The sequence below is a fragment of the Magnolia sinica genome, chromosome 11 (assembly GCF_029962835.1).
Source record: "Magnolia sinica isolate HGM2019 chromosome 11, MsV1, whole genome shotgun sequence".
NCBI classification, from domain to species: domain Eukaryota; kingdom Viridiplantae; phylum Streptophyta; class Magnoliopsida; order Magnoliales; family Magnoliaceae; genus Magnolia; species Magnolia sinica.
In genome coordinates this window covers 12611517-12728968 of record NC_080583.1, presented here as the reverse complement: position 1 = coordinate 12728968, position 117452 = coordinate 12611517, and the positions used below count along the sequence as shown (strand labels likewise).

General features: G+C 40.7%; 2 protein-coding genes across 4 annotated transcripts; one reads left to right on the top strand and one right to left on the bottom strand.

Annotated features, from left to right (window-relative positions):
• The first annotated feature begins 41655 nt into the window (after positions 1–41655).
• LOC131218831 (probable pectin methylesterase CGR3) lies at positions 41656–79060 on the top strand. 3 transcript variants are annotated; one of them, XM_058213670.1, is made up of 8 exons: positions 41691–41814; positions 43791–43882; positions 44307–44474; positions 44662–44701; positions 44932–44973; positions 60590–60964; positions 66566–66621; positions 78653–79060. In XM_058213670.1, exons 2-8 carry the CDS (start codon positions 43847–43849, stop codon positions 78803–78805), a joined length of 870 nt encoding a protein of 289 aa, XP_058069653.1. In that variant the 5' UTR covers positions 41691–41814; positions 43791–43846; the 3' UTR covers positions 78806–79060. The 3 variants fall into 3 exon arrangements, with proteins under 3 accessions (XP_058069654.1, XP_058069655.1, XP_058069653.1); XM_058213671.1 differs by lacking the exon at positions 43791–43882 and having other exon boundaries at positions 41656–41814; XM_058213672.1 differs by lacking the exon at positions 43791–43882 and having other exon boundaries at positions 41678–41814; positions 44342–44474.
• A 9697-nt stretch (positions 79061–88757) lies between these two features.
• On the bottom strand, positions 88758–92169 carry LOC131218830 (pentatricopeptide repeat-containing protein At3g49710). The gene has a single exon (XM_058213669.1). It carries the CDS (start codon positions 92014–92016, stop codon positions 89860–89862), a length of 2157 nt encoding a protein of 718 aa, XP_058069652.1. The 5' UTR covers positions 92017–92169; the 3' UTR covers positions 88758–89859.
• Positions 92170–117452: the final 25283 nt, after the last annotated feature.

Below are 117452 nucleotides of genomic sequence, written 5' to 3'. Positions count from 1 at the left end.
TATTTGTATTTTCCTTTCAAACAGTGTTATTGCAAATAAACACTGCAGCAGGCTTAGGAAGTTTTCAATGGCGTACATTCAGTCAATACTATTTTCTTTCATGTATGGTGCACTTGAGTTTGAATTTTCCTCATTTTTGGACTCAGGCCCTAAAATGATTTAACAAAATAGATGAACGGCGTGGATAGAACAGATACATTGTGGTGGGGCTCACATAGCTTTGAGGCCAGCTAGTCAGCCGGTGTCTTGGACACTGCATGTGCATACGCACATGTTGTGATTTGCACATGGGTGGTCTTAGAATTAGCATGAGTCTTTGGGTCTTTGATCATGTGGTCCAGCAGCTCAACCGTGAATGATCTTGATCGTAGAAATTTCATTTTAATCGTGTGTAGGGGTTGTTTCCAGTTTCTAAGGTTAGTCTTTAAATCCAATGGTTGAACTACTTTTAAATCATAAATTTACAGTCCTAATGCTGCTTAAAGGCGTCTAGGTTTAAATGAATGGCCGATTCTAAGATTGGATGGTTAGATTTGTATTATCTAGATGAAGGTGCATGATGTAGGTTACGGATGTGTATGCTGAAATGCTTTTGTCTTAGCATTCGTAGGTCGTGTGAGATTTCTCCCTTGGGCACTCAAAAAGTCTTTTATACAGTAAGATCGTTGTATGATTGAGTATTCGGCTGACTGAGATCGTAGGTTGAACAATCATTAGCGCTGTAAACATATGTTGAGAAATCAATAGACAATCACAAGTGACATGATCTCAATTGTACAAGTATATTATAGGCTATCATAACTCAAGATCGGATGGTTAAGGTTGGCATATTATGAAATATTGGGCAATGGTCTATAATGTAGGTTATATGTATTCCATCGTACATGCTAAATTAGATTTTCATGATAACACTCAAAGACTTTCAATACCCGAGTATTGAAATGTTTAGGGTGTTACAACTATGGCGCCAGTACATAGATCATGATAGTTTTAGGAGTCCAAGATTGCACACTCAATCACAATCTCAAATCAAATGCTTGAATACAATGAAATGAATGCATTCTCACAAAATATAACTACTTAAGCTATGCAAACATTATATTCCAATAAGCCACAATGTAACATGTATCATGGTACAATAAATCAATTTCAAGTGATTAACTCAATGTTACCATTCTTGTAAGTCATATACAATATCAGCATAACCACGCATAGGCAGTAATAACACAATATAGCAAGCAATTTCCTCATATAGTTAATTAAATGCATGTATGTTATGATATGCAAATATATGTCAGAAGAATAAAATAAGGATCACTTGAACGGTACTCTAGTTTTTAACAGTAAACCAAGCACCTGATAACGTCCACATGTCATAGACGCATGTATAACATGTTAATGCATTGATTTATGCATCATATTTTTCAATCATATGAGTTTTCGTATCACATAGTTGGTTAAGCCTTTGGAAGCTAAAGACCAAAGACACAAGTGAAGATAGAGCATCAATGAGCAAAGAATGATTAAAATATGGTGCTTTGGTGACTTTAACCCTTAACCCAAAACAGTATAAACCTCTATATGATCTTAAACCCAATAGGAAAACTCTTTATTGATTATCCTTCAAGCTATATAAGCGTAAACTGACCATCCTCAAATTGAATTTAGAGGTCCGTGTTGCTAGAAAAAATGCACAATTTCAGCAACATTCAGTCCCACCAAACCCACCGTCGGTCTGACTGAAAACGGTTAAAACAAGACAACGTATTGGGGCAGAATTATGAGTAGTTTGGCTGCAACTAAGTGCGACCTTCTATCTCACCGAAGATCGCTTTTGGTGCGACCGAATGTTCACAAATCTATCAAGTGGCTTTCATGTCTAATTTCGGTTCGATCGAACTTCAAAATCGATGTGACCGAACATACTTAGTGCGACCGAAGACTGGCCGTTATACATCCCTTTTGTCTTTTCTTATAAATATTGTTACGCCCCAAACTTGGAAACTGAGCTCACAAAATTCTCGATCGCCGAATCCGGCACCGACAGCCTCCATAGAACCCCATTCTCGGCTCCCGGCGCCCATTCGCTAGGTTCCGATCCTGGGATGCTACGAGGAGGATTTTCAATGTCAATTTGATTCGTAGTAAGCATAACCAAAGGCATAACCCACAAACAACAGCCAAAAACTCCATCACATTTTCACTATGATCAAAAACATTTTAAGTACAATGAGCATAAAGGGAAATACAATGGTGATAAACAAAAAGCTTCAAGATGATCTGCAAAGTGGTCCTGCCTCAGCGCTGCTGTCCTCCAACGTCACCTGCACGCAACGGTCGTGCATAAGCTTATAGAAAGCTTAGAGGGTAGTGTAAGTGTGTGCGTAAGGTAGTAGTTATGCAGTATCAGAGTATTGCAGAATATGCTGATGAATCCAGGAATGCCATGAGCCATACCAAGGCTATGCGATGCAAGACATGGATGATGTCGGCTATACCAAGGCCATGCGATGCGAAATGCAACTCAAGCATGCAAATCCTTATCTAAATCCACATATCATTATAGCTTAATTTTGGAATATCACCGGGGTCCAGTACACTCCAAGTCAAATTGTCGCCCCATCGCGCGCAATAAGGTGAGTGAAAAAGACCTCACTATCCGCCTGTCAATATCGGGTTCGGCTCGTCGATAGCAAACCCATTCCTCGAGCTGGTCAAACTTAGCCTAGCTTTGCCCCCTCATCTCTGGCAGGTAAGGCCGTACCCCCTTCCAACCGACCACGATACAGTGAAAAGCGCGACCGTCTGGTAATCGGCACTCGGCGCTCATGCATCCACTCAGTCTAGACGTTGAAGCAACATCTTGGTACTATAAGGGTTTAGAGACTTTCACCTAGGGATATCTATAGCACCCCATGTAGAACAAGATTTTTGGTATTCAATTCTGCCAACCACGATATGCCTGTGGAGGCTACGGCCCTGATGTCGCTAGGGCGTATAGTACCATATCACACAATCGAATACATGAATCACACTATCCAGTCATGCAGCAATCATGCGCGTATCGTGCGCTCATGTAGGGCAACACCGCTCATTCGGGAGCCCCTAAACAATCCGCCTAAAGGCATATGCTATGATCAGTCACTTCTCATATCAAGCATACATATGATGCGTATGATGATGAATTATGGAACTATACTAAACATGCTATAAAGTAATGCACTATCCTTACAATACGGATGGCCTAGACGGTCTACAGACAACAAGTACGGGCCAAACAATGGGCCCTAGGGAGAGTTGTAATGTGGACATTTAACCAACATTATACTTGCAATGTGGACATCAAACCATCATTGCTCCCAAGGCATAGTCCGTCGTAAACATCATCACATAAATTATGTTGAGATCACACATTGCAATGAACCTTAGGTACATCACATTGAGCCTTAAATACACTAAATGGGCCATATCATATGGGCCTTATATTCATCAAGTGGGCCACATCAATGGGCCGCACTAGAGTTCTGAGCACAGGAGAGGCCTTTATATATATATATATATATATATATATATATATATATATATATATATATATATATATATATATATATATATATATCAAAGTGAGCCTCGACCACGGGCCACAAATACATTAAGATAGCCTCAACTAATGGCCTTATACAAATCTCTAAAATGGTTGGACGGTTTGGATGAAACTCATGCATCATGGTAGGTCCCATAGGGATGGAAGGCATTGATTAATCACATACTCCATGGTGGAGGTCCATACTGATGAAAGGTGTGGACACAATATATACATAAGTGGGTCCTAAGTAAGACCCACCAAAATGTTTATTTCCCACCCGACCTAGGCCAACATAATGTTTATTTTCCATCCAAACTGTTCATAGGGTCACATGGGCCTAGGGCCCACTGTAATATTTATTTGCAATCCAATCTATTTATAAGGTCACGTGTACCTTGGGGGCCCACTGTAATATTTATTTGCCACCTAACCTATTTTTAAGGTCACATGGTCAGGGTGGGGGACCCACCGTAATATTTATTTGCCATTCAACCTGTTTATAAGGTCACGTGAACCTGGAGGTGGGCCTAGGGCCCACTATAATGTTTATTTCCCATCCAAACTGTTCATGAGCTCACGTGGACCTGAGTGAAAGGAAAAACACAAATTTCATCTTGATCCAAACTTCTGTGGCCCATAAAAGGGGGGTTTCAATGGCAAAGGTTCAATCTCACTGTTTCCTGCAGTGTGGGCTACCTGATCTGTGGATGGAGCTGAAATTTGGAGGGGGCCCACTGTTGGGAGTGGCCCACTTCGTGAACGGTGTGGATGCAAAACATACATCATGGTGGGGCCCACAGCTGGAGCCGTGGGTCCTAGCACGTCCATCCGCCAGTAGGCAGCAGGCGCTGCCTGCGCCCTCTGCAGCAGCGTCTGCTGCTTAAGATATATATATATTTTTTTAAATCACGTTTTCTTGCGGTTTTTCGGGTATGCGGCCCGCATCATGTAAATCCACCTCAGCCATTGGTCTTTACTGCTCAAGACAGACCCAACGAGTCCAATATTCAATATATTTTTGGCACATCAAAACTTCAGGGTAGATTTTAATGGTAAACACACTGTTTACTATGCTATAGTCCGCCAACACCTCAGATTGGCTCCATTTTTCGGCTCAATGCCTAAAATGGTCTAGGGAAAAGGTTGGACGGCTTGGATTAACGACATTCATCAAGGTGGGGCCTGAACAAGTGGTCCACCCATAAAGCTTGTGAATCAAGCTAATATTTTTGTTTCCCTTACACGTCCAGCGTCCCTGGACGCTGGATGGTGTGGCATAGTGCGTCCTTTAAGGTGGGCCTTGTTCAGGTTGGCCACCAAATGATGGATGGTGTGGTCACAACATATATGTAAAGTGGGCCCTACCTACAAATGGCTTGGATCAAATACATGCTTCATGGGGTCCATCCGGGTGAACCATACGGCCATATCATCACACAAAAACATGAAAGAGAGAGAGAGAGACGTGCATGGAGGGCTCCGCCACTATGAGCCTTCCCTTCCATACATCCAATCATACATCAAGCGGGTCCCATTGTATGTGGACCCACCGAACGAAAATCAACGGTGGAGATCACTTCTCCACCAAAATGAAAGGTCTAGATGACCTCATTCAACTAAGAAAGTAAACATCATGAGGGGGTCCATGGAGATTGGCCTCATCATGGTATGATCATGATGATCAAAGTGGGCCATCGACCACATCTTAGGGTCCCAAGTGAGATCCATACCATTATTCGGTAGGTCTCACTTGGCCCATCTTAAAAACATGAAAACTACCCTATCAAAGCACTCACCGCTTGATCTTCTTGCTCCCTTGGCTTTCTTTACTCCTTAGCTTCGATTTCAATGGAGGAGATGGAGTTTGGATGGTTGAGATGAGAGATGAGAAGGTGGGAAGGTGGGCTACACTTGTTGCTTGGGAATGCGTGGAAAGGCTTGGACGTATGGTGTTTTCTCTCTTGCTTGGGAATGAGTTTGAAAATGAGAGAGAGAGACTTGTAAAGGGAGAGAGAGTGATGGGTGATGGAGTGATGGATGTGGTGAGTGATGAGTGTGTAAGAGATTTTTGACTTTTGAAATTTTTGGTGTAAGAAAGGTATGGGCTTGTAAGAACTTTTTGACTTTTGTGGTTGCTTGGGAATGGGTGAAAGGTGATGTGTACTTGACATGATGGGATTGATGGGTTGATTGATTGATGTGACAAGTCGTAGAGATTCTCTCGAAATTTACACGCACGGCGTTTTCCTCACATCGAACGCTGGCCCACATCTCCTAACCAAGGTATCACCTTGGCACGCGAGTCGCGGCATTAGAACCGCGGTGACGGCGTGGTCGCTATGGTACAAGTCTTAGGTTGAGTCGACTCGGGTTGACGACGTGTGAATCAGGGTCGCATGCAAATACCGGTTAAGAGTCGAAGGTTGCCGGAATTCGACCAGAAAGACCACGGAAGTCTATGGAACGATACGGTCTAGGATACGGGGCTTATAGCTCTCCCCTCCTATTAAAAATTTTGTCCTCGAAATTTACGCAATCATCGCAACTAAACATAACTCATGAGGAGGAAGAGACATGACATCATCATATAAAATCAGAGGTAACATACAAAATAAAACATTATCAATCATAAAAAAGGTAGGGATAGCGTTCACGAATCTCAGCCTCGCGCTCCCAAGAAGCCTCCTCAACAGAATAATGACCTCACTAAACCTTCACCAACGGAATGACCTTGGTCCGGAGAACCTGCTCCTTCCGATCAAGGATACGGACTGGCTGCTCGATGTAAGAAGTGTCCTCCCGAACCTCTAACGACTGTCAATCTATAACAGGAATGATGTCTGACCCACACTTCCTCAACATAGAGACATGGAAAATGTTATGGACGCCAGACAACTGAGATGGCAAGGCAAGACGATAGGCCACGGCACCAACGCGTCCAGTGATCTCAAAAGGTTCTATGAATCTCGGGGCAAGCTTGCCCTTTGCTCCAAATCGAACTACGCCCTTCATGGGCGAGACCTTGAGATACACATGGTCCCCTACATCAAACTCCAAGGGACGACGCCAACGATCAGCAAAACTCTTCTGCCGGCTCTGAGTTGTGCGCATCCTCTGCCTGACGATATCAATAGCCTCTAACGTCTCCTGCACAAGCTCGGGACCAAATAGACGGCGCTCACCAACCTCGGTGATCTGCATGGTCTGCCAATAGTGCCTCAAAATGAGCCATGTCGATGGTCGCCTGATAGCTGTTATTGTATGCAAACTCAGCCAATCGCAGATGTTCATCCCATCTACCCCCGAAATCAATCGCGCAGGCCCAAAGCAGATCCTCAAGGATCTGGTTGACCCTCTCGGTCTGGCCATCGGTCTGCAGATGGTACGCGGTGCTGAGCTGCAATTCAGTCCCCATCACTCTCTCGAAGCTCCCCCAAAACTGAGACATGAACCTCTGGTCTCGGTCAGAAACAATCGAGACTGGAACACCATGCAGTCCCACAATATCCTCGATAAATAATCTTGCAAGCCAGTCCAAAGGCTAAGTCCCACGAATCGCAATAAAATGTGCCGACTTCTTCAGACGATCCACAATAAGCCAAATGGCGTCATGACCGCGTTGAGTCCTCGGCAAGCCCATAATGAAATCTGTCAACACATGCTCTCACTTTCACATTGGGACACTCAACGGTTGCAATAAATCAGGGGGTCTCTGATGATCGGCCTTGACATGCTGGCACGTGTCACACTCGGCCACAAAACTGGCGATCTGACGCTTTATCCCCGCCCAAAAATACTGTCGCCTCATGTCATGGTACATCTTCGTCGAGCCAGGATGGATAGAAAACCGCGATCGATGTGCCTCGGTCATAAGATCTCTGCGTAACTCAGGAATATCCGGGACACATAATCGGCCTCTGAAGTGAAGTCCACCGTCTGAATCAATCTGCCAATCTACTTGACTCTCAGATGCTGCCTCTACTCGGTAATCCTATAACGACTCGTCTACCTGCAGAGCTTCGATCACCCTTGCGACAAGAGAGGGTTGAATCGACAGGCTCGATAACTGCACAATAGAAAATTGCAAGCCAAACTCAAAGTCGTACTCTACAATATCCTCAAGCATCCGCCACTCTTGAATCATCATATGCGCCACTAGGCCTCATGGCTGACGGCTGAGGGCATCTGCCACCACGTTCGCCTTACCCGGGTGGTACTGAAAATCGAAATCATAGTCTTTCAGGAGCTTTATCCAGCGCATCTGCCTCATATTCAACTTAGACTGCGAGAAGAGGTATTTCAAGCTCTTGTGGTCAGAAAAGAGTTCGAACCTAATCCCGTAGAGATAGTGTCTCCACACCTTCACTGCGAAGATAACTGTAGCCAACTCTAAATCATGCGTGGGGTAGTTGAGCTCATGGACCTTGAGCTGACGAGACGCGAAGGCCACTGGTCTCCCATGCTGCATCAGGACAACACCCAAACCAATATGCGAGGCATCAGTGAATACAATAAATCCATCACTCCCAGAGGGAAGAGTGAGGATAAGAAAGAACGTGAGGCGGTCCTTCAACTCCATAAATGCTCACTCGCATGTGTCGCTCCAAATAAACTATACGCCCTTCCAAGTCAACATAGTCAGCGGGGCTGCAATACGAGAGAAGCCCTCAATGAAATGTCGGTAGTAGCCCGCCAAACCAAGGAAACTACGATTCTCGGATGCGTTTATGGGGTGGCCCCACTGACGCACCCCCTCAACCTTCCAGGGGTCCACTACGACACCCTCCCTCGTCACCACGTGACCGAGGAACTTCACTTCCTCCTACCAAAACTCGCACTTCTCCAGCTTCGCATACAGCTGGTGTGCGAGGAGGGTTTACAATGTAACCTCCAAATGCTGCTCGTGCTTCTCACGGGTCCTCGAATAGATCAGAATGTCGTCGATGAAGACTACAACAAACTGATCGAGATAAGGGTGAAAGACTTCGTTCATCAGCTGCATGAACACTGCGGGCGCATTGGTCAGTCGAAAGGACATGACCTGAAACTCAAAATGACCATAATGCGTCCTAAATGCTATCTTCGGAATGTCCTCCTCTCAAACCCGAATCTGATGATAACTGGAACGCAAGTCAATCTTCGAAAAGAACTGTGCACCCTGCAGCTGATCAAACAAATCATCAATCCTTGGGAGCGGGTACTTATTCTTGATTGTGACCTTGTTGAGCTCGCAGTAATCTACGTAGAGCCTCAATGAGCCATCCTTCTTCTTCACGAAGAGTACCGACGCTCCTCACGGCGAACTGCTCGAACGGATAAAGCCCAACTCCCGCAACTCGTCCAACTGCTTCTGCAGTTCTCGCAACTCCAACGGTGCCATACAATACGGGGCCTTCGAAATAGGTGTGGTACCGGGTACGAGATCAATCTGAAACTCGGTGAGTCGGCGAGGCGGTAATCTCGGAATCTCCTGGAACACATCGAGAAAATCGTAAACCACAGGCAACTGGTCGATGCTCACCGCTATGGGATCCTCTATGGCACAAGACATCAAACAAGACAACGGCTCTCCTCTGGGCTCAGCAATGAACTGGAACTGTGGCAAGTCGAATATACAAAATGTGACTGTCCTCGCGGAGCAATCTAATATGGCATGGTACTCGGCAAGCCAATCCATGCCCAGGATGACGTCGAACTCGGACATCGGTAATGTAAATAGATCGGCAGGCAAAAAGATATCCCCAACTAGAACGGGGCAAGACGAGTAAAGTTGGCCCAACACTGCAGTCTTTTTCAAGGGAGTCGATACTGACAAACCCACATGAGCAGACTCCAACGGCAAACCAGTCGATCGGCAAAAACTCTCGGCCACAAAAGAATGAGATGCACCAGAATCAAACAACACACGTGCAATGCATGCAGATACTAAAAGTATACCCTCGAAGACTCCTCCAAATATCTGCGGGTCCTGCTGAGCCACATAAAACCTAGCCTGAGCCGGCTAAGGAGGTGCTTGTCCCCTCTGAGCATGCTGCTGCTGCTGCTGTCGTTGAGGCGGTCGAAACTACTGCCTCTGCTGCTGCGGCCTTGGAGGTTGGTGCTGATGTTGCTGCTGAGATGGCCTCGGTGGTGGGGGCTATTGTCGCTGCTGCTGTGGGGGCCTCTGCTGCAGCTGCAGTGGAGGCCGCTGTGGACCTCTCTGTTGTTGCTGCTAGGGGCGAGGACACTCCCACATACGGTGTCCCGTCGCGCTGCACCTAAAACAAGAGCCAGTGAACTGCCTCGAAAGTGGTGCTGAAGGTGCTGCTTGCGCTCGGAAGGCTAGGCGACCTGTGCGCCTCTGCTGTGGTCGACCCTGCTGGGAATCACTGGAAGGAGCCTACCTCTTCCGGTCTCTCCTCTGACCGCGATCAGACTGAGAACCGGCCCACTCAGCCTCAAAAATCTGGGCCTTCCGTACCACTCCCTCGAAAATCTGGAGCTCATGCCCAATAACACGGCCTCGAAGACCGTAACGCAAGCCGTCCTCAAATCGGTGGGCTCTCCGCTCCTCATCATCCACCAAGTACGGTGCAAATCTGGACAGTGCTACAAAACGAGCGGCATACTGAGCCACCGTCATATCACCCTGCACCAAGGCCTCGAACTCCAACACCCGCTGTCATCGGATGTGATCAGGAAAGTACTGTCGGTCAAAGTGATCCATAAAATCCTCCCAAGTCCACACAAAATCGGCACCTGCTGCTCTGGAGACTGATGTCCACCAATGCTCAGCCTCACCATGGAGGAGAAATACGGCTAATCGGACTCGCCGCTCGATCGTACATCCCATCGTCTCGAATATCTTCTCCACATCGGCGCGCTATCTCTCAGCTACCGTCGGGTCTGGCTCACCCTAAAAATGTGGGGGATCGAGCTGTCGAAACTCTCGAAGGAGGGTACTCTCGCGCTCCTGCTCAGCCTGGGTAGGTGAAACAACGGGGTGTCTGCCCTGCCCATGAAGTGTGGCCGTCACAGCCTGTAACATCTGCTGTAACTGAGAGGCACTCATGGATACGGTCGGGTCTGCACCGATCTCTGGTGGAGGAGCTGTATCCATAGGCTAGACAGTAGGAATCTCTGGTGGTGGAGTGGGAATCGTAGGTGGTAGGGCGGGAGCCACAGGTGGTGGAGTTGGAGTCTCAGGTGGTGGTGCGGGAGTCGATCGAGTCACTCTCCTGCGCGGCATGTCCTACAGGAAAGAGCGAAGGCATCTATCAACTTTAAAAACTCTCGAAGGCACGCTCGTTAAAGATCGTTAATAAAAGATTGTTAGGCTATCCGAACTTAGGACTTAATCATTCATAGCAGACATGTAATGTTGTTCTTGGTTATTCCCGAGTTATGCCCTGATACCAACTTTTGTCACGCTTCAAACTCGAAAACCGGGCTCACAAAATTTTCGATCGCCGAATCTGATACCGACAGCCTCCGTAGAATCCCATTCTTGGCTCCCGGCGCCCATTCGCCAGGTTTGGATCCTGGGATGCTACGAGGAGGATTTCCAATGTCAATTTGATTCGTAGTAAGCATAACCAAAGGCATAACCCACAAACAACAACCAAAAACTCCATCATATTTCCACTATGATCAAAAAATTTATAAGTACAATGAGCATAAAGGGAAATACAATGGTGATAAACAAAAAGCTCCAAGATGATCTGCAAAGCGGCCCTACCTCAGCGCTGCTGCGCTCCAACGTCACCTGCACGCAACAGTTGTGCATAAGCTTATAGAAAGCTTAGAAGGTAGTGTAAGTGTATGCGTAAGGTACTAGTTATGCAGTATCAGAGTAATGCGAAATATGTTGATGAATCCAGGAATGCCATGAGCCGTACCAAGGCTACGCGATGCGAGGCATAGATGATGTCGGCCATACCAAGGCCATACAGTACGAAATGCAACTCAAGCATGCGAATCCTCATCTAAGTCCACATATCAATATAGCTTAACTCTAGAATATCACCGGGGTCCAGTACACTCCAAGCCAAATTTTCGCCCCATTGCGCGCAATAAGGTGAGTGAAAAAGACCTCACTATCTACCTACCAATATCGGGCTCGGCTCGTCGATAGCGGACCCATTCTTAGAGCTGGTCAAACTCAGCCTAGCTTTGCCCCTTTCTCTCGAGCGGGTAATGCTGCACCCCCTTCCAACCGACCACGACATAGTGAAAAGCGAGACCGTCTGGGAATCGACACTCGGCACTCATGCACCCACTCAGTCTAGACGTTGGAGCAACCTCTTGGTACCATAAGAATTTAGAGACTTTCACCTAGGGATATCTATAGCACCCCATGTAGAACAAGATTTTCGGTATCCAATCCTGCCAACCACGATATGCCTGTGGAGGCTACGGCCCTGATGGCGCTAGGGCGTAAAGTACCATATCACACAATGCAAATGCATGAATCACACTATCCAGTCATGCAGCAATCATGCATGTATCATGCACTCATGTATGGCAACATCGCTCATTCGAGAGCCCCTAAACAATCTGCCCAAAAACATATGCTATGATCAGTCACTTCTCATATCAAGCATACATATGATGCGTATGATGATGAATTATGGAACTATACTAAATATGCTATAAAGTAATGCACTATCCTTACAATGCGGATGGCCTAGACGGTCTACACACAACAAGTACGGGCCAAACAATGGGCCCTAGGGAGAGTTGTAATGTGAACATTTAACCAACATTATACTTGCAATGTGGACGTCAAACCATCATTGCTCCCAAGGCATAGTCCGTCGTAAACATCATCACATAAATTATGTTGAGATCACACATTGCAATGGACCTTAGGTACATCCCATTGGACCTTAGATACATCAAATGGGCCATATCATATGGGCCTTATATTCATCAAGTGGGCCACATCAATAGGCCTTATGTACATTGCAATGGGTCATAACCTATGAGCCTTATATATATATATATCAAAGTGGGCCTCAACCATGGGCCACAAATACATTAAGATAGCCTCAACTAATGGCCTTATACAAATCTCCAAAATGGTTGGACGGTTTGGATGAAACTCATGCATCATGGTAGGTCCCATAGGGATGGAAGGCATAGATTAATCACATACTCCATGGTGGAGGTCCATACTGATGAAAGGGGTGGACACAATACATACATAAATGGGTCCTAAGTAGGACCCACTAAAATGTTTGTTTTCCACCCGACCTAGGCCTAACATAATGTTTATTTTCCATCCGAACTGTTCATAGGGTCACATGGGCCTAGGGCCCACTGTAATATTTATTTGCAATCCAATCTATTCATAAGGTCACGTGGACCTTGGGGGCCCACTGTAATATTTATTTGCCACCCAACCTATTTTTAAGGTCACACGGTCAGGGTGGGGTACCCACCGTAATATTTATTTACCATTCAATCTGTTTATAAGGTCACGTGGACCTGGAGGTGGGCCTGGGGCCCACTGTAATGTTTATTTCCCATCCAAACTGTTCATGAGGTCACGTGGACTTGAGTGAAAGGAAAAACACATTTCATCTTGATCCAAACTTCTGTGGCCCATAAAAGGGAGGTTTCAATGGCAGAGGTTCAATCCCACTGTTTCCTACAGTGTGGGCCACCTGATCTATGGATGGAGCTGAAATTTGGAGGGGGCCCACTGCTGGGAGTGGCCCACCTCGTGAACGGTGTGGATGTAAAATATACATCATGGTGGGGCCCACAGCTGGAGCCGTGGGTCCTAGCACGTCCGTCCGTCCGTCCGTCCATCCGCCAGTAGGCAGTAGGCGCTGCCTGCGCCCTCTGTAGCAGCGTCTGCTGCTTAAGATATCTGTATATATATATATTTTTAAATCGCATTTTATTGTAGTTTTTCGGGTATACGGCCCGCATCATGTAAATCCATCCCAGCCATTGGTCTTTACTGCTCAAAACAGACCCAACGAGTCCAATATTCAATATTTTTTTGGCACATCAAAACTTTAGGGTAGATTTTAATGGTAGACACATTGTTTGCTATGCTATGGTCCACCAGCACCTCGGATTGGCTCCATTTTTCGACTGAACGCCTAAAATGGTCTGGGAAAAAGGTTGGACGGCTTGGATTAACGACATTCATCAAGGTGGGGCCTGAACAAGTGGTCCACCCAAAAAGCTTGTGAATCAAGCTAATATTTTTGTTTCCCTTACACGTCTAGCGTCCCTAGACGCTAGACGGTGTGGCATAGCACGTCCTTTAAGGTGGGCCTTGTTCAGGTGGGCCACCAAATGATGGAGGGTGTGGTCACAACATATATGTAAAGTGGGCCCCACCTACAAATGGCTTGGATCAAATACATGCTTCATGGTGAGGTCCATCCGGGTGGGCCACACGACCATATCATCACACAAAAACATGAAAGAGAGAGAGAGAGAGACGTGCATGGAGGACTCCGTCACTATGAGCCCTCCCTTCCATACATCCAATCATACATCAAGTGGGTCCCATTGTATGTGGACCCACCAAACGAAAATCAACGATGGAGATCACTTCTCCACCAAAATGAAAGGTCTAGATGACCTCATTCAACTAAGAAAGTAAACATCATGGGGGGTCCATGGAAATTGGCCCCATCATTGTATGATCATGATGATCAAAGTGGGCCATCGGTCACATCTTAGGGTCCCAAGTGAGATCCATACCATTGTTCAGTAGGTCTCACTTGGCCCATCTTAAAAACATGAAACCTACCCTATCAAAGCACCCACTGCTTGATCTTCTTGCTCCCTTGACTTTCTTTGCTCCTTAGCTTCGATTCCAATGGAGGAGATGAAGTTTAGATGGTTGAGATGGGAGATGAGAGGGCGGGAAGGTGGGCTACACTTGTTGCTTGGGAATGCTTGGAAAGGTTTGGACGTATGGTGTTTTCTTTCTTGCTTGGGAATGAGTTTGAAAATGAGAGAGAGAGACTTGTAAAGAGAGAGAGAGTGATGGGTGATGGAGTGATGGATGTGGTGAGTGATGGGTGTGTAAGAGATTTTTGACTTTTGGGATTTTTGGTAAGAAAGGTATGGGCTTGTAAGAACTTTTTGACTTTTGTGGTTGCTTGGGAATGGGTGAAAGGTGATGTGTACTTAACATGTACTTGACATGATGGGATTGATGGGTTGATTGATTGATGTGACAAGTCATAGAGATTCTCTTAGAATTCGCACGCGCGGCTTTTTCCTCGCACCGAACGCTGGCCCACATCTCCTAACCAAGGTATCGCCTTGGCGCTTGAGTCGCGACATCGGAACCGCAGCGACGGCGAGGTCGCTATGGTACAAGTCGTGGGTTAAGTCAACTCGGGTTGACGGCGTGTGAATTAAGGTCGCGCGCAAATACCGGTTAAGGGTCGAAGGTTGCAGAAATTCGACCGGGAAGACCGCGGAAGTCTATGGAACGGTACGGTCTAGGATACGGGGCTTACAAATATAGCAACCGAATATTTATGGAGATGATAAATTTTGACATTTTGGAGACCCTAATATATCTTAAGCTCTACCAAACATCTTATGCTCTATCCCAATGGGATCCATGATCTCTTATTAGTGACTCTTCACTCTAATGAGCATTTCAAGCTTCTTTACAAGAAGACCATGAGCCTAAGTCCTCTCTAGAATTTAGACACCATTTCTCTTGGCAAATTGAATTGTTTATCAATCTTTACGGTGTCCATTAAGTAGAATCCTCTAGGATTTTTAAGTCCCTATTAGTTGTATGAGATTATACCCAACCTCCAATCACCCCGGTCACCGCATTGGAGCATCGCATGCAAGGTATTTAATCTTAGAGTCGAAGCTTTGGTAAAACATCGGTATCATGATTGGAGAAGTAAATGGGAGTTGATTGTAGCACGGGAGAGTATTGCATTGATCAAGCAACCCGAGAAGGCGTTACAAAATTGGCTCAATCCGATATGTAAGTTGTCGTGCGTAAGAGTCCGTATACACTCCTTCCTTGTGTAGGATTAACTGTGAGAGTTTGAATTATCGAACTTAACTATGTTTTTGCGTATGACATTGGCTCTTGTGTAAAACCTAAATCAAAGTCCTTGTGTAGGTCATCGACCATGGGTGTGTACGTGTTAATCTTCGATTGAGCCTTTATCGAGAGTAAGCGTAGGTCTTTGGATTGGGACCGAAGTTGTTAATCAGCATATAGAAAATAAATTAAAGTCTCTTACGAGAGCCTTCAGTGGGAGTGTACGTTAATAGGTACTTATATATGACCCATGTTCGTGGCGAGCCTATAAAAAACCACGTAGAGTCTCTTACAAGAGTCAGTCATTGTCTATGATTGTGAATGTTAGAGGTGAACTTGATTTAAAACCTCTAATAGCAAAATTTGGTACACTTATGGGTTGAGTGTATCCACGAGGAGTCGAATAGGAAAACTGAACAACTATACATGCTTGTGTTTAGAATTGTATTTGCATACTTGTTTAATTATGCTTATATGATTGAATGTTTAATTATAAATATGCATGATTAGATGAATGTAAAAAATTGATAAATAATACATCATACACACATGCACACTATCATGTTTATAAACTAGTTGCTTAATTACCACATCTTTTATAATCTATGTGATTAGACCCCTCTATTGGCTTTGAAGCTTTATAGTTAATTGACATACTTAATTTCAATTACATATTAGTTTAAGTAGGTGATTGTGTTTTAAAATATATAATTTTTATTTGGTCTTAATCACCCCCCTCTAGAACATGGCCATCATTCATTAGCTTTGCCAAGCTTCTGCGCATAGCCCGTGTGCCCTCTACGTGCAATTTCACGACCTATTATTTATTAGTCAAATTACATACAACCATGTTGATGAAGCTAGGATACCATAATTTATACCACAAATCAAATAAACTAGATCACATGGCTTGTTGCCAATGTCCCTTTATCCAAATTAAGGCCCGTCACCCAAATATCAAATATAAATAATCATTCCAAAGGTAGGGACCCCCCACTTAACAATATAATCAATTAAGTAAGGGTTTGTCACCAATACCGAATATGAGTAATCAATCCAAAGGTACGCGCTTCTCACCCAAAACTAAATCAATATAGAAAAGACTTGTCCCCCAAATCCAACAACAGAATGGTAGGCTCGTCACCTCCATTGGTGCACACTAGAAACTATCGAGAGCTCATCACCAAGCATAGCTGATAGTTCAGACATAATGTCTCATACCATCATGCTCGGCCCGTGAGACTTTACTAATAGGATAGAATCACATCAACATTTATAATTGATACTTCAATAAAAAAAAAAGGAATCATGGTATCCTAGATTCAATAGAGTATTATACAATAATCGAAAACATAAATGATCAACTCTGAATTGGATATATTCGGTGGAACAAGGGAACTCTAACATAACCAACATTGGGTGTGAAACAACCCATGTAGCCCTAACTACTGTCGGTCGACCATGTCCTAACTTGGTCGACCAAACAAGCATATGATGGCCAACCAATAGTGGGCAATCCACTATTCAACAAATTTCAAAGCTTGATCCAAAGCAATATAGATACATAATATTACGAAGATGGTTATAAGCATATAACTACTAATTACAACAACACAATGAAATAATTAGGTATTCCTCCACACATTTGATTTGCAATCCAAACAATTCTATTCACTTACAACATATCAAAGAGCGTAGATATTTTCTAACATCACAAGTTCATGCAGTTCAAGCATTTTTATCAACCAAGTTAGCATCTTAGCAATAAATAGCATATACATTATAGTATTATAATAATTTTAGCATTTACATCATCAGTAATTGCATCAACATATCAAACCAGTGACCGAAACTATTAAGGGTTGATAAAAGAGTACCTAGAAGAATAGTCATCACCTTAGATAAATTTTTGTTGTTCTAAATAGAAAATTATTCATCACATTGGATGAAGATTTGTTGTTCTAATAACACCTAGGATTTGAGATTTTAGAAATACCTAACTTCCCTAATTCAATTTCAAAAGAAGCTCAAGTAAGGATAGGGAATTATAAGTCAATTATTTGATTGTATTGTAAAGTGTGAGGTTTTGTCTTCAGTTTAAAGTATATGTCAATTAAATGGAGGAATTAGGCAGCTCCAAATGTGTAATTCAACAATTCATTTTTTTTCAATGTAAAACTCCAATTTTACTCTCTCTTTTCTCAATTTCAATTCCCCACTTTTCAATTGCTCAAGGTGTGTGCACAAGGTAAGTGCCAAGTATGCAATACAATGTCATGAATCATACAATAGAATAACCATAAATACTAACAAGATATGATATCAGAGTAAGAGAATTATACTGGTAAGTCCAGGAGTTATACAATATTAGAGTACGCAATACAGATAAGCTATACAAATGAGGAGTCAAAGTGAGCCAATATGCAAATCTTGCTAAGTCCGAGTACAATACAATATGTAAATCCTGTTAAGTCCGTCTAGGCCATATAAGTGCAGAAACATAGTAACCCAAAATGCTAAGTACTGCGGATACAATGTAATATGCGGTGTGAATGAAATGGCCATGTTGGAGTGTGAAGTCGGGATGATAGTACGTGGTTTCGCAGGCTACGGGGTCCACCACAAGGGACTTCTATCCAAACCAGTCTCATACCTAAATTTGGATAGTCAGACTCAATGTGGTAAACTCCTGATCTCAGGTTAGTCGCGCGCCCAACCGAAATCCTAGCCATGCGAAGGCACACGTAACAAATAGTTACGCACCACCAGCCCGAGTGGATAGTGAATGAATGAATATACACTCTACACCACCTGCCGCCCCATCAAGCGCACAACTGGGTAAGTGGAAGAGACCTCACTATCCGCCTTGCCAGTAGTCTGCCAATACCTATCCGGCTCGTCGATAGCGGACCCATTCCTCGAGCTGGTCAAACTCAGCTTAGCTATGCCTACTCCCTCGGATGGGTAAGGCCACACCCCCTCCCAATCGACCACGACATACTAGGAGACGCGGCCTCCTTGTATTCGGCACTCGAGCGCTCATGAATCCACTCAGTCTCGACATTGGGGCGTCCTCTAATACCAAGAGGGTTTTAGGAATTTTCACCCAGGGTCATCTATGGCAGCCCGATACTCAAATCAAACATTTTTGGTGTCCCATCTGGCCATTCACGATATGTCTGTGGATGTTACGGTCCTAATGTCACAAGGGCATACAGTAATCACAACATACAATGCAAGATGCATAAGTCATACAATCCAGTCATGCATCGATCCTGCGCATACCGTGTACTCATGTGAGATAACCTCCGCCTATGAGGGAGTCTCATAACAACCTGCCCAATGACATATGCGATGGTCAACCACATCTCATAACAAACATGCAGATAATGCGTATGGGCATGTATCATGATGCTATGCGGTCACATACTCATAATTGGTATCAATAACTGGCATCGACAATCAACCTTGACAATGTGGATATTTAACCAACATTGCCCCCAAAGAATAGCCCATATAGAGCCTAACATACAGTGGACTCATGACCTCACACAAGGGCCAAATATACAACATCATGGGCCTCACTCAAGAGCTTAATACACATCACGATAGGCCTCACTCATGGGCCACATATACATCAAGTGGGTTGCATCTCACGGGTCTAATATACATCGCAATGGGCCACTCACACAGGCCTAATATACATCAAGTCGGGCCTCATCATATGGGCCGAAAATATATCACAATGGGCTATGTCTCATGGGCCTCGAATACATCACAATGAGCTTCGGCAATCGGAATCAGCCTCAACAACCAGCCTTGACAATTGGTACCAATAATCAGTATCGATAATCGGCACCGACAATCAGCATATAAACAAGGCGGGGTCCATAGATGGACAGTTGATCAACCATAATGTAAGGGTCGACTTTCAGCCGTGTTTATATCAAATATGATAGCATGGAGCCATCTGTCTATTGCGAATGGGGCCCACTTATTTGGGTTAACCTACGATGAGAATGGGCCTAACAAGGCCTAAGGTAAGGTTGCAATGAGGATATCTAACCGTTATTGCTCATCAATGTTGACATCTAACCAACATTGCTCCCAAGGAGTGACCTACATAGGGACAAACATATGGTGGGCCCATGGCCTCACATATAATCATGATGGGCCTCATTTACGTCACATCAGCCTCATCATATGGGCCAACATACATCACATTGGGCCTCGAATACACAACAGGTGAGCCTTGCACCTGGGCCTCAAATATATCATATGAGCCTCATCACACGGGCCTCAATACTAGGCCCCATATATCGAGTGAGCTTCATTACATGGGCTTAACAATATAAATGGGCGGGCCCCGCCCGTGGCTAAAATACATCATGATGGGTCGCACCAATGGGCTTCATGTATATCAAATCAGGCCGCACCAATGGGCCTTATTTATATCAAATCGGGCCGCGCCAATGGGCCTCATGTATATCAAGGTGGGCTCCAATGGACGGGCCACAAATAAATCAAGATGGTCCTCAATAATGGGCCTCATAAACATCAAGTGGACTACATCAATGGGCCGCACTAATGGGCCTCACTGGTAGGTCATAAGTATATCAAAGTGGGCCTGACGAGCGGGTCATATAATACATGAAGGTGGGTTTTCATATAGATGGACGGCGTGGCTAACAGATACATCACAGTGTGGTCCACATAGCACCATCCATCAAGTCCAACACCGTCCAGATGATTTGGACGGTGTGGATGAAACAAATTCATCACATGGGGGGGTCTACTTGTTAGCTGTAATACAGCAATACCAACCCATCCATTTCCAACACCAGGTGAGTCCCATTCCACATGTGTAGCACGTGTGGGATGGCCTCACATGAGCTGAAAATAAATGGACGATATATGTAAAACACATACATCACCGTGGGGTCCACCGTCCTCGATGTTAGGACGAAGTAGATATAGAATAAATGCATCATGGTGGGTCCCATAAATAAACGGCGTGGATGGAACAAGTGGGACCCACAGAGCTTGCTACCCGTCTGCACAGCAGTTAGCGGTGGGGTCCACATAGCTGGACGGTAAGGGTTACACCCACATGTACCGTAGGTGCAAACGTCAATAGAGAGTGTTTCAATTCAACGGTCACGGTCACTCGATCAAGGCCACAAGTACATCGACATCTGTGGGACATTTCTCCTGATCCGATGGTGTATTTGGGTCAGATTCTAATGGTCTGAATCCTCATATTTAGCCCGCAAGCGACACGACTCAGATTACTTAAATTCAGATTTTTATTTCTAAATATTTTCACGTTTCTCACACACTTTGCTCCAGGCTCAAGTTGTGCATTTCTAGACACAATCAAGACTTGATTTCGAGGGAGTTATCAAGTCCAGTAATGTGGTCATATCCGTACAGTTTCGGGGTAATCAGACTTTCGATGTGTGGTCTAGGTCCGATACGGAGTTTCGGTGTGCTCCCGAGAGCAATCGGGTTTAAGGATGAATTATAGATTTCAGGGTAATGTAGCGTCAATGATTCTGCACGTTTCAGATCTTACAGATCATATTTAAAGTGATTAGTGCTAATTTTACAAGCACTCTAGTTTAGCATTTGCTAATATTAACCTAATTTTCTAAAGGTTTTGGTCCTGGGTAATTTCTGCCAGAGGGGGTACTCGGTCTTTGTATGGATTTTTTGAAGATCGATCTACAGTCAGGGTATCATTAGTTGTGCGTCAAGGATGAGGACGTGCAGAAGACGGCTTTCAGGACCAGTTTTGGGCACTACGAGTTTTTCGTGATGTCGTTCGGCCTTACGAACGCTCCGGCTATCTTCATAGACTTGATGAATAGGGTATTTCGGACATTTCTATTCCGATTCGTCATCATGTTTATTGATAACATCCTGATATACTCCAAGAGTCGGGAAGAGCACGAGGAACACCTGCAAGTAGTCTTGAATACTCTGAGAAAAAATCAGTTGTTTGCATAGTACAAGAAGTGCTACTTCTGGAAAGAAGAAGTCAAGTTCCTGGGACATGTGGTGTCCAAGGAAGGGATAGCTGTAGATCTTGCTAAGGTAGCCGCAGTTCAGGACTAGGAGCAGCCCAGTTCGGTTACCGAGGTGAGGAGTTTTCTTGGTCCGGCAGGTTACTATTGACGATTCATTTAGGATTTCTCGAAGATAGCTAGACCTTTGTCTTATTTTATACGGAAAGATCTGAAGTTCGCCCAAAATGAAAAGACAAAAGCAGCTTTTCAGGAGCTGAAGGACAGGTTGACGTCCGCCCCTGTACTAGTATTGCCAGAGCAAGGGGTCAAGTATGTTATATATACATACGCATCTCGTGTCGGTTTGGGTTGTGTCCTTATGCAGAAGGACAAGGTAATTAAATATGCCTCGAGACAGTTGAGGAAGCACGAGGAGAATTACCCGATGCACGACCTGGAGTTAGCAGCCGTCATCTTCGCACTGAAGCTCTGGAGACATTGCCTCTACGGAGAGAAGTTCGAGCTCTTTTGCTACCACAAGAGCCTCAGATACATATTCACTCAGCGGGACCTGAATATGAGGTAGCGGCGATAGATGGAGACCTTGAAGGACTTTAAGTTCGAGGTCTCTTACCATCCCGGCAAGGCCAGGCTTGTGACAGACGCGTTGAGTCGCAAGAAGGCAATCATATTTGCGGCTCCGCTGATGATTGAAGAGTGGGGTATGTTAGAGTTTATTCGTGACTTTGAGCAGAAGCTCACAGTGGAGGAACCATTTGAGAGCGTCGCACATGTTCGGGTGCGGCCACTTATTGACGACAGGATTATTGCGGCCCAGAAAGATGACGAGCGATTGGTTAAGTTTAAAAAGCTGACGGGCAATGATGAGGATGCCGAATGGAGTGTGGATTCGGACGGGGGCCTGTGTTATCTTGGCCGCTTATACGTTCCGAACCTCCCTAACTTGAGGAAAGAAGTTCTTAAGGCCGCTCATAATTCTTGAATGGCTATGCATCTAGGCAGTACGAAGATGTATCGTGACATGAAGAGGTCGTATTGGTGGGACAATATGAAGGCTCACATAGCAAATTACATGTCCCGTTGTCTTACGTGCCAGCAGGTCAAGGCAGAGCATCGCCGACCTCCTGGTTTGCTTCAGCTCATGCCCATAGCTGAATGAAAGTGAGATTTCATCTCTATGGACTTTATCTCTGGATTACCGAAGACGATGAAGGGTTATGATTCCATTTGGGTGATCGTGGACCGGTTGACGAAATCAGCTAATTTCCTCCCTATTAGAGTTTCGAACTCTGCAAACAAGTTGGCTAGGTTGTACATCAAGGAGATTGTACGTCTACATGGATTTTCCTTGGAGATCGTGTCGGACCGAGACAGCGATTCACATCTATCTTCTGGACTCATATCCAGAAAGCGATGGGTGTGAAATTGAAGTTCAGTACCGTGTTCCACTCACAGACTGACGGGCAGACGGAACGGGTGAATCAGATTCTGGAAGATATGTTGTGGGCTTGTATGCTGGATTTCAAGGACAGTTGGGATGACTTCTTTCTTATGCATAGTTCGCCTATAATAACAGCTTTCAGGTAAGTATTGGCATGGCTCTTTACGAGGCACTGTATGGGCATCCGTGTAGGGCACCGCATTGTTGGGCAGAGGTTGGCAAGAAGAGCTTGATTGGCCCAGAGTTAGTTCAGGTAACTTCAGAAAAAGTCGACATCATCAGGCGCCGACTTCTGACAGTGCGGAGTAGACAGAAGAGCTATGCCGATACGAGATGGCGACCACTAGAGTTCGAGGTCGGAGACCATGTGTTCCTCAGAGTTTTCCCTATGAAGGGAGTCCTTCGGTTTGGCAAGAAGGGGAAGCTTACGCCTCGATTCATTTGCCCATTCCAGATACTTAATCGAGTGGGGGCGGTAGCGTACCCCCTTAGTTTGCCCACACCACTTGCGGGCGTGCATAACATATTTCATGTATTTATGCTGAAGAAATACGTTCATGATCCTTCCCACATTATCAGATGGGAGCAGGTACAGTTGAGCAAGGACGTTACATATGTACTGCGACCGACGCGTATCTTAGACAGGAAGGAGCAGGTATTGCGTAGCAAGGTCATTCCACTTGTGAAAGTGTTGTAGACGCATCACACAAAAGAAGAGGCTACTTAGGAGACAGAAGCTGGGGTTCGAAAGAACTATCCTCAGATTCTCGAGGAGTACGAAAATGTACTAATTTTGAGGATAAATTTTTTTTAAGGGGGGTAGATTGTAACGTCTCGAAAAAATCCGTACAAAGACCGAGTACCCCCTCTGGCAGAAATTACCCAGGACCAAAACCTTTAGAAAATTAGGTTAATATTAGCAAGTGCTAAACTAGAGTGCTTGTGAAATTAGCACTAATCACTTTAAATATGATTTGCAAGACCCAAAACGTACAGAATCATTGACGCTACATTCCCCTGAAATCTAGAATCCATCCTTAAACCCAGTTGCTCTCGAGAGCACACCGAAACTCCGTATCGGACCTAAACCGCACGTTGAAAGTCTGATTACCCCAAAACTATATGGATATGACCGCATTACTGGACTTGACAACCTCCTCGGAAATCAAGTCTTGATTGTGTCTAGAAATGCACAACTTGAGCCCGGAGCAAAGTGTGTGAGAAACGTAAAAATATTTAGAAATAAAAATTTGAATTTAAGTAATCTGAGTCGTGTCACTTGCGGGCCAAATATGAGGATTCAGACCGTTAGAATCTGACCCAAATACACCCTCGGATCAGGAGAAATGTCCCACACATGTCGATGTACTTGTGGCCCTGATCGAGTGACCGTGACCGTTGAACTGAAACTGGTCCGCCACGGCTGATCTATAAATCCGATCAGAACGAAAACTCAGCCTGACCTAGATCCATGGTCAGGGAGCTTAAGTCTGATCACACGTGGAAAAGGGGCCACCAAAAGTGCTTCGTTGGACCGGAACAGTCCGTATTTGAATATAACCTAAGTATGCCTTAGCCCTGGGGCCATTCTCATCAAACCTGGGCCTATATAAGGACCTTAAACACTCTCTCTCATATGCCATAGGAATTTTGCAAACCCTAAGGGAAAGAAGAGAGAAAAGAGAAGAAGAAAGTGAGGAAGAGAGAGAAAGATAGATGTTGGGATCTTTCCCTGACGCTCCACGTGCTTAGCCACCACTCCTGTGTCGCTATACCGGCAATACCAATCCCGTTCTTAGGTAAGAAAACCTAACCCTAATCTGTTTTAGGGTTTCAGATAGTGTAAGTTATGAAATAGCTAACATAATTTATGCTATAGGTTGCCAATCTGTCGTAGACAAAGACTTAGCTTTAAAACTGAGTTCGTTACAAGTCTACCGGTAAAAGGTGTGGATTATAAACGTATAGATTATGGTTTTCAAAGCTTTCAAAGTCGGTTAATGATTTATAACTGACTTGGGTGATATTTTACATGCAAAATGCGTCGTCTATTTCATTTTACAAGTATATATGAACAATGTGACATATAGTGTATTCTATGTATATATTGTGATATTTGAATACATATAGATTTTGGAATTATGCCTAACATGATTATATGTCGTGGATATATGCTTGTTATATATACGACAACTCCTTAGTGAAAGGACATGCCCTAAATCACGCCACGACCAATATACGTTATATATGTTAAAGCATGTAGCCCAAGTGTTTGTGAAAATGATTAAATGAATATGGAACCCGGATTCATGCATGCCATGATTATCCGTCGTGGGTATATGCATGTGGTATACGGGCCAACTCCCTAGTGTAAGGATTTGCCTTAATACGTGTTATCACTAACATACGTCATGTATGTTGGAATATGTAATCTAAGTGTTTGTAGAAATGTCTGATTGAACAAGTTTGTAATAAACTGTACTTCATATGGGTATTGAGAAGAGGTTTTCAACTACCTTAACGATGTGTATGATTTCCTCCATGTAACTTATATTCTTTGTCTGTTTTACTTAGACATTGCCTATGTGTGAATTCATGTTTCAGTTGAAATCCATCAAATGCTCACATGCTTATATGATTGGAATTGTTAATCTATTACTGTTCTGATTAGTTTGTATGATTATCTGTTATAGTTGATTTTGTTTGGGACTACAGAATAGTCCAGGCAATCGGTAACATGCATTGAATAGGTGGCTGAGGTTGATTTCGCCACATAGGACGTGATCGATGAATCCAAACCGTACTTGGGATGTTGGCAGTGGTTAGGCCACACGAAGTGCTTTCGCACATCATGTCAATCAACTCAACGTGCGCTCGTACTAGTCGAGCTCGTCAAGTAACCCGATTGACCCGATGTATGTTCACCATGTATGGACACTACTGCTTGAATCTAAGGTACCAAACTCACCAGTGAAAACCCTTTAACCTTGGTACCTCGATCTGTTAAGACTAATGAGCCAGGCATGGTGGTATGGGACACCGTGGTCGAGCTATCAGCCTATGCTGGGGTGACGAGCCTCCCCGTAGTGACCAGTGAGCAACACAGTCTCGTGAGCCGAATACGGTGGTATGAGACACTGTATTTGAGTTGTCAGCCTACATTGATAAGGTGACGAGCCCTTTGTAGTGACCTCGAGCGTACGCTAAGACTACGTAAAGGCGACGAGCCCTTACGTAGCAACAAGAGTACATTAGGCCTGCACTGATAAGGTGATGAACCCTTTGCAGCGACCTAGAATCGCAATATCGTATAAGAATTGCTAGGACTGACGACCCTAGAATGAATCATTGTTTGGAAATTGATATAAGGGAGGTACTTTAGATTCTCAATCCCACTGTATGAAAGGGACTAATAATAACTCGGTAATCACGTTCATTTCATCACACTTCATGTGCCCAGGGTTGAAGAGCACAGAGGAAAGAAAACATGCCGCGACCGTAAGATGGTGTCGCACGAGGGAGTGTAGGTGAGGGCATGCATCATGCTTACATTTCATCCTTGCATTAATAAGAGTATCTAGGAATGTCTGATATGTCTGCTTTATCATTACTGATTGACTGAATTGATAACATGTTAACCTTTGCTCTATGATCCCACTGAGTTGATCACTCACTCCCACGTTCTGGGATGGTGTTTTAAACACCAACCAGACTCTGTCTTAGTTGCAGATGACGATGCGACTCAGGAGGTGGAGCCCGATTACTGTGATGATCAGGATGAGTTCTCATATATGCAATTCTCTGATGGTTTCACTTAGGCCATCCGAATCGACGGGGCTTCAGGGTTATACTTGTAGTGGACTATCACATTTTTTACGTTTTGTATTTGGAAACAATACATGTAATTATTGACCTGGCAATGCATACATACTTTGGGGACCTATGCTGTGTTATAACGCTATATGTATTTGAGTAAGTCTTCCGCTTGCGTATTACAACTGTCCCTGTATTATGTTTTGCTGCTTTAGCTTAATCTTATTTATGTTTTATGCACTAATACAGACAACATTTAATCATCATTAAATATGTTGCATAAGTGATGCATTGGAACTCGAGAGTTGGACTTTTACTTGACACCCGATTTTCAGGGCGTTACAAGGTCACTCCTTGGGAGCAATGTTGGTTAGACGTCCACATTGATGGGCAATGACAGTTAGATGTCCTCATTGTGACCTTCCCTAAGGCCTTTTTAGGCCCATTCTCTTCGTGGGTTAACCCAAATAAGTGAGCCGCATTCACCATAGACGGAGGATTCTGTGCTATCGGATTTGATATAACTACGACTGAGGGCCGACCTTTATATTATGATTTAATTGACCATTCATATATGGATCCCGCTGTGTATATAGGCCGATTATCGATGCTAATTATCGATACTGATTCCGATTATCGTGGCTGATTGCCGATTTGCGATCAAGGCTGGTTACCGATCCTAATTGTTGTGACTGATTATTGATCGATTCCAATTACCGTGGCCGATTGCCGATTAGCGATCGAGGATGATTGCCGATTTCGTTTGTTGTGAACGATTATCGATCAATTTCGATTTGTCAATTAGTGATCAAGGATGATTGCCGATTCCTATTGTTGTGATAGATTATCGTTCGATTTCGATTGCCGTGGCCGATTGTCGATTAGCGATCGAGGCTAATTGTCGATTCCAATTGTTGTGGTCGATTGCTGATTCTGATTATCTAGGATGAGGCCAATTTCGATTGTTGAGGCCGATTGTCGAGGCCAGATATCAAGGCCAATTATCGAGGCCCATTGTGATGTATATGTGGCCCGTATTTGAGGCCCATTGTGATGTATATTAGGCCCGTGCTTGAGGCCCAACGTGATGTATGTGCGGCCCGTATTTAAGGCTCATTGTGATGTGTATTCAGCCCGTGTTTGAGGCCCAATGTGATGTATATGAGGCCTATATGATAAGACCCGTTGTGATGCATTAAGGGTCAGGTGATGTAGCCCATTGTAATGTATGTTAGGCCCATGTGAAAGGCCCATCGTGATGTGCATTAAGCTCTTGAGTGAGGCCCATGGTGTTGTATATTTGGTCCTGGTGTGGGGTCATGGGTCCACTATATGTTAGGCTCTACGTGGGTCAATCCTTGGAAGCAATGTTGGTTAAATGTCTACATTGTCGAGGTCGATTGTCGATACCAATTATGAGTATGTGACTGCATAGCATCATGATACATGCACATACGCATCATCTGCATGTTTGTTATGAGATGTGGTTGACCATTGCATATGTCATTGGGCAGATTGTTATGAGACTCTCTGATAAGCAGAGGTCATCTCACATGAGCACACGATATGCATTGGATTGATGCATGACTGGGATGTATGACTCATACATCTTGCATTGTGTGCCCTAGTGACATCAGGGTCATAGCCTCCACAGGCATATCGTGGATGGCCAGACAGGACACTAGAAGTTTATTCTAGCATCTGGCTGCTATAAATGGTCCTGGGTGAAAATTCTTAAACCCTCTTAGTACTAGAGGATGCCCCAATGTCGAGACCGAGTGGATAGATGAGTGCCCGAGTGCCGAAAACCAGGAGGCTGAGTCTCCCACTGTGTTGTGGTCGGTTGGGATGGGGTGTGGCCTTACCTGCCCGAGGGTAGAGGGCATAGCTAGGCTCAGTTTGACCAGCTCATAAATGGGTCCGCTATCAACGTGCCGGATAGGTATCGGCAGACTATTGGCCAGGTGGATAGTGAGGTTTCTTACGCTCAATTGGACTGTGCTGCTAGGAGAGGGGTAGTGCCATTTGGAGTGTATTAAACCCCGGCGATGATCCCAGAGATGAACAGTACTAATATGTGGACTTATTGAGCAGAAGTTGCATACTCATTCATTCACTATCCACTCGGGCTGGTGGTGCGCAACTATTTGTTATGTGTACCTTTGCAATGGCCAGGATTTCGATTGGGGCGCGCGACTAACCTGAGATCAGGAGTTTACCACATTGAGTCTAACTATCCAAATTTAGGTATAAGACTGGCTTGGATAGAAATTCTTTTATGATGGACACCATAGCTCGTGATACTATGTACTATCATCCCTACTTCACACTCCAGTATGGTCATTCCATTCACATCGCATATTGCATTACATTCGCGGCATATGACATTTTTGGTTACTGTGTTTATGCATTTATATGGTATAAATACAGTTGACGCTATTCGTGAACTCGTCAGGAATTGTATATTGCATCGCATCCTTTGCATATGATATTTGGCCCTTTATGACTTCTCATTTGCATAATTGTTCTATATTGCGTATTCTGATATTGATTGACTCATGGACTTGTCAGTATTCTTACTTACTCTGTTATCGTATGATTTATGATCTTATCAGTATTTCTACTTACTCTGATAATTCATGATCTTGTCAGTATTTCTTCTTATTCCAATATTGTATGATTTATGAATTACTAGTATTTTCGGTATTGTATGATTTTAGCATTGTATTGAATACTTGGCACTTACCTTGTGCATATACTTACACCACCCTCTAAGCTTATATAAGCTTATGCACGATAGATATGTGCAGGTGATGTTAGGTTGCAACAGTGTTGAGCTTGGAGCGTACAGCGGTCTTCTGAAGCTTGATTATCGATTTATGTATTTCCCTTTCAGCATTGTACTCAAATGATTATATTAGTAAATATATGATGATGATGTTGCCTTTGTGAATTGGATAATCTTGTGGTTATGCTTAATATGAGTTAAATATATAAAAAAAATCCTCCTTGTAGGATCTCAGGATCGGAATCTAGCGTATATACGCTAGGAGCCGAGAATGGGGTACTATAGAGGCTGTCGGCACCGGATTCGGCGATCGAGATTCATGTGAATCAGATTTCTGGGTTTGGGGCGTGATAATATGTTAATATTATATCTAATATAATCACAACGTCCAAGGCCTGGACGGCCTAGACGGACACATACACCAAGGTGGCACCACACGTGGGGTGGGTCCCACCATCTAGGGATGGTGGATAGGAAACACATACATCATGGTAGGGTCCACATGGGTGGACAGTGTAGGAAAAACACTTACATCGGTGGGTCCCACGTGGAGCCCACCATAACGTTTATCCGCCATCCAATCTGTTGGAAAGGTCACACAGACCCGGATGAAGAGGAAAAAATAAATTTCATAATGATCCAAAACTTCTGGACCCAGAGAAGGGTTTCAATGGTAGACGCTCAACACCACTGTTTCCTGCCGTGTGGGTCATCCCAAGTGAATAATCTAATCCGCTCACCGTTTTAGCCACCTCAAATAAGGTTAACTAGACTCTGACTAGGACTGGTTTGGATGACAAGGGACTCCAAAGAGGGCCCTAGAGTGTTTCAACAGATGGGCATCAATACCCTTAGTACGGCCCACTCGAGACTCATATTTACCTCAAAATTTAGCACATGGCCTAAAATTATAAGGAGGAGATGATGGACGGTGTGGATTAAACAAATTCATCATGGTGGGGTCCACGTGTGGTGGCAACCCAATAAGGTTTCCACCCTCACCGTCACTAGACAATAGACTAAAGGGACTTACTTTTTTTTATTCTCTTTCTTCCTTTATTTTTATTTTATTCTAATATGTGGGGCCCACTAGTGGGTAATCCATTCCGTCTATTATATCGATCAACTCTTTATGGACCAAATGAGTCTAATAATGGATAGGTCCACCACTTATGCACGCAACAATAGGTATTAGAAAATTCCAACAGTGGGACTTTATTTCCCTCAATGCGGCCCACTAAGCACTAAGATTTGTCTCATTTTTCGACTCATAGCCTAAAACTACTTGGGGAAGGTGGTGGACATCATGGATTAAACAAATACATCAAGGTGGGGGTCCATGGTTGGGACGCCCCCACCCCACGTAAGCATGGTTAGACGTGAGGGGTGCTCCCACTACCACCATCGGTTGTGGTGTAGTCCACCTCATGGTTGGATCGAGTAGATTTTTGGGCTTCACGGCTAAAATGTGCCAAAAAATGGACGTATAGTGTGGATCTAAGAAATACATCAATATGGGTCCCATGAGTGAAAACTTACTCCAAACCTTACATGCAAAAAGTAGGAAATGACGTGGGTAATCCAGCCCCTTAACATTTGTGGTATAGCCCACCTGGGATTTGGATTAGTTTCATTTTTCGGCTCAACGCGTAAAATGATATGAGAAATTAGATGAACGACATGGATTTAATTTATACATCAAGGTGGGGCCTACATGAGCAGCCCACCCCAAGTTTGGAAATCAAGCTGATATCTGTTTTTGGTTGCTGGACGGTACACCTCACCGTCAGTTCACACTTCACTATCTAGCCACATCCAGCGTCCCTGGACGCTGGACTGTTTGGATAACACATATATATATAAGGTGGGCCCCACCTACAGACGTGCTACAAGTGGGCTACCAAATGGCTGGATGGTGTAGATAAGACACACATCAAGGTGAGGTCCATCCGGGTGGGCCACACGGCCACATCATCACACCAAAGATATGAAAGAGGGAGAGAGTGAGAAAGATCGAGTGATGGAGGGACCCCGGCACTATGGGCCCTCCTTTCTATACATCAAAACGTATATCAAGTGGGTCCCATTACATATGGGCCCACCGATCAAAAGCAATGATGGAGATCCTTTCTCCACCAAAATGCAAGGTCTAGATGACCCTATTCATATGAGGAAAATAAACATCGTGATGAGGTCCACGGAAAATGGCCCCATCATGGAATGATCATAAGGATCAAGGTGGGCCATCGGCCACACCTAAGGTCCAAAGTGAGATCCATACCATCAATTGGTAGGCCTCACTTGGCCCATCATCAAAACATTAAATCTAGGTATATGAAGCACCCACCTTTGATCTCTTCTTCCTTCTTCCCCCACCGATGCGTCCTAGAGCTCCATGGAATGCATTTTAACGGCCGAGATGAAGCTTGGATGGTGGAGATGGGAGGTAGGAAGGTGGGCCACACTAGCTCTCCTCTCTCTCATGGAAATGTTGGACGTTGGAGTTGCTTGGGGAGAATGGGAGAGATGAGAGAGTGTGTGATGGATGTGTAAGAGACTTTTTGACTTTTGTAGTAGATGGTGTAAGAAAAGTATGGGTGTGTAAAAACCTTTTTAACTTTGGGGGTTGCTTGGGGAAGGGCGTGAGGTGATGGTGTACTTGGTTGAGGTGATTGGTTGATGGGTTGATGGATGTGACAAGTTGTAGAGATTCTCTCGAAATTCGTAAACGCGGTGTTTTCCTCGAACTGAACGCGGGCCCACATCTCCTAGCCTGGGTATCGCCTTGACGTGCGAGACACCGCATCGGAACCGCGGCGACGGCGCGGTCGCTAGGGTATAAGTCTCGGGTTGAGCCGCCTCTGGAATACGGGACACGACTCAAGGTTGTGCACAACTGCTAATAACAGATCGCGGGTCGCCAGAATTCGACCGAGAGGACCGCAGAAGTCTATGGAACAGTACAGGCTAGGATACGGGTCTTACACAAAAAGCTTCTAAAACCCTTAAAAAATTCATCTCTCTAGCTAAGGTTTACGTGCCCAACTTATAAGAAAAATACCCCAATAGATCTATAACGACTAGTTGTTTGGTCAGACCCAGGAATGTTTAGTTCGATTAAAAATAGTCAGGGATAGTCCAAAAGGTTGCTGGACAAAACTCGACACTTTTGGTCAGACCAAATCAAGCTGACGGTTCGACTAGTTGGACAAAAAACGTGCAATTTTTTTAATTGCTTACTTGAATCTTTTAGTCATGTTAAACGTGTGTAAGACTTGTTCATGTTAATTCCTAAGCTTAGGATGATGAAATAAAGTTTTCCTATTTGAATTATATCATCTAGAGGTAGGTCGTTTTGGAACTAAAGGGGTCCATGGCTAATTTCACCAAGGTTCCTCAATTTACCCGTGTTTTCAAGCCTTAATGCTGCAAGTCTTTAAGTCTTTGTTTGTCTTCGTCTTCTAATGATGGCTCAACCAACTCAAGACACTCTAGCACACATTATTAACAAACTAAGGCACCAACACAATGAACCCTTACAACAAGTGGTATGAAGATAATTGCTCAATTTGTAACATCATGTCAATCATGATGCACAAGAAGCTCATCCATTGGGTGCTTGAAATTGTCGAGGAAATGTAGGATACATTGGCTAATATGTATGCAGAGAAGTTAGATGCACATATTAGGGTAATAGAATTGGAATTCCAAGAGTATGCGATGTTTGTCAGTTACACTATTAGGGATCATATTTAAGAGATGGAGTAATGATAATTAATGACTTTATGAACATCAGATGCATATTATTAGAGAATCCTATAATCATCATAATGTAATGTTCACTTCCTAAGTCGTGAGCTCCCATCAAAGTGATTATGAGCAATATTAGTATAAACACCCAACCTTAATGAACTATGCACTCGAAATTGAATTGGAACTGATGATAAACTTGAACTCGTGAACCCTTAAGAAAGAAACAACCCATAAATCTTGATCAAGCATTTGTTCATCCCAAAAGTCCACAAGACCACCATTCACATTACATTTAATGATGATATGATGACACAAATCTAATGATCCACTACTTGATCAACAATGATATGGATCTATAGTAAGTGACCTATATAGTGGAATGATTAGATTATGAGTATGTATATGGGAGAGGTGGATAGATGAAATTCATTCACAATAAATTACACCATAGTTCGTAGAATAACATATCATCATAATGAAATCCTCCTAAAATCCTAATATCTCTTCTATATATAGATTCTACTGCATAAGGGATTTACACCTCGAAGGAGATATGCTTGGGTGTCATCCTCTAGATGCCTGTTATAAAGAGAAGAGAGAAAGAGGTGAGAAACTATTCTCCCTTTCTTCATCAATATTGTGCATTGTCATCTTATCTTGGTGGTCCACTTTAGTGGACAATTTACATTTTCCTAGTTCCCACCAGAGGTTAATGTATTCTCTTTTAGGAATCCTTATACCTATTGGGTTAGAGGATCTGCATCGACCGTCACTCACTGAAAAGCTTCTACGTGACCGATCACGATAATGTATGATCAAACCATTCATTCGGTTTATATATTTTAAAATTTTGATTGCATGGAACATGTTGTTCTTGTTGATAAATTCATTAAAAAATCATCAAAACTAAATACTTTTGATGTGCCTATGCCAAATGAACCTAATACCTATGGTGTCTAGCCGACTGTAGATTTTAAACCCATAAGCTAGTGGTGACTCCAAGTCAAATGACATGATCCACGCATTAGCCAGGTAACAAATTCTTGTAGGCACGCACACTCACGCATATATTCACAATGTTATTTCCAAATGATAGAATTGCATATTACCAATGAGACTTGTAGACTACCTGTGGAACCTTGTCTATGCGTAATGGCGGGACGATTCACTACGACTCTTTTGTCCTTTACAATATGACCTGGGTGGATGTTAATGGGGTGATATTGGCTCTCAAATAATAAATTGTTTGTTTTGGAGTTGCCACTAGCCAAATTAACTTGGAATCTAGGGCCGACTAGAAACTGCAGATCACTTACGGAACAAGAAATCATAAGATCTCTCAATCCGAGTGACTCCTGTAGTTGGTTTGTGGCTGGATATTCTGAGTAAGGGCCTTGTTGATGGAAAACGGAGTTGGGCACATTTTTTCGCCTGCATAGAGTGAGATATCTATTTATAAGATTTTGAAAATTTCAAAGATCATTACAGTTCTAAAAAATGATTGTATTCGGGGGTCAAGTGACAAACATCGAAAAACAAAAAGCAAAGTAGAAGAATACGAGAATGGTGTAGCTAGTATGTGTGGGAGTGTTGACGCAAACTTAGAGAAAACATGAGGAAGAAAGAAGGAACCCGACACTCTTAAATGAAATGAGATAGTCTAGTATCCCTAGTTCTAAATCTGAGAATTAGTAAACTCATTAGAAAATTGACGGCCTTTAAGTGTGGAAGACTTCTACAACACCTCTAAGGCGAACGACTTTATCCTCCAATAGACACACTGCTCTCACACATTCTTCACCTCTCTGAATATATCTCAGCACCTTAAGGAGCCTCTAGGGGCAAGGGGGAGTTGCTAGCCTCTTCTTATTGCTGCAATGAGAGGAATGCTGTGAATTTTATAAATCATAGTGTTGACATGGTACCTTTCTATGGTTATTGGAGTTTGACTGGTGATAAGTGCTATCTCGGCTAATAAGAGCAATTTTGGACGTCACGCGGGGATTTTATTCAACCATCACATTTTTGTGAATCCCGATGCATTTTCGCCATCTCATTGGTCCTGCGGTCTGCCAAGTAGATTCTGGTGGGCCAGGGTAACTGGCGTGAGTTTTATTCTCTTTGGCCTTCATAGGTTGATTAGAATCGTTAGATGTCTTTGGGAGGACATTGGGGTCTTTTCCACTCCATTTGTTTAGCATCGCAATGTTTCATGGGTCGATCAAAATCCAGTTCTTAAAGTTATAGTATAAATTTGCAAAGTATTCTCATATTATCTTATGTAGAGTGTCTACAATAGCATAACTTATCGGCAGTCACTCATGCATTATTTCAATAATATACAATCATAAAAATTGTGCCATTAGCTAACCATTCCATCTTTTCAATGGCCTAAATGCATAGAAGCGGATTAGTTGGTGTACCACACACCAACAACCTAGCTGGTGTGGGTACGTGTTGTGCGAAGATAAGTGTCGACGCTCTTAGGCGCAGTTGTACACGAGTCAAGCTAGCTCTATAAACTTGCTCGACTCGACTCATTTGAGCTCGTTCCGACTCAACTCACATGAAGGTTCGGATTAGGCCAAGCGCAAGTAACTCCAGCTTAATAAAAAGGAGCTGAGTTCCAACTTGGTTAAGCTCAACTCGACTCGAACCCGACTCAAATGCGACTCACTCTAAATATATTAATAATGTGTGTGTGTGTGTGTATTATTTATAAGATATATAATAATTAAAAATAAAAAAACCTTAAAAGTTAAAACCCCAAAACCCTTTTCACTTTCCCCCTCCTTTTCCTTTTGCCACCTTACCCTACCAGTACCTGAACCGACTAAGTCAGCGAGCGGCCGTCTGACTTCCGAGCACCGCCACTAAAACGACGAGCTGAGCGGATGAGTTGGGTCAGCAACTCCACCTCATCCCACGTCCAAGCAAAGATCCAACGGCATAACACTCGCCCGGCGAGCTGAACTTCCGAGTTGGGTTAGGGACTCCACTCCACCCCACCTCCGAGTAGAAATTCGGCAACAACCCACCTCTTATTCTCTCTTGGTCTCTCTCCTTCAAGCTCCAGGTAATTTTTTTAATACAAATTGAGCTGGGTCAACTAGTCAGGGTGTGTGTTTGGGTTGGGTGGGGTCACTATCGGGTTAGGTCAGGGTTTGGTCAGCGTCGGATTGGGCCACGGTAGGGTCGGGTTGGGTTGAGATGGGTTAGCGTCGGGTCAGGGTCGGGTTGGGTTGGTTCAGCATCGGGTTAGGTTGGGTTGGGTTAGCGTCGGGTGGGTTGGGTTAGGGTTGGGTCAACGATAGTGTTGGGTTAGGTTCAATTAGTTAGATTACATGAATAATTGAATTTTTAACATAATTTATTAATTTTTTATTTTGATTACTTAAATAGTTGAATTCAATATTCAATTAGTTAGACTACTTGAAATTGAATATTTTGATTACTTGAAATTAATTTATGCTTAATTCAAATATTCAACTAAAAATCATATATTTAATATATGATTTATAGTTGTATGCTTCAATAAAACATAAATCAATTAGTTTTAGAATGACTTCACTTGACAATTGACACACTTGAAAACAATCGACCTGCTTGTTTAAGAATTCATATACAATAAATTTCACACACACACACACATGAATTCTTAAATTGTCCATGTTGGACAGTTTGGTAATATATTTTGTACCTTAATGTTGCTTACACAGTTTACATGAAGTTCGAAATTTGGTGCATCAACCCAATTTATTCTTTGAATATATGGTTCTCAACTGGTTGACTACCTCCCATCTGTGACTATGAATAACAGATAATGGTGATGATACTCAAACAATGGAGAATTTTTACATATATTTAGAGAATTGTGGAGAAAAGCTGCCGAATTTTCAAATCGCATGTAAATTGTGTGAGTTTAGTACATGATATATTACTGAATATGATAAAAAGTAAAATTAAAAGTTAAGAGACATTGGAAAATGCCAGCTCATAAATCATATATTACAATCACACCTTCAAACTTTCAATATTTTACACATATTTTCTTATTTTTATATTTAAAGATGGCTAGTGAGGATGTCCCTACTATCCCTGGTGTTGGTGCATCTGCCACATCCCCTCTAGTTGTTGATGTTGAACGGGATGATAGAAGCTTAAATTCAGTCTCAAATACGTCAAATAAAAGGAAAAAAGATCAGCAGTTTGGGACGATTTTGAAGAGGTTGAGGTGAAAGAAGGTTCTAATCGTGTTATAGAGGTCAGATGTAAGCATTGCAAGTTAACATTCGCAAAACGTTATGAGAGATTAACTTCACATTATCACAGACATATAATTAATTGTGTCAAGAGCCTAAAAATCCCACGTTCAGGCCAACAACTGCTCTCGTTTGCCTCATCTGGAGGAAGCGACTCTGATATACAAGCTGCTCTCATCACTCATGAATTTGAAAAAGACAAACTAAAAGAGTGGTTTGCAAGAATAGTTATTATTGATGGGAAACCATTTAAGTTTATAAATAACAAAGTTTTTAGTGAATACAAGAGATACTTGAATTTAAGATTTGAGAAATGTTCGTGGGTCATGGTGAAAAGATAATGCATGAAGATATATATAAATGAGAAGACAAAAATGAAAGTCATTCTGTTATCAGTCTTATGTATAAGTCTTAATTAAGACTTGTGGATGACATTAAACCAAAGGAATTGTTATAGGTCGCTAACTGCACACTATGTGGATGTAGATTGGAATCTACGTAAGACTATATTAAACTTTCATCACCTTCTCCTCCCTCATACCGGTTTGGTTATTTCAGACTGCGTATACAATTGTCTTTGGAAGTGGGGCATTGAAAGTAGAATATCTTAAATGACGCTAAATAATGCATCTACAAATGATATTGTGATTTCTTTTTTGCGGAGTCAGTTCAAGATAGCTAGGAATCTTTTTTTTTTTGGGGGCGGGGGGGTTAAAAATAATTGACGGCACAATTGAGAACATAAGAGTAAGCGTGAAGTATATACTGGGGTCACCATCAAGACTTAGCATATGGAATGATATGCTCTAACGTTCAAACGTTATAACTCAAAAAACATTGAAGTTAGATGTGTGCACCCGTTAAAATTCAACATGTGAAATGTTGGATGCGCCAGTGGAGTTGAAAAATGCATTCCCAGAATTTGCAATTCATAGTAAAGCATATGCCTGGTTACCTAGTGAAGATGATTGGAGAAGAGCTAAAGATGTTCATAGTTTTCTTTGAGTTGACTATGACTGTACGAAGTTATTTTTCAGAAATAAATATCCAACAGCAAATATGTTTCTTCCAGAACTTTGAAATATTAAGGATGTTCTTTAGAGAAGTGTCACAACAAGTCCAAATTATATTCAGAACATGGCGTTAAGCATGCAGGTGAAATTTGAAAAGTACTGGAGCGAATGTCACCTATTGATGACTTTAGCTATTGTACTTGATCCTCGCTGCAAAATGGGACTGATTAGTTACGTTTATGAGAAGATTTACCTGTTTGACAAGGCTGAAACATCTAATGTTCATATGACAATTGAAGAATTGTACTATTTTGATGTGGGTAATTCTTCCAGAAGTCAGGACACAACTTATGAATGAACGCAAATTCGGTTCGACTATAGGTGATGACAATTTTCTCGATGAGTACTTCTTAGCCTTATAGCAAGATGAAGTGAGTCAGCAAGAGTTAGAATCAGAAGCATATCTCAAGGAGCTAGTCGTGAAGGTCTCCAGCCAAGACTTTGACGTTTTAGACTGGTGGAAGACTAGAGCTCATAAAGGAAGATACCCTACATTGTTGTTGATTGTTCGAGATATTTTATCAATTCCAATAACAACAGTGGCATCGGAGTCTGCATTCAACACTAGTAGGGAAGTGAAGAAGTATAGAAACTCACTTGCACCTAAAATAATTGAAGCGCTCGCTTGTACGCAAGATTGGTTACGTCTAGTTTGGGGTGATAGTTCATTTGATGAAAAGAATGATAAAGAGGACGAGACCGAGAGTCAAGACGAGAATGATTGCACCTTCATATGTTTAAAGTTTAAGCATTGTTTTAAATATTTTGGACATCTTAATCTTATTACTTGTTTTGTAAGACTTTAATTTATATTATTCATGGAGTAGAGTACTTGATATTGTCATTGGCAATGAAATTTTGTACATACTACAATTTATTTTTTGAAAATTATATTCTCCTAAAATTATTATTCTTTATTAAAAAAATCCATGTGCAGAAATGTCGTCTGATGACTCATTCGTCGACATTTGGGATAACGGTACCCAAGTTTACTCCCCAACACTTAGAAAAATGAAGATTAAATGTCGTTTGTGTGAAGACGAATTCGTCAACAAAACAAACCGGTTAAAAATACACTTATCTGGTCAAGGAAGAAACGCAAAACCATATCTTAATGCCTTACGGGAAATACGAACTCTTTTCCAGACTCTCTTAGACTCAAATAAGAAAACTCCTACCCCCTCCACACTAAATTCAACTAGCCACAAAAAATATCATAATAAGCCTATTATAATAAATGAATATTCAAAAATAGAGAGAGTGCAACAAATTAGTAATAAATAAGAAAAAGAAAATGCCAGATTAAAAGCAATAGAAGAAGAGCAACTGAAACTTACCACGAAGATAAGTAGGGAAGATGCGGAGATATCTATATATCGATATCCTCCAAGACAACATGACGTCGAGGCAGGGCCGAGTACGAACACAAAGATGAGCCACAAAACATCAAAGTTTCTCTCCAGGCTCTCATCATTTCATAATCTGTTGGGAACTCTTTATAAGTCGGCTCATAAAGAAGATTAAAAGGGTTAGATAAATCTATACAAGAATATGATGGTGAAGTTTCACCACCATTCAATTCAGAAGAAGTAAATAATTACCTTGAAGAAGATAACACTTATGGATCTGCAAACATATTTCCTGTTGATAAAAACGATGGATCGGGTTCAGATGAAGGTGATTACTCTCTTATCTGACGGTCGAGAAGGCGTTCCTCATATAAACCATATTAACAAGATGCCGATTAAATTTGAGTGAGTTTATGGTTTTCTTGTGACATTCTTATATTTTTATTTGCTAGCTTGTATTAACTTGTTATGCACTGCCATTGCACATGTCTCCATTACAATAATTAACTCGACTCAACTTGAATAGCTCGCTCGACCCGACTCGATCCCAGCTCGACTCAACTTGAACCAGCAAGCCGAGTTGAGCTCAAGGGGTGAGCTTGAAGGCCGAGTTGAGCTGAGCTCAAGCTCGGGTCATGGTGGGGTCGAGCTCAACCTAGCTTAACTTGAACTCGACCCATGCACAACTCTAATCCTAGAGCTTTGAGTTGTATGAATGGTTCAAAGGAGATCAAAGTTACGTGGATCCCACACTAATGTATTTCTCATATCTACCTTGCTTCGAGTCGTTAGAATGATTCAAAGGAGATCAAAGTTACTCGGACCCACAATAATGTATTTATCATATCTACATTGTTCATCCATTTGGAGAGATCATTTTAGATATTGATCCAAAAAAAAGAAGCAATTTCAGCGGATTAAGTGGACCACACCACAAATATCAATGAGAAAATTATCACCATCAAAACATTCATTAACGTTTAATTTCCATCCAATCTGTTTATATGTTCACAAAGGCATGAATGAAGAGGAGAAATAAATATCAAATTTCCGTGACCACCAAAATAGTTTCAATGGCCGGCGTCTACATTTTACAGTGTGGTCCACTTGATTTTTGGATCTGTCTTATTTTTAGGCTTAATCCTCACCACAAGCTCACCAAGTGGACGGACGGTTTGGATATAACTCATACCTCATGATGGGACCCACAGAACTTGGTGACGTCAACACACCAGCCGCATCGGTGGTGTGTGGTACACCAGCCAATCCGCTTCCTAAATGCATAAGGTACAAATGTACGGCGGTTACCACCTATTTCACCCCCATTAATTAACGGATCTGCAATCATCACAATTTTCAATTATATTATCCGGATTCCCCGAATCCAATCAGGCCCGTAAATTTTTTTTTTTTCAAGCATCCAAGACAACCCACGGCTGAGCGCATACAAACGGTCGAAGGAAAAAACGCCGACAAGGTGCGGTGTTTGATATCCTATGCACGGTGGCGCATCGTAGCAATCAGCCACTCGCTCCCTACCCTATAAAAGGCCGAATTTCAATTCCAATACAACCCCTTGTGAATGTAAAATCCGGGAAGAGTTATTTCAGGACTTTCTCCTCTCGTGAGCTGAGAGAGTAAAAAAACAGATCCAGATCTTATTCGAGGCTCTTCCATCTCCGATTTCAGGTACTTCCCTTTCCCAACTCACTCCTTCGTTCCAAAACCCTAGATTTCTACTCCTATCTCTCCAAATTTTCTTCCCATATCCCTACCTCCCGACGAGATTCGACGATGTTGCTTTGGATTTTGGTTGCACTTTCCAGATTCCTGCAATTCTCTCCCCCTTGATCTGATTTTTCAATAAACCTGCGTTTGCGACTGAATGGTTTTCGGTAGCAGTGGATCCAGCTCGGTGATCCATGCCATTTATCCGATGGCCGCACTTTCGGCTGGGGATGCCCGGAAAGCTCTTGGATTGGAAGATCCTGACCTTTTAACCTTTGCAATGTTTTCTGTTGGATGTAGACTGTTGCTGTACTATCTGCTTTGCAATCCATTCAAAGGCCATTTGTCAGAGGTTCAGGATCTTCCAATCTGGGTAATTCTCGTTTCTCAAGAGTCTGCTTTCTGCATTCGGGCCCTTCATGTAGCGGGTTGGATTTGCTGAACTGTGGGCCCCACACTTGGGGTTGTCTGTGAAATAATCTGTAATTCCACTGAGGGGCAGGCATCGACTGCTGATTTGTTTGCAACTTGTTTTCTGGATACCTGTAATGACACCTTCGTGATTCTGAGTTATGGTAATGGGACATCTGAATTATACATCAGATGGACCTTACAGCGCGGATAAACTGGTCCAAGTATCAGGCGCGTCAACTCATAAGGTCCACATTCAATACACACATGTGGCTAGCCTGATGAGTGGACGGCCTCCAACCTTGACCTTTCTCACTACCTCTTCCATGGAACCTCTCCTATTTTGAAAGCAGTGGCTATTCCATTCTCCCCAAATAACCCATTGCCTACTTCTCTTCCTATTAGTTAGGCATGTGGCAACTTCCTGGGATGCATGTAAAATAAATCTTTTAGGTCAGTGGGCTACTTATAGAAAGAATTATACCGAGATCTAGATACCTGTCCAAATAGATATTTCAGAGATCTCCTCAAAGAAAAAGAAAAAAAAAAAAGAGAAGGAAAAGAAAAGAAGAAGATATTTCATAGATGTGAGATGTGAGCTTGGAGGAAATTTTGATCATGGAGTTGATCTGGATGTTCTCAAGGCCCTTCAAAGGCCCTTTAATCATGTAGAAACCTCTTTGAGCACATTGAGTTGGGCGCAAAGTGCTAGAACCATGGATGCTGGATTCATTTATCATGAATCCAGGATAAACTCTTTGTTTTCCTTTGTGTTGAACATTGTAAATGGGTCTACCTATTCCATTGCTCTAAAGGGTCGCAAGGTAGTTTGATGTGTAGGGAAAGAATTCGTTATTCATTAATCAAAAAAGAAAAAAAAGGAACTCTACCGGTACTGCACACAATATGCACATGGCAACATAGGACCATCCTAATTTTGTGCCAAGACACAGATAGTGGAGGCCCACAGCTGAGCAACTTGGTCTTGCATAAACTTCCTTATACATGTGTACTTAGTTTCTTCTGAATTGAAATTCATACAGTGGAGGCCAGCAGCTGAACAACTTGGTCTTGCATAAACTTCCTTATACATGTGCACTTAGTTTCTTCTGAATTGAAATTCATATGATGTATTTTTAATTTGAGTTGTTCAGATTTCAGCTGAAGTAATGCTTGATTATTGAATTGTTTTTGGATTTGTGATGATTAGATGCAGTCTTCTTTAGTTGTCTTATTTCTTTCTCTATGCTGCTCTATTTATCTGCTTCCAATCTGCTTCGATCAATTCTCATTTACTCTATGAGGGATTATACAATGCTCAGATTTAGGCAGCAGCATTGTTTGTTCAGATGAGCATTCCATACATTTGGGGCCTACCTTTCAGTTAGCCGACATTCACGTAGTTGGCCTTCCCTTGGATGCAAGGTGGACCATAAATCTCCTAAATTGAACAATCCATCCATGTGTCCTTTCATCATTGCATGGGTAGTGTTGGCTATGTTATATTTATAACCATCCATTTGCAGGCCAACATTCGGTTGACTGGATATTCCTAGGTGTTCTTTTGCAGCATTGCCTGTCCATGGTCATGCACACTAGATGGAAGGTTTGGATCATTGTAAGGCGGGCTCACTTAAACTAAATGATATTGGTTTCAACAGAGCATTGCCTATTTACTTGTGCTTTATTCATTTTCATCTTTTTATACACTATATTACAGTTATTTAGTCTCTTGTAATGTTATTACAATCTCTCTTTATCTTGTTTTGCTTAATCGTACTCTTGTTTTGGGATATGATTGGAGTATGTTGATTTGGTTTCTTGATATGGTGGAACTGACCTTATCGTACATCTCTCTGTCTCTCTACAGTTAATTAGTCCCTTGTAATGTTATTGCAATCTCTCTTTATCTTGTTTTCCTTAATTCTACTGTTGTCCGGGGATGTGATTGAAGTATGTTGATTTGGTTTCTTGGGATGGTGGAACTGACCTTATCGTACATCTCTCTCTCTCTCTCTCTCCCCCTCTCTTTCTCAAATCAGCTTAAAGATATTGTAATTTTCATCGTCTTATATAGACCGGTAGACATGTCAAGGAGGCCAGTAAATCCCACCAGGCGCTTCGCCGACAGTGGAAGTGTTCCATTTGTGAGCTCATTACATCAGAAATCACGATCTTCACCTTTACTATCTATTGGTCTGGTTCTGTTGGTATTGTTCTCTTCTTCCAATTCAAAGTTTTGTTTGTTTTTAATGGGATTATAATAACTAGTGCTGGAATATATTCTTGCATTTTTTATGAACATACTGACCTTCAAAGCATTTAGAGTATTTTGAAATAGGTTTGTAATAATTATTAAGGTAAAATGCTGAGTATGTTCTTTGTTGAAAATTTCAGGGTGCATTCCTTCTTATTGTGTATTCTTATAGTGGCCCAGGTTTGTTTTGTCCCTTGAAATACATATCAAGATAAAATAGGGTTAATTAAATTAAATTAAATGATTTTGTTATCCACATCAGCTGTTGATGAGAAATTTGACTACTTGTCGTAATTGATTTCCATGGGAACAAAGTTGCTGTTGTTTTATACTGGTTGTCGGTGCCTTTTTGCTTTCTTAACAGCATTGTTTCATTTCTTATCAAATAACTTCTAGTTATCTCGTGATAGGTGGATTTGGCGGTGATAAAGAAGCTCTTAGTAAGCTTGAAGGTGAGCATGTTTGTCTTTTTATTGATGTTCCATGTTTTCAGTTTTTGTTTTCACCATGAGCTGATGCCATCATGCGTACTGTCATGGCTAGGGTTAGCAGTTTTTTATTTTTATTTTTAATTCAGTGACTAAACTATGGCTACCAGGGATTTTCCCCAGGAGTGACGATTCATCATCATTATCATCTAAGCCTTATTCCAATTATTTGGGCGATGATTATCTTCTTTTAAACTATATGAACCATAAAATTTTTAGTCATAGTTAGCCTAATGTGTTAAAGATCTCTATCACGTGCATAAAATCTAGTGTGTTCATTTTGTTTGGGTTTCTAGAAGATGGAATGTGCAGTTATTTCTCATTCAAATAAAAAAAAAGTGCAGCAATTTCTTTTTTTTTTTTAAATTATTTTTTTGGGATAAAATGAACAGTTAATGCATGCTCCATTTCAACATAGAAGGATGTGATATTAATGCTTTATTGCATGGATCTAGGGAGTGAGACTAAAGGATTTGGAATCTGTGGATCCTTTTAGAAGTGCTCGCCCCCAATCGCACACACATAAAGGAATCCCAAAATTCCCAATCAACTTGCTTTTCTATTGGTAATGACTAGAGAATTGGAGGAAATTGTCTAGAGGATTCCATTTGAAGTTTGAATTAAATAAAAGGGGGACTTATTGGGTCTTGAGCTCCTTATGGAGTTGGACACGCATAGCGCTAGTGTTTTGATATACCCAATCTACGCCAGTGGCACCATGGTCTGTTTATCTAGACTGCTGATCTAATGGGCCTCACCGTTAATGGGGGGATGCCTGAAATATCTTCTAGAATTGGAGATCCTGGCTACTTTTGCATTTGTTTTCTTTATTGTAGGACACTGATTTTCTATCATTTTGTTTAATTAAATCACATTTTTTGATGAATCATGAATGGTTAATTGAATTGCATTGCTGGCTAGGATATTCCAATATGGAGATTTATGAGTCATTTGAGTCCATGGTGGGGCCCATTAGGTAATGTCTGGATCACTTTGCAATCGGTCCGACTTCTATTGGCTGGTCAAGACACTACATTCATCCTTTATTCAGCCAAGAGTGAGGCCCACAATCTATCTGGAGAGTGCTATGGGCCACTATAGGAGTTTGATGGATCTATGGCACAAAGGTTGGTCCGATTAGTTGGTGGACCTCGTAATTGTGGTACAGTCAAATCATGGGTTCATACGTCTTATGAGTGTAGTCTTTAGTCCTTAAAGCTTCCCTCTAAAGTGTTAGAATTTTCATCGAATATTTTGTGAACCACTTTTCAGGTGCCAAACAATGTCAAAATGACATGAAATTGATCTATTTGAAAGCCCATTGAGCTAGTTTTCAAGGAGCTAAAGATCATGCTATTTTCTACATGAATCAAGTTAGTTATGGCTGTGATTTACAGATGGCTGTTTGGTTATGATGGGATTTGGGGATAACATAGATTCATAGTCCTTAATGTTATATTAAAATAGATAGGCTAGAATGGCACTTAGTGAATAATGTTATATTAAAATAGATAGGCTAGAATGGCACTTAGTGAATTGCTAGGATTATATTATGATTTCTCTTGCTTTAGGAAAGTATATATACGTGAAAAATTCTTTAATGAATAGTTGAATGAATGCAGTTTTTGTTTACTCTTCAAACCTTTAGTGGTCTTTCTTGGGGTGCGATGCTTTGTCACTACAAGCGTGACTTTCTAGATTGTGCGATGGCTGAGACTCGACACAACTCGACACAACCCCAAATTGGAGAGGTTCCAAATAATCTATCCTTCTTTCCATCATTCACCCATGATTCTCCATTTTTTCCATCAAATCTACAATCTGTGCAATATATAAGGCAAGCAGCATTTGCCAAATTTACCCTTGAATTATTCGTGGGGTATCAACAAGTAATTTTTGGATGTGGCTGGCCCTTGAACTGAGTGCTATTTTTTGTCTTTTGAAATATAGAATCAATTTTTGTTCTCCCACTTCTCCTGCTCTTTGCATGTAGCCTACAAACATGTAAGTGTGATACGAGGGGACCCTGCAACAAATGCTTTGCAGGGCCCAAAAATGAGGCAAATCTAAAGCTCGAGTGGACCACAACATTGGAAATGGTGGGCATGGGTTGCCCACCCAACATGCCTATAGCTGCACCCTTTCTCTTAGTCTCTCAAACTCTCTCTCTCTCTCTCTCTCCATTTTTTCTTTTCCCCCCTGCTCCCTTCATTTGTGCTGCACTTGCCATACCAATAGTTGTAGTAATGTGCTGCCCTTGTAAATAATTGTTTGGTATTTTGTTCTATGTTGTCCATTGTTGGCCTTGATACATCAGGGCCCTCTAATTGTTTTTTGAAAGATAAAGGTTTTATTGATAAAGCATCTGAAAGGTCAAATAATTCGATTGCAACCCAATCACTACAGAGGAGAGAACAACCAGTTAAGGCAATTATATCGCCTTTTGCCCTATTGAATACTCCCAAAATATTCCCTGATGGGTTATTGAAGCATCTGTTGTTCCTTTCCCACCAACTTGCCCATAAACTGGAGCGCAAAGCCACCTACCTTGCCTGCCCCTCCATGCCAAAACTGAAATAGGCCTGAAATAGTCTTTGGGATCACCCATGCCACCCCCAAACAAAGAGAAGAATTTATCCCCCCTCCCCCCCACCACCAAAAAAAAAAAAAAAAAAAAAACATGCAATGAACAAAAAAAAAGGTGTACAGACTCATTGGACTTCAAATAAAGCGGGCAGACATTGATAATGATTAGCCCCTTCTTTCGGAGATTGTTGATAGTGAGAACCTTATTCCATGATTTCCGTCCCATTAACCATGCAAACATCACTATCTTCATGGGAGTGCCATAAGACCAAAGTAAGTACGAATGAGACGGACCCTTTGCGGATGTGGGGCCATTTAACATCCTATAAAAGGATATAACAGAGAATAGACCCTACTTGTCCTTGAGCCACTTAATCAAATATGGATCCAAACTGAGCACAACGCTCGAAAGCCGCTTTGAGGGCTAGATATTCCTCCTCCTGCAAGTTCCTCCAACACGGCAGAGTCCAAACACCGTTAGAGCCTTGCCATGAGAAGCACTGATCCATGGATATTCCTGGATCCGAGGACATCGATTCTAGACTTGGATATTCATCTTTCAACTTGAGCTACCCAACCAAACATTTTCCCAAAACCTCACCCTACTCCCATCTCTTATTGAAAACCTACCCTTAAAACTCCCCTCCATTCCCATGATCACCTTCCACATCCCGTAGCATTGTACATGGATGACTTTTTTGACCACCGTTCCATTTCCTTGGCCCCATATTTCCTAACAATTCTCACTTTCCAAAGAGTGTCCTTTTCCGACCCAAAACTCCATAGCCATTTACTTGAAAGAGCCTTGGCCATTATTTCCAGCTTCCTAATACTCACACCTTGATCAATCTTTGGTCTACACACATCTTCCCAATTCATAAGATGAATTTTACTTCTCTCCTTAGCACCTTTCTATCAGAAATCCCCCTTAAGCTTTTCTAACTTCTTTATCACTCCCACAGGGCATTTGGAGCGAGAAAATAAATATAGTGAAAGATTTAAGAGGGCCACATTCATTAGGATTATCCTTCCACCCAAAGATAGACGACGTTGCTTTCATGGTGACTTCTTTTTAAAACCTTTCAACAACCTGATCCTAAAGGTGTTTAACAAGCTTCCTAAAACATAGTGGCAGCCCTAGATACATAGATGGAAATGCACCCGCCGTGCAACCAAATGCTACTGCCTAACTCTTTACCACCTCCTTAGGTAAACCTATGCCCAACATTTCACATCTGTGATAATTCACCTTTAAACTTGAGACCGCTTCAAAATAACAAATAACCTTTTCAGATTGTCTATATAGGACTCATTTGTATCACAAAACAATAGTGTTATCCAAAAATTGAAGGTGAGAAACTTGAAGATCTCCCTATCCACCTTGAATTCGTTTATCAAGCCTAAGGAGACACTTTTATCCAACATTCTACTAAGGGCTTTAGCCATCACGATTAGGGCTATGCACGAGCAACAAAAGCTCGATAACTCACTCGACTCGACTCGAAAAAGCTTGACTCGACTCGGATCGAAGTTGAGTTCGAACCGAGTTGAGCTGTTTTTTGGTGCTCGAAATGAATTCGAGTCGAGCTCGAGCTTGCCCCCGCTCGGCTCGAATACTGCTCGAACTCGGCTCAACTCGGTTCGACTCGGTACATATACCCTTCAAAAAAAAAAACCCCTAAGTAATCACCATGCCCTCTTCCATTCTCCCCTTCTTTCTCTTCTCTCTCCTCATCTTCATCTCTCTCTCCACTTCCCGCCTAACCTAATCAGATCTGTCCATCTCCCCAAACCTAGACTGCCGTGGCCGTTGGATCCGCATCCGAAATCTCCCCTCCCGCTTCAATCTCGACCTCCTGGCCAATTGCTCCCACTACCCCGTCTACGATGACTTCTGTCCGTACATCGCAAACCACGGCCTCGGTCAAAAGACCCACAACCGCTCCCACAGCTGGTACCGGATTGACCCTGACATGCTCGAGCTCATTTTCCACCGTCGGATCCTCGAATATCGCTGCCTAACACCGGACCCTACAAAGGCCGATGCCACCTACCTCCCTTGCTATGCTGGCCTCGACGCCCTCTGTTATCTCTACGGATCTGATGTGAATTTTGGCCCTGAGCATGGCTTGGATCTGTTTGATTTCCTCCAGAAAGATAAGCCCCAGATCTGGGCTCGAACTCTGCTCAAACTCAGCCGAGCCGAGCACAAGCTGCTGTTCCGAGCTCGAAGGCCGAGCCGAGCCGAGCACGAGCTGGGACTCGAGCAGTCCGAGTTGAGCACGAGCTGGGCAAAGCTTGGCTCGGCTCGACTTGTGTACACCTCTAATCACGATGACGAGAAGAGGCGAAAATGGATCTCCTTGTAGGCCTCTAGAAGAGTTGAACAAACCTTTTGGCAAACTTGGCAGAGCTGGCACGCATTTGAATCCACTTCCTCCATCTATCCCCATAACTAAGGTGACCTTGAACCATCATAAAACCCAAGAATCCTCAATCGACATGATCGTACACCTTTCCAAATCTAATTTGTAGACAATACCACTTCTAAGTTCTACCTTGTGCCTTGAATCAATACACTCGTGGGCAATCAAAATAGTCTACCTTTTCCACAAAAGTGCCCTGGAACTTGGATATAACCTTCTTAAGAGTGGACTTAAATATGAAAAATAAGAGTTCGGCTAGAATTTTATGAGGGGCCCCAATAAAGCTTATTGGTCTAAAATCCCTCAAACTATTTGCACCAGCCTTCGGAATCAATGCTATGAATGATGAACTGATCTCAATCGGAAGCCTACTGCTCTTGAAGAATTTGTAGACAAAAGCCACAACATTGGTTTTTACTAAGCCTCAAAAGATTTGAAAGAATGCCCGAGGGAAAACCATCTAGCTTGGGAGCCTTATCCCTTCCCAATTCATCCATTGCAAACTTGATTTCTTCTGAAACTGGCATCTCTAAAAAAGCCGCTTCCTTCACAAAAATATAAATTATCCAACCTCGGCCTTTTTACATCTTCCTCTTGATAGAACCTGATAATAGCTTCTCCCACCTTACTTTATCCTCCACCCTAGCACCATCTACCACCACATCGTGGATTTTGCTAATCCTTGTTCTTGCACTTGCTCCTCAGTACCGCTTGAAGCTAGCTGCGTAAGGATAGCGCCCCGGCCTATTTATGAAGCGTTGGCTGCTAATGCTGTTGTTCCAAGTAACGCTTAAGCGGGATGTAGCCTGCCTGAAGTGAAGAATCAGAAGGAGATTGAAAGAGATGGACTTCATTAGTAGTTGTAGTAGATAGAGATTTGGAAACCGGGCGGGCATTTCGAGAGCAAACATTCCCGATAGATGGAAACGCGCCTCATTCTAACGGGAAAGGATGGATAGGGATTTGGGAAACACCTGCTCTTAGGCAAGCTCGGCCCACCCACCCAACACACGGCACTCCTTAGGTAGGGTCGAAGAAACGTCGATATCGCTTTCGACGAGGCAATAATATCTGATAGTCACGTTCGAACCGTAGCATGTCGGTACCAAGAAACTACCGGCTGCTAGGCCAAGGAAAAATTTGGTGTTATCATCCCCCTCCTTAAGACGGGTATCCCTTGACCACTGCTTTCATTTAATTTTTTCCTCTTTCATACAACTCTTATATTTTTTAATGAGTGCTTCCCTTCTATCTCCCCTTCTGAGAGATCTTGACCCTCCTTTATATTCAACGCTTGCATTTCATTGAGAATAACACCCATCTCCTTATCCGGACTACCAAATGCTTCATTTTCCCACCCGCTTATCTTCCCTTTAGTAGTTTCAACTTCTAGAATAGAACGGAGCCTGGGTAGCCTTTAGGCTTCAACCACAAGAGAAGCCTACCATTCCTTAATTAGATTTGCGAAACCGTCCACTTTGTGCCATGCAAACTCAAACTTGAACGGTTTTGGACTCCAATCGTCTTCTCAACTTCGAGAAAATTCAGATTGTGGTAGGAAATGGTTCTTGAAGGCTGCGGTGGGAGGTTAATGGAAGCTTGTCAATCCACTTGGGCCAAACTGAAAACCGATTGGTCTTGGACTGGATAGGATTTACCTGACCGTTAAACCACGCGAATCTTACATCCCCCATTAGAAGACTTATTAATCATCTATGTTGGAACAAATTTACAAAGATTTTGTGTAGGTTCTTTCCTAGAAGGGCCTATGATGAGGACATCACTTCACATACACCTTTGCGTACGTATCAAAGGAGGAGGCAGGCCACATCGATTTCCCTGTAGTTAGGCAAGTACCCTCTGTCATGTGAAGACCCCGTGCGCATGTGCGAGCATTTGGAAAACCCCACACTGGGATGATGCACATGGGTTGCTTTAGGGAGTGGTTTGGACCATTAAATTTGAGGGATGTGACGATCGGGCCGTTGGATCGCATAGATCACATGATTGGGCCATTGATCATGGATCGTCTTAATTAGTTTTAGACTTTATCATATTTAAGATTTAGTTTATGATTACTTTATGTTTGGACACCTTATGAGTGATTTTAGTTGATTTTTCTTTAGATTGGTCATTTTTATCAAATTTCATAAGACATGTTTGAATTTGTAAATTTTGAAAGTTATTGAAGCTATAAAAGAGTTTTTTGGGGGGTGGGAGGTTGTGACCTACTTCATTAGGTTTTTTGAGGAAAAAAAGAGAAAAGCTCATTGCGTCTTCTTCCATCTTCATGTGATTTGAAGGCGACTTCCATGTGATTTGGAAGGAAGATTGGTGCAAAGCTAATCTTCATTAACGGAGATGCGAAGTCTCCATCTATCACTCTTATTATCATCCATTTATTAACCATCGGGGTATTCTTCAAGTTCTTTGATTTTCTCCATCCCAAACCTTCCCCATTCTTCCAATCCTTCATCCTTCCACACTTATTGATGAACCAAATCCTAAAGACCCAAACCCTCACAACCTAGCGCACACATGTGAACGTACGACCACGCATGTGAATCCATAGGGTTGGTTGTACGGCCACTCTCTTGTCCCATTGGTTTGCCATTACCTTTGCATCAAAACCCCACTCTCCTTTTTCCTAACCCTAACCCCAAACCTATAAATCCCTAATTTTTCCTTTTCCCCAAATCACCAAACCCTAATTCTATACATCATTCAATTAAGCCCAAATCCTTACAATAATTCCATCCAAAACCTTAATTTCTTTATCGTAGTACCTAAACCCTTTAACCCCTCTACCCAATTACCCCATTAACTCTAATTCCAAGTTTTTTCCAAAATTTCCCTAAACCCTAATTTCACCATAGATAGTATTAGGCCTTCTCCTTTAAAGTAGGCTTTACCCTATGCTACTCGGATGTCCCTACATCCATTAGATCTCAGTTTCTCTGATTTAATGGCCATGTAGAATGATGCTTGTTAACCTAGGCTAGAATCATGCATGATCTTATCTTGGGATTTTGATATTTGTGATGATGATAGCAAGTTTTGTGTTTTTTTTTTTTTTTTAAATAAATTAATTAAGTTAATTTTGCTGGTTGTTTTCATACAATATTTGAGTTCATACATCGGTCCTACATCAAATTTTGTATTAGAGACTATGATTTTGTGTTGCATTTAGGTTAGAGTTACATCTAGGGTTATTAGATCATACATGGCATATAGGATCATATTGCTGAATTATTATTATTATTATTATTATTTTTCATAGTTGGGAGGAAAAAAAAAATATCTTATTGCTGAATTTTCAGCTAGTGTTTCCACTTATACCATTGCTGAATTTTCAGCATAGTAATCTCAGGTTGTCACATTGATGAATTTTTAGTTTGTAATTTTTAGATTACATCTTTGCTGAATTTTCATTTTGGCACCCCTAGATTACCATCTTGCTGAATTTTCAACATGATATTTGAGGGTAGCGGCTTGCTGAATTTTCAGATTAGTGTTTCTAGCGTGTCCAATTTGATCTCTAGGTTGGTTCTATCATTGTCATAACACAGTCTTAGGACCTAGGGTTTCCTTTGGAAGTTTCCTTATGTATCCCCACTCGTTCGGGATGTGGTTTTGTCTACAACCAATGATGAATTTAGAGTAGATTGCCGAGGCCCTTAATGCGATTAATAATCGTCTGCCGGCCATTGAAGCGCACAATCGAATCACCGCCACTCAATTAACCGCGACCAATGCGCGTGTCAATCAACTTGAGGCCTCCCTACAGGCAAACCCCGACATTGGGGAAGATGTTCAATCTCAGGCTGGAGATCAAGTTGATAAGCGAGTGCGTGATCGTGGCCAAGGCCTTGGATGTGGTCGAGCACAAGTGCCACCACGACGTGAGGAACGTCATGACCATTATGATCCAAATGCACAAGTCATGAAGGGTGTAAAAGTTGAGGCTCCCAGTTTTGATTGTCGCTTGGACCTCAAAGCATTCCTCGATCGGGTGGCAGACATGGACCACTATTTTGAGTGGTATGATGTCTGATGCTCGTCGGGTGAGATTTGCCAAGATGAAGTTGGTGGGCCAGGCCAAACTTTTTTGCACCAATATGGAGCGTAAAATTGAAAAGAAAGAACCCCCAGTTGCGCACTGGGTTGAGATGAAAGAAGTCATTGAAGAAAAGTATCTCCCTCTTTCTCATCGCCAAAGGCTTTTGGACCAGTGGCAGACCTTGCACCAAGGATCCATGATTGTGCTAGATTACATCACCAGGTTTGAGGAATACATGATGCGATGTGACATTGAGGAGGGCCTGATGATTACATTGTCCAAATTCAGGATGAGCCTTCGATTCGAGATCCAACGAGAACTTTATTCTCGTGACGTTGGCATATTGGAGCACATGTACCAAGTAGTGTAAGACATTGAACACTATCTCAAAGCACCAGTTGGTAGGTGTTATGACTCTCGGGATCCAAGTGTTAAGACTTGTCCTCAAGGGACTAAGCCTAACATGGGGAGTCAGTCCAAACCCCAAATTGGTTCCCAGTCCAACCCTAGAGATGTTAAAGGAAAATAGATAGTAAGTGCTAGCTCTAGGGGAGGTGAGTAAACACGATGCTTCAATTGTCAAGGATTTGGTCACTTTGCGTATCAGTGTCCCTGGAAAGATAAGAACAATGCTTTGGTGATTGACGATAGTGAGGAAGAAGGAGATGAATAGGGTGATTTTGAAAAAGAAGTCTATCAGCCCAATATCATTAGTGCTAGTGATGAGAAAGTAGAAGAAGAAGAGACCATGCCACTTGTAGTAGTCAGGTGCGCCTTGACCAATGCTAAGTAGAATGATGATTGGTGTTAGACTACGATATTTTATACATATGCAAAATGTGGAGAGAAGAATTGCAAGGTGATCGTCAATAGTGGCAACTGTACCAATGTAGTCTCCACTAACACTTTGTCCCGTTTGGGTTTGAAACCTGAACCGCATCGTCAACCCTATAGAGTGTCATGGGTGGATGTATCTTTCATGCCTGTTACCTAGCGATATCTCATGCCCGTTAACTTTGGATCATATTTAGATTTGCTGTAGTGCAACGTTTTACCTATGGATGTTGGACATCATTTTGGGACGACCTTGGTTATTTGATCGCGATGTGACAATATACGACCGCTTAAATGCGTGCTCATTCATGCATCAAGGCGAGAAGATCACTCTAGTTTCACTCCCACTAAAAAGCAATGCGGCGAAGAAAGCTAAGGGGAAGTCGAACAATTAAAGGGATACGAGGAAATCCCAACCTAAGTCTCTCCATGTTATCAACGCCAAGGAGTTTGAGAGAGAGACTATAGTGTATTCGATGGTGCACGCCTTAGTGACTAGAGAAGTTACACTCGAGGTTGGTGTAGGACCCCTCGAAGTGAAGTCGATTATGGATAAGTTTCACGATATATTTCCAGAGGACTTACCAGATGAGCCACCCATGAGAGACATCCAGCGTGCCATTGATCTTGTCCCTAGGTCGAGTCTACCAAACCTTCCTTATTATCGAATGAACCATATGGAGCATGCAGAGTTGAAGAGGCAAGTAGATGAGCTCCTCAGAAAGGGTTTCATTCAGGAGAGTTTGAGTCCGTGTGCTGTGCTAGCGCTTCTCAAAACCAAGAAAGATGGCACGCGGCGCATGTGTGTGGATAGTAGAGCCATCAAGAAAATCACAGTCAAGTACCGGTTTCCCATGCCACGTCTTGATGGTATGTTAGACATGATGGTGGGTGCCAGTGCCACAACTTTTTGAAGATTGACCTCAAGAGTGTGTATCACCAAATATGTATACGCCCAGGAGAAGAGTGGAAGACCACCTTCAAGACAAACGATGGGCTATACGAGTGGCTAGTCGTGCCCTTTGGCTTGACTAACGCCCCGATCACATTTATGAGAGTGATGACCCAGGTGTTGAGTCCCTTTATGGGTAAGTTCCTTGTGGTGTATTTTGATGACGTTCTTATTTATAACATATCTCCACCGTCTGAGGCAAGTTTGCAGGGTCCCCAGAACTAAAAAGTCGTACGCCAACCTTAAGAAGTGCACATTTATGTCAAAAAATGTTGTCTTCTTAGGGTTCATCGTATCATCTGAGGGCATGAGAGCGGACCCTGAGAAAGACAGGGCCATAGTTGAATGGCTTGAACCGCGCAATATTCACGAGTTGCGAAGCTTTCATGGCTTAACAACTTTTTATGCACGGTTCATCAGAGGATTTAGCTCCAACATGGCTCCCATCACGAATTGCATCAAGAAAGGGGAGTTTGTATGGACTAAAGCTGCCTTTGAAGCATTTAAAGAGACTAAGGACAAGATGAGCGAAGCCCTTGTCACACACGCCTTCCAGACTTTTCTAAAGTCTTTAAGGTTGCGTGTGATGCATCTGGGGTAGGTATAGGTGGAGTGCTTAGTCAGGTTGGGCACCCTATTGCTTATTTTAGTGAGAAGTTGAATGAGGCAAAGCAACCGTATTCCATTTATGACTAAGAGTTCTATGCAGTTGTCTAATCCTTGCGCCATTGGCGACATTATTTATTAATGCAAGAATTTGTCTTGTTCTTTAACATCGAGGCCTTATGTTACCTCAGTTCTCAGAAGAAATTAAACCCTAGGCATGCTAAATGGGTTCAATTTCTTCATGAATATTCTTTCGTTCTTAAACATAAGGCCGGGGTTGAGAACAAACCTGCTGTGCCCTTAGTTGTTATGTGGCGCTACTCTAAAGTATGAGAGTTGACTGGAAGTGACTGGGTTTGATTGATTGAGAGAAGAGTATCCTACATGCTCAGACTTTGGCGATTTGTATGCGTCATTATGAGATGGTCAGTCGACCGACAATCGCGGGTTTGTCATCATCGATGAGTTCCTATTTAATGGTGACAAACTTTGCATTCTTCGTACCTTCCTCTGGGATTTCCTAGTTTGGGAACTTCATGCAGGAGGGGTAGCCGGTCATTTGGGGAGGGACACGACCATTGCCCTTGTGGAGGATAGATTTTATTGGCCAAGTCTCAAGCGAGATGTAGCCAAGATCATTGGGCAGTGCAAGACTTGTTGACTGGCAAAGTAGAGAAATCAAAATACAAGATTATATATGCCTTTGCCAGTACCCCATGCTCCATGGCAGTACATTAGTATGGATTTCGTGTTGCGCTTACTGGAAACTATTAAGAAACACGATTCCGTATTTGTGGTTGTGCACTGTTTTTCCAAAATAGTCCATTTCATTCCGTGCTCAAAAACGTTCAATGCCTCCTATGTGGCTAATCTTTTCTTTGGGGAGGTAGTGCGTTTACATGGTCTACCTAAGACCATAGTGTCTGATCATGATGTACACTTTATGAGCTATTTTTGGAAGACACTAAGGCACATGATGGGGACAAGGCTTCAATTTTCATCTGCCTAGCACCCTCAAATAGACGATCAGACTGAGGTTGTCAATAGGAGTCTTGGAAACTTGCTTAGATGCCTTGTGGGTGAACACATTCGAACTTGTGATACTGTTTTGCCTATAGTTGAGTTGGCATATAATAGTTCCATTAATAGGTCCATAGGCATGAGGAGTCCATTTGAGGTTGTGCATGGCTATAAACCTAGGAAACTCGTAGATCTCATACCTATGTCTGTCCTATAGGCCATTTGAGTCAACACATGAGTTTTCACGTCACATACACGAGTTGCATAGTGAGATCAGGAAGCGAATTAATGTAAGTAATGAAAAAATACAAAGCATTTGCTGACTCTCATTGCATGTTTCATGAATTCCAAGAAGGAGATTACATCATGGTTCGTATGAGGCCCGAACGGTTCCCACATGGGGCCGTTAAAAAGTTGCAAGTGCGCAGTGTAGGACCATACAAAATACTACAGAAATTGGATCCTAATGCGTATGTAGTAGACCTTTTACCTACCATGGGAATTAGCTCTACTTTTAATGTGGACGATCTAATAAGATACAAGGGCCCTACAACTTCGCCTTTTGATCCATTCTCAGGCCCTCCCACAGACCATGACTTAGTCCCAAACCCATCGCCCCTACCTGACCAATCATCCCAACCTTTGCCACCCTTACCCTCCTTGCCTACTCGAAGTGAACAAGTCGATGACATATTGGATGCACAAGCGGTTTTCACTCGCCATAGGGGATTTCAGTAATTCCTCGTCAAGTGGAAGCTTATGCCGATTTTAAATAGTACTTGGATTATAGAGGACGAGCTATAACATTTAGATCCAGACATCTTGGAGCGCTACAGGAGTTTTCGTCGACCAAAGGCGAACTCTTCTCAGCCGAGGAGAGTGGATGAGGACATCACTTCACGTACACATTTGCGTATGTATCAGAGGAGGCCGGCCGCATCAATTTCCTTGTGGTAGGCGAGTACCCTTGATCATGTGAAGACCCTATGTGCATGTGCGAGCATCTGGAAGACCCCACACTGGGAAGATGCACATGGGTTGCTTTAGGGAGTGGTTTGGACCGTCATATTCGAGGGACGTGACGATCGGGCCGTTGGATCGCATGGATCACATGATCAGGCTATTGATTGTGGATCGTCTTCATCAATTTTAGACTTTATTGTCTTTTAGGATTTAGTTTATGATTACTTTATGTTTGGACACCTTATGAGTGATTTAAATTGATTTTTCTTTAGACCATGTTCATTTTCATCAAATTTCATAAGATAGTTGAATATGTAAATTTTGAAAGTTATTGAAGTTATAAAAGAGTTGGGGGAGGGTGTGACCTACTTCATCAGGTTTTTTGAGGGGAAAAAAGGAGAAAAGCTCCTTGCTTCTTCTTCCATCTTCCTGTGATTTGAAGGTGACTTCTATGTGATTTGGAAGGAATATTTGTGCGAAGCTAATCTTCATCAATGGAGATGTGAGGTCTCCATCTATCACTCTCATTATCATCCCTTCATCAACCATCGAAGTATTCTTGAAGTTCTTCTATTTTCTCCATTCCAAACCTTCCCCATTCTTCCAATCCTTCATCCTTCCACACTTATTGATGAACTAACCCCTAAAGACCCAAACCCTTACAACCTAGCCTGCACGTGTGACTGTACGGCCACATGAGAATCCACGGGGTTGGCCATATGGCCACTCTCTTGTCCCATTGGTTTTCCATTACCTTTGCACCAAAACCCTACTCTCCATTTTCCTATCCCTAACCCTAAACCTATAAATCCCTAATTTTCCATTTTCCCCAAATCACCAAACTCTAATTCTATACATCCTTCAATTAAGCCCAAATCCTTACAATAATTCCATCCAAAACCCTAATTTCTTTATCCTAGTACCTAAACTCTTTAACCCCTCTACCCAATTACCCCATTAACCCTAATTCCAAGTTTTCCCAAAATTTCCCTAAACCCTAATTTTACCATAGATAGTATTAGGCCTTCTCCTTTAAAATAGGCTTTACTCTACTTGGATGTCCCTACATCCATTAGATCTTAGTTTCCCTGATTTAATGGTCCCGTAGAATGATGCTTGTTAACCTAGGCTAGAATCATGCATGATCTTCTCTTGAGATTTTGATATTTGTGATGATGATAGCAAGTTTTGTGTTTTTTTAAATTGATTAAGTTAATTTTGCTGATTGTTCTCACACAATATTTGAGTTCATGCATCGGTCCTACATCAGCCTAACATGAATTTCTCGGCTTAGATAGATGGATAAATAGCATGAGGCAAGCCCAAGTAGTTGGGATAAGTCTATGATGATGATGATGATGAAGAAGAAGAAGAATGAGTAGCACAAGTGGGAAAGAGGCGGAAGGAGGGCTTTTTATTTGAGACCACTAAATGTTGTAACCAAAATTTTTTGTAAGAAAGCTGTGGTCCATATGCTGCCTTTGTACTATTAAACTGATACCAGAGTTGCGCATGTTGGATGTTCAAATTTGTCCACCTTGCCCATAGTTTGTTCAAATATTGTGCAGTCCTATCCAAATCTGGCAGTTTTGTAAAAAGAATTGCCATACTCTTTGGCTGTTTTCTATATCATAAAGATCTAACACTATTCATTCAGGATTAAAAGAAGTGTTGATTAAAGAGAAATCTATTTCAAAGCTGCCAACCTTCGTTTCTTTTTGGAACAACCTCTAGTGAACCAACCAAAAACAATGCTGTCAAGTGTCAACCCCATACATGCTTGTATTTATTTACTACCTTAATGGTTATTTATGGGATCAGAAACATTAACTTTGCTGCTTTGTTGATCATCATTTACAAAACAGGTTACGTTTATACTCATTATCTATAAGCTAACCTTAAATAGCTGGGACAAGCCATAAACAATGCTTTCAAACCCATGCATGCACATAAATCGGCAATACCTACAGGGTTATACATGGGATCAGAAACAATTGCAATTTTATTGGTTTGTTGATCATCATTTACAAAACAATTTACATTTATACTCATTTTCAATAAGCTAACCCTAAACAGCTGGGACAAGCTATGATGATGATGACTCATTTCAATATCTCAACATATGTTATACAGGTGATATTTCATGCACAGCAGAAGTTCAAAGAGCAATACCTATTCTAACTAAAGCATACGGGGACAGCATGCATAAAGTTTTGCATGTTGGCCCCGAAACTTGCACAGTGGTGTCAAAATTGTTGAAAGAAGAGGATACTGAAGCTTGGGGTGTGGAACCGTACGAATTGGAGGATGCGGACAATACCTGCAAGAGTCTTGTTCGCAAGGGCATTGTGCGTGTGGCTGATATCAAGTTTCCTCTGCCCTACAAGGCAAAGTCGTTTTCTCTTGTGATTGCGTCAGATGCATTGGATTACTTGTCACCAAAGTACCTTAACAAGACTCTTCCAGATTTGGCAAGAGTTGCCCGAGATGGTCTTGTTATTTTTGCTGGTAATGTCTCCTGAGTTGTTGCTGTTGTTATTGCATGTGTTTTTGAATTCGCTATGCATATTCATGTTTCATATTTCATTTTTGGAAGCCCCTTTGTAGCGAATGAGTCACTCTTAAGTACTACTGGATATAAACATCATGCATATTCTTTTGTCTATATATATATATATATATATAAAATCTGTGGCCTGTTTTAGTAAGCATTATAATTTCTATCTGATTATTGTTCAAAGTTCTTTCAATTGCATAAATGACCTTCAGTATTTGCTATATGAAGCTGTTGAAAAGCTTTACTTTTCCTTTTCCATAGATATAATATTCTGTCTGTAAATTTCATGTAGGAAGCTTGTAAATAGATGCTGCTATTTTTTTATGCTTTAATTTGAAGAATTATGTTCAACAGTGAAAGAATGTCCAAGAACATGGAATAAATTTCCCGTAGTGGGTTGTGTTTTCTTTCATGGCGGGTTGAAATGTTCTTGGAGAGGTGATGGATTATGCTGAAATATTTCTTCGTTGATGTAAAGCATCTGAACCATAAGATCTAGATGCAGTCTAGGAATGGTTGCTTCTCCTCTGGATTGCCTTCTTCCCGTATTATTGCAGTCAGTAATGAGGTCTTGTTGGTGTAACAGTTCGGGCTATGAAAAGGTACCCAGAAGACTCACCTCCTGGTAAAAACAGATTACCAGCAAGGTTGCAGCCGCATGAGTGGAAGATCTTGGAGTCTTCATGAGTAGACTAACAATTAGTTGAAGATTGGATGCAGTGACATTGAGGAGCCAAACACGATCAGGTTGCTATCTTTAAGACATGTTCTGTCCCATGAAGTTGTAGTGTTTCTCACAGGTGGAATGCCCTTACGACAAGGACCCTCCTACAAAAGGATTCTTGACTCTGGCTGCATCGCCACATTGAGCCAATGGATCTCTGTTGTGGGCTGTTTGCTCGGACTACCAAGTATGGAGAAACAGAGGAAAGAAGTGCTTGTGTGAGGTAAAAAGAGGAGAACTCTCTTTTGTGTTTCACAAATGACCCCAAGAGGGGTATGTATATCCATTAGAAAACTAACTGTTACAGTTTTCTCATGACACCCCTTTGTCAGTAACAAAAACTACTTTTAAGAAAGGAGCAGTTACAAAAGACAAAAACCTTGAAGAGATTTCAGGTACGAAAGCAAACAAAAGAGACAGGCGGTGCAAGTTCTCACATGTGAGCACATGCACATGCACTTCTATTTTGAAATAAAGCTCAACAATTCCCTGTTTCAAAATAAACGAAGAACAAAAAATTACCTAAGTAGGTAGGGAAAAGATCATCACCATCACCATCACCACTACCACCATCATCATCTATGCCCTATCCAACTAATTGGTTATAAAAGTTATGGTAAAAGTGTCTCTTGACTTGAACCTTTACCTTGTGAAGTATACTAAGTTTGAGAAGATTATTAGTGTACAAAGTCTTAAATTAATTCTTTTTTACTCATCATCTTCATCTAAGCCTTATCTCAGTTACTTGTGGTCGGCTACATGAATCTTGTTCTACCATTCCACTCTATCAAGGGCCATATCTTCAGAAGCCCTAGCATGAGTTTGGAATGTGATGTTCTTCAGATTGATAATGAAAATTAATACTCTTTTACTATAAAACTTAAAATACTCCACACTTATTTCCTTACAAAACAATGTACTTGACCCTTTACCCGTGAAGTTGACCAAGTCTTATGAGACGATTAGTGTACAAAGTCTTGAATTACTACTTTTTTAATATAAGATTATTGGTGCAATCTTATAAGATTATTAGTGTTCATAGTCTTGAATTAATACTTCTTTAATATAAGACTTTCTTAAAATAATCTACAGATTTTATTTTATTTTATTTTTTTACTTACAACAATGCCCAAGTTAGCGTACACATTTTGTCCTTGTGCTTAAATCCTATTTCATGAGTGCTTTGGAGATATAGCCCTGAATATCATAGGAAGCAGCCCCACCTCCATGCTCATATATTTGAGTCTATCTAGGATGCTTTGTAACACATATCATTAACTATAGATCTCATTAAGGAACTTGTCCCACCTCTTGCATGTTAAAGATACTGCACTAACACACACCATAGGGATATAACTTGGAGAAGCTTAATTCTCCTATTTCAAGTTAGTCTATCAATGATCTTCCAATATCCGATTTGCATTGAGCCTAGATTTTTGGCAATCTCTTGTCCCTAGATTAGGTCACTGCTATTGAAGATTCTACTTTTGTGCTTGTCCCATTCTCCTTGATGTTTCTTTCACTTTTCTTTAGATCCTTTTTTAAGGAATCAACCTCGGATAAAAAGATGGAGGCTAGCTTTGTTGGTTGGTCTTTGGATCCTTTGGGGAGAGAGGAATAATTGTTGTTTTCAAAATCGGTGTGGGCCTCCTTTGGAGGATTTTAGAAGGGTGAAATATCTTATATTGGAGTGGGCTTCTTGACTTTTTTAGTCTTTTGGTTTTCCTCTCTTGCTTTGGCTTGAGTTTTGTATAGCTTTTTGCCCCTTGGGTTTCTTTAATAATTCTCATCACTCTTCCAATATTAAGGAATCAACTAGATTCCCAAGATCTGACAAAGTCCACAATGTTCAATTCATAGTCAAGCAATTTGCATTATGTAATTATGTTTTAGATGCATTTCTCAGAATTTCCAATTGTACAACTTCTATTCTCTTTAGTAATATCTGCACTACAATCTCAATATAAGCCTATAGGTGGAATAGGCTTTACCCATACAGGTAAATTGCATATTAGAGTGTTAATCCATTTTGCCTCTTTCTTAGCTAAACCTAGGGCTTATATCTCAGATTCCGTAGTAGAAAGAGATATTACAATATATTTTTAGACTTCCATGATATTGCACCACCACTCAGGTTGAGACTGACTCTAAAAGTCCTATATTTATATTCTAAATATCTGATATCAATATAAAAAAGTTTATATGAATAATGAATCTAATGATGAGTTGATGAATGGCGAGGCAATTATATATTTGTATTTATATATCCAAAATCACAGATATTCAAACAACCATACCATAGGTCCACAACTATAATGATTCATCCCACTAATGCATGTCACTAACCATTTGACACCATTTCCCTCAAGAAATTGAGGAAAAATAAAAAATAAAAAATTCGGATGAATATTGTTGGGCCGAATAAGGTACACTCGAATGGCTCCAAAATGGCCTGAAGTTCATGTAACCTATGAGGGTTATTCCACTCATGTATATCTCTAACAATTTGACACCATTTTCCTTGAGAACTTGAAAAATTAAAATTAAATCTGGATGAATAATGTTGGGCTGATATGTGTGGTACTCAAATTGCCCCAAACCGGGTTGAAATTCGTACAGTTCGTGGGACTCATCCTACTAACGCATACTCCTAACCATTTGACACCATTCCACTCAAGAAACTTGAGGATTTTTTTTTCCCCTGAGAGGTAACATCAATATTTATTAGAAAATTCGCACAAAGTGAGGAAATAATACAAGGCACACGAACAAGACTATCCAAAGCAAAAGCAGCCTAGGAGGCTTTGACACAAGCCTCCCAACTCAAAATAAACCACTTAGCTTTCCTAATGGTCTCCTTTACATCCACCATTTCATTCCTAAATAACACTCGTTCTTAACACGCCAAATAACCCAAAGCACCGCCATTAAAGTCAGCCTCCACTTGGTTTTTCGGGCTTTACCCACTCCCCCATGCCAAGCCCACAAAGCATCTTCCATGGACCTTGGCATAACTTAAGCATTATGAAGCTCTCCCAAAAAGTGATCCCATAGTTTCCTTGTGAACGAGCAATGAAGGAAGAGGCCGTCGATGGACTTTGCATCGTTAATACATTAGGCAAATGTTGGGAAGCACTAGCGATCTCCTCTGGAGGTTATCAACTGTAAGAACCTTCTTCTGGCTCACAAGCCAAACAAAAGCCGCCACTCGTTGAGGGGCTCCATAGAACCAATGCCGGTAAGGATGTAGGGAAGAAGAAGAGCAAGGTGACGAGGAGATCAACCCATGAAGTGATCAGATGGAGAATTTACTGGAACTATGCACCGACCATAACAGGGGATCTCTATCATTATAAGAAGGGCTGATATCTTGGAGATGATTCAATAACCCGGTGAGTTCAAGAATCTCTTCATCCATCAAATTTCTCTTGCAAGAAGGATTCCAAACTGCATGGCTATCACTGACAGAAAAACAATCTGCCACCATATGAAACGGACAGGAGCAAGACAAGCAAGTCTAGGGAATAGATCTTGGGGCATGTTACTCTGCCACCAAATATCCACTGAAAAGTGAATGCGACTCCCATTGCTGAGCGAAAACGGCATACCTACGAACTAGATGTTCTGTTGCTTCAATCACCTTCCAAATACTTGAAGCTCTATAAAGCAAGGACCTCTTCACAAACCACTCTCCCCCTTGCACACCATACTTACTGGCTCTGAACTCCCTCCACAATCTTCCTGGTTTAGACCCGAATCTCCAAATCCACTTCTCAAGAAAGGCCAGATTGATATCACCCAACCTTCCGAATCCAGCTCCCCCCACCTTCCCACTTAAGGAAACAATCTAAAAAAAAATTGCTAACCATCCATCCCAAAAATAGCTCGAAATTGCCAAAAATACAAAATAGAAAAATTTACTAACACGTCCAAATCGAACACCAATGTAGCAAGATTTGGTTGATTTGGTAATGTCATGTTGAATCAATACTCATACAAGAATAAAAAAGAAAATTTACGTAATCTTTTAATCTTCTCCCAATCTGGCTCTACATCTTTGATTCATTGAAAATTGTTTTATCTTTCGATCTTCAAAAAGTGCACAAGTATGGTTGAAAATGGCTTGAAAACAACTTAAGAAGGGAAAATGTGGAAAAGAGGGGGTGAAATGGGGGGAATTTGAAAACAGCCCCCATTTGGGGGCTTATATATGTTACCTTAATGGACTGTTATGGCTGTCATAGGCCTGTCACGGTCTAAAATTTCTGGTATGGTCTGTTATGACCCCATAGTGTAACAGCCCATGCCATTAACGTTATGTAATGGCCGGTATGGCCATTATATTACCATTTTTGAATACCTTGATAAAACATGAAAACTGAACTAATGAATTTTATAGTTATTTTTGTTTGTCTTTATACACTGCATTGCAAGGTTCCCTACTTAAATGCAAGTGTACCTCCTCAACTTGCTTACTGGAAAGGCTATGCTAGGCCTAGTGCATTTCATGGTATACATTAAACTACAAATCAGCGTGCGTGCTCAAGTTTAAAAAATACTACGTCCTTCAATTTTAAGTTAGTTTAGCTCTTTAATAAGTTTTTTCCTTTTGAATGAAATCCCTTACTGGGTTGGAGTTTTCTTTGCATGACAACATGCTTCTGTTAATTGAACTGAATTGATGTCATCTGCCAATTTTATGCTCAAGAGTTCAACATACTCATGCTGGTGTTAATGGAGCCAATATTTCATTTGCTATTTTATTTTACATAAAAGATAAGTAATATTAATGTCACCTGAGCTCCTTTTTTCCATTTGAAACAAATAGGTTATCCAGGTCAGCATAGAGCGAAAAGTGCAGAGCTGTCCAAATTCGGAAAGCCGGTATGCCTGCAACTCACGGGATTATCATTCTTTATTTGTTTACTCTTGGATCTTTCTACATGTGATGAAGTGTGATTTCAATTTGTAAATCATTTAACCATTATTGTGATAATTTGGTGATGTAATCTTTCAATACATTTACGCTGCTTCCAAAAGACTTTGCATTAGAAGAATCCAAGGGTCTAGACTAGGATAGGAATGACGTGGTTGTTCTTTGGGAGAGCACCCTTCGATTTGAATGTTTCTTGTTTTGACCTAGCCAAAACAAAAGACATACAAATAGTGGTCCATTTTCCAGCAAAATGATGATTAAACTGATGATGTGGAGCTACAGGCCCCATGTTGTCTTGGGTTTCTTAAAACAAACAGGCTCTGAAACTATATCCCTGTTTATATATATATATATATATATATATATATATATATATATATATATATATATATATATATATATATATATATATATATTCTTTAGAATATGCATCACCACCCTTTGGTGTTATTGATGACATGGTTTTCTTGTTTTTCTGATAATTTGGTTATTTTACAGTTAGAAGTTGTAGTTCTGTTAATAGTTGTGTCCACCGAGTAACAACCAGTGTTTAAATTATCGCCGATAATTTCAGTATCGCTGGAGTTCCGACACCGAAACTCCCTTTTTTCGTTTCTCTTCCGAATATCGCCGATTTTTCGGTGATTTTATTGATTTTTTGCGAAAAGTCCAGTTGTCAGCGAGAAATCGTGGGATAACTGTAGTAAACAACCCATTTTCATTGATAAAATGACCGATAACATCGGAGCATTGCGTAAATACGGAAAATATCCCCAAAAAAAGGAAAAAAATGGGAAAACTTGCGGATTTCCGTACCTGTAGAAGAGGAGGGCCAATCGTAGAAGAGGATGGGTGGACGGAAATTGTGGTGGGCCAATTGATTGATCGGTGTGCCGTAAGTGCCATCCAATCTCTACTTTCCACTTTTTTTCTTCGAATACTCAAAAATTCCAAACCTAAAGATGATTTCGGCGAAGATTCTGTTGAAGATTAGGGATTTGGAGAGACTTTCTTTCGAAATTTTAGGGTTTTGAGGGTTCTCTTCCGAAACCGTCTTTCGTTTCAAAAACAGTGCGATGGGTTTTTACGGGCGCGGATCGGCTATTGATAGGTTGCGTAGCGAGACTGCTACTGAAGTGACGTCACCAAGTTCTGTGGGCCCCACTATGATGTATGTTTTGTATCCACGCCGTCCATCTATCTGGAGAGATATTTTAGCATATGATCCAGAGAATGAGTCACATCCAAAGCTCCAGTGGACCCCACCACAGAAAATAGTGGGGAGATGACACCTCCATTAAAAACTTCTAAAGGCCACAAAAGTTTTCGATCAAGCTGATATTTGTGTTTTCCCTTCTTTAATGTTTTTGTTAACTTTTGAACAGGTTAGATTTCGATAAAACATCATGGTGGGCCTTGGGAAGGTTTCAATGGTGTACATCAATCTTCCCGTTGTTTTCTGTGGTGGGGTCCACTAAAGCTTTGGATCTGCCTCGTTCTCTGGGTAATGCCTTAAAATAATATCTCCAAATGAATGGACGTTGTGGATACAACACGTACATCATAGTGGGGTCCACGGAACTTGGTGACGTGTAGCGAGTCTCACTACTCAACCGGTCAGTATCTAATCCGCGTCCGGGAAATCAGATTGCGTACTAGTTACTCAGTACGCTCTTATCGTACTGAGTAAACTCTGTTAGGCCCACCGTCAATGTATCTAGTCTATCCACGCTGTCCATCCGTTTTTCCATCTTATTTTAGGGGTTGAGACCAAAATTTAAGCATACCCAAAGATCAAGTGGACCATACCATTGGAAACAGTTGGAATAATAACTTCCACCGTTGAAACATTTCTTGGGCCCACAGTGATGTTTATTTCTCATCCAACCTGTTCATAAGATAACACAGACATGGATGAGGAGAAAACACAAATACAAGCTTAATCCAAAACTTCTGTGGCCCCCAAGAAATTTTCAACGGTAGATGTTCAATTCACACTGCTTCCCATTGTGTTCCACTTGAGGTTTGGATATACTTCATTTTTAGGCTTAGGCCCAAAAATTATCCATTAAAATGGATGGACGGAGTAGATAAAATACATAAATCACGGTGGACCCCACAAAGTTTACTCAGTATGCTTAGACTACGAGTTACTCAGTACGCAATCTGCTTCCTTTTTGCCTCATGTGCGGGTGCCAACTTCAGTGGCGTTTGGATGTCACCAAGTTCTGTGGACCCCACCATGATGTATGTGTTAAATCCACATGGTCCATCCAATTAGCGAGATCATTTTGGATAGTGAACCCAAAAATGAGGCAGATCCAAAGTTAGGGTGGACCACACCGCCAAGGCAGTGGGGACAATGATTCCTACCGTTGAAACCTTCCTAGGCGCTATGGCCCACAGTGGTGTTTATTTGTCATCCAAGTTGTTCATAAGATCACATGGAGATGGATGAAGGTAAAATACAAAAATGACATGGATCCAAAACTTTTGTGGCCCCTAATGATTTTTCAATGGTAGGCATATTCAATTCACATTGTTTCATCTGGTGTGGTCCATTTGAGCATTGGATATGCTTCATCTTTGGGATCAAGCCTTAAAATTATCTTGTAAAATGGATGGATGGGGTGGATAAAATACATAAATCACAATGGGCCCCACACAGTTGACTTAGTATGATAAGCGTACTGATTTATACGACACCACATGTCACTTATTTGTATCCGTGGATTGATGGGTCAATGTTATGTGGGGCCATCATAATGATAAATATTTTATCAATGTCGTCTATTTATTTTGATAGATAATTTTAAGGCATGAGTCCAAAATGAGACAGATTTGCATGACTGCATCTAAGGTGGACCACACTAAGGGAAACAGTGGTGATTAAATGTCCACCATTAAAAACTTCATAGGGCCATTGTAATGGTTTTTTTTTTTTTTTTTTGCCATCTAACCTCTTGATTAGGTCACACAGATCTTAATGAAGTGAAAACGGTTTAGATTATATTAGAATTTGCCACATGTACCATTTTCAAATGCTAGGTATCAAGTGTCATACGTAGCCAGAGTATCAAATACCACACTGATTGAATAATCTAATCCATCCTTGATTTGACATCTTTGAGTTCATTTGCTTTTACATGTCTTAATTACTGTATGCCAGTTGCATTTGTATTATATAAACTCATTTTGGTTACTATTTGAGTGATTTCTTACGACAACGCATGCATTTTGGCCCCCATTAAATGGAAACTTCTAATTTAATGCATTCTTTTTGCAATTTTTTCATTCTTGAATATGTAAATATGTGTATTTAGGCATGTCCTGAAGTTTCACTAAAAAATTCTACCATTTTCTCCATGTTTCCCCCCTTTTCCTTGCATTTCCGGTTATCGGCGATATTATCGGCGACAACGATATTATATCTTTATCTCCGGCCAGCGAAACTTGTAACGATACCAACAATTCGAACACTGGTAACAACTAACAAAGCTCCTTGATTATGTCCTAATTTGGATGTGGTGGTTGTATGAGTGCAAAATTACCCCCTGACCATTCATCTAAATTAGACAAGTGGTGAATTGTTTAGTTCAAGGTTTAAAAACTCAGTATTGGCTGCCAACTTGGCTTTTGATTCAAATCAAAATTCCAGTTGGTATAATATTCCACCAAGAAGTGTTCACTATTGTTTTAAGAAGTTGGCCCTTAGTTCATGGTGTTGATGCTGCTCTACTGTATGCCATGGATCTCAATCTTTCTTCTTCTTCTTCTTGAGAATTGACGAATTTATTACGAAACATGAAAATAAAATTTCGTGGGCAAATGACCCCTGTACAAGATACCCTCTATCAACTAGAGGGAAAAACTATCCACCCCAAGAGTGATTACAAGATAAACAACCACATTTGCTCCAGCACTAGGGCGGTCCCAACAACCAAGCAGCTCCCTCTTCAAAGAATTCAACTCTCACAAGGGCCCAATTGATTATAATGAGAAGTATTTTCTCAAATAGTGCCTCGACTGAGGAAGATGTATCCTAGAATATTCTAACATTTTGCTCCTTCCATATGCCATAAATGATCCAAAAAAGGAACATTCTTTGCAATCTCTTTTTGGTTCTTGGATGGGCTGCCCCTCCATACCTTCATCAAAATTTCTATAGATGAATAGAGAAACCACCCAATCCTAGAATGGGACAAGAAGTGTGCCCAAATCTCTCTAACCATCGGAAAATGAAGGAATTAGTGATCAACTATTTCCTCATTCTCCTTGCATGTGACGCATCTATTTGGGAAAACATTTCCTGCTTTCTTGCTTTAGATTTTCAAGTGTGAGTATATTATTTGCCTCTGCTACCCATGGGAATTTTGTGACTCTTGGAGGGACTGGAGCACTTGAGACCTTCACAATTCTTAGTTGCAGGATGCTTCTAAATGGGGTGCCTCTCCGGCTTCAAATCCCCACTTCAGAATATTGCTCCTGCTTGTTTTTCTTTCTATTTATACTTATTTACATTTTGAAAGAGGTGCTTTACCTCTCCCACACCCGAATTTGTTGGCACTTCGCTCCACATTTTGTGCAATTATATTTCACAGATACCGGGCCTTCTATGCCGCTTGACTAACTGAGAAGCAAGATTGATGAAGAGTTTCCATTTGATGCCCCCTCCACATCTTGCTGTCTTCTTCGCCTTGGTTAATGCTTATACCATTCAGTCTATTCAATAATCTTGCGAGACGGCCAGTTGATGAGGACGTCATTACACGTACACCTTTGCGTACGTATCAGAGGAGCCGGCGGGCTGCACCAATTTCCCTGTGGCTAGGTGAGTACCTGTGATTGTGCTGAAGACCCCATGTGCATGTGCAAGCATCTGGAAGACCCCACATTGGGAAGATGCATATGGGCTGCTTTATGGATTGATCTAGACCGCTGGATTGGAGGGACGTGACGATCGGGCTGTTGGATCGCATGGATCACTTGATTGGGCCATTGATCGTGGATCATCCACATTAGTTTTTTAGATTTTATCCTCTTTTAGGATTTAGTTTTGATTATTTTATGTTTGGACACCTTTGTGAGTGATTTAGTAGAATCTCTTTAGACTAGGGCCATTTTTATTAAAATTTCATAAGGTGTTTTTTTGTAATTAGTAAAACTTGGTGAAGCTATAAAAAGAGGGTGGGCGTGTGACTCTCTCCCTCATTAGGTTTTGTGATTTAAAAAAGAGAAAAGGCTCTTACTTTCTTCTTCTTCCATCTTCATATGATTTGAAGATACTTCCACGTGATTTGGAAGGGAGATTGGTACGAGGCTAATCTTCATCAACGGAGGTGCGAGGTTTCCGTCTATCTCCACACCATTATCTCTTTTCTTCTCCATTAAGATATTTTTTTTCAAGTTCTCGATTCTCCCAACCTAAGCCTTCGTCTTTTCCTAAACTCATCTTTATTTTACCGTTTTTCCATTCCCAAAACCCTAAATCTAAAATCCCTAACTTTCTTATTTTCTCAAATTACCCAAACCCTAATTTTTACCCACGTGTTAGGTTTTCTATTTTGAAATAGACTATACACTATGCTAATTGGATGTCCCTTCATCCATTACATCTTAGTTTTTTTTTTTTTTTGTATGACAATGTTGGTGACTTAGGATAGGATTATGCATGATGTTCTTTTGGTTTTCATGGGATTTGTGATGATTATGGCAATGCTTGTTTGTTTGTTTTTTTTTTTTTTTGGTTAATTGTCTTAATTCTACTACTTGATCTCACATGTTATTTGGTTCATGTATCAGTCTTGCATTAAATTTGGTATCAGAGCAGGTTTTTAGCAAAGGCTAGTCTATCGAAATTTTTTCTCTGTGGTGAAAATTTTCTACAGAACCCCACAATCAAGCCATCATTAAAATCATGGTCAAGTATCGGTTTCTCATACTGCGTCTTGATGATATGTTAGACATAATGGCGGATGCCACAATCTTTTTGAAGATTGACCTTAAGAGTGGGTATCACCAAATACATATACGCTCAGGAGATGAGTGAAAGATAGCCTTCAAGACAAAGGATGTGCTATACGAGTGGCTAGTCATGCCCTTTGTCTTGACTAATGCCTCGAGCACATTTATGAGAGTGATGACCTAGGTGTTGAGACCCTTTATGGGTAAGTTCCTTGTGGTGTATTTTGTTCCTTGTGGTGTATTTTAATGACATTCTTATCTATAACACATCAAAGGAACAAACTAACAAAAAAAAAAAAAAAAAAAACACATCAAAGAAACAACACCTCCACCATCTGAGGCAAGTTTGTAGGGTCCTCAGAATTGAAAAACTATATACCAACCTTAAGAAGTGCACATTTATGTCAAATAGCGTTATCTTCTAGGGTTCATCGTACCATATGAGGGCATAAGAGCGGACCCCAGGAAAGTCCGAGCCATAGTTGAATGGCTTGAACCACGCAATATTCATGAGTTGCGAAGCTTTCATGGCTTGACAACTTTTTATAGGCGGTTCATTACAGGATTTAGCTCCATTATGGCTCCCATCACAGATTGCATCAAGAAAGGGGAGTTTGTATGGACTAAAGTTGCCTCTAAAGCTTTTAAGGAAATTAAGGGTAAGATGAGCGAAGCCCCCGTAATGTGCCTTCCGGACTTTTCTAAAGTCTTTGAGGTCGCATATGATGTATTTGGGGTGGGTATAGGTGGTGTGCTCAGTCAAGAAGGGCACCCTGTTGCTTATTTTAGTGAGAAGTTGAATGAGGCAAAACAACGATATTCCATCTATGACAAATAATTCTATGCGGTTGTCTAATCCTTGCGCCATTGGTGGTATTATCTATTACCGCAAGAATTCGTCTTGTTCTCTAACCACGAAGCCTTACATTATCTCAACTCACAAAAGAAACTAAACCTTAGGCATGCTAAATGGGTCCAATTTCTTCAGGAATACTCTTTCATTTTTAAACATAAGGCTGGTGTCGAGAACAAACTCGCTGATGCTCTTAGAGGAGTATCCTACATGCGCAGACTTTGGAGATTTGTATGCGTTACTATGAGATAGTCGATCGATAGTCGCGGGTTTGTTATCATCGATGAGTTCCTATTTAAAGGTGACATACTCTGCATTCCCCGTACCTCCGTGATTTCCTAGTTTGTGAACTTCATGCAGGAGGGGTAGCCGATCATTTGGGGAGGGACAAGACCATTGCCCTTGTGGAGGATAAATTTTATTGGCCAAGTCTCAAGCGAGATGGAGCTAAGATCATTGGGCAGTATAGGACTTGTCAACTGGCAAAGTAGAAGAAGCAAAATACATGATTGTGTAAGCCTTTGCTAGTATCCCACGCTCCGTGGCAGGATATTAGTATGAATTTCGTGTTGGGCTTACTGGAAACTATCCAGAAACACGATTTCGTATTTGTGGCTGTGGACTGTTTTTCCAAAATGGCCCATTTCATTCTATGCTCGAAAACGTCAGATGCCTCCAATGTGGCTAAGCTTTTCTTTGGGGAGGTAGTGCGTTTACATGGTCTACGACCATAGTGTCTGATCATGATGTACGCTTTATGAGCTATTTTTAGAAGACACTATGGCACGTGATGGGGACAAGGCTTCAATTTTCATTTGCCTATCACCGTCAAACAGAAGGTCAAACTGAAGTTGTCAATAGGAGTCTTGGAAATCTACTTAGATGTCTTGTGAGTGATCACGTCCGAGCTTGGGATTCCGTTTTGCCTATAGCCGAGTTAGCATATAATAGTTCCATCAATAGGTCCATAGGCACCATTCCATTTGAGGTTGTGCATGGCTACAAACCTAGGAAACTTGTAGATCTCATACCTATGTTTGTCCCATAGGCTATCTAAGTCCGCACATGAGTTTGCACGTCACATACATGAGTTGCACAGTGAGATTAAGAAGCGAATTAATGTAAGTAATGAAAAATACAAAGCGTTTGCTGATTTTCATCGCAGGTTTCATGAATTTCAAGTAGGAGATTTTGTCATGGTTCGTATGAGGCCTGAACGGTTTTCACATGGGGTCGTTAAAAAGTTACAAGTGCAGGACCATACAAAATACTGCAGAAACTGGGTCCTAATGCATATGTAGTAGACCTTCCACCGACCATGGGAATTAGCTCTACTTTTAATGTAGAAGATCTAGTACAAGACAAGGGCCCCGCTACTTCACCTTTTGATCCATCCACAGACCCTTCCATAGTCCATGACCTAGTCCCAAATCCATGGCTCCTACCTGACCAATCATTTAAGCCATTACCACCTTTACCCTCCTTGCTTGCTCAAAGCAAACAGATAGAAGACATGCTAGATGCATAAGCAGTTTCCACTTGGCATGGAGGATTTTAGAAATTCCTCGTCAAGTGGAAGCACATGCTGATTTCAGACAGTACGTGGATTACAGAGGATGAGCTACAACATTTAGATCCAAACATTTTAGAGGGCTACATGAGTTTTAGTCCGCCAGGGGCAGACTCTTCTTAGCTGGGGAGAGTCGATGAGGACATCACTACACGTACACCTTTGTGTACGTATCAGAGGAAGAGGCGGGCCGCATCAATTTTCCTGTGGCTAGGCGAGTACTCGTGATCGTGTTGAAGATCTCATGTGCATGTGCGGGTATATGGAAGACCCCACATTGGGAAGATGCACATGGGTTGCTTTATGGAGTGATCCAGACCGCTGGATTGGACGGACGTGACGATCGGGCCGTTGGATCACATGGGTCACATGATCGGGCCATTGATCGTGGATCGTTCACATCAGTTTTTTAGATTTTATCATCTTTTAGGATTTAGTTTTGATTATTTTATGTTTGGACATCTTTGTGAGTGATTTAGAAGATTCTCTTTAGACTAAGGTCATTTTTATTAAAATTTCATAAGGTGGTGTTTTTTTTTTTTTTTTTTTTTTTGTAATTAGTGAAACTTGGTGAAGCTATAAAATGAGGGTGGGCGTGTGACTCTCTCCCTCATTAGGTTTTGTGATAAAAAAAGAGAAAATGATCCTGCTTTCTTCTTCTTCCATCTTCATGAGATTTGAAGATACTTCCATGTGATTTGGAAGGAAAATTGGTGCGAGGCTAATCTTCATCAACAGAGGTGTGATTTCTCCATCATTCCCCACACCATCATCTCTTTTCCCCTCTATCAAGATATTTCTTCAAGTTCTTCGATTCTCCCAACCTAAGCCTTTGTCTACTCCTAAACTCATCTTTCCTTCACATTTCTTCTATTCCCAAAACCTTAACCCTAAATTTAAAATCCATAACTTTTCTATTTTCCTAAATTACCTAAACCTTAATTTTTACCATAGGTTGTATTAGGTTTTCAAATTTTGAAATAGACTATACCTTATGCTAATTGGATGTCCCTAAATCCATTAGACCCTAGTTTCTTTTTATTTAATGATCTTGTGTAACGATGTTGGTGACTTAGGCTAGGATTATGCATGATTATGGCAATGCTTGTGGTTTTTTTTTTTTGGTCTTAATTCTATTACTTGATCTCACATGTTATTTGGTTCATGCATCGGTCCTGCATCATCAGACTCTTCCTCATCTAGGGATGTTGACCATCTAATAGACCACTCCATCACTCTCACAATCTCATAGCAACCGTCTACTTTTGTCTCCTTGTTTATAACAATTTCATAGAGGCATTGATTAGATGATTCAAGAGGGATCTCATCTAACCATGCATCCTTCCAAAAATGAGGTCCTCTCCTTTTCCTTCCATAAACCTTTACTAAATTACTTCCCTACGTGGGTTGAGATGTTTCTGCTTTGACCCTCATTCCGCGTGCCGACCTTACTAATGTCACTCAAAATTTGTGATCCTCTTGACCTATTTCCAATACCTAGATACCATTCTTATTCCGATGAGCTATATTTTCCAACTATTACATTTCTCCGTAGCGCTTTTGGCCCTTCTCCAAATCTCCACCACCATTTGCTCAACAATGCCCAATTATTTGCTCTTTAACTTTTTTGGTACCAAGCTCTCCTTCACTTACCGGCTTCTGAACATCTCCCCAACTTCCAAGAAGAAATCTATTCCTTTCCTCACCTTCCCACACGAAGTCTCTTCGGAGCTTTATCATGGATGCCAACACTGTAGTATCTTGAATAGGGGACGTATAATACACTGGTAAGTTAGATAACGTGACCTTAATCAAGTGTACTTCTTTTTCCAAAAAGGAGAAATGATTCTTTCCATTTGGCTGATTTCTTTTATATTCTTTCTGTCAACTGGATTCCACAGCGTAGCCAAATTTGGTTTCCCACCAGGTGGAAGCCCAAGTAAATGAATGGGAGCTCCACACATTACACCCGGAGGCCTGATACAACTTCAAAGCATCTTAAGCTATTCTTCAAATTATCTAATCTGTTTCACCGATGCTTCACAAAGAATGAGGGTGTCATTTGCAAATTGGAGGTGCAATATCTCCATTTCTGGATTCCTCAAACTCCTTCGGGAACCCTCTAATCATCCATCTCCTCAGCCATGCAAACTTAGACCTGCCACAATGTTCAGCACTTGTTCCTTCATTGTGATGGCTTCGGCCATATGGAATCATTTCCTGTCGGAACTTTGGGTAGCACGGGTCTCAGAGTTCTCAGCTGCGGGGTTATTTATCAGCTGGAGGAAAGGTCCTTGTTAAAGCAAAAGGAAAATTCTATGGAATCTTATTCCAGCTGCTATAAACTGGGAGCTATGGAAGGGAAAGAAACAACAGAATATTCAGAGATGAGCGAGTATGAGGACCCTGATTGACAAAACCAAAGCATCAGTCATGTAATGGGCATCCATGTCAAATAAATTCAGGGGTTGGACTGTGTCAGACATTGAGAAAGAATGGGCTGTGATGGTGTTACAGAAGCATAGAGTCCCTAAAACTCAAAGCGTTTGGGACCCACCTCCTCAGGGGACGGAAGTTGAATTTGAGTGGGATTTCTAAGGGTGTGAGAGGACCAGCGACTGTGGGGGGCGTGATAAGAGATGCAAATGGAATCGTGGTATCAGCTTTTGTCAGGGCCAACGAAACCCGGCCCCTCAATACAGGCCCCAAGTTTTGGCGCTGAGGGAAGGTCACTGCATAGTCACTGCAAATTCACAACCCTCGGTCGTCATTGAAGGCCATGCAGCAAGAGTTCTTCAGTGGACTGTTAGGGGAGGTGCTCTTTGGTTTTCTGTTACGCGTTCAATGAAATCAAATCCCTGCTCTCCAGGTTAAGCAGTTCGTTTAACTCTGTAGAGGGGGATAATAATTCTGCTACTCTTTGTATCGGAACTAATGTTCCCTTTAATAGCTCTCAATAAATTTTGTTGTTGCTAGCTCCACCCACGAACACACGCACGCATGTGCGCACACAAGCAAAAAAAGAAGAAAAAAAGAAAAAGAAAAGAAGAAGAAGAAAACCGCACGTTCATCTTATAGAAAAGACAACTGTCAAGTAAATGCACTGGAATTCCATCTTTGGCTAAATCTCTTGTTATCCTTAAGAAAATAAAAAAAAAGATTTCTTGTGATCTGTGTTATTGTTAGGAAGTACACATCATTTCAGTTCTCCTCGTCAAACATATCCTTTTCATCAGTTTCTTGTAGTGTGCTGAATATCTATCCCTTTTTATGTCCATTCTGCATGAGATTGGTGGTTATTTGGATATTGGAGCTTTATTTTGTGCGAATGCTGCAAGCACTTGAGAATACCATTTTTGCATATGCTCAACATGCATCCGTGTGGCACATGTATAATCGTTCATGCATACGCTAGGGTCTATGCACATGCACGTGTTCTTTTTTCTAGTAGCTTGTATGTGCCTAGGTTGGATTAGTAAATATGTGGTCATGATAGTTTTTTCGGTATTCCGTCCTGATCAATCCAAAGTAAATTTCTATAACCATTTCAACGACACGATGACATTTGTCTGAATGCTTTCACTTCTTGAAGGCCAAATTGCGGAGCTCGTCTTGGTGGATTCGGTACTTTGTTCAGACTGGCTTGGAAGAGAATGAAGTTGCCACCAAGAAGTTCGAGCAGGCAGCAAACAAGAAGTCCTACAAGCCAAGCTGCCAAGTCTTTCACCTCAGAGCATACCCTTGACCCTGGCGTGTCTTGGAGGGTTCCTGTGCCAACTTGCCTCGAGCCTCTTCAGCCGTCGTCTGGAAACACGTCCTGCCGGGTAACAAGGTGGATGAGATCTGCTGTCAGTTATATTATTTTGTGTTCTAATCGTAAGATTGGTCGATATTTGTTGATTGCAATTTTACGGAGAAGTTAAGGTAACTGAATTCAACAATGTGTTGGTTAAATTTTAACTTACCCACTCATCAGTGCAGCGGGAAGGTTGTTTTGTTAGTTTTGCCTGGTGTATGGTTCATCTTCTTGGTGTAATATACTTAAAGATTGTAATTGGGACCTGTTTGGGTGTGCAAGATGGCAGTTAGAATCGTGATTTGGTGCAGAAGAAGCAGGAAGGCAGAGCCTGCTTATTAAGGGTTAGGTTTTCCGTGCTGCCCCAGGATTCTGAACTTATACCGATCATGATTTGGCCACACATCCAAACACCCCAATCAAGTAGAATTGGCTGTATGCATTGGCCAAAGTATAGGAAAAGATTACCATTCTGAAAATGTTGGTGACCTGTCCTCCCCACATATGACAGTCACGTGTGGCAATCCAAACCATCCAAATCGTGGGGCATGATGTGGTTGGAGCATCATCTCTAAAAATGCACTGATCAGGGAATCCAGGCTCACCAATTGATGATGGCTGTGAATGGTGAGTGGTCCAAAGATCCAAGGATGGAATCAAATGGTCGCTATCATTTGTCGGCATAAGTTATGGGTCATGCTCTGTACACAAGTGGGCCTGTGATTTGGGTGGTCAGAAATGCCTTGCAACTGTGGTTAAAACGTCACCCCCATTTTTTAAATGGTGTACTGTTGCAGGAGTCTAGGCCGACCTTTGAGTGACCGTGGAAAACTAGCTCTAAACTGAGTTCTGCCTCAAATATCACTAGTTTGTCTTTCCTTCACTCTGGGTATTTTAATCTCAATTTGGAGAGCTTTACTAAAGCTCACACGTGTGTACAAAGCATACCATATATTGTGGATGTGCAGTATCTAGACCGTTTATCAGGCGGGATTTGATGTTCTCGTCCAAGCATAAATTTGGTCCATTCAGGTGGGCCATGTGCTAGAAACAGTTGATGGGTAAGGAAGCTTCCAGTTCCAGCCAATATTTGCTTTGTATACTGTGGTCCACCTCATGAGTGGACCAACCTGATTCATGGAGTGTTAATCATGCTTGTACCCCTCTAATGAATGGATTAGATATCTTAGTCCTGAGCTATGATAGCACGTGCGGTACGTGTATAAGCAGCTTGTAGATGCATCTGGGTGTGGCAAGGCTCCCATTTTGCATATGGGACGCTGATTTACTGCGAAAGCCTTTTCCTGGAACTCCCAGCGCAGGGAAGCTAGGTGGGGCCTACCATGATATTGTGCGAAATACATCCCATCCATCCATTTTGCAAGCTCATTTTAGGACATTTGACAAAAATGGCCGGATCCAAGACTCATGTGGGCCACATGAGAGGAAACAGTGGGGATTGGAACACTGCCATTGAAACATTCTTATGACCATGAGTTTTGTATCAGGTTAAGTTCTACGAAGGTTTCAATGGTAGGAATTTCTTTCTCCACGTTTCCCTCTTGTGTGGCCAAGTTGAGTCTTGGATCAGGTTCGTTTTTGGTGGTATTTCCTAAAATAAGCTCTCAAAATGAAAGGCTTTGGCAGGAAATCCGTGTCCTTGCATATGCCAAAATTATGTGGGCCATTCAGATTTCTCATACCATCGAATTTGAGTTTGAAAAACCCAAAGGACGTTTGCCTTGACCTTGAATAGAGTTTCGATGAAAAGATAAGAAATATTCCAGGATTTTGCAGGAAAAGATTCTGCAAAAAGAGGAGTTACAAAGTTCCGTTAAGTCAGGAAACCAAAAGACAGAACCTAAAGATCATCTCTTGAAATGTTAGGAGCTTGGAGTCGGTAAAGATCAGTTACCTTCCGAGGAAGAATAAGCAAAAACATCAACCTTCCAAAAAGAAAAGATCTTTCACTTCGTTGAATAACCATAGATAAAGCAATTGTATGGGTTTCTTCTTTCTGGCCATGAGTGGGGTTTAGCTTTTCCATTGGCCCGAGGTGTGGGCTTCTTTTTCTTTTCAGTTTTTACCTTAGTTTAGTGTGTGGAGCTTTGGTTTCATTTCTCTTTTGCTTGGCTCGGGTGGACTTTGTCCTCTTCCCTTCGCCTTCTTTTTCCATTGTACCCTTTCCCTTTCTCGTAAGTTTCAGGGCCTTTGCTCCCATGACCAGTAATAGATTATTTTCTTGCTTTTCAAAAGAAAAAAAAAAAAAAAAACAAATTGTGTTCAGATTGGATAGATTTTTGGTATCACCTGATTGGGAGATTCACTTCGGCATTGTTTGCCAATGGGTTCTTTCCAAGCCAGCATCTGACCCTACCTTATCCTCACCTAGGAGGAGAGCTAGCTTGCTCTCATTTAAGTTCAAAAGCAAATCACTGCAGGCACTGTATGTAACACTCCAAAATTTCTCACTCTCGTGGACAACATGAGAAGCTGAGTTTCTGGGTGTTAACATGAAAATGTTTGAGCATAATGCTACCACATATTCCAAATATTCATCACATTCATAGAGAGAAGGTAATCATGGCATAAAAGAAGAGAATTGATCTTATTCCATTTAACTACTAAACTAAGTTCCAAACAACCAAATCCAAACCATCCATTAATAAAAATCCAATGTTGGTCCACCCATGATGGGACTTCTTACAGTTTGAAATTCAAATTAACTCAGACTAGGGAGAGCAAAGATAACGTGGAAATAATGTGGATCACGGCCGAGCTGCCTCAGCTTCATCGTCTGACATCTGCTGCCATGAACCAAAGTACTCCTCATCTTGGAGCTCATCTATGAGATTGTCACTTGCAAGGTCTACGGTTTTCCCACAAGAGAAATGAGTTGCCTAGGTTCAACTTAGTGAGGGCATCCTTCCAAGTTTATCCACATTAATGTGATGTTTGATGCATGATATGCATGCTCTGATGGAGGTACTCGACTAGATGAAACATGAATGCCCATGCTTTTCCCGAAACATGATCCCCATATTTCTGGCGAAAACATGAATTTTCATGCTTTCACATAATCGCTAGCCACCAGAGGTTCCGAGCCCACTAGTGACACGGTGACCCCACCACTCTCACAAGCTCCCCAAAACCCAACTAATAAAACAAGATCCCCACACTTTCATTAGATAGTATACAACTACAGAAACATGCATTCCAAAGCCCAACTAATAAAACAAGATCCCCACACTTTCATTAGATAGTATACAGCTACAGAAACATGCATTCCCACCCTTTCCTCAACTAGAAATAGGACTCTCATGCTTTCTAGGGAAACATGTATTTCCACGCTTCCTCTATTGTAGCACCCAACGGAGTTGACCCAACTCTTGAATCCTAGTGAATGCATGAATTAAGTCCAATCCTTAATCCAGTTTAGCATCCAATTAATTCAACAATGCACACACACTCCAAGTTACCACCACATCCACCGCAAACTCAGGGTCTCACAATATACGCCATTGTCCACACATGGACCCATAATTCATCACGATCATCCACACATGGATCCACAATGTAACACGATTTGTCCACACATGGACCCACAAGGTAACACGATTTGTCCACACATGGACCCACAATTCATCACGATCATCCACACATGGACCTACAATGTAACACGATTTGTCCACACATGGACCCACAAGGTAACATGATTTGTCCACACATGGACCCACAAGGTAACACAATTTGTCCACATATGGACCCACAATTCCACATAACTTTTACATGTGGAAGTGAGGTTTCTTAAGATGTGGCATTCTCAAATATATATCTCATTACATAGCACAACACATCAATGTCTCATGTAATCTAATCAAGATAAACCTTATAACATAGCATAGAACATTTATTCCACAAAAAAAATCCTACATTCATGTTCATATGTTCACAAGTCTAAAATTCACATCCATAACATGCAATTACCACCGATCCACAAACACTGTGGTTCCCACCACAAATCAATGCACAATCATGGACCCTCACGCATATAGTTTGATTCTTAATACCCAAAGTTTGAACATCATCAATCCAAACAATATAAATTCATGATTTTAGCATCTAAACATGTAATTGCAACATATCATCACAACAAAACAGATCTGTAAGCATGATGGAAGTCAAATCACACATTCTCCAAACATTAAGTATGAAAACTACATCAACTTGAAAAGCTATGATAGTTGTAGGAAAAACTTCAAGGGTTCCCCATCTTGGCTATTGGATGATCAAGATGATGCTAGGATGATGATGATGATGATTACAAACAAGGGATGAGGTGGGACGTCCACTAGGATGAGTGGTTCGATGGGGTAGGCGTCCTCTCTCTCTCTCTCTCTCTCTCTCTCTCTCTCTCTCTCTCTTCTTCTTCTTCTTCTTCTTCTTCTTCTCTCCTTCACTGAGCAAGGGACGCGAGGGGGCTAGAGAAAATAGTTTTAGGGGTGGAGTGGTTGGACGTGAGGATGGGAGAAACTAGCTTACCAAAAGAAGCTTTATGGAAGCTTGTGCAAGGGGGAGGGATGACTGCCAGTTCTCTCCTCTCACGGGTTGGGACGCCCAATAGGGCTGAAAAACAGATGGGAGGATTTGGGCCCCACTTGATGTTGATCGTGAATAAAAACCACTCAAAGCTTTTGGACTTCGATGGGCTACAAAGTGTATAGATTAGTTTTTCATTTGGACGCTCCCATTGGTGTATGGGTCAAGTTCTTGATTAATGGATGATGTGGCTGATATACATATTCCCACTTTTGGGCCTTCTAGGAGTTGTTGATCAATGATATAAAACAATAGAAATGATAAGATTTAAGAGATACTTTAAGGTGCATGTCTCGGTTAGATCATAGAACACCTAGGTGGGAAAAAATAGACTTGATCTTCATTAAGGGTCCACGCATGATGATCAAGGTCCAAAATTGGAGGAAACATATAGTCATGATAGGCAAACAATTGTGCAAAATGGTTGATCGATGATAGGAAAAGTCTAAATATGGTATTCCACCTATTGCGTCAAAAAGCAGAGACTGACTTTAGGGTGATCATCAATCGACGGTGTATGATCATAGATCATGGCCCAAGTTCTATAAAATTTCGTAGTCATATGAGGCCAAGATGTGGTCAAAATTTAGGTTGTGATTGACGGTGGAAATTTGGTCAATTGGATGGTCCACCTTATGAAATTTAGGGAGATTAAACTCGGTTATTTTTTTTTTAAAAAAAGGGAGTAACTTCGAGCTTAAGAAAATGGCTTATCAAGGTGAGGCACTCAGATCATACATTCGTTCCATGTGATGAGTGATCTAAGTCACTCACATGAAGGGAAATATTTGACTACGACTACCCATTAACTTTCCTCACTCGATGGACACTAAAATCAAGGATTAAGGGGCTGACTTAGAAATTGGGCCACTTCTACTATGATCTAAGAGCTGAAATTTTAGCATTACGATCAAAACGTGGATAGGCTTAGGTTAAAAATTTGGTGGTGAATGGATTCTCAAAAAGGGTTAAACTACATATTCAAGGTCTAGGTTCAAGTGAGCCATTCACAAATTTGGGCACTCAAGATTTCATATTTATACACTTCAAATGCTCACACCAATCCCAGGTTAAGGGTTTACCACTTAGAAGATCAATTTGGTACGGCTACTTTCACGACTACCTTCCTCAATCGACGACCACGAACGCTCCTAGGTTAAGATCTCCATGATCACGCGACCCGCTTGAAAATCTACATACATGGCGTCATTACACACCTAAAACTACACCTACCTTCCAGACATATACGAAAACTACCTACCTGATTGATTAGAAATCGCGAATTAGGGAGGTCCAAGGGCATTATCATAAATATTTCTGATCCGAGACTTTCGGGAAATCTAGTGCTTCTACTTGATTCTAGGCATATTTCTAAGTAATTCTTACAAAAGGAACTCTATCAAAATCCCTACGAATAATTAGTTATTCACGAAACGAGTTAAAATTCCTATTAACTAAGGGAAAATACACATGCACACCAACATACCGAACATGAACTTAAGCGGAAACATCTAGGATGTTACACTGCAGCTTCACAGTATGATGCAAAATTGGTGGAAGGAGCTAAAGTTTGTTAGTCAGGTATGCTTCAGACTCTCCACAAAAAGTTGAAAAATTGGAACTAGAACGCATTTAATAAGGTGGAAGGAAGCAAGGTAGAGTTCTTTCTCAAAGAGAAGAATGCAATAAAAAAAGGGGAAATACAGTGGAAAGAAATCACTAACGGAGTAATTTAATGAAATCATAGGATTAGAAGAATTACTTGGAATGTTGAGAGCAGTGAACCCACCTTAAGGTTAGATGGCTTGAATCTTCCTCTTTGATGGTGGCCCACCTCCTCTCTCTCTCTCTCTCTCTCTCTCTCTCTCTCTCTCTCTCTCCTTTTCTCTCTATGATTTGTAATGGCCCGATATAATGAGGGGCTAGATTCCCTTTCTTTTCTTTATGTCTATTAAAGTGGGCCCCACCATGAGATCATGGGGGTGTTTGGGTGGCCCCAAACTGCATTTAAGTGGCCTAACCATTTGAGGAAGTATGGGAATGAAATCTACCATTTAATTCCCATGGAGGCCCACTTAGTGTATGAGTTTCATGCTCTTTGATTATTGCCAATGTCATGCTTGGGTGCCATTAAAAAAATAAAAATAAAAAATAACCCGAATTCAGAGTTTGAGAAGTTGGTGAGCCTGTTCGCCAAGTTCGGGGTGCGACAAGTTGATAAGCTAGAAAAAAGAACAAACTATTTTGTAGAGTGAAGATTCGAGAAAAAACAAGCAGAGTTAAAAGAAGAGTCATTTCTCTGGGTATTCTTAAAAGCTTTACAAGGAGCAAAAAGGTAGTCAGCTGCTTGATGATTTACATTTCAAAAAAATTCTGTTGGATCAGTCCGATCATTTTGAGAGAGATTTTTCAGAGGAAGTTGGATATGCAGCGATGAATCTTGGTGAAGAACAACAAGTCCAGATGGCTTCCCTCTTTCTTTCAGTAGTCGAGACAGGTGGTTAACACTAACCTTTTGAAAGTACTAGTGGAATTCCATGAGAGAGGACTGAATGAGACAATGTGAACTTCATCACTCGAAGAAGGTTGGATACATGGAGATTTTGGGGGTTCTGAGAGTGTTATGTAAGATAAACATGGAGAAGCCCTATAATTATGTGCGGTGGGATTTCATCTCGAATCTCTTGAAAAGTATAGGATTCGAAGAAAGATGGAGATGGAATGTGGAATCTACTTTCACTCTGTCATTCTCGATCTTGTTCAATGGCACTTCAGTTGGGTTCTTCAAGATTGCGAGGATCTTTTTCACAGTGGGCTTTGGTGGGCCTTTTGTGCCCCTTCCTGCTTATGATCGTTATAAAAGTCAGGGTAGATTATTTGTTAGGGCAGAAGAATGTGGTATGCTAGAAGGTTCTGGTGGTGTAGCCCTTAGATTTGTTTCTCCTACCTTCAAATGACACTTTGGTCCTTGGCATCCCAAATCAATAATTTTAGTATCATTTTCATTTTTTGAGGCAATGTCCAGTTTGCATGCCAACTTCAACAAGAGCAAACTTGTGGGTATTGGTTTGGATAACAAGATGGCATATGCTTTAGCTAAGAGATTAGGTATCAAGAAAAAAAAACCTTCTTATTATGCAGCTTGAACTCCTATTGGGGGTTTGAAAAATGCGAGTTCCAATTTGGTGTCTGATAATTAAAAGAATTGAGAAAAAGCTTGCCATGTGGAAAACAAGCAACCTATCTCCATGGAGGTACATCATGATCATAAAAAACACTAGCTAATCTTACCAAATCCCACTTATTTCTTATCTCTTTTTTGAGTTCTAGTGGCCATGGCAAATAGACTCAAGAAATTTCAATTTCCTTTTAGGAAGGAAAACAAGAGAAGCATGAGTATAATCTCAATAATAAAGAGTGAGGTGCAAAAGGGCAAGAAAGAGGGTGATCTTGGAGTGGGGAGGATTAGGAGGCAAAGAGTCAGTCTCCTAGGTAAATAGTGGTGGAGATTCCAATAAGAGAAAAATGCACTTTGTAGGAAGGTTATTGCCGGAAAACATGGTGAAGAGAATAAGGGGTGGGACCCAAGGGTGAGGGAAGGAAGAAACAGCCGAAGAGTGTTGAAGAATATTCTTAAGGTGGGGAACACACAATGTAGAGTAGGAAAGACCCTTGAGGTGATGGGATACAAAATGAAAACAGGTAATTAAGTGAGATTTTGGGAATTCAATTGGGTGGCTGAAGAGTGTTGAAGACAAAAGGGCAAAGGGAAGGCCCAAAAGGACATGGATGGAAGTAGTAAGAAAAGACTTAATGACCTATGGTCTAATTGAAGGTATGGCCCTTGATAGAGTGGAATGGTAGAACATGATTCATGTAACCGACCCCAATCAATTGGGATAAGGCTTAGATGATGATGAAGACGACGATGACGACGACGACGATGGTGAATTGGGTAGCTGAAGAAATTCTTGTTTTCTCCCTACCCTCTTTAGGGCGGTCTCTACAAAGGGGTTATTGGCCAAAGGGTGTTACAAAAAATAGATTCTTTTCGAACAGTGACAAAATTTTATTAAAACCAAGGTAAAAAACAAGGGAAGATTGAGAAAAGGACAGACTTAAGAAGGCTCGGACTTTGAGATGAATTTGTGTGAAGATAGGGAAGGATAGAATTAAGAAAGATGTCACTCAAAACAACTCAAAGCTCCAACAGAAGATAAATAGAGCAAATTGAGATAGTTCAGCATATGCCAAGGACCAGTTTTGTTAGTGAAAAAATGATTCGTCTTCTTTTAATTAACAGTAATAATGTATTATAGATTGTAGTTCTTACGGTTCTCAAGATTATTTTTAATCCTTATAAAAATCTCTAATATGCAATTACTGTTACTCATTTTTAAGCAGCAACCAAACAGGTCCAAAGAAAACACGAGACAGCATGAGTAAGGAGATGAATTCTGACAAGAGGTCAGGGGTTAAAAAGCAGGATGAGGGGAAGACCCAGGAGGGCTTATATTAAGATATTGAGAAAGGGACATGAAGTTTATTAGCTTAGCAACGAGACAGACTTAGAAATCATCATCATCAACATCATCTAAGCCTTATTCCAATTAATTGGGGTTGGCTACAGACTTATAAATCATTAGCAAAATGGAATTTGCAAAGCCAACCCCCAAAAGGTAGCTAAGGACAAGACTATGATGATCATGATAATAATGATGCCTGTTGTAAGCAAGAACAAATTTCAAAATGTCAATTAATAAAACGGGCCTATCTAATAACAATTACACTCAACAAAAACCTTAGACAAGCAAAGTCAGACCAAAAGGAAGAAGTCAAGGATATTCAAAAAATGCCTTTTGATAGGTGTCTTCCACAAATTCTAACACAGAAACTAAGCTTCACATTCAATGACGTTTGTGACATTGCCTCTAGACTAATCATTTCACTCACACATGTTAAGAGAGAAGCAATGTCAATGTGTTGGCAAGAGCAGGTGTTTGTTGTCGCTCTTCTGGCTCTGTGTAAATATTTTTTCCCTTTTCTCTGATTTTTAATAATATTTTCCTCATCTCTCCAAAATTAGACCAAAAGAACTGCCCTGATCATATTCATGGGTTGAGCTGCGGCCTACGAACAGGTGCAGTTATCCTTGCCTGTGAACTGAACTGCTAATGAACCCAATGATTCTCCATGAAACAATAATTAAGAACCAAACCACCAGAACCCTGCTTTCACCATTGGACGGCTCTGCAAGTTCCATGCTTTGAGCTATTTACAGCAACATTACTCCTAACAAAACTTCCAATTCAACTTCAATTTTTCATTCGGAAATACATGGGCTAGATCTCCACCATAACCAAGTCTGTTATGGTGGCAGCAATTTCATTGGCCTCTATAAGTAAAATGAAAATGAACTAACTTATGAATTTCTTTAAAAATGACTATTATAACTCAAAATGCTCAATCAAAGCTCAAGAAATGATATTTCTTGAAACCCTCGAACTGCTAAGACCCTGTTTGGTTGCCACTTAAAAATGATTTCATCTCATTTTAGTTAACAATAATTACACATTAGAGATAATTGTTTACATAATTATGGGTTATCAAGATTATTTTCAACCCTTCCCCAAATCTCTAATGCGTAATTACTGTTACTAAAATGAGATGGACTAATTTTTAAGTGGCAACCAAACATGGCCTAAGGTTTCTAGAAAAAGAAAATAAAAAAGCAAGGGAAGATCTTCAAACCTTCTCTTAGAGTCTTTGCTTCTTTATCATTAGAATTGTCCAATCTGGTCAGTTTCAAAGATCTCTGTAAAATTGACAACATTGTCTCTGAAAAGTTGCAAGAATTGTCCCAGATTTCTTCTTGATGAAATTGAACTTTGGGGGTGGCCTCTTCCACCTCTTCCTCTTATCTTTCTCAGTCTCCCTTTTGACTTTTCTCTGATCACTCTTAAGATCTGAAAATGACCCTACTTGAACAATCTGATAAGCCCTTTTCCCATGCTCAAGTGACCAATCCAAGTAGAAGACATGAATGACATTGCCCACTCCCTTCTCTTCCTCCCCTTGATCAATGGGAAGCACAGAGATAACCTACTGCTGAAAACGTGGCAATGTGGTACACATCAGACAGATCCAGGCTGCTCATCAGCGGGCCATACTGCATATAGACGCATTGGCTAGAAAATCAGCCAGGTCAGCTCATCTGGTGGCCACATGTATACCGAATGGAGACCTGGACTCTTGGTCAATCTCTTTTATGAGCAAATGGGTCTTACTTTTGGGCCAGGACATCAATGTGATGGGGCCCACCTGATGAGTGGCTTGACCGTCGTGGACATGCCTTGCTGTTTGGATTGCTTGTTGAAACAAAGATCATGAGCGCACTCCAATCCTCACCAATAATCCCCACAAGAACATCTCCCATTCCTGAAACAATGGAACCTGTGTGCATCCCTAACAGTGATCTCTCTCCCAGCAATGGCAGATATGAACTTAATAGCATTGTGGCAGTCTCCACATATCCTAAGGTTCTTCACCACAAGTATAGGCACCCCATCCTCGGTACTAATCAAGCCAAACCCAATAGCAAGCTTCTCACTGTGGTGGCCCAGCCTCATCTCCTTCTCCCCTTCCTTCGCCCCATCTCCAACCAATGCCCATTTGACATCTGGCACATACCCGACTTGCTTCATCTTCCTTGACATCTCATCCAAGAACCCATATATTTCCTTTATCCTTGGGTGGGAGCTATCCTCAGCTACAAAGACATGGATCTCCTTCTTCACCTCAATCCAGCTACAGCCTGGCTTCTTCTTCATCCCTCTATCTCTCATCAGTCTCCGTACTGTTGCGACCTCGTCCCATTGACCCACACTCGCATACATGTTCGATAACATAACGTAGGGCGCGGGGTTGGACGGTTCTAGCTGAATGAGTTGGTGGGCCGCCTTTGCTCCAAGCTCAATGTTCACATGTGTCCTACATGCACTGAGCAATGCAGCCCACTCAATTGGACCTGGGTCAAATGGCATTGTTGCAATCAACCTTTGGGCTTCATCTAATTTGCCTGATCGGCCAAGAAGATCAATCATGCATGAGTAGTGCTCGGTTGCCGGTGTGATCTTGAATCTTTCGTTCATTGAATTGAAGTAATCCCACCCTTCATCAACCTTTCCGGTGTGGGCACATGCAGATAGGACAGAGATGAAGGTGATGCTTGTAGGTTCAATCTCTGATTCGAGCATACGCTCAAACAAGTTCAATGCCTTGATTCCGAGACCGTGCTGGGCATACCCAGCTATCATTGAATTAAATGATACGGTGTTACGCTCCGGCATCCTCTCAAACAACCGACCTGCATCGTTGAGATTCCCACACTTCGAGTACATTGCAACCAATGCATTGTTGACCGATATTTGATTCTTCGGGATATCAGATTTGATTGCCAATGAGTGCATCTGTTTACCCTGCGAAGGTGATGTCAGGTTTGAGCATGCGCTGATCACGCACACGAAGCTGCAGTCATCTGGGCAGTGGCCAGCCCGCTGCATATGCCGAAAGCAGTCGAGAGCCTCTTCTGAAAATTCATCATTTTGGGAGTAGCCTGAAATCATGGTGTTCCATAGAACCAAATCCGGTTCATCGACTTCATCAAACACTTTCTTAGCATCCCAAACACCCCCGCTACATTTCGAGTACAAATCAATCAAACCACTCCCGACATGCGAATTCCGCTCAAACCCAGTTTTTATCAACTGGGCATGAAATTGAACCCCACCCAAAATGTCTTCCACGCACGTAAATGCAGTCAAGACACTCGCCAACGTAAACATGTCAACATTCAAACCCCTATGTACCATTTCTTGAAACAATTTCAGTGCGTTTGATCCTTCCTTGTGCTGCCCAAATGCCACGATCATGGAATTCCAAGAAATCTCATCCTTGATCCCACCCATCTGATAAAAAACACGCTTAGCATCATCTAAAAACCCGTTATTACTGTAATTCGTAATCAGAGCATTGTTCACAGAAACATACGAATCGAACCCAAAAGATATTACAAGTGAATGCATCTGTCTAATCCCAACAACATTGTACGAAAAGGCGGTGATCACAGCTGACAGGGTAAACCCATCCATGTCTGCATCAAGTTCTCTCATTTCGGAGAAGAGCCGCAGGGCTGAGGTGGTCTCACCGCAGGCGGCATAGGCAGAGATGAGAGTGTTGTAGGAGACGAGATCGGGGTCGGGGATTTGGTCGAACAGGTGACGGGCAATGTGGGGTTGAGCGTCTTTGGCGTACGCTGAAATGATGGCGTTGTAGGAAAATACATTTGGTTGGGGAATTTCGTCGAACATCTGACGGGCGTTTGAGAGATGGCCGCATTTTGCATATAGGAAGATGAAGTGGTTGGAGATGTAGGTTGAATGAGGAATTTGGGATTTGATGTAGAGCGATTGGAGGGCTTTGCCCGTTGAGAGGTTTTTGTTTGAAATGCAGGATTTTAAAAGGTAGTGAAAGCGTTGGAGATTGCAGGAGATTTGGTTCATTGAGACAAACGGTCTGGATGGTTTGGTGCGAGGATAGATTTAAAAAGTTGGGTTGGCGGCACGTGTAGGATGTACACGTGTTAGGGTCCTGGACCATTCATCTTGTTGGGCACGCTTTGAACATGACCTGTCCCAAAAACTCAAACGTGTGGAAGAGATTGTGGTGATTATTCACGAACGTGTTTTAGTGGGTGGCATCTACGAGTTTGTCAATCCACACCGTTGAAGTAATTGCTGGCGATGCTGATTGAGCAATGGGAACCATCTGATTCTTGGAGAATGATCACGTACGTTCCCAACTACGTTATAAACGTATGGGGCCCACCGTGATGTACAAGTGCCATCCAATCCTTCCATTAGATATGGCCCACCATGGTAGATCTAGATCCCAAAATCTATCCAGGTCCATGGCTCATGTGGGCCACACCAAAGGGAACAATGGGGAACGCTGGGGAGGGGAACACTCACCGTCGAAACTTCCAGATAGAATGTGAGGTCCATCGTGTTGTTTCTATGTCATCCAAACCATTCATCCGGTGGGACCTGCTATGATTAAAGGATATATCGGAACTCAATCAATTCCAAAACTCTTATTGGCCACAGTAAGTGAATATATAGATTTTAGGCGCGATTGCACATTGTTGCTTGTGGTGTGGCCCACCTAAGATCTGGATTAAGATGGTTCTTAGGTTGTACGGTGAACATGTCAAGGAGCACCCAGATACACTATTCGATCCCACATACGTATCACGGGTATGCCCAACACAGTTCTATCGTATAAAAAATATACACACCTATTTTTGTTGGCCCGTTTGGAAGCTTGTAATTGAAATACAGTAGAATCCAAATCACATGGTAAATGGAATAAAGACGACTGAGGGTATTAATTGTACTAGGATGTGATAATTAGAAGGGACGCGATTACGTCCTACCCGCGCCTGTCTCTAGCCCCGAAGGGGCAGTTCTGTGGGTGGGCCCACTGTGATGTATCGGTTTATCCACGCTGTCCATCCCTCCTCTTGGATTATTTCAAGATACTTGCACAAAAATGAGTCAGATCCAACGCTCAAGTGGACCACACCAGATAATAAGCTTGAGTTGCTTGAAATGACAAAGCATTAAATGCAAGAGTCATCCGTGTTGTGATCCTGATCCGTCTCGAAAATGATCCGATAATAGAAATGGACCGCGTGGATAAACGGATACATCACAGTGGGCCCGCCTACAGAACTGCCCATTCTTGGCTAGAGATGGGCGGGGTAGGACGCAATCCGTGTCCAATTAGAAGATATTGGAATCCAAAAATTATATATGGATATTTGTAATTGGAATGTAATAAGTTAATTAGTGCTAATACTCCAAATTTGTATATGTGACATTTGGTATATTAATAATGTTAATTTCATTAAAATATATATGCTAGTTAAAAATAAGGAAATTATATGTATCTTGGGTGAGCCATAAAAGTGATTCACTTTTAAAAATTTTACAATTTTTGACAATTGCATCTAACTCTTAGCCATTTGAGGATTTAAATTCACATGATTTTATTATGGTTCATTTAACATTGATTTCAATTACCATAAATTATCATAAAGTAATTGACCTTTTTTGGTTAATGTGCATTCATTTACCGCATATTACAATCATTATCAACTTAACCACCTCAAGATTGTTCTATCCCACCATTTAGATGTTCCTAATTAGTGTTGAATATCTGCCACATGGGAGAAAAATAAACCATAACTTAAAAGAGTATGTTGGGAGTTATTACTGTTGTATATGCTCTCATAGATTGACATTAGAGTTGTGCCAAGGAGACCTTAATTCAATGGTCACTTGGATGTGGTGATGATGACCTTAGCTATAGATCATTATGACAAAGGGTTCTAATGTGGCACATTGCTATGTCGTAGTTAATATGTTGTGGTAGTTTAAATATATATGAGCATGATTTATGTAGATGAGTAATTCCTTTAGTTGTCCTTGGAAACAAAAGATTGCATACAACAATCATTCATCGAGAGAGAAAGTTGTAATCTAAGGATCTCATTACTAGTTACATTATAACTATCACAAGTTTTAGGACAAATTTATGATTAATTGTGATCACGATGATGAATGTAGTTATCCTCTGTGAAGGGATTGACTTGCTTTTGAATGATATGTTTTTATAATCAGCATGACTTTGAGTCAGTTTTGCCTTAGATTACTCTACATGAGAGCAGGGGTGTGTTATATATATAGGATCTTATTGGGCTTAATGGGCACTTGCATTGGTGGATCGAGATTAAGTCATTAGTTCGAGGCCCATTTGCCTGTACTAAATTAAATTTTAGGGTGCGTTAAAACTAGTGTTTTAAATATCGATGATATCGACCAATATATCTTCTATCCCACCTGTGCGATACGAAACGCATAGATAGTGCGATATCCCACATGTTCGATCTGGTGAACATTTTTCAATTTCGATCCTTTTATTTTTTGTAAATCATGTTACATTAGTGTCAAATTGTTACAAATACATGAAAAATTATGGATTAGGAGCTTCGATTTCAAGATTTGGAGGAGATGGGGCCGAGTTGCGGAAAATTGAAAAAAAATAATCAAAATTTTTCAATTTCTCACAAATCATTTGTAATATTCGTGTCCAAACATAAAATCAAACATATATGTAACCTAATTTTGTAATTCTTATGTTACTTTTGAATGTATTGTGTATGTTTATACATGTCTTCTTACATTTATAAATTATATGAATAGACATCGAATATACTTGCATCAATATTGTTACACAACACATAAATTTATGACCCCATATAAAGAAAACCTATTATGTGTACTAGTTTTTTATTATTATTATAATGTTTTGATTTATAAGTGTATTGATGTCTTTTTTAAAAATCACTAAAGTTTCATTAAAAAATTTCACCAATTTCTTAATGTTTCCCCATGTTTTCAATAATAACGATACATTACACGATACAACTAATATATCCTATGCGATAACCGATATGTATTCGTATCCCAAGAATGCGATACGTAACGCGATACCGATATTTCAAACATTAGTTAAAACTTTGATTAATCCTTAGATGTGAGTATGTGTGAGGGACAAAATCTTAATTATATGTGCTTTGACTTGCTTTAAGAAGCCATCGCGTAGCCAATAAAAGTAGATGCAGCCGAGTGCATTGATCTTCCATAAAATAATAAGGGATTCACTGGTTTCCAACGAATTTGTTTATGTTAGAGATTGAATAGATTAGAGATTCATCAAATAAATTTTATACTGGGCTCAATATTTAAAACAATTTTAAAAGGCTTTATAAAAGTTTTCAACTGTTGAAATTTTGTTTGCACATGTTGCCATGCCTTATTGGTAGACTCTCTAGAGTTTTAACACGAGGTCATGGATTCGAGCACCCCTTGTGGTGCGAGCGCACGAGAGTATGTGGGGGTGTATGTGTGTGTGGGAGTATGAGTGTGTATGTGGGGGAGGGGTGAGTATGTGTGTGGTGTGTGTGTGCGTGAGAGTATGAGTGTGTATGTGGGGGGAGGGGTGAGTATGTGTGTAAAAAAGTATCTGATCGCACTTGATGATAATATAATAATCCATTACTTAATTGGTAAGGGCATACAATCTTTGCTAGATGACCATGATAGTAAAAGAATTCGATCAAATATATATATATATATATATATATATATATATATATATATATATATGTATAAAGCTTTTAGCAAATAAAAAATTTATAAGAATTGTGAAAAATTATAGAATGATGGAGTATTATAAGTGCTACACCATTGTAACCATAATATCTCATTATAAATATATTTATCCTAAAGAAGAGAGTCCCAGACTTAGAGAGCTTGGATATGCCCACGCCTTTGTGAGAGAGAGAGAGAGAGAGAGAGAGAGAGAGAAAGAGAGAGAGATCATGTGTTAATGAATATGGTTCATATGTGCATAGATATGGGTCTTCTTGGCCCAACCATGGAGCTGTTGTGGAGCTCTCTAAATGGGATAGATTGGGAAGAGACTTCTTATGTTGGAAGAGTAACATTGGTAATGTTTAAATTTTTTTACATTGGTTGCTCGATCCAGTTGAAATATAAACAATTTATCATGAGTTTTGATTTTAAGAAATACAGGATTATTGAGGTAGTATCTTAAGATTAATTAAATTCAAAACATGTAAAAAGCTTTAAATGCTTTTGTATTTTTTTAAAATTTACAATATTGGATCATTTAAATCTTTGCCCCAATATCGATGGAGTATGACATCAAATGTTGTACTTATTAATTATTCTATTTTACTTATTGAATTTGGATTGTTAATAATTTCTTTTCTATCATTCAATTAATGCGATAAGTATGATTATCAGGACCATAAGATTGGTGTGTTTTTTAGGTCTATGCTCCATTGATGACGGGATCCATGATTTAGATAATGCATATTAGTCTACATGTGTGCCATATGTATCTATTGCTCATTGTTTTCGATAATTTGGTCACGTGCTAAGTGCGGGTGTGCTAGAATTGAATTTGCAGCTCAATTCAAATCGAACAACTATGGCTCCAAGCATCGAGATATGCAGATATACAGTATATGACTGAGATCGAATGAGATCGGCCGCCTATTCAACCACTCGCTCAGTGTATAAATAGGATTAGACGATATTCAGATAGTAGGGTTCATTTTTTGGTAATGGATTACACCTTTGCCTTCCATATGAAATGACTTTTCAATACAAATATAGAGAAGCGAGAAATAAATTTCTATAGTTGGTTCCAGAGGATGGTTGCGAAATACCTTCTTGGATGGGGAACTGAATCCAACATATAAGCGTAGATCCAAATTATAACTAAGATTACAGACTACTTGATTAATGCTATTGATTACATTATGGAATGTAAATAACAGACGAAAAGTAAATGATTACACTATAAAATGTAATTGATTTGGCAGGAAAATAGAGTGATTAGTAGAGCTCGACATCAGTCCGGATTGGATCAGATTAGGTTCAACTCGATTTGATTCGAAATGTCAATGGTTTGACCCGAACTCGATCTGATCCGGAACCAAATCCGGGTTACCTGACTTGAACCAATCTAATACATGATTCGCCTGACCCGAACCGAGTCCAACTCGGTCAGAGAAACCGAGTCGGATCAAGTTGGGTACGATTCGAATTGTATGAATTTCATTCAACTGTTTCATGTGATGTGGTCCACTTTAACCTTTAATATATGCCATTTTTTTGCTCAAGGCCTAAAATGATATGTCAAAATGGATGAACGGCTTAGATAAAACATATACATCAAGGTGGGCCCCACATGGCTCTGAAAGAGCTTTCCATCTACGTATTCATGTTTTTACTGGACGTTGACTTGACGTGCATGACAAGAAATTGTATGACTTACTTTTCATGCAAGCACAACTTGCACAGTTGTGATTTTGTATCGACATTAGCGAATTATTTGGGTCTAATCATGGGGTATATGTTATATCCAAACCGTCCATCCATTTGGTGAACTCATATTAAGGCTTAAGACGAAAAATAAGACAGATCTAGCTATCAAGTGGACCAAACGAATTGTTTAATGGTGAAAATTATTCTCTACTGCTATTTGTGGTGTGGTCGAGATGATCTTTGGATATTATTCATTTTTTTGGATAATGTCCTATAATGATCTCTAAAAATATATGAACGGTGTAGATATAATAAATACATCATTGTGGGGCCCATATAACTTTGATCGCCTTTGAACCGTTTGTACAACTCGGAGCTCGAGGAACGCCCGGAGCTCGAGGAGCACAGACGCGTACTGGAAACGGATGGGCTACTTGCCTACTCCCCCTGCCACCAGCAAATGGCTCGTGGTCGGTGCTCTGTGGGCCCTACCATGATGTATGTGTTTCATCTATGCCCTCCATCTATTTTTATAGATTATTTTATGTTATGAGAAAAAAAATGAGGTATATAGAAATTTCAAGTGGACCACATTGTAGGAAACAGTGTTGAATGAACGTTGACCATTAAAAACGTTTTGGAGGCCATAAAAGTTTTTGATCAAGCTGATATTTACTCCTTTTATCTAGGTCCTTATGACTTAATCAACAGATTAGATGTCAAATAAATAGTACAGTGGACCTTAGGAGGATTATAATGGTGGATATCCAATCATTATTGTTTTCCTGTGGTGTGGTCCACCTGAGATTTATATCACTATCATTTTTTTTACATGAAGCCCTAAAATGTATGTAAAATGGATGAACGAAATGGATGAAACACATACATGATGATGGGGCCGGATCGGGTCGGGTCGGATTGAATCGGATCCAATTGGATTGGATTCTGAATCAGATCGGTTCGAGTAGGTATAGATCCGAATTTGACTCGAAAATCTTTCAGATCTGTACTGCCCTACTCGATCTGCACCGATCCAGGCCGTCAAATCGGTTTGGATCGGGTCGGATCCACCAGATCGGGTCAGGATTGCTCAGCTCTAGTGATTAGACTAAAGAATATAAAATGATGGGTAATTGAAAGGACAATTGAAAGATAGTATTAGGTTTGATTTGGGTTGGTATGAGACAAAATTTTTCTTAGTGAATTCCTCTACTATTTATAACCTTACCCTGGCCATCTAGATCATTCCCTACGTTTTGACAGTTATTATAACTGTTCAACATTACATAGCCTTTTTTGCTCATGTTCTTACTAGTTGTCTTGTAACCGCTTCTACACAATCGCTCTTCAATCGTTCACTTAAGCAATATCGTGTTGTCGCTTAATATGCTCCAGTTGTATTATCGTAGGATCCTCTTCGTATATCCCAATAGATCTTCAAATACACCACGTAAATCCATCCAAATCGCACGTAACTCCCTTTGATTGGCTTTTGCAGGAATTGGTGACTATGTACATGAACAATACCATGTGCTAAATTAGCTCTTCATGGCCTAATGCATAAATAGATCTAATTTTTTCACTCTATTCTACGAGTTAGAAAATGAGACAATGATAGATGTCACTCGAAGAGCTTCTTTGGTAGACATAATTTTGGATGATAGAAACATCACTACCTAACAGTAAATTTCATTATTGTCTTCTTAACTATTATTTTGTGGGGCATTGTTCAAAAGTGTAGCATCATTCAATGTGAAGAGGGTTTCTTTCAAGCAAGGAATTTATCTGTGTATTTCATCAGATCATTAGTTTGGATCATTAAACACAACTCTTGGATCATTGAACACAACTCAAATTCAACTATTATATTGTAAACGTATAGTACATGGATAAGTTCAGATGTATTTTAGGAAACCTTAACTTAAACATGCTCTTAGAGCTGAATCTCTTTAATTTTGTTGATTTTGGATGGCTAGTTACCATTGGCCTTTGTTTGATGGACACCATTTAGACAATAACGACTATATATCTAACATATTTTTGGGTTATTACTAATCTATGATGTGTAATATGGATGATGTGGATCAAGGTAAATATATATCCCATGTATAGAGCTGCAAGCATATGCGTGTATAACTGGTCATATTTTGCCTTCTACTAATTCACCCCAATCTAAACTGTTTAAATGTCTCTCCTTATGGATTGTTATCTTGAAAAACTATTACCTTAAAAAAACGTTATAGTGGAACTGTACAATTAGTGATGGGATAGCTAACCTGTCAAAAGTAACCCATAATCCAAATTTATAACAAATGTTGATAGTCAAAGGTTTCCTTGGTCTAAATATTGAGTTTTCCATATGTGCTCTTAAAAAGTCGGGTCCACAATTTGAAGGTTCTGATTGAGATATATACATGTTATTTGCAAAATAACCACATAAATGCACATGGATTATTGAAATCAGCCATAGTACCGAGCTTTCTTATATATATAATCATTATATGGACATGTCCAGTGACTTTTATTCGAGTCCCTTTTTTTTTTTCCTTTTATACATTAAGTTTAAAATACTTTTATTCAAACCGTATCATATCTTGAAAATTTTCGTGCTCCTCATATCATTGAAATCAGCCATAGTATCGAGCTCCCCTATATCTTGAAAATTTTCGTGCTTGTGTAGATACACGGGTGCTTATCCTAGTATGTTCCAATTTGAATTCGTACTTTTAGGAGAATAACATCGAACTTATGCACATATATACACACTTAGACCCTTGTATACCTTGTAACGATATTCGAAACTTAATATACTCTTGTATACTCAATCAATTATCTAATTAATCGTTAAGTTAATTACTCATCATTATATTAGGACGTCTGACTGTTCATTTTATTTTTGAACCGCCTAATCATGATAAACCAACTTTAGGATCATCACGTCCATCTATATACACATCCAATCGAAATTCAGACCCGTTCATCTTATTTATCACCAACGTATAAGCTTATTTAACCATTAAGAATTACTATCTAACGACCCTATCCATGAGCACATGCATATACACACACACCTTCTACTCATCTCGAGCCATTATATCACAACATACTTGATCTATTAGTGATTTAAACAGTTGAAAATACTCTCCATGAACCTATTAAGTTATCCAATTGTTCATCTGTCTTAACACTCAAGAATCATATATACCATTTGGTTTGCAATTCTAAAATAATCCAACCTTTCATTTCGAAATTAACCTAATATTGGAACCATTTCTCCGTCAATCTAGACCACTCATTAGGTAAACCATCAAGAGACCATAATTTTTGATCAACCTGTAGCCCAATCCCAACCATTCTCATGTGTGAACCAGGACTAAAGAAGAAGCTATTCGCCCTTTCAGTAAATTGAGAAGTACCCATCTAATGGGTACTACTGCCACCTGAACTCTCCATCCACCAAACTAAATGATCCAAACCATTAATCTTAAATCAATTGTCTAGATCTACCTATTCTAAGATCAAAACCGTCCCTTCTCTGAGCCACGTGAGCAGGCATCAGTCGAGAGGATTAAAACACCACCAATGGCCTCCGTATGAAGTTCCCTAGTGATCCTGACCACTTATTAGATAATTTAAGATATGTTTCAATGGAAAATATCTCTACTCTCTTTTTTAAGTTGTGCGGCCCACCTAAGCTTTGAACTTGCCTTATTTTCGACCCCATACACCGTCACAAGCTAGCAAACCTGATGGACAAAGTGGATTACCCCAAAATATCATGGTGGACCCCACCTAGTCTCACTTGTACTAGTGCACATGCATGGGAGATCCATAATAGTGTTGAATCCCACATGTATAAGGAAATGGGAGACCCCACCATAACTTATAATTCAACCATTTGAACTTGAGATCTACTCTCTCATAGGCACACGTGTAAGAAAATGGTACTGTGAGGTCGACATCAAGCTTCCCATAAAGTCTATTTCTATGGCGGGACACATTATGATTTATGTCAGACATCCTCGCCATGCATTTGGTGGGTCCCTTCTAGGTTATGGGACATCTCAAAAATCAGTCACATTTGAAAATTCAAGTGAGCTATACCATCTAAAACCATGTGAAATTGTGCCTAAAACATCTAAAACCACTTAGTAGGGCCCACTCAAGAATTTTGATGTGGCTGATCAACTTAGTGTGACCCCTTATCCAAGTGGGACACATACAATGAATGGGCTGGATGTATGAATCACATCTCAGTGGGCCCTATACATGATTATGAAGGTTTCAATGCATGGGTATCTACTCTCAACTGTTATATATTGTGTGGCCCACCTAATTCATGGGCTTTTTATATCTAAGCCTAAGCCCATCCTGTTGGCTTAAGAGATATAGGCCCAGATGAGATCAGGCCAAAAGCCCATAGACAGGCTTAACTCATTAAAAACTCAGACACTTGCATGCATGTATACTTATTTTATCGTCTATTAATTTGTTTTCAGTTGTTTCTTAGGTGTTAGGTTAGGTCGTCTGACCTAACCCACTGATAAACAATGAGTCCTGGCTTAACCCATTTGCTTAAATGACCCATATTTTCTAACTTAGCCCAACCCACTACCCATTTAGCTTGCCCAAACTTACCTAAGACGCAGGTCAGGCCTACTTGACCCATTGCTTACCCTAGTTAACATGTCTTGGCTCAAAAGTGAGAAGCCCCCCCCTTTTTTTCATCATGTAGGTAGCATCTATGTGATACGGCTGCAGCTCGGGCGGGTTGAGTAGGATAAAGGCTCAACCCAAGCCCAATTCAACCTTAAAGAGGACCCAACCCGCAACCTGACCTGACCCAAATTCCAACATGAGATCTCAAGTCATTTTTACTTGATCCAACCTGGCCCAACCAAACCCATATACATGTGATTATTCCCAACCTGACCTTATAACCCCACCGGAATTTGCCCAACCCAAACCAAACCTGACCCCAACCCAAGGACCTTCACAACCTGACCCAACCTAACCTGAACTTGGGTTGGGTTAGTTGGGTTCATGATGACCTAACCTCATGTTCTAGCCCAACTATAGGATTAAAGAGAAACAATAGTATGCAGTGTATGCTCGAGGTGGATGTGACAAACGTGTAATGATCAGAACATTCTGGTGGGCCGCATCCCACAACTCAAGGTGAGCGTATTATAGCCATCCAATACTGGGCTTGAAAAAGGAACAGTTAAGAGCAGCATTCCAAATTGAGCCATTAAAACTCACAACTGAATGGTTGAAGTTGTTTAATCATTACAAATTTTAGCCTAGAGCGCATCCTGATGTAGAGCGGGTGGCGGACACTTTCTTGGCAAAGATGGACTAGAGAAGGTCTGATTGGAGGCAGAAGTGATCAGGATCGTCAAAACCCTAAAACAAACATATCTCGCAAACCAGTATGAGTTATTCGACGTTCCATATGCCAGTTGCCCACACCAGATTTGCAAGATTCCATTAGATCAACGGTCAAAATTCCATTTTATTTATGTTTTTACTATTTATAATAAGTTCTAGTTTGATCATAACTTTTGATTCGTTGAGTTTTCGGAGTCGTGCCTAACATGAGAAAAGGCTTGGAAAAATTAGGAGAATAACATGGTTAGGCCAAATTGAACACTTACTATTTTTTACCAAATGCCATGAAGTTTAGTAGAAATCATGACGGTCAATAAATATTAAGTCAAGAAATTTTTTTTTTTTTTGAGAGTTTGAATTGGAGTTTGATTTTGAAACTCTTCTAGGTTTAATATTACTATTTAGAGGATTGTAAATTGTTTTTTTTGTTTTGTTTTTTTTTTTTTTTTCTTTTTATCATTAATCAATTTATTTTCAAATTTATTAGAATTTATTTCTATTTTATATTTTCCATAGTGAATTCGAGGACTCTCTGTGAGGAGTCCAGAGAAGCTCCGTGAATTTGGAGTAATTATCCCCTATGGAAGACGGTGATCGACCTCATCACATCCTTCCCTGCATCACATCCACATAGGAGCCCACCAAATCAATGGTCCTGATCACCACACATTTGCTACATGCACCTTGAGAGGGAACTGCATGGGACTCTCTGCCGCTCATTTCTGATAAAAAACGGACACTCACATGCACACGTATGATGAGAGGAGCAGCCTGATTTTCAAGCCAGGGCAGATTCATAGCGGGCCCACTTGATGATTGGCCAAGAACTTTCAAATGCGGGGGCCTTGAAGTTCATTCTCAATCCTCTTTCAACCATCCTCGTCATTTCCAACCATCTGATTCATGGATTACAAAAAGGAGGTCCCAAATCATAATTGTCTATATAAAAATGGGCCCAACTATTTTCAATTGGATCCAAACACAAATTAATCAAATGTAAATCAAATAATTATTAATTATCCACTTATAGAACACCCATATCAGATGGCTAGGATCATCCAATTGGAATGAATTTTCAGTTTATGAACATCCACGGTGGGGATCACCGATCGAACGACCAGGCCATGACGGTCACGTGATGGGCCCATCGTAATTAGGGGCCACGAAGGGCTGAGTCCGGGTCAGCTTGAGCCTGAACTAATAATCAATGTCCAAGCCCGACGTATTGGAGGGCCTGAAATCAGGCCCATAAGTGAAGGTTAATAAAACATCAGGTCCATGCCAACATGCTGAGAAATGGTAGCAGTCCAAAAAAAAGAAGAAGATGATCTTAGCCATTTTCTTTTCGAAAAAAAAAAATATAAAAAAAAATTGCCAACATGCTGAGAAAGGCCCTTAGCTAGTCGATCCAGCAGGGCCCATTTCTGTTTGGATGCTCAATTGAGATAAATTACAATTCATTCAATTCATTATGGAGGAATTGCATGGTAGCTATCACAATCAATCCTGGGATAAGTCCCTCATTACAAATAAAGGACAGGAATTCTCTACACCACCTTTTGTACATAGTGTAAATCACTCAAGCTTACTGGTCCACTGTGTTGTGGGTGTAACATCGGCTCCGTCCATCAGGTGCGTCCCTTGATTTTAGATTTTGTGTAAAAAAAGAAAGGCTGGATCCACAACTCATATGAGCCACACCACAGGGAACAATTGTGCAGGAGACATCAGCTATAAGTTCGTTTACAGGCACCACAGTGGTGTGTATATTCCATCCAACCCGTTATCTGGGTCACCTTACCATGATGAATAAACTCTTAAAAACTAACTAGATCCAAAACTCAAATAAGATACGTTGCATGAACTTAAATGTTTTAGTCATGATTTTACATTGTTCCCAATTTGAGCATCCAAACCCGGTCTTAACCTTCTCGTCAATCTTTAAGGAACTAAGGTACCATCTCCATGATTGGCACACATGCCATGAGGCCCACGCCAGCATGAATATGAGCCATTCATGCCACATCAGCACGATTGCGAGGTATGTGACGTGAATTTGAAACTATAAACTTGTGAAAATAGATGGAAAGTATTATTCATAGTTGAAGGTTTAAGGTGTAACAAAATGAGTAATCAGATTATTATTTTACTACCCTGATTTACCTTTTCGATGACATGACGTCCCATTTTAGTCTTGTCGATGTTTGGGTATTTGACTAAGCTTTCTCATAAGGCGTCAGCATCGTATTATTGGACAGACATAGGCCAACAAGCCCTATCTGTCTATTGTTTCACTAATAATCAACATGGATTTTAATCTTAGATTCTGGTATAGTCTTCATGTTAAAAGTTACTTGTTTGAATATAAAAAATTTTGAAGAACAATAAAGAAAGATTTTCTTAGAAAGAAATTCTATAATAAGAAATTATAAATTTATTTTAACTTCTAGTAAAGAGAAAAGAAAATTAAGAATTAAAACATTTTTAAAATATAACTTAGGCCATGATGAGAAAAGGCTTGACTTGTAAAGTGCGAATAACCTAGAGGGTTTATATGGGTACAATTTTTTTTTTTTTTTTTACCACTCATGTACACTCTCTTTTCTTTTTATGAAAACGTAGGTATCCAACTTTCACAATCAAACAAAACTTCATGTCTTGTTGCTTTCATGACTTTCCTCGTAAAGTTAACTTGGCGTGTGTGTCGAGGCATTCGAGTAGTACGACGTGTGGGTCTACCTTGATCAAATGGAATTACTTAATCAAAGGGATTCTTGAGAGATATATGGGCACTCCAAGGTTAATCTACATTATGGATGGTCTATTCTGATAATTGTAGCTTTTTTCTAATTATTATATTTATGAAGAATATCAACAACCCAATTTTTAGCTATTGTTCAAATGGTTAAGATCATCTAATGACAGTCATTCTTGAGAAGCATCGGTAATCCAAAGTGGGGGCCTCTTGATAGCCTATATCTATTAGAATAGGCTTCTTTGGTTGTGATTAATTTGGAGCAAATTGGTTTGTTGATCATTAACCATATGGTTAGATTGCATGATTCTTTAGATGTATAAGCTGAGTGAAATTCTTAGGTGGACGGTCCATAAGATCAACGATCTTTATTGAAAATTGGACCATTGTAGTTGAGAAGAATGGACAAATTGTGAGCCAAGCAATAATCATCATCATTTAAGCCTTATACTAACTAATTGGATTCAGATATAGGAATCCTTCTCTACCATTTCATTCTATCAAGGGTCATGACTTCAATTAGACTATAGGTAAACTGTCACAATATTTGGATTTATAGGATAAGTTTGATGCCGATCACCAAATTAATGCAATACTCATCTTTTATCTTAGTTGGAGACATGTAATGAGAGCATAAAACTCCCACATGTGCAATGTAATGGACTAATATATATGTTGACTATAGTCAAGCGCTATCTTCTCCGTCTTCTTCTTCTTCTGTTTTTTTTTTTTTTTTTTTTTTTTAAAATTTTATTTTAAATCTTTGAGAAATGTGAGAGCTCACCACTTGTAACTTTATTAAATTATAAAAAGAGTACTATACAGCCATTCTGACAAGTGATATAAAAAATCTGTCCACATCTATCATACACATGCTACTTTAAGTCCATAGGTTTGAGTGCTATAACTATCAGGAAAAAACCGAAAGAGAGGAGACAAACGTTCCGACCCAAGGCTCAGTGGTAGACAGGATCCGTTTCAACATTGAGATCATGGGTTTGAGTGCCCATGTGGAGTGTGTGTATATGTGAAAAAAAAAAACAGAAGAGAGGAGAGGAGGGGGACAACAGGCCCACTAAAAAGCTGTCTAGGCAATACAAAATCAGCAAGTTGATTACGATCGACGACATATTGTGAGCCAAACAATAGAAATCTAAATTCTAGCTAATATCTAACACATATTTTATTATTAATTAACCAAATAACTACTAGGAAAAGGGATCTAAAGGGAATTTCTATTTTAGGAAGTGAAACATTTAGGGGTCTTTTGTCTCCCTGGGATCTTAAAATGGGTTGTGAATCTATTTCCAATAAACCGATTCCTAATGAATGAGATTTCGTCTATGATATTTAGGTACTAGGAAAGTTTTTAGTAGAAATTTATTTATATTGTTTGAATATTGGGAATGGAGAGGAAACGCTTTTTATCCTTTTTTAAATATGACTTTTTTCAAAATATTATAACCCACTTGAAGGTGAGAATCATAAAAGAATATATTTTGAAAATTAACATTTTATAGAACTTCATTTTCCACATTTTCACAAGGCCTATATAATTTTAGGCTATAATCAATTTCCAAGGGCTAGATTCCCAAGAGCCAAATGATCCCTCAACACTTTCCGAAAATCCAAACAGCTATGTATAGTAAGTTTTGCATGGTCGTGTGAGAGTTTATTTAAATCTAAGTGCTTGGATGATGCTCTTCTTTCTTTTTAGCTGCTTCTTCTTCTTCTTCTTCTTCTTCTTCTTCTTTTTTTTTTTTTTTTAAATTGTTTTTATCCAATAGCTAACACTGGCTTAAAAATAAAGCTTGGGATGTGGTGTGTGTGTGGGTGTTTTTTTTTTTTTTTTTTTTTGTATTAGTAATGTTTATAAGGTAAGACAACATGAATTAAACCTTGGATTACTCACACATGCTACACTGTCTCTACTAACTCTACTAATAAGACAATGTTTTTACTATTTCTAACAATCCGTCGCATGCATGTTGTAGGGTCTAGATTGTTTATTAATCACACCATGTCACCATCATGTGGTTATCAATTCATTGGAAAATCACATCCATCCATTAATCAAGTTGATTTTTCCAACATGACACCTCCGTCGTCAAACGTCTCAGGTGAAAATGAAATAGTTTTTCATTGTCATCCAAACAGACCCAAGAATCCTATTTTGTAAACATAGGCCTTTGAAAATGGAAGGTAGCATAGAGGAGAAACAACAACCTCAAAGTTTCCATACAAGAGTGGGAGAGCTTGTGTTGGACTTTCTGCAGGACTTGTACATATCATGAGCCATTCTTTGGCTACGTTTATTTCTCCTTTCTCTTATGGAGTTGAAGGTTATTTAGTTTTTTAAAATTTCAAAATCAGATGAAATTCCATGGTCTAGTTGCTCTCATGACTTTCACAAGTCAATCTGGAAAATTCCCTCCAATGCCCACCACTTACAATGTGGAAATTCTCCATTGACTTCAAGTAGGTCAACCTGGCACACGTGTGTGACATCCAAGCAGTGTATAAGGTGGACCCTTCCTTGTCAAAGGTCCAAACCGAAAACCGCGATGGACCAATGTGGGCCATGGGGAGCCTTTCTATTCTGTCTGTTGGTTTCATACGTGGCTCATGGATGAGTGAACCTGCCTGATGTTTTAGCTGAGCCATCCACACGACAGGCCGGTCCCACCTGATCCACTGATATCCAGCCCAGCTTCAAACATCAATATCAGCCCATTTTTTGGGGGGCTAATGTGCACTACATATCAATCTAACGGTGCCGATTTGATTTAGTCCGTAAACGCATCACATGGATTGATCACAAGACGACGCGGTCCACCCATCGGCCGATATTCTGAACCATTTGCCCATGTGGGGTCCACCATGCCTCATTTCGTACGCTAGTATTAGTAGTTTTCGTTGACCTGCTGGAGACTTCTATTCCATGACTCGAACAAAATTGCAATTAGTAAGACAAAGGGAGTGATGAAAAAACGCAGGTGGGCCCAGCGACAGATGAGGTCGAAAGGAATGGCTAGCATGTCTGGTGTCCCCTTCGAAGTGAGGGAGCATGGACTAACGTGCGCGTCATGTTATGTGTCACCACTGCCTACATTTATTCATCCATGGCCCCAAAATGCACAGGGGGCTGTTTTTTGTGGTGGGGCCCACTAAGCAATGGTCTCACATGAACTAACCCTTCTTCTCCTACAAACCCACGTGACCTTCTCTCCTCCCTTCAATAATTCCCCACCACCCACTTCAGGTGGAGGTCCTCATGAAGTTAATAGAGGCCATAGTAATGTAATTAGAGGAAATCATGCAACTAGTTGCATGTGTGGCCCACCATGGTGTACGTGTGTGTATATTGCATCAAACTCCTACACCAGGGTTGGCCCACCATGAAAATAGGACGACCCAAAAAATTGGGTGTCCAACCATCAGGTGGGTCCCACGTAAATTTGAAGGTTTTCAGATGGCTGTCCATTTTCTTGTGGAGTGGCCCACCTGCTGATGGTTGTATTAGCTTGATCTTTTTGGCATCCTATTCTAATGGTGAGACATCACTTCTAGATGCGTCCCACCTTCAACCAGTTGAATAAATCTCGTCCTCTACAACAAGTAGCAACTGAGATGTTTTCATTTTTTATGTATGTGAAGATTATTTTCTTTATTATTATTTATTATTAGACACGTGCCAATATATAATACGTGTATGAGATCTGATCCTTTCATCTAGTTGGAAAATAATGGTAGATTGACTTTAAACAGTGAGGTGGCCTGACTTTTAGGCCAGAAGATCTAAACAGTGGAGGCAATTTGATGGAGAGCTCGTATCTCAGACAGGTATTTGAGATAAGAAAAGCTCCAACGTCCATCGATAAGATCTTATAATTTAGGAGATTTTTGGGTTATGGTCCATCCACTGGGACTTGACAGATCAATGGTATAGATTATCAAACCATGGGCCTCATTTGTCAAAACTAAAAGCCCCTTAAGATGTGGGCTACCTATCTTTCTACACGTAGAGGAACGGCTTTTGTATCATAATCATCATCATCAGAGCTAACCACACCTCATGAGAGTATTGCAAATCATCCACCGTGCATCTGACATGCGTCCACAATTCTGATCATCTAAATCATGGCACCTATGTGGACAGAAGATAGCTTGAATAACGATCTTATCTTGTGAATAAAATTGCCCTTGGTCTGAATTCAACGGATGAAGGAAGATGGTTAACATCCTTACATCCATGCAACGAATTTTGGATGGACTAGATTGAAAAGAAAGCTTTGTACGTTAAGCTTGATGTACAACATTCTGCCTAAGTGAATTTAAGTTCATCTAAGTAGGGTCTAGGTGCTTATAAATTAATGCATTTAAATATGGTGCACCTAGATGAACTCAGATGCAGTTAAAAGCTATACTTAGATGCATTTTGTATATCTTGAGTTTTTGTGTACTGAGCTTTATATTAGATATGGCCTCTTTGGGACATGCTCCATCCACACAAGTGGTGGGTTTGGATGGTTTGGATTGACATGCCCGCCTGCATGCCATGTGTAGTAGGATGAGTTGCAACATGGGAGACCAAAATGGTTGGTTACAATGAGGAACATGTTGAGAAATTTTTGGTTTATTGTAACTTGGGGGTGGGGGCACGACATGTAGAGGGAAGAAATAGAGAGAGACAGAAAGGGATCACATGTAAGTGCGTCCTATGAAAAGATAGATGGACAGACAGGCAGAGGGTGAGAGATGGTTTATAATAATCTCATCCCAATTTTCTTATATCCGCAACTCTCTCAGGTTTTAGTTCTCCCTTGTTTTGGAATCAACATCTTAAAATAAGCTATCGTAATATATATATGGAGTAGTTGTCACAAAGTAATCATGATGGTCCTCATATATCCTATACTAAATAGGTCACTCGTATGAAATTATTTAAATGATATATACTGTCAATTCAACAGCTAACACTTCTTAAAATCAAAAGTTTACGCCGCATAATTCATCTTACTAATTGCATGAATAAAATTGGGCAAATGCTAATCACTTTATATGGACCATAGATTATTTATGTGTGGGTTTTTCAATTCAATTGATATGAAACAAGACATTTGATACTTTGCTTGAGTGGTACATCTTGATTTTTTGTCTCTAAACTAAGAAAAATATGAAAAGGAACTAGTGTTATTAAAATGTATTGAAATTGTTTTCCTGGGTAATCTTAGAATTTAGTACATGACATGACTATAAAATTGAAATTAAATGTTAAAGATCAAAAGAAATGATTACATACAATTGCATGTAACATTCTCATTCACCGCATTCTTGCGGTCAACGTGTTATAAATCGGATCCTTGCAAAAGGTGAACGCCATCATGATGATCACTGGGCATGAATATTAGGTTCATCCACTCATTGGGTGGGCCACAACTGTAAACTGAATCAAACTCATCCGTTGATATAGGTGTTGTGTGGCACCCAATGAGCGGATTGGCCTGATGTTCTAGTCAGGTGATGGGGAAAGAATGGGTGGGTGTGAAGGTTTACATGCAGGGCTGTATGTGATCATTTCTCTAAAATCAAAGCTGACTGCATTCCATACATTTGATGTACTTTGCTCAGTACTAAAATCCTCTAAAAACACTTGTTGTACTGCAGCAGCTGAGTGGGGCACTATGGGTTGTGTGTGTGACATCTTATATGTCCTGAGGCAAAAAGTCATCCCTTTCCACAACTCTGGTGGGCCACACCACGGGGAAAACTAGGAGGGGATGCCAACCATGGGTTTGTGTGGGGGACTACCATGCCATGTACATTCCATTCAAGCAGGACGAGTGGACGCTCTAAATATCAGCATGATCCGAAAAAATTCAAGTAGACCACAACACATGAACCCATATTTTTATAGTGTTCCTATGGTGTGACCAACCTAAGATTGGATCGGGCTGATTTTTAATCTGTAATGTGAGCATTGGGCCACACTTGATGGATGGAGTGGATGACATACACAATATACATTTGGTAGGCCCCACATGTCTTAAAGGTTGTGCCTGTAGCGCACAATAGGTGTTGCAGTGGATTCCCATCCCTTTGATCACATTCATTGCATTGCATTCATAGTTTTAAGATGCAGACGAATCAACTTAGACTCAGTTGGGCGCAATCTAGTTCGATACCCAGCTGCCTTCCCAAGTCACCCCCGACTCAAATGAGTTGGGCTAATTCAGCCCTGACTCGGGTGAGTCCCAACTCGACTCAGGACTGAGTCAGCTTGTCTAGGTCACCGAGTCTTTTGTCTTTTAACCATGATTACATTCAGTAATTTCAACATGGATTTGAACCCGAAAGGTGCACTTCAGTACTTTCATGATGCATATTCGACAGGGATTTGAATGGTTTTAGACATCAAAGTCCATTAAGAGTGTTGATTGTTGCATAATAAACAATTAAAATATAGAAAATGATGGAAAAAAAAGGTCTCCTCTTTGGAAAAGGAAGCTAGGGTTTGAATATCGAGTAAAAAGAAACTAGGGCCGGTTTCAGACATAAGTGGGAAAGTCCTAATGAACTTGTGTAAGTGGATCAGGTGAGTGGTTAAAAAGTTACTTTGAATATGTTGGTATAGAATGACCACCCACACGCGTGGACATGGACAGTGTACTAGTAACACGTGTGAACAACAATATCCAAACTGCACACATAGGAATATCGCCACCTTTGGTTAATAGAAAATTTTCTATGAATTTGGATGAATATTCTTCTTTTCAACTGTCCATTTGATATGGCCAGTAATGGATGGTTAGGATTATATGATCAGTGTTATAACGTGTTATGAAAATTTTGTAGGGCGGGCCATGATACGCGTCGTCTAGACCGTGATGCATATAGGTCCTGCATGGAATGGCCATGTGAATGTGTATCCATGGCCATAGGAAGAGGATTCATTTTCCTAGGCAAGATACATGATTCCTTTTACATCATGAATTTATCCATCTATGTTTTTATGATCGGCTCGTTTACATGATCTACATGTTCCTTTTACATCATGAATTGAAAAAAACCCACTTCGGCGGATGGATAGAGTTATGGGCCGTGCTGTATATATTAATTCGGGTTTTTATGTCTTCTCGGGATTCTTAAGAAAGTTTTGTAATGAGTTTACATGATATGCGTGACTTATTCTTTTTTTTGTGGGGTCCATCTAAGTTCTTATAAATATTATTTTTATATATTAACAAAGTTACAGATAATGTACTCTCACCTTTATAAAAAAAAAGCTTTTACGGTCTGGCAGTAATAATGGCTGTTTTGTCACCCTTGCAATGTAGGAACTCGCATATTGAATGTTGGTCTTAGGACAAAACAGTCTACTGCCTTGTATTATTGAAGTGGCCACATCGAGTGGCCACATCGAAGCTGATCTTGCAAACATATTGGAGCCACTTAGGATAAGACATTTGAATAATCTCCTTTTCTGAAGATAAGTTTGGATATGTGGATTTCCTTTGGATTCTGTAGATGAAATAATAGTATATATGGAATTATTTTTCATAGTCACCACAGAAAATAGGATTAAAAAAGAATTGCATGTAGGGAGAGAAAGTGTAATTATTAAATTTACTAAATAGAAATCATTGTAATTTTTGCACTTAAGAATTTTAACTATGAATGAAAACAACAACAATTAGCGTAAAATCTACATATCCAAACAAGTACCATACATCTTATCTATGGAAGCAATATCCATTTTCACATGAAATCTGTGCATCCAAACGTGCCTCAAGGATGAAATTAATTTGTACTTCGGCTGAGGCAATCTCCTCCTGTGCTAGCTTCGCACCATTTTAAAAACAGTGGTGACTGATCTATCCTCCACGTGGCATGATTGTGGGACGATTGGCCATCCAAAATAGTTCTCCCACTTAAAAATGAGCATTTAGCAGTAATAAGTAGTTGATTTTGCCAGTTGAATTTGGACCACTCACTTCTCAACTACTAGCCATCCACTGCACGTCCACCATATGAACCAAGTGAACGGTCAAAATCACTCTATTAGTCAGATGTTCAATCCAGGGTCTGTACACACTAGAAAATGGTGGTTCTAGTGGTGCAGCTCAGGTAGGTTAGATTAGGTTTGGGATTGTTGGAGTGTTAAGTCCGTTGATGTACGTTGATGCACTATCCTCTAACAGCTCGAGCTTTTAGAAAAAAAAGATTATTTGACATAATATTAAAGCAGATTATTAAGTGTTTGAATATTGAGAGAAGCAAATATATATGCTTCTGTTAATATATTCTCCCCTTGGGAGCAACAAATATGCCTCTGCCTCCGTTAATATATTAAGCAGGGAGAGTGTTGGAGTTATGTTACTTGACACCTGAGCTCAACTTGAAGTCCTCTGTACCTGACCCAACTTGACTCCCAAATACATGTAATTGTTTCCATCTCGACATAACTCAACTGAATTTGTTCATCCCGAGCTCTAAATTCAAATCAAGTTGGTGTTTTTCAATATGAGCCCAACTAGAACTTGGGTTGGAGTTTATTAGATTGTACAATATGTAACTAGATTATTGATTTTTAATAATTTTCTAAATTATTTTTATTCTATTTAAATCCAATTTGTAGCCCTAACTTCATCTAGATTTTAATTTCTCGTGAGATGAGAAGAATCTACATCTCAACTACCTTCCCAGTTAAACTGACTTTATTTTCACGTGAGATGATGAGAATCTCCCCATGATATTACCAAATCTAAGAACGTACTCTCATGTCTCAACCACCAGAATCTCATTTAGCCGCCTCAATTTTCTTTTTAGCCGTCCCACTTAATAAGATATGGACTTGTACTAGTTCCAAGCGTGGGAGCCCTACTCCATTTGCAAACACACGTGTGTAAGATATGAGCTTTCCATCAGATGGGATAACTCGACACATCAGGTGGGCCACCTCATACAAAATGGATGGTTAGAAATTTTCTTTAAAAGATGGGCAATCTAAGGAGTGAAACAGCCTGATTTTTTTAAGGAAGAAGTGGGAAACTCAAACTTCTCACACGTTTCAACATAGGTAAGTGTACTCACGTGCGGATGGGTGGACTCTACAAGCGTGTGAAGTTAGCAAACCTCACAAGAATCCACTACTTTAGACCCACACTCGATTGACAGACATAATGTTTTCTTTCTACTAATAATATAGTGCAAAAGTGCACTATAGTACACCATAAGCACGCACTATAATGGGAAGTTATTTGACACTCTGCCAGAGTACAACACTCAATACTCAGGCACTCATAAATTATATATGTAGCATATGTTAATGAAATTAAACTGACTAAATTGTGATCTCATTGCCGTTAAGCAATCCTAACCTCTGATTGATGGAAACTTGTTTGTTAAAATAAGATCATTGGATAGTTTATCATTTTTAACCATTCCATCGAAGTCCACATCCTATGGTTAGCTAATCAAAGAAGCCTAATTTTTAGTTCCTAATACATCTAAATTGGGACCCATGGTTTAATATATATTAAGTACTGTATGCCGCGTATGTAATTTTTAAATAATTTTAAGTGACTTTATGTCGTCCATCACGCGCTGCTAGAGTATAAAAATAGAAAAATGGGGGTGTTTGTCAAAAAGGTGGGTGTAGACGCCATAATTCATTTAATTAAAGTGTACAAGCTTAATTTTTAGTTCCTAATATATGTAAATTGGGACCCATAATTTCAATGGTTTAATGTTAATCAGTTGTATTCCACGTATGCAATTTTAAAATAATTTTAAGTAACTTTGTGTCATCAATCATGCTTTGGCAGTGTATTAAGATAGAATTATTTGATTTCACTAGTTATTTGTGAAACTGGGGATACTTCTAGCAAGAAATATATTGAAGGGTGGGGATCGAGCTAGTCGGAAATTTAAGTAGGTGGTAAGCTTGGTCGAAAATTACCAAAAAAGAAAAAAAATAGCTTTTTATGATTATATGGGTAATAATCTAGTAAAGTAAAAAAGAAGGGGGCCGGGTGTTTGTAAAAAGGATAGGTGCATATGCTGATACTCATTTAATAAAAGCATACAAGTCTAAATTTTTAATTCATAACACATCTAAACTAGTACCCATTATTTGGATGGTTTTGATTTGATTTACTTGTATACCTCATGTAAGTAATTTTAAGTGACCGTGTTTAATCCATACCACTTGGCCTTAGTATCAAAAGTAGAAAAAAAGGGGTGTTTGTTAAAAAGGTGGCTAGACACCAATACCCATTTAATTAAAGTGTATTACCCTAATTTTTGGTCCATGATACATCTAAGCTAGGACCCATCATTTGGATGGTTTAATCTTATTTATTTGTATGCCACGTATGCAAATTTTAATTGACTGAATTTCATCTATTGCACTGTGCCAGATATTAAAATAGAAAAAAAAAAGGGGTGTTTGTCAAAAAGGTGGGTGTACATGTCAACTCCCATTTAATTAAAGCATGCCATCATGGCAATCTTACCGTAAAAAGTAGGGGACATTTGAATCCATGGATTGGATTTTACTTTGTGTGTTACGACAAGACAGTCATGTGAGACCCAAGCAAGATTGAAATCAGGGAGCCAAAACAACGGCGATGAATTTTATTTTTATCTGGGAATGATCACATAACTTCAACGGATGGTCAGTGTTCACCCTATCACACGTGTGAATTTGTTCCGTACGTGTGGAATCGGAACCGTGTAGAAGGTGAGCTCTTCTGTGAAAATCAGTCCAATTATCGGATCTGCAACACGTGTGCATAAATTCAGACCATCGTCAGGGATGATCCAAACAGTACATTGTTTCCATGTGGTGCACTGAAAAGAATTTATTTTTTAGATCAGTGATCTTATTGGTGGGACCCACCATTTTTCATGGCTTGGATTTTGTAGAAACTTGATGTATTGGTCAATTTTCTAGGGTTGTGCACTGACTTATTATCCATCGAGGTGTACGGGATCATTACTCGTTTTCATTTCTATTTTTTTTCTTTATGGAAAGGTTCCTGTGTTAGTTTAGCACCATTTAGAATATGATTGTGACTCTTCAAACGAACACATGCCATAGTTGTACGAAAATCTAGACTGTCCAAATCACTTACCAACTGTATGCACTTAGAATAAAATCGTAACCATCTGATTTTTCTCTTTGAATTTGGACCACTCTCTAATTTACTTTCAGCCATCCATTTGATAGCCATCAATTGGATGTTTACGATTGCTTGTTCAGTGGAGTTTCTGATAGTGCTCCATCCACAATGTGACCCCACAGTTTGAATGGTCTGAAAAGCTGTACATCATTGACACATGTGAGGAGGATGAGTCATCACCATTTCCAAACGGTGGAATCATGGATTCTAGCCGTTTCTTTGATCAGAATTTTTCGCAAGAGCCGGGCTAGGTACCCACCAAGATTACATCGAAACCAATAGCCACGTCATTATAAATTTAATTAGATCCACACCGTCCATCAGGTAAAATACTTTATTTAAACCATTGGACCCAAAAATCATGTAATTCAAAACTCAGGTAGTGCACACAAAAGGAACAATCGAAATAAAATGACCGCTATTAGTTTTTATAGTACCTGCAGTGGTGCTTATATGCCATCTAATCCATTCATATGACGTAACTCTCGTCAAGATGAAAGAATTACCAAAAAAATTACAGTATTTCAAATTCATGTGGGCCATACTATGTGAATTTAGAGGTTTTAGGTATGAAGTTTTTGGAGTGGCCCAGATAAGTGTTGAATCATCCTGAATTTTGGTATCAAGACTGAAAAAGTAGTGGTGTACATGATGGACGGTTTGGATTTTATGTTAAATTATTT

Excerpts from the sequence above, each read along its gene's own strand:
- LOC131218831 (XM_058213670.1), top strand. The coding sequence starts at position 43,847 with ATGGTCATGCACACTAGATGGAAGGTTTGGATCATT. Across the intron at positions 44,702-44,931 it reads GTATTCTTATAGTGGCCCAG|GTGGATTTGGCGGTGATAAA; the intron begins GTTTGTTTTGTC and ends ATCTCGTGATAG. Across the intron at positions 60,965-66,565 it reads TGGTCTTGTTATTTTTGCTG|GTTATCCAGGTCAGCATAGA; the intron begins GTAATGTCTCCT and ends TGAAACAAATAG.
- LOC131218830 (XM_058213669.1), bottom strand. The coding sequence starts at position 92,016 with ATGAACCAAATCTCCTGCAATCTCCAACGCTTTCACTACCTTTTAAAA.